Raw genomic sequence first — 144,179 nt, forward strand, 5'->3', positions numbered from 1 at the left:
CCAAATAGCTGATTGTTGACTTCAGGAAGTGAAAACCAGCCAGCCATGAACCTGTCCTCATCGACTGGACAGCAGAGAGAGAGTTAACAACTTCAAGTTCCTGGGTGTGCAAATCTCTGAATGTCCTGGGGCCAGCACATCACAAAGAAAACTCATCGGTGCCTCTACTTCTTTAGAAGATTGTGGAGATTCTGTATTCATGATGGGAGGCGCGACTCATGTCGCAGCGGCCTCTGCAGTCCGTCTGTCTTTTTATTATTCTTTGTCTCGTTTGAATGTAGTTTTTATTTTTATTTTTTGTGTATGTGTGTGTGTGTACTTTTAAAAATCTATCCCCTGCATGGAGAACCCGACTTTTTCTCTGCCGGGTCTCCGTTGTTGTTGGGGCCTAGCACCGTGGAGCGGCCTCCAGTAGGAACGACCTGGGGCTCCAGTCACGGAGCTGTGGACTTACCACCATCATGGATCTGGCCGAGTTCGGAGCGGGAGGAGTGGTGGCGGCGCGCTGCTGCAACCCGACCCCGGGGATTCGGAGGCTTACCGCAGGTCTGGCAGACAGGAACACCGGGAGCCTGCGGGTCCCTGCTGGGAGACAGTTTTTCGGGGCTTCCACAACGGCGACATCACCCGCCCGAGTTGCGGGGTTGAAGAGTACCTGGAGCGGGGCCTCACATCACCGCCTCGCACGACTTGGAATGGCAGCGGGACTTTGCTAGCGCCCGCCGGGGGCTCCAACAACAAGACCCGGAGCATGGCCTTGCATCACCCGGCGCGGCGTTAATGGCCGTGGGACAATTACCATCGCCTGCCGGGGGCTTTGACTTTGACTCTGACATTGGGAGGGGAATGGGAAGTGCAGGGGAGAGATAAGTCTTTGCCTTCCATCACAGCGAGGAGGAGATGTGCTGTGACGGATGTTTGTGTAAATTGTGTGGTGTCTTGGTTCTTTTTTGTGTGTATGACTGCAGAAACAACATTTCAATGAACCCCTCAATGGGGTTCAAATCTCAAATAAATTGTATTGTATTGTATTGTATTGTATATTGTATCAGGCTTCTACAGGTCTACAGGGAGAATATTGATTGATTGCATCATAGGCTGGTTCAGTAACTCAGTTGCCCAGTAATGAACGAGGCTACAGAGAGTGATTCAGATTTCCCGGTGTATCACAAGGATCATCAGGCATCATACACGACACAAGGACCTCGCTCTCCTGCTGTGGAACTGGGAAACTTTGCTGAAGACAGTAGCCGCTGAGCCCAAAGAGGGAATTCACGAGCTCACCCCTGAGGGCCAGAGAACCGGAGAGGAGGGTGGAGGGAGTTGGCGATGTTGGCCGCAAGAACAAAGGGTCATTAAGAAGAACTGGGGTCTAAAGGGCCTGTCCCACGGGCATGCGACTCCATGCGGCAAGCGCGACCTAAAGGGCCGGTCCCACCAGCACGTGCCTGCATTCAGCAAGCGCGACCAAACCAGAAGCGGGGGCTGCGCGGAGGTGGAGTGAGTGACATGAAGTGCGAGCGAAGTCCGCGGGAAGCTCGCATGTGACGTACGACGTCGAGGTGACTGCGGGCCGGCGGGCCGTTGCCGCACAGAATTTTTGAACACGGTCAGTTTTTCAGAGCCCCGCGCGATGTCGGGACCAGCTCCACACAACTCCACATGGCTCCGGCGATCGAAGTGGGACCGGACCCACGAGGCCGTATGACCCAAACGACCACGTTAGGTTGTGCTTGCCGCATGCAGGGGCATGCTGGTGGGACAGGCCCTTTAGGTCACGCTTGCCGCATGGAGTTGCATGCCCGTGGGACAGGCCCTTTACCTTTTGCACCTTCAAGGTAAGCTGCGGGAGGCAACATGGGGCACAAAGGCGGAATGGTGGCCGGGCCAGGAGAGGGACGATGGTTCGCTGGACGATCCAGATTGTAACAATGAATGCAATGGGCCTTTATGGCCAGCTGCAGCTTCGACATTGAAAATGGTGGCAAAACCTGCCCACTCTTGATATTTCTCAGGGGGCTATTTCCACACATTTTGTAATTAATCTGGGATGTGTTTATGTGTAGTAATAATTTACTGAACAGTAGGTAAAAAAGAATTTCACTGTACCTCGAAACATGTGATAATAAAGAATTCCGCATTCATTGATTGATATTGAAGAGATCTATCGGAGAAACTGCCTCAAAAAGGCAGCCGTTATCATCAAAGAACCACATCTTCTTGATCACATTCTCATTTTGCTACTACCATCAGTGGAATGTGGTTTTGGATGCACTGTGGACTTCACTTTTGCACTATTATGGTTATCTAATGTTCCTGTTATTAATTTATTGTATTATTGATAACTCTATTTTCTATTATTATGTTAATGGACATTAAACTGCAATTGGTAAGAATGTCATTGTTCTGTTGCAGGTACATATAACAATTAAACAGTGTTGATTTGGCCAGCCGATTCCATGATTTTAAAGATCCATGGATTAATGTCAGAATCCATTTTCGGCTCTGCCAGTTTCTTCATGCCATCACTTCCCCTTTCCCTGCACTCATTCAGATTGATTTCCTACTTGTATTCCTCCAACTCAGGCAGCCTATGCATTCTACTTTGCATTCTTCAGCTTCAGTCAAACCATCTTTAGCCATCTTAACAACTTTGCCTGATGTCCCCCCAACATGTTCCCCTCCTCCAAATACATTTAATGCCACCACTCCTCAAAGCCCCCGAGAAAGACTTTTGTATTTACTCATGCAATTCTTCCTCGTCCATTGCTTTGCATAACATTAATCTCACTTCTTTGAAGCATCGTATCATGTTAAAAGAATGATACCAGAACAATCCATTGTCATTGTACAAAAGCCACATTGTGCAAGCAACAGAGGTAACTCTAATTTACGGGATGCAAGCAGAAGCCTCCACGTGGCGCATCCTAGGCAATGCTGATGACAGAAACTGTACCACAGTGACTGAGGGCCCGCCCCCCATTGACGCCGCCCCTCCCCGGAGGGTTTGTTTCCCATCGCCGGACCACCCTCACGGGGGCGCCACGAACGTTGTTTCTCCCTCGGAGAGCTCGGCCGCTCCGACGGGAGCCTCGTTCCACCCTCGGGCTGGGCCGCCCTCATGGGAGTGTCCCAACCTCTTCCAGCCCTGAGCTGGACCGCCCTCATGGGAGCGAGCTCAGGGTGAGTCCTGGCGGGCTCTGCCTCCAGAGCATCGAGGTTGTCAGCTCCATTAGGTCTAGCCAATTCTGCAACCACCTGTCAACCATCACTGGCCGACTGGAAAGACGTGATATAAAAGATGGCCGGTAAAGATAAAAGAAGAAGAACTCTAATTTACTGAAAATATCAAATGTAGATTGATAATTGATGGATATTTGATAATTTGGGGAACCCATTGTAATGTGACGGTGTAGTTAATATAAAGAGATCATTTGTGACCACTTGGAATGTAGCTGGTGATGATTCTAAAATAGAAAATTTAAATGTAAATGGTGACTGGCTTATTTGTATCTGCCTCTTCCCCCTTTTTAGTCAGGCTCTTCAACAGGACCAGGGGGCTCATTGAAACTGCCCTGTGCCATGTGCTACAACAAGATTTTCAGTGGAACTCTCCTGGCAGTACACGTAAGACCATCCACAAGTTTCTTTGATATCAGGAAGCTTCCTGGAAACTCTCAACCTGTGATCTGAGGACCAGCTAAAGGAGTGGGGCTGAAGTAGTAATTGGACGGTGGCATCAGGGTTGGATATTTGACCTTTCTCTAATCAATGTACGTGTAACTGCATTGAATCTGATTTGCCATAAATGTTATCATTCTGTTGGTCTTTCTTTTGTCGTTAAATTGCAATTCCCCTCCTCTTCCCTCACTATAGTCAATCTCATGGATATTGACATTTTGCAAGGGAATACCATGGGCGAGATTTGTGAAGTAACTGTGGGGTATTCAGGATAGGATCCAGGTCATTTTCATGGATAATTCCCAGAAAAATGCTACTGACAAAATTGGAAGTCTAAATGAAGATCTATATGGTGAAAATATAGCCTTTGCAGATAGCATATATATTGTATAGCATAGGGCAGCACAGTGGCACAGTTTGTTGAGTCACTGCCTTGTAATGCCAGAGACCTGGGTTCAATCCCAACTTCAGGTCCTATCTGTGTGGAGTTCGCAAGATTTGTCTGTGACTGCGTGGATTTCCTCTGGGTGCTCGGATTTCCCACACATCCCAAAGACGTGTTAGTTGGTAGGGTAATTGGACTCTAATTAGGTGAAGTAGGTGGACTCTAAGTGAGTAGGTGAATGTCCATTGTGTGTAAGTGAGTGGTAGAATCAGTGGGAATTGATGACAACATGGAGTTAATGAAGTTGGATTAGTTTAGTGTAGGATTAGAGCAAATGGGTATTAGTGATCAGCGTGGACTCGGTAGCCCAAGGGACCTGTTTCCATGTTGTGTCTCACTATAACTTTATTCCAGCTGTTTGTAGGAAACTTGCAGCAACTTAAAGAAGGGGAGTCATTAGTGTGGAATATATCAAGCAGCAATTGTGCACAGCAGAAGGTAGCATGACCCAGAAATCTACAGCAACAGCTAGGTCAGATTTCAAATCAAGTCTGCAATTTATCCCATCAGATAAAGCATAAAAGGAAGTTTAATTTGACGCCTAATTCACTTTCATATCTCAAGTATTTAAAAAGTTATGGCCATTTTCATACTCGGAAATTAGCATCTTGTTCCCTATTGATTTTCTATGGACATAACAAAAAAAGCTGTGATCGAGGACAGTCAAAAGCCCATAACTTTCTTAAAAATTAAGAGAACTGAATGAATTTTTCAGTTATCATAGATTGAAGCATTCTGAAACAAATATAAAACAATCTTACTTGGATAACCTGAAATTAAAGCATATAATTAGTTAGTTACCCAATTGTAGCTAATTTCAAACTTCAATTACTAGATCTAAACATCTATCCATTTCTTAATAAATGATTAACATTTTTAAATAGCCTAAGTGGCCAAATAATATTCACAAATAATTCACAATAAAACATGATTTTTAAATCTCATTGACATTAATTTATAGGCCAAATGGAAGGAATTTAGTGTTCAATTGCTGTAAATTAAAGTCCATTTAAATCAGCTTTCTAGTGGGATCCTGTGAACGCGCTGGTTTAGAACGTTCACATTGCGCTAGATTTGTGCCCCCAAATGCCCAGAAAAATACTGCGGGATATAATGGGGCCAAAATTAGCTACTCGCAACATTAAACTTTGTATAAAGGGATCTTAAGAAGCCCTTTTTAATGTAAAAATAAACAGCCTACCTTCTGTTGTCCCCTGTATGAGATCCAACCCGTTGCCGGCGGTCGGGGGTTTAGAGGTTAATTTTTAAACTACTATAACAATTAGATAAAGCCCTTAAAAGTAATAATAGCTAAAGCGACGGAATCTTCCAGCGATTTTTCGTTAATAATTAACTAGGCTGAACATCCTCGATTTGAACAGCCTAGGGGAAATCGCGTTTTAAACCCGCCCCCCTCTAAACAGCGCCAAAATCGCGCACACGGGCTGGGACAGATTTTCAGCGACCTTGTCTACTCTGCAATCCTACCAGGTAGGCTTTGCAACATACCTACCATTAGGTCTCTGGACCACTTCATCAGGCACAAGAGACTCTCTGTGCTTAGTGAAGGAGTTTTATGGCATTAGAGACCTACTAGCACCTCAGGTTCAAATCTTGCTCAGACATGAAAAGCAGAGGCGAGGAAAGTATGCTGTGGTGTCTCCTGCTAGTTGATGCTAGGATTTTATGCTCAATTGAGGATACACTAAGATTGTGTATAGACAACATGCTCACAGTGTTTCCCCCACATGAAACTCAGAAATTTACTTTTATATTCATATTTCAAGATCTGAGTGTTGTTGGTGAGGCATTTATTGCACATCTCTAATTTCAGTTCAGTTTCAGGTCCCAGTTTAGTTTATTGTCATGTGTACTGAGTGAGGTACAGTGAAATGCTTTCCGTTAGAATTTCCCTTGAGAAGCTATGGTAATGGTTTATGCCATTACGTTGGAAAGAGTGCATAAAAGATTTACAGTACGAGAATGTTGCCTAGAGATTCAAGGGGCTTAGCTACAGGGATGGGTTGGGCAGGCTAGAACTATATTCCTAGGAGTATAGGAGATTGAGGGGTGGTCCTATTGAGGTGTATGTTTATAGACTGGGTGAGTGCACAGTTTTTCCCCAGTGTTGGGGAATCAAGTACTAGAGGTCATAGGCTTAAGGTGAGTGGGGAAAGATTTAATCAGAAACTGAGGTGCAACTTTTTCTCATGCAGGGCAGTGGGTATATGGAATGAGTGGCCAGAGGAAGTAGTTGAGGCAGGTGCAATAACAACATTAAAAAAAATATTTGGACAGGTATATAGATAAGAAAAGTGTAAAGGAATATCAGTCCAATATGGGCAAATGTACCAGCTCAGGTTGGCTGAAGGGCCTGTTGTTGTGCCATGTGAATCTATGATTCAAAGATTCCTTCTTGAACCATTGCCATTCTTCCGATGAAGGTACCACCGGTATACTTTTGGGAAGAAATTTAGAACATAGACCTAAGGATGAAGGTAGACAAAAATGCTGGAGAAACTCAGTGGGTGAGGCAACATCTATGGAGCGAAGGAATAGGTGACGTTTCGGGTCGAGACACTTCTTCAGACTGATGTGGGGGTGGGGGGGTGGGAAGAAGAAAGGAAGATGTGGAGACAGTTGGCTGTGGGAGAGCTGAGAATTGGAGGGGAAGGAGGGAGAAAGCAAGGACTACCTGAAATTAGAGGTCAATGTTGATACCGCTGGGGTGCAAACTACCCAAGCGAAATATTAGGTGCTGCTCCTCCAGTTTGCCGTGGGACTCACTCTGGCCATGGAGGAGGCCCAGGACGTAAAGGTCGAATTCCGAATGGGAGGGGGAGTTGAAGTGCTGAGCCACCAGGAGATCAGGTTGGTTAATGCGAACTGAGCGGAGGTGTTGGGCGAAACGATCGGCAAGCCTGCGCTTGGTCTCACCGATGTAGAGCAGCTGACACCTAGAGCAGCGGATGCAATAGATGAGGTTGGAGGTGGTGTAGGTGAACCTCTGCCTCACCAGGAAAGACTGCTTGGGTCCTTGGATGGAGTTGTGGGGGTAGATAAAGCGACAAGTGTAGCATTTCCTGCGGTTGCAAGGGAAAGTACCAGTGGAGGGGGTGGTTTGGGTGGGAAGGAACAAATTGACCAGGGAGTTGCGGAGGGAGTGGTCTCCGCGGAAAGCCAAAAGGGGAGGAAGATGTGGCCAGTGGTAGGATCCCGTTGGAGGTGGCGAAAATGTCGGAGGATTATCTGTTGTATGTGACGGCTGGTAGGGTGGAAGGTGAGGACAAGGGGGACTTTGTCCTTGTTACAAGTGGGGGGATGGGGAGTGAGAGCAGAGCTACGGTATATAGAGGAGACCCTGGTGAGAGCCTCATCTATAGTCGAAGAGAGGAACCCCCGTTCCCTAAAGAATGAGGCCATCACCGATGCCCTGGTTTGGAACACCTCATCCTGGGTGAAGATGCGGCGTAGATGGAGGAATTGGGAGAAGGAGATGGAGTCCTTACAGGAAGCAGGGTGGGAAGAGTGTAATCCAGGTGGCTTGAAAATAGCCTACTGTACTTTAATAGCAAGTGTATTTGTAAACTGCACACACTGCAGCCCCAATGGTGGAGCGAATGTCTTGGATGGTGTCATGTTTTGTGAGTGTTGTCGGAGATGCACTCATTCAGGCACATGGGAGGTGAGTCACTTCCCACCAGCTAGCTATCAATAGGATTTATCACCAGGAACTCACCTCTGCAGTTACGTTTATCCCCTGGATGTTTGTGAAAGGGAAGTCAGAATGATAATGTCATTGAATATTGAAGGTAAGTGGTCAGACTCTCTTCTTTAGATGGGAATCATTACATGGCACCTTAGGGCACACAGATATTACTTGCTAATTCTGATCCTACTGTCTGGCTCTTGCTCCATGCAGGCAGGGACTGGATCATTTGCTAAAGAAAACATTGTGCAATCCTCTGAAAGATTCACCTCTGACTTTATAATGTTGGCAGCAAGAAGGATAACACTAGATTTCAGACATAGACTGACTAGTGAACTAGCAGACGCACAACAGATGCAAATGAATGCAGTGAAGTGTGAAGTGATATATTTTAGTAGAAGGAGAAGTGGTGATAAAAATTAAAGTGTGTGAAGGGTGAAGCTACAGAAATCTTTTGAAGGTGTCAGGACAAACTGAGTAGGTTGTTAAAAAGCATAAGCAGCCCTTTGCTTTATAAACAGAGGCACAATGTGCAGAATAGGGTAAATGCTAACATTTGCAATTCATAGTTTAGGTCAAAATGGATTATGCATCCAGTAAAGACATTACGCTTCAGAATTAGGCCTTGGAAAGAGGGCAGAAAATATTTATGAAAATGAGGGCAGAGATGTTATGTGAGGAAACCAGAGAGTTTAACATTGTTATGTTAATAGGAGAGTCGGTTGAGGAAAATTTAATGGAGGTATCCAAAATAGTGAGAGATGTTATCAGAATAGGTATGGACAAACTCTCCAGCAGCAAGTGGGTCATTAATCTAATGGGGAAGGTATAAGGTAACTGGAGTAAGAATCAGGTGAAGGGAGGAGATTTGTGTTTCACACTGTTATAATCTGTTACAGAAAACAAAAATCAATACAAAATGCAGATATTGGAAACCCAAAGCATGACAAGAAAATGCTGGAAGCACTCAGCAGCTTAGGCAGCGTGTAGAAACAAGGAACTACAGATGCTGGTTTATAGCAAAGATAGACACAGTGATGGAGTAATGCAGCGGTTCAGGCAACATCTCTGGAAGAAAAAGGATGGGTGATGTTTTATCGGTCAAGACCCTTCTTCAGACTGGAGGAGGGTCCCGACCTGAAACATCACCCATCCTTTGTCTCCAGAAATGTTGCCCGACCCGCTGAATTACCCCAGCACTTTGTCTCTAACGTAAGTAGCATCTGTGGAAAGAGAAACAGTTAACATTTTCAGCTGAAGAACCTTTGTCAGACTGGAAAATAAGAAAAACAAGTTCATTTTCAGTGGCAGAAAAGGTGGAAAGGGATGAGTGGAAACAAAAAGAATATCTCTGATGGGGCGAGACCAAATTACATAATGTGGTACTTGGAAGTCCATTACGTTTGTCTGACTGTGTCGTGTGTTGGTAATAACAAGGTTGTGGGACATGCCCAATTATGGCCCAACTATACTAATGCAACGGAAAAAGAAAACAGAGCCAATTCTGATAAGGAGAGAAAATTAATTATCTAAAATTGGAGAATTCAATATTGAGAACAAAAGCCCAGAGAGAAGACGGTGTTTTCCCCCAAGCCTACATGGATCCTTGCAACAGAGTAGAAGCCCACAGGCAGAAAAGTCAGAGTGGGAGTAGGTACTGGAAGTTCAGCATCAATTCCTGTTGACTGGGTGCAGTTGGTCAGCACAGCATTCGGACAATTGGTATATGATTTCACCAGTGCTGAAGAAGCCAAGTTGTGAGCATCAAATGTAGTGCACTGCATTGGAAGAAGTGCAAGTGAAACACTACTTCACTGTGGTACTGTTTGTATCCCTGGATGGTAGAAGGGAAAAGGTAAATTGACAGGTGCTGCATCTCCTGCAGTTGCATTAGGAAGTGCCATGAGACGGGAAGTAGTTGGTAGGATTGCAGAGTAGACAAGGTTGTTACAAAAGGAGCAATCCCTACAAAACATTTAACGAGGAACATCATCCAATGAGGAAAGACAGATCTAACTAGGGTTGTGTTGTTTATATCAGAGGAGAATTAGGGAAGCTGTACATCTTTATCATTGATTATATGAGATGATGAAAAGCTTTTTTAGATCCTTCTGGCTTACTCTATTTCTTCAGGTGGACATGCCAAAAACTACGAAGCATAAATTTGAAGTTAATGTAGAATGAATTAGGAAGATATGGAAGAGATTTCTTATCCTGAAGGTGATGAGGGCCTGAAACACATCATCTGGATTGGTGGTAAAAATAGAAACCCTCATTGCATTTAACATGTATTTGGATATGCATCTGAGGAGTTATGGACCTAGTGTTGGGAGGTGGGACTGGGCTGAAGAGGTTTTTTAGAAATGGTTTAGTCAATGGAGCAGTAGTGTTCTCCAGTGGTGTTAATTACCTACATTTCTCATGGGACCTACCAACTACCAGTGACATGACCACCAAGAATGAATGCACATGTTAAAATAAATCCACTCATGTCGACATAGATTAAACAGTGCCTTTCTCTTGGAGAATGTCTTGGATGTCATCCACCCCTGGTCCACTTTAAACTTCTTTCCATGAGTCTAACATTGTCCTGATAGAGTAAGGACAGCAGTTTTTTTCCCCTACTAACTTTAGTCACCAAGTTTTTACTCCAAATATTTCAAACAGCCATGATGGCATTTGAACTTACATTTCTTGTTTTGGAAGTCCAGGTATCTGGATAATCAATATAGCCATTTAAAGATATTACTGTCACATTATATTACCTGGACCTGTCAGATCTATCCTAAACAGTTCTTAACTACCAAAAAGAGACAGTACATTCTTGGTCTCATTGCATGAAGATGAATTACTAGAGGGTTTGGGAGTCAATTAAATTTTAAAGACATTTCACATAATGTATAAATTTTTAAAACACTGCAGTACTTATCCATAAAGTACTTCAATTATTCTGCTCTTATTTTAAATATTCCTTTTAACTGGGAAAAATAATTCATTAAAATGAAATGAATTAGTAGAAATGATTAAGTCTGAACAAAAGTGCTTGAGGTTGATGAAATAATCATTCATTTATAAAACCACCTGAGATTTTACAGGTCTTTTCAATTGTTATCAATCAGAGAATCTTCATTGGGAGTTGGATTGTTTTACTCCAGCTTTGCTACAGGTTCATTACAATCAACAATAGCAATATCAATGATAGATTTAAATAACAAAGCTGCTATGCTGACACAAAAGTTTGAAATGTTTTCATCAGAGTTTCTTTTAACACACAACTGGATGGCACAGCTGGCAGAGCTGCTGCCTCACAGTGACAGAGACCCAGGCTCGGGTGGGTCTCTGTCACTGTCTTTGGGTGCTGTCTGTGTAGAGTTTGCACGTTTGACCTGCAAACAATGGGTATCCTCCAGGTGCTCCAGTTTCCTCCCAGATTGCAAAGATGTGCAGGTTAGTAGGTTAATTGGCCTATGTAAAATTGCCCCTAATGTGCAGAGTGGATGAGAAAGTGGAATAACAGAACTATAAACGGGTGATAGATATTTGGCTGGATTCAGTGGGCCGCAGGGCCTATGTCCATGCTGTACTACTCTAAAACTCTAAACAATGGCTGCCTCGCCAACAGTCCCTTCCTTCCTTGTCGTTTTTTTAGTATGTGGTAAATGTATGCTTTTAGTGTTCTTTAGCTTATTTTATGTGGGGGGTTGGGGGAAACTTTTTTTAATCTCTTACCTCGATGGAGGTGTAATTTTTTTCCATATTGTATCTCCGTCTGCACCGCGGCCTAACACCGAGGAGTCGGAGACCGACTTCGGGAGCTCCAACCGCACGAGCCTGCGGACTTAACATCATGGAGCTCGCGATCCCTTTGCCAGGGAGTGACCTCGGAGCTCCAACTGCGGGAGCCTGCGGAACTTTAACATCGTGAAGCTTGCAGTCCCTGGTTAGAAACCAACCGGAAGCTCCAAGACTCAGGAGCTTCGACCCCCCGGACGTGGGAGTTTCAATCGCCCCGATGCGGTGGCTTCGATTGCCCTGATATGGGAACTTTGATCACCTCGATACGGGAGCTTCGATCATCCCAACGCGAGGGCATCGACCGCCGGCTGCGGGAGCTTCGACTGCGAATGATTCGACTACCCTGACCGCGGGAGAAAAATGGAGGAAGAAGATTAAACTTTATTGCCTTCCATCATAGTGAGCAATGTGGGGAATCTGCTGCGGTGGATGTTTATGTAAACTTTTATGTAGTTGTGTGTCTTGTTGCTTTTTTTTTGTATGGCTGTATGTTAATACGCATATCACTGTACCTTAATTGGAAGCTTTGAAACCTTTGAAAAGGCTGAGGCCTGGACTAAATAATCTGGCACAGTGTACGTGTCTCTGAGCAAATTGTCTGCATCTTTATTTTTCAATGGCCACATTTTAATGGTTTTGGATTTCTCATATTGTTTATATTTTCACTTCATCTTATCTTGCCGTTTAAAACTTGAATTGTAATGTCATTTAATTGCACACACGTTTTTAGAGCATGTGAGTGATCTATAGCATTTTACATCTCTATTCAAGCTCAACTGGAGCTGCAATTCACATCCATGCTTTTATTAACCTCTTGACACACTTGGCCGACCTCCACCCATCAAATTCTTCAAGCCTGCTGTGCGTCATCTTATTCATCAACCATCACTTTGTTTGATGATCAAGATTCATTCCCTGATTAGTAGCACCGACTGCCATTCACAACACAGTTTACACATTTGTCCATGGTCTCATCCTTCCCTAGCTCTTCTACAACCTCAATCTATCAACATTAATTGATACTTATGCATTTCTAGGGTCTCGAATGTCAAATGTCAATATCTCTAGCCCCAAAATACTGTTCCTCAACTCCATTTCTCAACTCTTTATTTCACCTTTAAAGCTTTCCTTAAAAGCTAACTTAAGATTTCCTATGTCAAGTCAAGTCAAGTTTATTCGTCACATACACATACGAGATGTGCAGTGAAATGAAAAGTGGCAATGCTTGCGGACTTTGTGCAAAAAGACAAACAAACAAACAACCAAACAAACTATAAACACAATCATAAACACACACATATTCTTTTACATATTAAATATAGGAAGGAAAAACGTTCAGTAAAGTTATTCCCTGGTGAGATTTACAGTCCGAATTACAGGTGTTATCCTGGCGCTATGTAGCTTGGCATTATAAATTTTGTTAAAACTCTTGCAAAGTACCACAAGACATTTCACTATTAAAGATACAAAACATGTGTACGTTATGGTCATTCATAATAGAATACATATCAATTTAAAAATGTCTGTTAAAAGTTCATGAGTGTTCTTGTTGTAGTTCATTAGGTAGAATAGAAATTATATTTTTCCTTATAAGATAATGTGCTGCTATCCTTTAGATGTTTAAAATAGGAAATTTCAGTCGTTTGATGTTACTGAGTTACTCCAGCATTTTGTGTCCATCAAAGTTCCCTCTGGTTCAGATTGCATTCTTTCTTCCATAAAACTAAATTAATTATAGGAATGTCTCGAGAACCGAATGAATAATTATTATTCTGAAAGACAGGAATAGGAATATGCTCCTGCACCTTCTGATTTTCTTCTCTTTGAAAAGTGGGATCCAATTACACTGATCAAATCAAATCATAACTAACACAGTTTTAGATGAATGGTATTTGTGTGCAGGCAGTGAATCATTTGCCTAAATAATATTCTTGACAAAAATATGATAAAATATAGCTCTTCTTCCTCTCTAAACATATTTCCATAAATTCACCTCACATTTGCAGGGCAGAACTGATGACCAGCCAAGTGGAATGAGCAACTCTATAATGGATGAGAAGGTAGGGCTGTTCTATGCCCATTAGATATCCATCTGTTTGGAAGTCAGAATGGACTCCTACCCCAAAGTCATTTCATGTCCCAAACATAAAGTTACATTGAAATTTTTTTGGCATCAATTGAAAACGTAAGTATGATAGAGTGATACAGCGTGGATACAAGCCCTTTGGCCCAACTTGCCCATACCGGCCAACATGCCCCAGCTACACTAATCCAACCTGCCCATTTTTGGCCCATATCCTTCCAAACCTGTCTCATCCATGTACTTGTCTAACTGTTTCTCAAACGTTGGGATAGTCCCAACCTCAACTACCTCCTCTGGCAGCTTGTTCCATACACCCACCACCCTTTGTGTGAAAAAGTTACCCCTCAGATTTAGCAATGTTACAAAATTTTGAACATTTAAAAATCAAGTCTGCAATTTATCCCGTCAGATAAAACATAAAAAGAAGTTTAATTTGACACCTAATTCACTTCAATATCTTCGGTATTAAAAAAAGTTATGGCCATTTTCATACTCAGAAATTAGCATCTTGTTCCCTATTGCTTTTCCATTGACTTAACACAAAAGCTGTGATCGAGGACTGTCAAAAACCCATAACTTTCTTAAAAATTAAGAGAACTGAAATAAATGTTCAGTTATTTTAGATTGAAGCATTCTGAAACAAATGTGAAACAATCTTACTTGGATGACCTGAAATTAAAGCATATAATTAGTTAGTTACCTAATTGTAGCTAATTACAAAATTCAATTACTAGATCTAAACATCTGTCCATTTCTTAAGAAAAGGCTAACATGTTTAAATAGCCTAAGTGTCCAAATAACGTTCACACAATAATTCATAATATAACATGATTTTTAAATCTCATTGTCATGAATTTATAGGTCAAATGGAAGGAATTTAATGTTTAATTCCTGTAAATTAATGGGCTTTTAAATCATCTTGCGAGTGGGTTTTTGTGAAAAGTGATCGATTGGAACGTTGCGGTTGCAGTGAATTTGAACCCCATATCGGCAGGAAAAACACTGCCAGTTCGTATGGGGCCAAAATCACATTTTCGCCAAGGAAATTTTGATTAAAGTCATCCTAAGAAGCAAGTTTATATGTAAAATAGACGACTTACCCCGTGTTTTGTCCACTACCTGAGATCCGTCCCGTTGTAGGCGTTGAGGACGTTAGAAGTCACTTTATTATTTTACTCCAGGGACTAAATTGTCCCGCGATTTAAAAAAAAAACTTCAGAGAACGGAAGTCGGAATGATTTTTCTGCATCAGCTGGTAGGCCGAGAAAATCCATCTCGGACAGGCAGGAGAAAACAGCATTTTAATCCCGCCCCCCCCCCCCCCCCCCCCCAAAGGCGCCAAAGTCGCGGACACGGCTAGTGGCAGAACCGCAGTGCCGCTGAAGGTAAGTATTGTAACATCGCTATCAGATTCCTGTTAAATCTTTTCCCCTTCACCTTAAACCTATGTCCTCTGGTCCTCGATTCACCTACTCTGGGCAAGAGACATGATAGTTTACTGTAATCCACCACAGAGGAGTTTAATTACCTTACCTTTACCAAAATGTGAGGCCTGTAAACAAATCTTCTTTAACTAAGGGTAGTAAAAGTTGAGAACATCTGCTTGCAAACTTTAATTGGTGCTCAGTCAATTATTAATGTTCAATATGAGGTTAATAGACTTTAATCAAAGGTATTAAAAAAATGAGGGCAATGGCAACTATATTGAGTTGGGTAACAGATTAGCCTTGATCTCATTTGTAAAACAGAAATTTTGTTCTAAATATTCTATTTCTGCCAATGGACGTAATTGTTAATTTCCAGATAGGGATTGCTTTGCCTAGTTGTAATGGATAATGTTTCCAGATAGACTGAGAAATTTCCTGATGTGACATCTAAGTTGATGTTCCTGAACAGAGAATAGCTGTTTCTGAACAGCGCAGGGCATTACCAATAGCTAATAAAAAGGCAGCATGCAAAATCAGGTAAAACTAGTTCCTCTTCAGGTACCGCTATGGATCCAGTCACGTTTAGACACAAACTTTCAAGTCTTGCTTTGAAAAAAAAAGCTTTTGGAGAAAACACATGGTTATCAAAAGTTAATTAACATGCAATTGAATTATTTTTCATTCATTAACTATGAAGCTATTCTTAAAATTACAACACTGAACCACAGCACCAGGCACTAGTTTATAATGGAGATGACAAGAAACCCATAATGCATAATTAGAAAAACAGAATTGGAGGAAGAAAGCAAATTGAAGAAGGCAACAAAATTCTATGTCAGAGATTCTTTGTTACCAATGTGCTGCTTGGATTAGGTGCCATTACCTATAGGGAGAGGTTGGACAGTCTTTGTTTTCTTTGGGGTGCCAAGGTTTGAGGGGAAACCTGATAGAAGTTTCTAAAATTATGAGTGGCAGATAGGGTAGTCATTCAGGTACACAAGGATTATCTTTGAGTGAAAATAAATGCAAAGCAATCCGTTTTCTAGGATATCTTCAAAGGTGTGGAAGAGCATGGAAGTTTACAATGAAATTTAAGGCTGTAAGTAAATAGCTGATACGTTAAGGAAACAATAATTAAGAATATCGATATCTCAATTTTAAGAGCAGGTTAAACTTAATGTAGGATCTACAAACCTTGCAAAGAAGCATTGAGAACTACATAGGTGGGGAGAAAGAGTTATTAGATCCAATCTGAGATCTGTTCTTCAAAATTCAAAAATTGCCAACAGATGGATAATTACACCAAAGATTCGACTGATGAATAAGAGTGCAATGTCAGTATGATCTGAGTGCTGCTTGAATATGTCAGGCCAAGGCAATATAAAGTTAAAGCCTTTGCCTCAGCTGGATACTACCTCGGGCCTGCACATGACAATTACTTTTTCTAATGTGACATGTTGGTGGAGCATTTATTTTAATGGAAAATATAATGTGTATGTAAATTTATTTCATATTTTCTTATGACATAGGTCATTCAGCCCCAGTGAGTCAGTGTCATCTGTCAGAGTAATCCTATCAGTCTCCTCGCGCTATAATTTGTCTTACACAGGGCCATTAATTTCCTGCAGCCAACGCGTTTTCCCTTTTCCCCAATTTTCTTGCCACCTATCACCTACATTGGGGGCAATTTACTGTAGCCCATTGATTTTACAATAAGACTGTTCAGGGAACCCAAGGGAACTCCAAGCAATTATAGGGTGGACAACATAGGATGTCGAGATCAAACTTGGATCACTGAAACTGAGAGACAGTTATATCATCTATGGTGCCACAGAGCTGTACTGAACCGAAACATAATTACATTATATAATCAAATAAAATCTCTGTTCTTTCTACTTTAAGAACACAATCAATAAATAGAAATAATGTTCAAGAGAATTAAAATGATTTTTGATACAAATACTTTGAATCATTCTCAAAACAAGGGATGGAAACTTTTCACTGACTTCAGCTTTATGCTCTTATCCTATGAAATTTAACTACACCATGAATTTATTAAATGATGGTGTTTAAGGAACAAATAGGCATATTTTGCTTTATAACTTGCAATATCTTTGACCAATAATTGACTGATGGCATAGCCACCTTATGGAGGGTACATTGGATTTCTTTAATGTTTAGTTAGAAGGTTAAGGGGCAAAACACCAGGACCAAAATGGAGTGCCAGATTACCACTGAGATGACATCCATTTTGATTTTGAGCCTAAACTCATGCATCTATTTATAAGAGGACCAGCCACAGACCTTTCAGTGCTGGCTGCACTGCTCAATTATCCACCTCCTAATTGGTATGCTGCTAATGGCAGTGGCTTTAATCCTGACAACTCTACAATGAGGGCAAGCCAAAAACAACACGCACCTGTTAAATCCTCCCATGTGCTCACTGTTGGCCCAATTATACCCAAAGATACATCTATTTGTGATTCCAACTGTTTTGCTCATGGCTGAAAAAATTGCATTTATTTTATATATGAGGCTTCTCAGACAGAGGAACTAATTGATTTGCTGCAGACTGAACATATTTGAGAAGTGATAGTTCCATAGAAGTTACAGCACAGGAACCAGCAAGAGATCAGTTGATCAGATTGTGTTAATACAAAGAGAAGGTTCTTCAAGAGGTTACCCTCTAGATTATCTTTCCCATAAATTACAGCACAGAATTTTGATAAATGCTTTATTTCTGTATCATTGTTGAATTTCTCAAAATGTTGGGGTGTGATCAATAGCACATATTTGAATTTTTAGTTCATGTAATCAAATCGCTGGAATAGTTTTGTTAAGGTTTTATTTGACTCCCCGTTATAGATTTTCTGTCATAGAAAGATTAAGTATGGAAACAGGCCCTTTGGCCCATCGAGTCTATGGTGACCACTACCACCCATTTACACCCATTAATCAAATCCAATTTTATAAATTCCATATTATCATTCATTCCCCCCAGATTCTACAACTCACCTACACATCAGGGCCAATTTACAGTGGCCATTTAACCTACCAATCTACATGTCTTTGGGATGTGGGGGGAACCGGAACACCCAGAGGAAACCCACAGAGGTGGGCTACAGGGCGAACATGCAAACTCCACACGGACAGCAGTTGAGTTCAGATTGAACTAGTGTGTGCTGTGAGACAGCGGCTCTACAAGTTGTGCCACTGTGTTGCCCACCCTGACCTGCTAAAAAAATTATCTGTGAAATATTTTTATACACAATTCCTTCACAATCGGGGAGCTGAGTGTTATTTTGCTTAAATAACACATCTGATTAGAAGAACTTGATGTTGTGTGTTATTGACCAAAGCAGAAAACCTCACAACCCATTAGCTTAAGACCCAATGGCTCAACCTGGCAATAATACGTGCGCAGGCATGGTAATAAAACATCCAGATAGTTGGATAGTTTACCGTTTAATTAGATTGTGACTACTCTGCACCAGAATGATATTTACCTCTGAACACCAGCGTTGATTACATTTGGTCTTAATGCAAATTTCCATTCTCTGTACATTCTTAAGTACATACATACAGGTGTCAGAGGTTATGGGGAGAAGGCAGCAGAATGGCGTGAGGAGAGAGAGATAGATCAGCCATGATTGAATGCCAGAATAGACTTGATGGGCCGAATGGCCTAATTCTACTACTATCACTTATGACCTTATGTGAAATGGATAAAATAACATAGCTAATTATGGGTTAATATGTATAGTTCATAATCTTAAACTAATTTGTTGTATGTACTGGGCCTTGAGTATGAAAAATTAAATTGATGGCTTATTTGCTTGTTAAGGTGGGTTACAAAGATTGAATGATACGCTTCAAAGAAGATCAGAATGCCACGCACATCAAGCTGACTATCTTCCTTCAACCCATACCACGGAGAAACGAAAGGGACAGGCACTCATCCCAACATTGCGGGAAGAAAACCAATGTTTCAGATTTATGACCTTTCATATGTTCTTTTGAGAAGTTATCAACCTAGAATGTTAACATCGTTTCTCTCACCACAGGAGTCTGCTGACCTGCTGGAAATTGCCGTCATTTGTGGTATAGTGCACAAGCTTGTCAGGCAGAAGGCAGACAGCTTAGATGACAACAAAGATTGCCACAGTGCCATGGCACGAAGAACTTCAACAAATGATGAGCTATTTTTGGCATGGCAGTTTGTTAAAATCTCATTCGCACCATTTCAGTTGATTGTGCCATCCACCAGAACAGTGCATTCGATGTCACTGAAATCCACTCGCTAATCAATCACAACTGAAATGTCCAACATGTAGCCAATCTGAAAAGGTCACTAAATAATGTCTACATTATCCTCGCAACTGATTCCTATATTCCCTGGGAGAGCCAAGCACAATGAATTCAATCTGCCTTTTTCAGAATTCATCTGACTGCTCGCCGCGTTGCCATGGTGACAACCATGTAACTATGGGTCTTTGCTGCTGCTCTGTTCCTCTGCAAGTGTGCCCGGTGAGCTGATGGGCTGCCGGGTTTAGAAAGAGTCTCGGTTGCATCCCAGGCTTTATGGTGGGAGAGCCATTGTGTCTCTGTAGTTGTCAGGTGATATTAGTCTCAGTGCTGCCTGGCTGAGGTCAACAAAGCCACACTGAACTTAAGGCCACATGTGCTGCAAACATACCGACTGAGTCGACAGGCCAACTTTCAATTACATTCATAGAGCCATACAGCATGGAAACAGGCCCTTCATCCCCACTTTCCGACACCACCCATTATCTATTAAATCTAACAGATTTAATAAGAATCTGAGGGGTAACTTTTTTATGCAAAGGGTGGTAGGGTGGATGGAATGAGCTGCCTGAGGAGGTAGTTAAGGCAGGTACTATCGCAACATTTAACAGACATTTGGACAGGTACATGGATAGGACAGATTTAGAGGGATATGGGGCAAATGCAGGTAGGTGGGATTGGTGTAGATGGAACATGTTGACTGGTGTGGGCAAAGAGCCTGTTTTTCATGCTGTAAGACTCTATAACTCTCTTACAATTTCTCTGAAGGTTCAAAATGTTATAAAATTCCTCGAGCACTTCTTTAATAAATCCTATTTTAAAAATATGATCTGAAATCAATAGATAAATCATGAACATCCATTTGATTATTGATTAATGTTTTCCACAGAGTGCAGTTTGTGACAAAATGCCTGGAGTTAGATCAAGAAAGGCTTGATCATTAATCCACTGTGAATTCATTTCTATTGCAGAAGACATTCAGTTTCCAGTTTCCTGTGATTATGCCCCATTTTTCTCATATGCCATTGTTCACACCTTCATGCCAAGTTAAGATCTGTCTTTTACAAAATGATGGATTCCTCTCTGCCTTCAAATAATTGAGAAACCTAGTATCAAAAGACATGCGAACTAAGCAACGCTGATAATTTTGAACTCATTCTTTTGTTTCATACCAAGAGGAAAACAATAACAGAGGAGTATGCGTTTCAAGATCCTGTGTCTTGGATGGGAAAACACAGATTAATGCTTCCAGCCATGTTTGAGGGAGATACTGAACAAACATTAATTATGTTATGTATTCGGGATGCTTAGCACACTTGAATAAAGGCTCGGACACGGGAGTAATCTTACAAGCTTCTTTACTACCGGACGCCACCTTGAGTCTCCATGCACATGCGTACTTGCACCACATATGACAAGACACTAATTACATATGCTAATTATCACTTACCTAACACTCCTCCCCCTTTAACTTGGAGGCAGATAACACCACTTCTATTACATACTCAACACTCCTCCCCCTTTAACTTGGAGGCAGGTACACTATTTATATTACCTACATAACACTCCTCCCCCTTTAACTTGGAGGACCGTAACACCATTTATATTACCTACATAACACTCCTCCCCCTTTAACTTGGAGGCAGGTAATACCATTTCTATTACATACACCACACTCCTCCCCTTTTAAGTCCATTTCACCTGTACGGTATATGCTCTTTTCTTACCCATCATTGAATAATACACTGTTACACAATGGTATTATACTTAAACCAAATACATTACCCCTTGCTTTATGAGTTCTTATTTGCTGGTTCATGTATTTGTTTTGTTTTCCTCTTGGTAGGTGGGATCTGACCCATGGCTGCAAGTTTCCATTTTCTAGCAGCTTCCTCTGCTGTTCAGATCCCCTTCTCTGCTTATTTATCTGCTCTTGGTGTTTCAATACTGGATTATACTGAAGTGTCCTAATTGCAATCGGTCCTGCCTACTTTTGTCTTGACCGACCAGCCTCCCTTCTTTACACTTTTCTATTAGCAGCTTCTACTCATTGTCACACATTTATTCAACCTTTCTTTGCATCGTTCAAGCCTTTTCTGTTGTTCATCTACTCATCTTCTTAAGTAATCTTTCTGGTTCTTTATCAAGAAGTAGGATCTATATTTTCTTTGCAATACAACACTGGCTTTCCTATATTGTTTAAGCCTTTTGTATCGTTTAAGCCTTTTCTGTTGCTTATCTATTTGTCCACTTAACTCTTTCCGATACCAACATATGGAGTACTGACTGCACTTTTACAGTAGCTCTCTTTTGCTTAACCCTCTGTCTAACCATCATACTCTTGTAGGTAGTCTGAATAGTAATAGTTGCATCCACCATTGACTGATATTGCACAAACTGGGAATGCCCTATTTTACATGCTTTGTACTATCTCTGGATCGAAATGACTGCTTGATGCACAGCTTTGTAGCGTGCCCTTAATCGGTAACCACGGTATGTTGCTTGCAGAGTGACTACAGCCGCCTTTTGCAACAAGAAATGCTTTCTTGTAATGCACATTCTTATGAATGACTTAATACGGCGTGCTGCCTTGATTTTCTCTACCAATACTCTGGCTTTGATCCCCGCGGTATAAGGCCTGAATACAAATCACTGCTTTTCTCAAGCTATCATACTGTCTCATTTGGACATCTCTTATTTGGCATGCACGGTATCGTTGCTGTACCGCAATGGCAGACCAGCGTAGTTTCTTAAAATACTGACGCTGTTTATGCATCTGATAATAAGTCAGTATGACCTTGGCAGATTTATGCATGCCCCGCAGTTACTTTCGAGCAAGCATTCCTCGGTAGGCTGCCTGAAGCAATACAACACTGCTGCGTACCTTCATGTAAGTTTTGGGATCACTTACCATTTGAAGGTGTGCCCTATAATGGGTTTGCATTATTATAGCTGCTAATCTCATTGCCTTGTATTGACGGTATACTCTATGCATTCTAAATGCTGCTTGTATTACCATTGCTGCCTTCTGTTTGTTCTGGATCTCTCTCCGTACCTTCATACCCCTAAATTCAGCTTGAATAACTAGAGTTGCCCTTTGAATGGCAATTTCCCTTTGCCTTTGAGTCCTATCCCTTTGCCTTTTACCTTTGGCCTTTTCCCTTTGCACTTGACTTTGGTCTTTTTGCACTTGACTTTGGTCCTTTTGCACTTGACTTGTGTCTCTTTGCACCTGACCTTGGTCCCTTTGCATTTGACCCATGTCCTTTTGCACTTGACCTTTGTCCTTTTGCACTTGACCTTTGTCCTTTTGCACTTGACCTTTGTCCTTTTGCACTTGACCTTGGTCCTTTTGGACTTGACCTTTGCCCTTTTGCACGACCTTTGTCCTTTTGCACTTGACCTTTGTCCACTGAGGGACTCCCTGCCCTCTTTAGTTCAGGCTCCTAGCCTCTGGATGCCCTTGGAGGTTTTGGCGAGAAATGAGCCATTAATACCTCCTTACACTCCTCGTACGTTTTCTGTGTGGGCTTTGCTGGCAGCAGTAACGTACGTAAGGTATGATAACCCTCTCTTCCTATGCCTAATATGAACCATGCTCTCTTCTCCTCTGTAGTGATATCATTAGAAATGAACGAAGCCTCCAATACTTCAGTCCATTTCTCAAAATTGCACCCAGAATCTAACTGGGGCCACTTTCCCACAATTGAAGTAGCCATGCTACACTGTTGCTATTCAGGTACACTACGTTCTGTTTTCTCACACAGTGTTCTCTGCACTGGACTTATTTCTTTTACATTCTAAGAGATTATCCAGCTCACTGACTATTACTCAATCTTACAATAATAGTATAAATCTCACATAAAATCTCGCATGTAAAATATAGTATAATCTTATAGTTCCCTTGGTGAGGCCCTTTTCTATTCATATTCCTTCTATGCACACAGATTTACTTAAATTATTGATAACAGTGACCCATACATTAAATCCAAACAGCCATGCTTCTACTGTGACAATGCACTACATTCATAGAGGAATTTTATTATGAAGGCTTTCACTGGTCCAGCTTGCTGCTTGTGGACTCCGATGCCTTCTTAACCTCTCGAGCCGTCCCCATCGGTACTTTTGCTGTGGGCCTCACCGGACTTCCACTGCTTTTTTCAGGCTGTGTTTTGCTGGCCCCCTTACCTGCTGACCCCCTTACCTCTCCACCACTGCTCCGCCGACTTGCCTGCCCGCTGTCTCCACAGCCCTCCCGGCTGCTACTGGACCCGCTGCACGACTCGTCAGCTGGCTCCCGTGGCAAACCTGCGGAAGGTTAAGGTAAGTCACTTCTCTTCTGCTGCTGGTCCCGCTGCTCCAAGCGTCGGGACTGTGCCTCTCAGCTTTCTCAGCCTTCTCCCCTCTCGGCCGTCTCTCACGACCGGGCTTTCTCTGCTTCACTCCCCCGACTTTGAGTGCTGTGTCCCGCTTTTCTCGCGCGGACCAACTATTCGCTCGGGGCTGGACTTCCTTTCAAGTCCTGGCTTTCCCCGCTCTCGGCCGTCCCCGCTCTCAGCCGTCACGGCTCTTGGCTTCTCTCCGCTTCTCTCGCGGGCCTGTCCGCTTTTCTGCTCACAGTCGGGCTGACTCTGATCCCGACCAGGCCTTCTTTACTTTCTTCCCCCACCGGGCTGACTGTTCCCGGTTGGGCTGAAGACTCAGCCTCTGTCGGTGGCTCTCTGGACCTGTCCGTGGCCTACACGGTACGAGGCCCTAACCCGACGTTTGTGGCTGCTACTGGGGCTGGCCGTGGGCTACACGGTCCTCTTCCGGCGGTGCTTCTCTGGACCTGTCCGTGGCCTTCACGGTACTAGGCCCTCACCTGACATCTGGGGCTGGCCGTGGGCTACACGGTTCTCTTCCATCGGTGCTTCTCTGGACCTGTCCGTGGCCTTCACGGTACGAGGCCCCCACCCGACGTCTGTGGCTGCTCCTGGGGCTGGCCGTTGGCTTCACGACACAAGCCCTCACGCGACGTTTGAGGTTCAAACGACGGACGATTAACTGCCCTGCTTGTTTTCCTTCGCCCTTCCCTGAGCTGTTACTTCCCGTTCCTACCTTTTTTCTTTTCTTTTTTTTTTCCTTTTGACGCCAATTCAAAACCATTTGGCGCCAAATCTTTAGGCTTCGTGCTGTTCCACTTTGTTTCCAAATACACTTTTTTTTTAACTTTGTTTTTTGATTCTTCTTGCTGGCCTTGTTCTTATCTTCATTCTTTTATCCTCATCTCCAATTGTTATGTATTCGGGATGCTTAGCACACTTGAATAAAGGCTCGGACACGGGAGTAATCTTACAAGCTTCTTTACTACAGGATGCCATCTTGAGTCTCCCCGCACATGCGTACTTGCACCACATATGACAAGACACTAATTACATATGCTAATTACATATGCTAATTATCACATACCTAACAAATTATTATCTAACAGAGAGCACATTCTCTTCCCCAGGCCAGACAAAAAAGCACAGCACTGTGAATAAGCTGCTTATTCCATCAAAAAAGAACTCAGAAAATACTCAAAACTTTCATTCATTATTTGGGCAGTAAACCATTTAAGATTCACACACTGCAGGTACGTGACCTGTGGTGTTGTATAAGGGTTGGTGCATGAACCACTTTCACATCCATTCCCTACACATTAGGTGCAATTTTTAAGAGGCCAATTAACCTACAAACCTGCTCATCTTTGGGATATGGGAGGAAACTAGAGCACCTGGAGGAAACCCATGCGGCCACAGGAGAACGTGCAGACTCCACACCGACAGTACCCGAGGTCGGGTTTGAACCTGTATCGCTGACGCTGTGAGACAGCTCCTTGCCAAGTACTTCTGAGACATATGTCTCAGCATCGTCTTTTCATACCCTAATGCAAAATTGGAGAATAATCAACAAGTTAAATCAACAAAGTGCTTATTTTCAAGGAGCCAAAGGAGCAGGAGCTATTCTCTGCTGTGTGTCTACTATTTTATGGGCAGCCAGCGTCTCCTCTGAGGAGGACAGTATCTCTGGTTTATTTTGCTTGAAACACTGTTTTAAACTAGTCCCAGAGTAATTAGTCATGTGGTAGAACCTTTAATGAATAAACCTCTCCCACCCGTGTACCGAGGTACAGTGAAAAGTTTTGCTTTGCATGCTATTCCATCAGATCAGATATACTACACATAGATACAATCAAGTCAATCAAGTATAATAGGTAAAGCAAAGGGGGGAAGATACAGCACCCTAGCTTATAGAAAAATCATTCAGAAGCCTGATAATGGAGGGCAGGAAGCTGTTCCTGAGTTTGATGGTGTGAGATTTAAAAATCACAAATGCTCTTGAGACAAATTCAGACAAAGAAGTGTTTTTATTAATTTCATATTCTGCAGAATAGGTGCCTCTCCTCTGATGTCCCCTAGAGGCACAAAGAAAATGGAGATGCTTTCTATCTTTATACCATTTTTCACTATGGTCACTACCTCATGTCTCCCCATTGAGTTTCGTCCAATCATAACATAAAGCCCACATTCCCACGAGAATGTCCAGGAATGTCTCGGACCATCTCCTGACGTCAAAGACTCCCAAGGCCTTCTGCTGAAGTTTTTATCTGTTTGCTACTTTTTATCTAGAATTTCTCTCTGTTCTGTATATTGTTACTTTATTCTACCAGCAGTCTGGCTTCTGCTGATAAGCTAATTTCTTTCTAAGTTATATTTTTCAGAGTTCTAGTATAATTAAACCATCCCTATAAACCCTTTTCTCACAATGGTATGCACTATCAAGCTTCTGTACCCTCTGTCGGATGGGAGTAAGGAGAAGAAGGAATGACTAGGGTCTTGACTAAGGAATGACTATGTCTTTGATTATGTTAGTTGTTTTCCAAGGCAGCGGGAAGTGTAGATGGTGTCAATAATCTGGTATGTGTGATGAACTGGGCTACGTCTACAACTTTCTGCAATATCTTGTAATCTTGGGCAGAGATGTGTTTTTTTAACCAAATAATCAGAAAAATGACAAATAATATTCCACAGGCAAAACAGATGCAGAATATTGTAGTGCAAAGATGGATTGAGTGAATAAACTTAACTGCACAAAGTTTAAGCTTTGTATTATTTTGTGATGGTAAAATTGATCTAATATTATCCTGAAAACTGTTTTCAGTTCATTCCAATAGTCTGTTGCTAAGAGATTTTATCTTGGCATGTGAAACAATATATATTTCAAACTGTGCAAAATAAATCTGATTATTATCCTTGTTGATGTAAGTCCATTATAACTTTATAGATCTGCGGATCATAGTTGTGACTGCACTATAACTCATAGCTGGATTTTTATCAAATGCAATATATATCTATATCTTTAATCTTTTCAGAATCTCAGCGTTTTCATTTAATGAAACTGGGATATTTAAAAATTATATTTGAGTAATTCAGTTATGAAACTGAATAATATATAAATGTGGCTAGTGTGGGACTATTCCACTTTAGATGCAGAGCATAAGCAGCTATAATGGGTCTGTAACAATACACTTGGAGCAACAAATAGAGCTTGGATAATAAAAATGTCACAAAATAGTACTGCATTATTATTTATCTCAGGTGAATGGTTAGATATGTTTTCACAGTGGATTTTGTCAAAAGTGATACGAAAGGAATTTTCGTTAAAAAATTGTAAATCAGAGCAATCAAGAAAATGGAAATTAAAAATGAAGAATCTGACACTAACTTGCAAAGGCTCTTGCTGTCCTGTTCAAGTTTAAATACCAGTGTTCAAAAAAATGAAACTCCGCATTTAATAAATGAATGAATATCAGATGCCTTTATTGTACTTTAAGAACATGACATGGTGGTGCATCGGTAGAGTTGCTGCCATACAGCGCCAGAGATCCAGGTTCAATCCTGACTACGGGTGCTGCCTGAATGGAGTTTGTACGTTCTCCCCATGACCGCATTGTTTTTTTCCAGGTACTCCAATTTCCTCACACACTCCAAAGACGTACAGGTTTGTAGGTTAATTGGCAATGCTAAAATTGTAAATTGTCCCTACGTTTAGGATAGTGTTAGTGTTCGGAGATTGCTGGTCGGCGAGGATCAGATGTCATAGTTTTATCTCTAGACTAAACTAAAACACTCTACCCATCTTCCAACAGCTTCAGAAATTGTTGTAAGTCTTTGGCTTTTGGTGGTACATCTCATTATTTGAGGAATGAGCCCAGTAAACAACAATTGCAAAATGCCAACAAAAAATTCCTTGCATTCCCCTACTCGCAGTCTACTGCAAGGAATACCTCCAGCCCCCTACGATGTTATCATCCTCATTGGTAACCACTAAGACAAATAATTGGGCCACCCCTCCTTCGATGGGTGATGGTAGATAGCATTTCTGATTTTGTGTCGATTGAAAGATTTAGTTATGCTCTAAATGATCATTATTTTTTTTCCTTATCATGTGCAATTACTTCTTTGACCACTGATTATAATGGCATTGGCCAGATTACGAAAAGATGCAAAAGCATCAAAAATACGGTTGTTGTAGTGGGCGACTTCCACAATATTAACTGTGACTGTTAACTGGGACTTAGTGCAAAAGGCTCAGAGGGGGCAGTATTTGCAAGGTCATACAGCATGGAGTCATAACAGGCCCTTCAATCCAACATATCCATGCCGACCAATACGTCCTTTCCTATCCATGTATTTATCCAAGTATCTGTTAAATGTTGTTATTATTCCTGCTTCAACTACCTGCTCCGGCAGTTCATTCTTTATACCCACCACCAAGTTTCCCAGGGTTCCCTGAAATAGCATGTGGATAGTCCAAACTCAAGTCACAATGTGAAGAATTAGAGAGGCACAGCGATCCTATTGATGCAGCAGCTAACTCAATTTTCAACGTGGAATGACACACGAGCCACTTTAACCCACAGTTTTGTACTTTGTACATAAATAGAAAGTTTTTGGACGGCAGTATTCAGCATCCTCTCCAATATACTGAGAATCCCATTAGAGCCAGACTCAAAACAGATAATACTGGGAATATCATGTCATTATGTAAATTGACTGTTTTTCAGCTATGGACTAATATCAGCAAAAAAACTCATACAAATTCTGGAAAAATGCTGAAGTTCCTCCAGTGAAGATGTGGATTACAGAAATGATGGACACATTACATCTAGAGAGAATTAAGTTTAACGAATGATAACCGGAAGCATTTAAAAAAAAATATGATCACCTTTTATTGATTTTCTCGAACAACACAATATTGAACACAAATTTGAAATTACTCATAGGGCTGGGTGGACGGGCGTATGGTTGTGTCGACGGGTATATCTCCCCTCTTTTCTTTTTTCTCTCTCCTCCTTCTTTCTCTCCCTTTTTAATTTAATGTCCTTTTTGGAAAGTGTTAAAATTGAAGCTGTTGACGAAGCTGTAAAATTGTCAAGTTTTTTGTACAAATGCTTCCAATAAAAACATTGAAACCGGAATGACACACGTGTTTAATGTTCCGTTTCTCAGACTACGTAAACAACTTAGGAAATGAACCCAAAAGCATTTAAAACCTGTTTTGGTGAGTTTTAAAAAATAAAAGATTATTAATTTATAAGGAAAAGAAATGCAGATGCTGTAAATCTGTAATTCATTTATTCATTTAACATTGGTTAATTATAGAAAATTATTTCACCGGCCATGTAAAATTTTTGATTAGTTACAAATTTAGAACATGTGAAATGTAATGACTACACGTCATATTTGTACTAACGAGTTATTAATTTGGAATCCACTTAATTATTTGTGCAACGTTAATTGGTTGCTTATTTTATGTGGTTAGCAAGATTAATTCTTAAACCCAGATGGAGATTGATTTCTGTATTAGGATCAAATAATATGTAATTATTTGTGTACTTACATTATAATTATACTTGCTTTAATACTGTTTTACTTTGTCATTAACCTGGAAAAAACATCTTGGATGTTTCACCAGGATTCAATGATGAGCCTGTAAGCATTGGCAATATGGCAGCATTTTATGATACATTCCTGTTCTGGCTTCTGGGTGGCTTCTGGCCAACCGGCTAACACTTAATCACACGTTCCCTGCACCCACCTCTTCTCACCAACAAGTTCAATTGCTTTTGGACTTCTCATCTTTGGCAACAAACCCCAACTCCTGCCTAAAGTTAAGGAACTGAGGAATGAGGAACTGCAAATACGTTCAGAAGTTCATAAGTTCAAGGAGCAAAGTTAGGCCATTCGGCTATCAAGTCTACTCTGCAGTTCAATCATTGCTGAATTATGAATAATAATGAATCATTGCTATCTCTCCCTCTTAACCCCATTCTCCTGCCTTCTCCCCATAACCCCTGACACCCATACTAATTAAGAATCTAACAATCTCTGCCTTAAAAATATCCATTGATTTGACCTCCATAGCCTTCTGTGGCAATGAATGCAACAGGTTCATCACCCTCTGACTAAAGAGATTACTCCTCACCGGAATCTTCAGCAAAAGACCAAGTGGTGAAAGAATTCTACAAGTCAGACAGCATCTTCTGTTGAGGGAATGGACAGGCGATGTTTCAGGTCGGGATCCTTCTTCAGTCTGAGTTCCTCCAGCACTTTGTGTTTTGCGCCAGCCTACAGTAGCCCTGCTCCCATCGATATCAAACGTCTTTATCATATTTCACAATTATTCCTTTATTACAACAGTTTCCACACTTCAGCAGTTACTTCTGTACACAAACTTGGGATGTCATGAGTTCTTGAAAGATGCTGTGTCAGTGAAAGTGCAAGAATGAGCTAATTCATTATTCTTAATAGTTCAAAATCTTGGAGTCCTGGTCTTTTCCATTCAAAGATAATTGTATCATATCATTAATACATTAAACTTTCCCAAGACAGGAAAAATAACCTTTATTTTATGTGGATCACTCAGATATCAAAAGTAGACACATCATTAGTTGACCTTAATATTTAACATAATGAAAGCATTCTCTTTGCATTCTGTGCCACATATAATACATTACAAGTACTATAATTACTGCTCTATTGTTATTTTAGTGTGTCATGTGAAGTAATTCTGTTTCATCTTATCCTGACATACAGAATGACAATTGCTAAAGTTAATAATTATCTTGAACTCCAGAGATAAATACCAGAGGCCTTGGGAGCCAGAGAAAACCACGTAGTGGACAAAAAAAATAAAATACATGCTCCTATTACAAGTTCATTTTCCCAGTTCATTCCAGACCAAAGACTACAAATGCACACAATAAAATAGCAGCAGGAGTGGGCTACCAAGCCTCTCAAGTCTGCCCCACCATTCAATATTGTCATGGCTGATCTATGTTGGCCTCAACTCCCCTTCTGTGTCAGTTCCCCATAACCCACAGTTGCTCGATCTTTCGAATATTGTTTCATCCTTACCTTAAGTATGTCAAACAAGCTGCCCCCACTGCCCTTGGGGGCAAGGAAAATCATATAACATCTGTCTTGTCTGCAAATCAGAAATTGCTGGGCCCGATGGAAAAGAAATCAGCCTCTCACTCTACTTTTAGTTTTTCTAAAGTCCATCACCATGGTTACCATGGAAAGGATTTTCATTTAAGGGGATGCTAAGACAACTCGGTAATTTCAATGCATTTGTTTGCCCTCCTGCCCCCCTCCCCCCACTACTCCATTATGAATGATGGCACAAACCTTTCCTACCATGACTTTAATCATAGTAATGGTAATCAATTGAAAACGAAGGATTTGAATTAAGCAGTAAGGCAATTGCTTGTACAACCAAGAAAATTACAGTGGAGGTGGAGGACATGGGGTGAAGGAGTGTTGGTTGAGAGGGGAACTGAGAAAGGAGGGCTTCAATTCATCACATCTGTGCAGAGATTCATCACATCTGTGCACTTTATAACTCATTAGCATTATATTAGCAGTACAGACACTGTCCCACCTACTGGAGTGTGACGACCAGTGCAGCCCCTAGGACCTGGCTGAACCGACCCGACCAGCTGTGACCTGCGCCAGATACTGGCAGAACGACATCTGAGATTGCAACGGACTCGAAGAAGAAGAAGACTTTATAACTGCCCTATTTTTGCCTGCTTCAAATCTTTATTAATTTTTAATTGGAATGTTCCTGGTTATGTTTTATCTCATGTTTGGCATCATTTGGATGAATTTATTTCACAGATTATCTGCACCTGTAATAATAATACTATTCTTAATAATCTTCCCTTGATGATGTGCAAATTCAATCGAGTACTCTAATTTAGCCAATGGATGCGTTCCTTCCATTTCGAGATAGTTTCCATTGTTGCAATCATTGCTTACCTTGGTGTTGGCAGAAATCCCTTTGGTGACATTTTATAACCTGAGACGTCTGCATTACCATAATGCACTCTCATAAACCTCAAGAACAAGAGTTATCTATCATTTCATTGGACGCAGAAAAAGCGTTTGATCAAGTAGAATGGGATTATATGATTAAAGTATTGCAAAAATTTCAAATGGGAGAGAACTTCATCGCATGGATAAAATAATTATATAACAAACCCACGGCTAGAATATTAACTAATAATATACTATCTACGAAATTCCAATTAACAAGGGGCAATAGACAAGGATGTTCATTATCACCGCTGTTATTTGCTCTGGTAATTGAACCTTTAGCTGAAAAAATTAGACCACATCCGGATATTTACAGTTATAATACAAAATATTCAAATAACAAAATATCCTTATACACAGACGATGTATTACTGTATATCACAAAACCCCAAATCAGCATACCAAACATATTAAATCTAATTGAGGACTTTGGATCTTTCTCAGGATACAGAATAAACTGGAACAAAAGTGAAATTATGCCGATAAAACCGAAAGACTCAACATATCTCTTGAAATTCCCCTTTAAAATAGCCACAGAAAAATTTAAATATTTAGGAATTGAAATCACTAGAAATTATCACGGTATGTTTAATGCCAATTATAGCCCCTTACTTAAGAAACTTATTAATCTAATCAAATTCTGGAAAATGCTCCCGATGTCTTTAATAGGTCGAATAAATGCTATAAAAATGATCTTTTTACCACAAATCCTATATTTATTTCAATCAATTCCAATATATCTTCCAAAAAAGTTTTTTAAAAACTAGACTCAGACATTACAAATTTTATATGGGATTATAAATCCCACAGAATACAAAGAGTGCACCTTAGTAAACCAAAAGAGATGGGTGGTCTAGCGCTCCCTAACTTTATGTACTATAATTGGGCAGTAAATATTAAAAATATGATTCACCTGTTGGACAACTCTGCCCAGCAGGTGGACTAGATTGTAATGGAGAGAGAGGACTGCTCTCCGTGTAATACAGGAGCGACTCTCCTCTCACCAATGAATCTGAATAACAAAAATTATAATAAAAATCCAATGATACATAGCACAATTAGAACTTGGAAACAAATAAAACAGAATCTAAAATTAAGAAATCTATCTCTTTTAATGCCAATAGTCAATAACCCGTCGTTTAAACCTTCAATTATAGATAAATCATTTACACAATGGGAAAGAATGGGAATCAAAACGCTCGGAGACTTGTATGAATTAGGAAAATTATTATAATTTCAACAATTATAACTGAAATATAATTTGAAAAATAATCAATATTTTAAATATCTTCAAATCTGTGACTATCTGAAAAAATACACAAAAGACTATCATAACATGTCCCCTGACTTACTGGATGAAGCCATGAAGACAAAGGCTGAATCAGCAAATCTAATATCATACTTATACAACATTATTTTAAATATAGAAATATGTACAACCGATGGTATTAGAAGAGACTGGGAACAAGAACTAGCTATAAAAAATTTCAAAAGAGAGCTAGGATAAACACTTACTATATGTGCATAAATGCTCGATAAACGTACGACATACTCTAATTCAATATAAAACATTACATAGACTATATTATTCAAAAACTAAAATAAATAAACTTTTCCCCATGGCTCACCCATTTGTGATAAATGTCAGTCACAAGAAGCTACCATAGCGCACTCTTTTGTTTTTTGTACAAAAATCCAAAAATTCTGGAACCAAATATTTGAAATCTTCATAAAATTATTTAAAACAAAACTTGTACCAAAAGCAGAATGGATCATTTTTGGAATATCGGAAGGTAACCCCGAATTAAACGTGTTTCAAAAGAACTTACTTAATTACGGGCTAATAATGGGAAAAAAGCTTATACAGGTGCACAACCTTTTATCCGAAAGCCTTGGGACCAGACACTTCTTGGATTTCGGAATTTTTCAGATTTCGGAATGGAAGATTTTTAGCGTAGATTAGGTAGGTAGCGCGGGCGGCTTGAAAAGTCTGGAGCGGTGGCCTCCTCCCCGGAGACTGGGGAATCATTGTAAATCATTGCTTAAATGTTAGTCAGTTAGTTTGGAGGGATATTATGTGGTGGGGGGGGGGGGGGGGGGGGGGGGGGGGGGGGTGGGGGGGGAAACTTTAATTCTTAGTCCCCTACCTAATCGGAGAGGCGGGGAGCAGGCAATGCCTTACCGGGTCGCCGTGCAGTAAGCTCCGAAGCGCTGTGGCTGCCGACTCCCAACATCGCGGAGCTGAGGCTGAGGCTGCGGACGTCCGGCCGCGGGCGGCACCGGGTGGAGCTCCGACCCCGGCAACTCTACCCCTGGCTGCGCGGCGCTCCAAATCCAGATCTACCCGAAGGGATGAGTGGACTAGGGAGTCATGAAGAGAGGGGTTCCTGCAGAAAGCAGAGATGGGTGGGGAGCAGAAGAGGTCTCAGGTAGTGGGATCCTATTGCAACTGATGGGAATGATGATGTACTGAGTGTGGATGCCAGTGGGATGAAAGGTGAGCTCCAAGGGAACTACGGATGTTGGGAGCTGATTGCTGAAATCCAGGAGAGGAATAGCCATGTTCTACCATTGGGTGGCAGAATGGAATAGGTTAGCACCAAAGGGATATTGTCATCACTAGGATAAGCTTGAGATATTATTTAGCAACAAGGGAAGCTTTTTGGAATTGGGAGGAAAACTAGTTCATCTCCTGGTTCCAGAGAAACAATAGACCCAGGATCTCCTCTCTGATGCTTTCACATCGCAGTTTAGGCACAACAGAGGCTACACTCTGTGTCAGACTTTGCTCTGCACATTAATTGCTCACTGGTCTAGTTTCTGTCAGGCTGAGGTGGTTGAAATTGTCCCCCAGACGTTTGCCTGAAAGTAGGCAGTAAGAATCTTCCGTTTTTTACTTTCGTTTAGAGGTACAGCACGGAAACAGAGCAAGCGGGCTGGTTCTCCCCACCCACCAAACATCTGGTTCATAACTGTAGTGGTGGATGTAAAGTTATGATTGAAGTTTTAGTATAGTTTAGTTTAGTTTAGTTTAGTTACAGCATGGAAACAGGCACTTCAGTCCACCGAGTCCGTGCTTACCAGCAATCACCCATACACTAGTTCTATCCTACACACCAGGGACAATTTACAGAGGCCAGTTAATCTACAAACCTGCACATCTTTGGAATGTGGGTTGAAACTGGACCAGCGGGAGAAAACCCACGCAGCCACAAGGTGAATGCACACATTCTGTACAGACAGCACCTGTAGTGAGGATTGAGCCTGGTCTCTGGTGCATAGAGATGCTGTTGAGCCACAATGCCACCCTAATCTGTCCCATGGATCCAATTCTTGAAGAAGCACTTCTCCACATTTTGCGCAGATCCTAACCATTGAAGAACTGAGAGAAGGAGTAGGGAATATGGGCCTTTGAGACTTCCCCCATCTTTGATTAAAGTCATGGCTGATCCTACTCTGACCCATTTGCCTGCACCGTCTCCACATCCATTGATTCTCCTGTGTGCAGAAATGTTTCAATTTCCCTTTTTATGACTGAGTCTCCATATCCCTTTGGAGTAGAAAATTCAACAGATTTACCACATTCTGAGTCTTCATCTGAGTGCAGAAATCTCATTTCTATCCTAAAGAAAATGTGGCAAAAGCTACATTACAATCTCATTTTGTAATCAACATACTTACAGAGCCTTTACAATCCCTTCCATGACTTTTGCTAACATCTTAATGAGTTTGCTACCAGTGCACTATGACTTATGGGTCATGATTTATCATCTGAGACCCTATTCTTGGCTACTGTTACATCTGACAACTGCCTTTCCAAGCATGTCCCACATGTCACTTCCACCAATGTATTAAAAATGAATATAGAGAAGTTATTTAATATCTCTGTGGTACACTCAACCTCATTCTTTTTTTCATAAACATTCTAAAGATTGTAATTGTGATTGATAGTACATTCTTATATCCCAGCAAACCTGATGAAGTCCTTTAATAACACAGAACACATAACAGTACAGCATAGGAACAGGCCCTTCCACCCACGGTTTCTGTGCCAAAATAACTATACTCTTTTTATTTTGTGGGGTCTACAGCAAGGATGTAAGATGGTTGTGACAGACTGATTTCCCATTTGGTTCATCGCCATCCGTTAAGAACCCTGTTAAAATCACATTTCACATTCCTCAGCCAACCACCCACCACTTCTCTTTAAGTCCATATAATTAAATTGCCATTGTTTAATAAAAACATTTTTCTTATTACTTTTCAATCATATCCTTCCACATTTATTAAATATTCTACTTCAAAGTTTGATTTTGTTCTGCACTTGCATACTTGCAGCTCAACCCTGACTTCAGTTTTCTTGTTATTCCTTTGCTTGGGCTATTCTTGCCTTTTCTGTACGAGCGCCCTGGAATTTTGCCGGCGCTTCCTTGAAATCTTGTTTGAACTTCAGCAGGAAAATTTCACTCTGATATTAGTAATAAGTTCAGAAGTTCTAGGAGCATAATTAGACAACTCAGCCCATCAAGTCTACACCACCATTCAATTACGGATGATCTATCTTTCCCTCTCAACCTATTCTCCTGCCTTCGCTCCATAACCCCTGACACCTGTACTAATCAAGAACCTGTCAATCTCTGCCTTAAAAATATCCATTGACTTGGCCTCCACAGCCTTCTGTGGCAATGAATTCCACAGATTAACCATCCTCTGACTAAATACATTCCTCCTCATCTCCTTTCTAAAGATACTTTCCTTTTATTTTGAGGTTACGTCCTCTGGTTCTAGACTCGCTCTAGTGGAAACATCCTCTCCACATTCACTCTATCCTAGCCTTTCACTATTTGGTAAGTTTCAATGAGAACCCCCTCATCCTTCTAAACTCCAGCGAGTGGAGACGCAGTGCCCTCAAAAGCTCATCTTATGTTAAACCAGTCATTCCTGGGAATATTCCCGTAGCCTCCTCTGGACCCTCTCCAACTGCTCATAATACTCCAAATGCGGTCTGACCAGTGCCTTATAAAGCCTCAGCATTACATCCCTGTTTCAGTATTCCAGCTATCTCGAAATAAATTGAATTGCATTGCATTGTATTCACCTTCCTTACTACCGATTCGACTTGCAAATGAACGTTTTGGGAATACTGCACCAGCACCCAAGTCCCTCTGCACCTCCGATTTCTGAATTCTCTCTCCATTAAGAAAATAGTCTACACATTTATTCCTATATTCTAAAAATAAAATTATTTTTTTCATTCCCTTCCTGTCACTAAATGTGCATAAATGCAAAAAATATGTTGGAATTAAGGGTTTGGAGGATGGTGCTCTAATTTATCGCATTCCAAAAGTCGAGTCAAGAGGGTTTAATTGTCAAGGCTACTGGGAGATTTTAAACTAGAATGGTTGGGGCGAGGGACTCAAATAGAGAAAGCTAATAGACAGAATGGGAGGCAGGAAGCAGAAAAGGGAAGCACTCGGGCACAAGAGGAGAAAGAAAAAAAAAGGAAATAAACAGAGAATAAGAGCCGGGGGGTTTCTTAAATGTGCATATTTTAATGCTAGGAGCATTGTAAGAAAGGTGGATGAGCTTTGAGTCTGGATAGACACCTGGAAGTATGATGTTGTGGCGATCAGTTGAAACATGGTTGCAGGAGGGCTGTGATTGGAAACTAAATATTCCAGGATTTCGTTGCTTCGGGTGTGATAGAATTGGAGGGGCAAGAGGTGGAGGTGTTGCATTACTAGTCAGGGAAGATATTACAGCAGTGCTTTGGCAGGATAGATTGGAGGGCTCATCTAGGGAGGCTATTTGGGTGGAACTGAGAAGTGGGAAAGTGGTAGCAACACTTATAGGGGTGTATTATAGACCGCCAAATGGGGATCGAGAATTGGAAGAGCAAATATGTAAGGAGATAGCAGATATTAGTAGTAAGCACAAAGTAGTGATTGTGGGAGATTTCAACTTTCCACACATAGACTGGGAAACACATTCTGTAAATGGGCTGGATGGTTTGGAGTTTGTAAAATGTGTGCAGGATAGTTTTTTGCAGCAATACATAGAGGTACCTACTAGAGGAGGGGCAGTGTTGGATCTCCTGTTAGGAAATGAGACGGGACAGGTGGCAAAGGTATGCATTGGGGAACAGTTCGGGACCAGTGATCACAATACCATTCCGGAAGTGGCGGCGCTGCCCTGGCAGCAGCGGCTCGCCTGCAGTCCGTTGGTTTTTACTTTTTTGTATTTTTTTTTTCGTTTTTGTCTAGTTATGTTTTTGGTTTTTAGGCTGTGTTTATGTGGGGAGGGGGGGTGGGGGGTGAAACGGGGGCTGCTGTCACTCCCTTCGGGGGAATACGACCTTTTTGTCGTATCCCCCTTCTTTGCCTCCGTCTACGCTGAGGCCTAGCGGAGCCGGCGACCTCGGGACTCTGGAGGCAGCTGACAGGACTCGTCCTGGGCTCGCTCCCGGCCCAGCCCGGGATGGAACGGTGCTCCCGTGAGAGCGGCATGGTGAGGGGCTGGAGTGGCCCAGCCCGAGGGAGGAACGGCACTCCCGCTGGAGTGGCCCAGCCCGAGGGAGGAACGGCACTCCCGTCGGAGTGGCCCAGCCCGAGGGAGGAACGGCACTCCCGTCGGAGTGGCCCAGCCCGAGGGAGGAACGGCACTCCCGTCGGAGTGGCCCAGCCCGAGGGAGGAACGGCACTCCCGCCGGAGTGGCCCAGCCCGAGGGAGGAACGGCACTCCCGTCGGAGTGGCCCAGCCCGAGGGAGGAACGGCACTCCCGTCGGAGTGGCCCAGCCCGAGGGAGGAATGGCACTCCCGTCGGAGTGGCCCAGCCCGAGGGTGGAACGGCACTCCCGTGGAGTGGCCCAGCCCGAGGGTGGAACGGTACTCACGTGAGGGCGATCCGGTCCGTGAGGGCGATCCGGTCCGGGGGCTGGGACGGTGCTCCGGTGGCTGGGACGACGTTCTGGCGGCGGTGTCCAGAGTCCTGGGTTCAGCCGCGGGCCGGCGGCTGCGTGTGCTGGACTGGAGGTGCGGCGGCTTCGACCACCCCGGGCCGCAGTGTTTGAACCGGCCCGTTCGCGGGGTTCGGTGAGCTGCGGGACTGTTTATACCATCGCCCGGTGGGGAATCGCCTCAGCGCAGAGGGAGCAGAGGGAGAGACTGCAACCCTAAGATTTTTGCCTCCACCACAGTGAGGAGGTGTTTGGAGGACTCACTGTGGTGGAAGTTAATTTGTGTTTATTGTTGTTATTGTTGTATCATTGTGTGTATGACTGCAGGCACGAAATTTCGTTCAGACCGTAAGGTCTGAATGACAATAAAGGAAATTCAATTCAATCAATTAGTTTCAATATAATTATGGAGAGGGTCAGAACTGGACCTAGGGTTGAGATTTTTGATTGGAGAAAGGCTAACTTTGATGAGATGCGAATGATTTAAAAGGAGTGAACTGGGACATTTTGTTTTATGGGAAGGATGTAGAAGAGAAATGAAGGACATTTAAAGGGGAAATTTTAAGAGTACAGAATCTTTATGTTCCTGTTCGGTTGAAAGGAAACAGTAAAAAGTGGAAAGAGCCCTGGTTTTCAAGGGAAATTGGACATCTTGTTCGGAAAAAAAGGGAGATCTACAATAATTATAGGCAGCATGAATTAAATGAGGTGCTTCAGGAGTATAAGGAATGTAAAAAGAATCTTAAGAAAGAAATTAGAAAAGCTAAAAGAAGACATGAGGTTGCTTTGGCAAGTAAGGTGAAAGTAAATCCAAAGGGTTTCTACAGCTATAGTAATAGCAAAAGGATAACGAGGGATAAAATTGGTCCATTGGAGAGACAGAGTGGACAGCTATCTGCAGAGCCAAAAGAGATGGGGGAGATATTGAACAATTTATTTTCGTCGGTATTCACCAAGGAGAAGGATATTGAATTGTGTGAGGTAAGGGAAACTAGTAGAGTAGCTATGGATACTATGAGTTTCAAAGTAAAAGAAGTACTGACACTTTTGAAAAATATAAAAGTGGATAAGTCTCCAGGTCTTGACAGGATATTCCCTAGGTCATTGAGGGAAGTTAGTGTAGAAATAGCCGGGGCTATGACAGAAATATTTCAAATATCATTAGAAATGGGAATAGTCCCCGAGGATTGGCGTACTGCGCATGTTGTTCCATTGTTTAAAAACGGTTCTAAGAGTAAACCTAGCAATTATAGGCCTGTTAGTTTGACTTCAGTGGTGGGCAAATTAATGGAAAAGATACTTAGAGATAATATATATAAGCATCTGGATAAACAGGATCTGATTAGGAACAGTCAGCATGGATTTGTGCCTGGAAGGTCATGTTTGACATCTTCTTGTATTTTTTGAAGAGGTTACTAGGGAAATTGATGAGGGTAAAGCAGTGGATGTTGTCTATATGGACTTTAGTAAGGCCTTTGACAAGGTTCCTCATGGAAGGTTGGTTAAGAAGGTTCAACGACCCTGGTAAGGGGAAGTGGTGTTACTACCACCAACGCTGAGGTCCCGCAGTCCGTCAATGCCGCCCGCCCTGCTCGTTTCCGGAAAACGCCAGGGCCGGCCACCAGTAGTTGCTGCGGCGTCCGGCCTGTAACATCGCATCTACGAGTGGGATTGTCACTCGGGACCACGGTTCCTTATGGATACGGGCGCGGAGGTTAACATTTTACCCCCGTCGGTGATGGACACTCGTTCTGGAAAGCGGGGGCCTTCGCTGACTGCAGTCAACGCAGCTCCATATGGATGTATGTAGCTTGCATGATCCCACTCATCTTTGGCCCTCACCATTTTACCTGGACCTTTATGATGGCTGACGTTTCCCAGCCGTTGCTGGGCGCAGATTTCCTCCGGGCCCAATCCATGTTGGTGGATGTGCGGGGGCAACACCTCGTTCATCTACCCTTTCGGTTTTGTGCTTCCGGTTCTGGGAGGTGGCCTGTGGCGCCACCCGGTGGTTAGGTCACTATGCGAACTCTTGGCAGTCGGGGGTAGGGTCACATGACTGGGTAATGGCAGGAAGGAGTTGTCATGAGGTTTAGGGGGTGTGCCCTAGTATAAGTAGTGAGCCCCGGGTCAGCCTTCCCCCATTCGCGTGTGTGTTCTCTTTGCTTCAACAATAAAGATCTATTTGATTCACCAGGCGTGGCTTGTTTATTCGCCCGCCACAGTTTAGACAAACTTACTGTCTGGTGCAAAATGGAATTTATAATCACCCTTGAATTTACACTTGATTAATATTCTGCATTGGAGATGAATTGTTTGTTATAATGACTGCCATACAGTTTGTTAGCCTCAGTAGTGGTTTGAGCTAAAGACAGTTCTGAACTTGGAAGTGGCTGGCAGGAGTGACATTAATGTGATAGGGAGAGGGAAGTACTGAATTTCCAGCTCAGAGTCACCAGCTGTCTGGCACACAATGTGCAAAGATGTTCAGTCACTGCAGAACTGGTTGAAGTTGTGAGAGGAGAAGCAATTTATTTCCAGTTATCAAGCTGGTCATTTGCATACATGCCATTCATAGAAACACTTTATTTGGACAGATTTGCAACATTTTACTCTTGTTTACTTTGCTTTTAGACTGTGATTAAAGGTGTATTTACACGGTTTTGCCTTACTTCCATCTTTGATGTGTTATTCCGACCATGTACTACCTACACCAACACCAGCTCTGCCCCAGCCTCTCCCCGCTTTTGTTATCCCTCACTCCTCCCTTGATCTCTTTTTCCACTAAAAATTGATATAGTGGATTTCATTCCTTCATTTAAACACATCATTTTGATTAATCATTCTCATTCTAAGCTTTGGACACCTCTAAAGAATGGAGGGGATTGTCCTGCATTTGGTGGCTTCCATGGAAAATATGTCGGTCAGGGAACAGAAGAGTAACAACACGTTGGTCAAAAGATGGGCAGCACTTAACATGAATAAGGGTCTCGACCCAAAACGTCACCCATTCCTTCTCTCCAGAGATGCTGCCTGTCCCCGCTGAGTTACTCCAGCATTTTGTGGCTAAACTCAGTGTAAACTAGCATCTGCAGTTCCTTCCTGCACATACTGCAATATGTGTTGCTCCTCATTCTAATACCAGTGTAAATCTGTCCACTACTGGTGGCAAGAAACTGCAGCAACTCAAAATTACATGTAGCAAGAAGAATCTGAACCTGTGATGTTTGCCAATCTCCAAATGGTTGGTATTGCTGTGAATCTCTTCTGACAGGTCGCAACCCACATCAACTCATCTCTAGATCTAGATGCGTTATCTCTTTTTGCAGAAACCTTGTTCTGCTTTGTTTTACATTGTATCCACTGAGCATCTGGAAAACCTCTTCAAGTGTTCGCAAATGCTCTTGCTCAGCTACCTTGACAGCCAGTAGTGGTAGTGTGGTCCTCACCATTAAGTCATAACATGTTGTCTTATTCCATGTGTTTCCTCTGAACATTCTCGACTTTAAGCATTTGAATGTTGTGTTTAATTCAATTCAATTCAACTTTATTGTCATTGCACAGATACAAGTATAGGTACAACGAAATGCAATTTAGCGTCTGGTCATAGTCCTAGTGCAAGATAGTAGAAGTAGAAAATAAAAATACAGAATAAGCATACAATAGAGTAAAAGAGTACTGGTTAACAATGTGTGGAACAATGTGGAGAGGATCATTGGCGTCTCCCTACCCTCGGTACAAGAACTGTTCCAGAGCCGCTGTCTGAAAAAAGCTCAGAGAATTGCTAAGGACAAACTGCACCCCCTCCACATACACCTGGATCTCCTGCCATCAGGCAAGAGATATCGAAGCATCAAAGCCCGGACTACAAGACTGCTAAACAGCTTCCTACCACAGGCTGTGAGGCTGCTAAACAATCACTCTGTACTCACAGTCACTTGATTCTGCGGCTGGCACGGACACTTTAATAACTGGCACTGGCCACTTTAATAACTGGCACTGGCCACTCAAATCAGCTGCCCCGGACATTTTTATGATTGGTTTATTGTATTTTAATGTTGTGTTTTACCTGCTTTTAACTATTTATTTATACTGTTCCATCAGGGACTGGATTGTTTTTAGTGTTATTATGTGTGAAACGTTTTAAATTTCATGTGCGATGCTCCGCCATTCCCTGGGAAACGTCTTTTCATTTTGCACTGTACAACTGTTGCTTGCAAGATGACAATAAAGGTTGATTGATTGAATAGAATAGAATAGAATAGTTTCTTTATTGTCATTGTAACAAGAACCATGTACAACGAAATTTAAAATGTCAGCCAGTCAGTGCAGCATTCAAACATTTCTAAAAGCTAACGATACATACAAGGTAAAATATTAAAGATAAACAACTAAAATAAATATCACGGACAAAGCACGCATACACACCCAACCCTCCATCCTTCTGTCGATTCCACAGTTACCACAGTCCCTTAGTCTGTATCGCCCCTGCGTTCCTTGGCGGCTACATTTAGTGCTTTTATAGCAGTGGGGTAAAAACTGTTTTTTAGTCTATTTGTCCTTGTCCTTGTAGATCTGTACTGTCTGCCTGACGGCAACAGTTCAAACAGGGAGTGTCCGGGGTGGGAAATGTCCTTTATGATATTCTGGGATTTTTTGGTGCAGCGGGAACTGTGTAAGTCCTCCAAGGTAAGGAGAGGGCAGCCGACAATCCTCTGGGCGTTGTCAATGGCCCTCTGGAGCGCTTTCCTCTGAGCCGCTGTGCAGCTGGTGTACCACACACATACACAGTATGTTAGTATGCTCTCAATGGAGCACCGATAAAAGGACAGCAGCAGTCTCTGAGTGATGTTATTCTTCCTGAGCACCCTCAGGAAGTGCAGTCTCTGCTGGACCTTTTTCAGCAGCGCAGTGGTGTTCACGCTCCACGTCAGGTCCTCCTCAATATGGATTCCCAGGAAGCGGAAATCCGCCACCCTCTCTACACAGTCCCCTCTGATAGTCAATGGTACCATGTCCGTTTTGTTCTTCCTGAAGTCTATTATTACTTCCTTTGTCTTTAAGGTGTTGAGGAGCAGGTTATTTTCTTCACACCACACTGTCAGCTGCTCCACCTCATCCCGGTAGGCGTATTCGTCCCCCCCGGAGATGAGTCCCACCACCGTAGTGTCATCCGCAAATTTGACAATGGTGTTGCTGTGGTGGGCGGGGGTGCAGTCATGTGTGTAGATGGTGTAGAGCAGGGGGCTCAGTACGCAGCCCTGTGGAGAGCCGGTACTGAGGCTGAGGGCCGTGGATGTATGATGGCCCACTCTGACTCTCTGGCTGCGACCCGACAGGAAGCTATTTATCCACGTACAGGTGGAGTGTGGAAGTCCCAAGTCCCCCAGTTTGTCCACCAGTTTGTGGGGAAGGATGGTATTAAAAGCAGAGCTGTAGTCCACAAAGAGCATCCGCACGTAGCTCCCCCGCTGCTCCAGGTGAGACAGTGCAGCATGGAGAGCTGTGGCTACAGCGTCCTCTGTAGATCTATTTGCTCTGTACGCAAACTGGTGGGGGTCAAAGCTTCGGGGCAGAAGTGATGTGATATGACCCCGGACCAGTTTTTCAAAACACTTCATCACCACTGGTGTGAGTGCGACTGGCCGGTAGTCGTTGAGGCTGGAGATGTTGGTTTTTTTGGGCAAGGGGACTATGGTGGAGGACTTCAGACAGGGTGGGACAGTGGACTGGGCCAGAGACTGGTTAAAAATCCTTGTAAAGACTCCAGCCAGCTGGTCTGCGCAGTCCTTCAACACGCGTCCAGAGACGCCGTCAGGACCAGTGGCCTTCCTTGGATTTATGGCCCGCAGAGTGCGCCTCACCTCATGCTCCTCTATCTTGAGGGTTAGGCTGCTGCGGACCATGTGCTGTGATGTGGCTGTCTCGGGTGGCTCCACTTCAAAGCGAGCAAAGAAGTAGTTCAGCTCCTCTGCCAGCGAGGCGTCACCTTCAACAGCTCCAAGGTTGGTCTTATAGTTGGTGAGATACTGGATCCCCTGCCACACCTGCCTGCTGTTATTACTGTCCAGGTGGTCCTCGATCTTCCTCCTGTAGTTTGATTTGGCCTCTCTGATGCCTCTCTTCAGGTTAGCTCGGGCCGTGCTGTATAAAGCCCTGTCGCCAGACCTAAAAGCGGTGTTCCTCTCTTTCAACAGCCGCTGGACCTCCCGGGTCATCCAGGGCTTCTGGTTGGGGTAGACCCGGATGCGTTTGTCCACTGTGACCGTGTCCATGCAGTTTTTAATGTAACACAGTACACTGTCTGTAAACACCTCCAGGTCCCGGTGTTCAAACACCTCCCAGTTGGTCCTGTCGAAACAGTCCTGCTGATTGATTGATTGATTGAATGTGGATGGATTAGAAAAAAAACCTTGTACATAGGCAAATACTGTATACAAATGGGAGAGACTAAAGATATCTAGCGACGGGACTCCGAGTTCAGCAGTGTAATAGTGTTATTGAAAAAGCTGTTCCTCATCCTGCTTGTGCGAGACCTGAGGCTCCTGTACCGCCTCCCTGATGGGAGGAGGGCAAACAGTCCATGGTTAGTGTGGGAGGGGTCCTTGATGATTTTCCCGGCCCGTCTCAGACACTGTTTTCAGTGGAGGGCATCCATGGCAGGGAACGGGGCACCGATGATGTGTTGAGCGGTTTTCACCACCCGTTGTAGTGCCTTCCTGTCAGCTGCGGTGCAACTGCTGTACCATACTGTGAAGCAGGTGGTCAGGATGCTTTCGATGGTACAGCGGTAAAAGTTGTTCAGGATCTGTGGGGACAGGTGAGCTTTCTTGAGCCTCCTCAGGAAGTAAAGTCGCCCTGTTTACTGCATTTTCAAGTTTATAGAGTCATAGAGTGATACAGTGTGGAAACAGGCCCTTCAGCCCAACTCGCCCACACCGGCCAACAATATCCGAGCTACCCTAGTCCCACTTGCCTGCGCTTGGTCTATATCCCTGCAAACTTGTCCTATCCATGTACCTGTCTAACTGTTTCTTAAATGATGGGTTAGTCCCTGCCTCAACTACCTCCTCTGGCAGCTTATTCCATACACCCCTCGGATTCTGAGGGGATCTTTTCCCCTTCACCTTGGCAACATCTTCGTAAAATCTGGCCTACTTTCACGTATTTTATTTCTGCATCAATTATTTTTTTTATTCCTTGGTAATTTCAATCACTACCACTACAGGTATGTCCTATCTCCTTTTCATATGATTGAACCCACTTACCCCCACATATGTCCTGGCGAGCCGTGCGGGCCAGATCCTCCCCCCCGAACAACTGTGCTGCGGACTGCAACATGCCCCGGTAGGCCCAACTTGCCCCACAGGCCTAGGGGACTGCGGAGAAGCTGGGCAGTGAGGCATGTCTGGGGACCCGGTGTGGGGGACCTCCGTGGGGGACGGTGGGAGAACAAAGGGGGACCCGATGTGGGGGGGGGGGGGGGAGGGGGGGACTCTAGTTTGGAATCCTCTGTCCCGGGGATTAGTCTGTGTTTGTTCATTTGTTCCGGTGAAGGGGCTGTGCACACAGCAGCCATACAACAATGGCTTGTCCTTTTCTTTTTTTTAAATTTTATTTTATTTTATTTTCAACTTTTGTGTGTACCTTGTTGTGTGCTGTGACTGTTGGCAGACCAATTTCCCTCCGGGGATGAATGAAGTTTTATCGTATCGCATTGTATATGGTATTTGTGATGCCCACCTTTAGCATGGACATTCCAAATAGTACTAAACTACCAGAATACTAAAAGCCTGTAGCATTGATCAGTGAAAATGCCATTGGTAAAATGTTCCCTTCTTCAAAACTAACCTATCAATTCTGCAAAGTTCAATTCAATCTGAAGTTATGCTTATTTGGGGTCGAATATTTTGTGCTAGGCTATCCTGTCAAATTGAGCTCAATTATAAGATTTTCACTGCTTTTCTTCTGGAAACTAACTAGTTTAACACTGATTCTGCACAAATTTGGAAATACTCAAGCAATCATCTTTCATCACTACTGCAAACAAGATGTCCTATCTATTGGCTCCAGCACTGTGTCCAAAGCACATCACAATGCTGCACATCTTGGAATTACATTTGACCTGGAGATGCTTCCAACAGGGAAGCATAGTGACACAGCATTAGAGTAACTGCCTTACAGCGCGGGTTCGATCCTGGCCTCGGGTGTTTGTCTGTACAGAATTTGTACGCTCTCCCCACGACCTGTCTGGGTTTTCTCCGGGAAACTCCGCTTTCCTCCCTCACTTCAAAGATGTGCAGATTAGGAGGCTAATTGGCTTGGTGTAAATGTAAATTGTTCCTAGTATGTGTGGGATAGTGTTAGTGTGCAGGGATTGCTGGTCGGCACAGACTTAGTGGGCCAACTACATGTTTCCGCTCTGTATCAAAAAAAAACTCCAGATCCACACCAACACAACGCCTGTCTTATAACCATATAACATATAACAATTACAGCACGGAAACAGGCCATCTCGGCCCTACAAGTCCGTGCCGAACAACTTTTTTCCCTTAGTCCCACCTGCCTACACTCATACCATAACCCTCCATTTCCTTCTCATCCATATACCTATCCAATTTATTTTAAATGATACCAACGAACCTGCCTCCACCACTTCCACTGGAAGCTCATTCCACACCGCTACCACTCTCTGAGTAAAGAAGTTCCCCCTCATGTTACCCCTAAACTTCTGTCCCTTAATTCTTCTTCCATGTTCACAATACTTTTTGAGTATGCTTCATTCTGCTGAGGTCTTTGTCTGTGGCTTACTTTCATTGAAACTTCCCATTCTGATGCACTTGGCCCCTCAAGCTCATCTTTACATTCAATTTGTTTGTGGTTGATCTACCCCAGGTCACATCTCTCCTTCTGCATCAGTGACCCCTAGCCATCAATTCCTTGATGTTTCAAACAAATTATTGCTGTTCTCAATGGCCTCCATTGGTTCCAGTTTGGAGCAGCTCCATTGATAAAATTCTGCAAAAGACTATTCAGTGTAAGCAAATATGAGGTAATTGGGTGTGTGGTCATCGGGTGTGAGGTCATTGGGCGTGAGGTCATCAACTGTGATGTCATCAAATGTGAGATCATCAGTAGTGACGTCAACTGTGAGGTCATCCAATGTGAGATCATCAAATGTGTGGTCATCAAAAATAGGACTGAACAGTTTTTGAAAAAGAGAGGAACAAGAAGAAAAGGAGCCCATTGACACTTAAGGATCCTTAAATTAAATTTAATTGATGCATTTTATTCAAGAAAAAAGTTTTTTACAGAATATCTTAATTTTCTACCCCATTTATTTCTCAGTATTCTTTGTTCCCTGAAGCACTCAAGCCACATTAGTGTGAACTAGCAGATTAATTTACATGGACTACCACTGGCACATCTCTCTGACTGTGACTCATAAAATTCTCATAACTAGATGTCAGCACAGTTATTTTTTTAACACCGAGAGGCTGTCAACATGCACGAATGTGACAGAATTCTTCTTTCAGCTAACAACTGGATGAATGGTGCAAAGGCTCTCTTCCATGTGGATTTATTCATTATTGGAGCATAGGAAATTGCACATCCACAGTTTGCACAGAACGAAATTAAATGGTGGAAGACGCAGCATAAATTTAACTTCAAAAGTCTAATATATACCTTGTTTTTCACAGCCTTTCATTTATTCCAGGGAGTTTTTGAAATTGGCTCTTAAACCGGGGCCATGTTGAGACTTTAAGGTTCAGACAATTATCCTGTAGCTTTATTCCTTTTTTGTTTGGTGGGACTCCAGGATGAGAGTATGCTTCATAAAATTATTGCAGCAAGAATGACAGCAAGTTCAGAATATTATCTGCCTTTTTCAGTTTAATCCGAGCAACTTGAAACAGAATTACTGTGAAATATGTTGGAGTGAATCTGCGTTTGTGTGAATTTCATGAAGCAATCTTCACAGGGAATGCAACACTGCTGGGCAATCAAAGGATGGCAGTACTCTCTTTTACAGCCATTAATTTAAATGGGCAGAAAAAAAAATCACTCACCATAGGCATCCAACTAGCCATAAACCTCTCACAGCCATCAACAGAATCAATGTAAAGTTTTTGCAGTTTTTATTATCCTTATGTGAATTGTAAATCCAGCTGCTGATCTCTTGAACTCATTCCTATTAAACTAGCTTCTCTATACAGTCCTAAAGTAACAGTTTTCTCTCCTCAGGTGCTCCTTACAGTATTAGGCCACCAGCCTACCTTACTGATATCCAGTTGTGTGCATGCTGCAATTTCCACCAATAAAATCAACTTTTTCATCAGTGATCCCACCTTATCTCGACCTCAAACAGTGTAGCCCTACTATTAAATTCACCCTCTTCCCTGTCACTGCCTCAGGTTGAAGCCAAAAGTTTGCAATCTGTTTCCTTAATACCCCTAGTCTGTACCATTTGCCCTATTTATTCCACACTCCAATTGTTCCCCATTTCATCATCTTATTTCCTTTATTAAAGACAGTCAAAAGTATAGCTAAACCAAATAAGTGTGGTGCATTGGCGGGGATAAACTTTGTAAATGAGGAAGCACTAAAGCTTTTTTTCCCATTCTTTGGTAATGGATGATTAGCCCGGGCTTGGATGAAAGATATTTCATTCCGCTAAAGGAAGAGAGTATGAAATTGCAAGCACTTTGACTAATTTTTTTCAAACCTTTCAGGCTAGTGAGTGTTTCCAGGGGATTGGAGGACTGCAGACATTTTATGATGTTTAGAAAAGTGAGCAAATAATAATTAAAAAAACAGAACAGAATATAGAACAATACAGCACAGGAGCAGGCTCTTCAGCCATCAATATCTGCACAGAACATGATCCCAAATTAAATACTTCTTTCTGCCTGCACATTATCCATATTGTAAACTCCACTATTGTATCTGCTTCCACCACCAGGCCTGGCAATACTTTCCAGGCACCTGCAACTACCTGTGTAAAAAAAACTTTGCTCTGCATATCTCCTCTGATCATTGTTCCTCTTACCGTAAGGCTATGCCCTCTAATAATTGACATTTCCACCATGGGAAAATGGTACTGACCACTTGATCTATGTCTCTCATAATGTTATAATCCTCTACCAGGTCTCCACTCAGCTTTCTTGGGTCCTGAGAAAACTATCCATGTTTGTCCAACCTCTTCTTGAGGCTAATACTCACTAATCTTTACAGCATTTACAACCTCTTCTGCATCATCACCATGAGGGAGAGGGAGATGGGGAGAGGGCGAGGGAGAGGGGGAGAGGGAGAGGTAGGGAGCCATCACAACCAGGTAGTTTAGGTTGAGGCTAATTAGAAGCTAACTGTGTTCATTGTCTGAGTTTGATGGCTGTGTTGTCAACAACAACAAATAGCATGCAGGGAACATTTTTGAAAAATTCAGGTAATACCATCAAATTCCAGGAAATTTGAAATTCTATTTCAGGAAAAAAAATTTGAGGTGTGGAAGCACTGATTCTCAATGGCCTGATCAATGAAACCAAGCATACAATATGCATTTTGTACCGCACTCTCTACCTGTGTTGCCACTTTCAGGGAGCTATGGGCATGGACACAAGATCTGTCCATACATATAACAAAATAGAGAGAGTACAGAGGAGATTTACTAGAATGTTGCCTGGATTTCAACAACTAAGTTACAGAGATAGGTTGAATAAGTTAGGTCTTTATTCTCTGGAGTGCAGAAGGTTAAGGGGGGACTTGATAGAGGTCTTTAAAATGATGAGAGGGATAGACAGAGTAGATGTGGGCAAGCTTTTCCCTTTGAGAATAGGGAAGATTCAAACAAGAGGACATGACTTCAGAATTAAGGGACAGAAGTTTAGGGGTAATATGAGGGGGAACATCTTTACTCAGAGAGTGGTAGTGGTGTGGAATGAGCTTCCAGTGGAAGTGGTGGAGGCAGGTTTATTGGTATCATTTAAAAATAAATTGGATAGGCATATGGATGAGAAGGGAATGGAGGGTTATGGTATGAGTGCAGGCAGGTGGGGCTAAGGGGAAAAAAAGTTGTTCGGCACGGACTTGTAGGGCCGAGATGGCCTGTTTCCGTGCTGTAATTGTTATATGGTTATATGGTTATATAATTAAAATCCCACTCACATTTCATTAATTATTGGAATCCATTCTGAGGCATTGTAAAATGAGAAAGGTACCAATGAATTAGGGACTGTGAGCACCTGATCAATTAGATTGATCCTCTTTTAAATCACCTCAGTATTTCATAGATTGTCGTGCATTACATGCAGTCTTCAAGCCTCAGAAATCAATCCCTTGCTGATTTTGAGCTAATGTATGTGGTCAGCGAATTTGCAGGCGACGCAAAAGTTGTAATTTGGTTAGCATGAGAAAATACATTTTAGACTGCTTGAAGATGTTTTGGTGAGCTGGGAAAAATTGAATAATTTAATTCCATTAAATTAAATTGAAGGAGCCTTGAAGTAAGGAATAAATGGGAGCATAAATTCAGGCATATAAAAGAACAAAGGATCCTTGCAGTTTCTGTTCACAGATTCTCAGAAATATTAAGAGGTAACAATCAACTGGCTACAAAGGCCTGTGAGATGCTTTCCTTTATTAGCCAAATCATTAAATATATAAGATGGTAAGTTATGATAGAACATTGATCACCAGGGTAGCCATAACTTAAATGCTTTGTATGGTCTGACCACCACAGTAACAAAATGATTTGTCTGAAGAAGGGCACCGACCCGAAACATCGCCCATCCTATTTATCCAGAGATGCTGCCTGACCCGTTGAGTTACTCCAGCACGTTGTGTCTATCTTTGATATAAACCAGCATCTGCAGTTCCTTTCAAAACAATATGATTTGATTGCATTGGAGAAGGTGCAGGTGAGGATGTTGCAGCAAATGGCAAATTTTGTCTCTGAATAATGATTGTTAGCACCAGAAACATAGTGACTCTTTGTATGCTGCATAGGTGAGGTCTGCTGTATGATTTTTTTTTAAATACTGATAAGTGTGAGGTGCTACATCTTGGCAGGACAAATCAAAATAGGACGTACTTAGTAAATGGTAGCAAATTGAGGAATGCAGTTGAACAGAGGGATCTAGGAATAACTGTGCATAGTTCCCTGAAGGTGGAATCTCATGTAAATAGGGTTGTAAATAAAGCTTTTGGTGTGCTAGCCTTTATAAATCAGAGCATTGAGTATAGAAGTTGGGATGTAATGTTAAAATTGTACAAGGCATTGGTGAGACCAATTCTGGAGTATGGTGTACAATTTTGATCGCCCAATTATAGGAAGGATGTCAACAAAATAGAGAGAGTACAGAGGAAATTTACTAGAATGTTGCCTGGGTTTCAGCAACTAAGTTACAGAGAAAGGTTGAATAAGTTAGGTCTTTATTCTCTGGAGCGCAGAAGGTTAAGGGGGGACTTGATAGAGGTCTTTAAAATGATGAGAGGGATAGACAGAATTGACGTGGACAAGCTTTTCCTATTGAGAGTAGGGAAGATTCAAACAAGAGGACATGACTTCAGAATTAAGGGACAGAAGTTTAGGGGTAACATGAGGGGGAACCTCTTTACTCAGAGAGTGGTAGCTGTGTGGAATGAGCTTCCAGTGGAAGTGGTGGAGGCAGGTTCGATATTATTATTTAAAAATAAATTGGATAGGTATATGGATGGGAAAGGAATGGAGGGTTATGGTCTGAGTGCAGGTAGATGGGACTAGGGGAAAATAATTGTTCGGCACGGACTTGTAGGGCCGAGATGGCCTGTTTCCGTGCTGTGATTGTTATATGTTATATGGTTATATTTTACCGGGTTGTACGTAAAACAAAGCATTTCACTGCACCTAGTTACATGTGAAAGGTCAGGATGCTTTCTTTAGAACAAAGAAGGCTGCGCAAAGGGTTATTTAACACATGTAAAATTATTGGGCGGGTGGGTGAGGAAGGTTCCAAGACAGCCTGAATAGGAAGGATGCAACTCCTTATAGAGGGGGTCAAAACCAAGAGGCATATGTTTAAAGTAATAGTTAAACAGATGAGAGGGAAGACAAGGAAAATATTTTTTATCCTGAAGTTTAAAAGTTTACTATCATTCTCAGTTAATGATAATTCAACCAACGGGTGGTCCGTACATCCGAGCAAGCATTTCAGAGCCCAGCAGGATGGATTTTCTGGCTGCTGCAGGGCTGCAAGGGAATGTTCTTGTCCTCAGCTGGACTATTGACACATCAGACCCAGGAAGAATACATTCTAGTTAACACGTTGATGTTCATTTTGTGAATCTTATTCAGAGACATGTTGCCCAGGCCATAAAAATGTCCATTTCAAACCCGTCAATGGCATTTAAAATCATGTAGAAAAATATTTTAAAATAATATCATTATTAGCCTAAGATATGCTTGCATTAAATTTGTTAATCTGCTTTGATATTGAGAAAGACAAAAAATATCATCAGGCCACCTGTCCATTTCCACCACAGATGTTGCCTGCTGACGAAGTCCACCCTTTAATAAGACTCAAGGAACTATAAGATTAACCATCACCAGTAAGTTTTAAGGGCCTGTCCCACTGTACGAGGTAATTCAAGAGTTCTCCCGAGTTTTCCCCGATTCGAACTCGGAGAATGTCCGTAGCGGGTCTGTAGGAGTTCGTGGATGTCTCGTAGCAGTTCGTAATGCTAACGGTAGGTACTCGGGAAATCCGGTAAACTGGTGAAGTTTTTTCAACACTGCAAAAAATGTCCACGAGTAAAAAAATACTTGTAATGAAAAAAAGTGTTACTTTTTACTCGTATGAGCCGCTACGAGACATCCACGAACTCCTATGGACCCGCTACGGACATTCTCCGAATTTGAATCAGGGGAAAACACGGGAGAACTCTTGAATTACCTTTTACAATGGGACAGGCCCTTTACTTGCACAAGAGGACAAGTGTCTCAGTTAAAGTCTGTGATCACAACTCCAAAGACAATGAAAAGTCGGACGTAGAAAGGAGGAAGTACAAAGGTGAGGTAGATTGATGTGTTAATTACAGGGTTACACTTACATTATACAAATGTCGTGACTTTTTGGTTCTGCACGCATCAGAGTGCAAAGGTCTCAAAGGATGCTTAATACGTTAATACCTGACACTGGATTGCAACTTCTCAGTTCTGCATGAAACGGGAAACAAAGATAATGACAGTGAATATGTCCACCGGTGGCTTCTGAGTGCCGCATGTGTCAAGGTAAGGACAATGAATATATTGACAATTATACTAGCTGGCATTCTCTGAACTTTGCACGCAGTGTAGTTCAAAGATAGTGACAACAAATGTGTTAATGGCAAGTCTCTGGGTATTGGAGGTATAATGGAAATAACAGTGAGCATGTTAAATGTTCGATATTACTATCGTCTGAACTCCGCATGGATGGGGGTTCGCAGGTAGGGAAAATGAATATGTTAAATTACAGATACTAACTGGCAGCTTGTTTTAATGTATTGATGAATTGTACACCCCCAACAACTTTTGGGACTTCCACACTGTCCCAATGAGTTGCTCCCGCAGTTAGTGTTTTGTTCAAGATACTAGCATCTGGAGTTCCTCTGCTCCACTAATGTAAACTCTGCACAAACCTTCTTCTGATTCCACCACATCAACACAATGTTTAATGTTTTATCCTCTTATATAATTAAAGGTATTCTAGGACCATTGGCAAGTTCTACATGCTATTTGTTATCTTGAGATAGGAGTGTATTTATAATAATCTTTGAATTGTTCCATTTGAGAAACCATTAAAATAAGCTGCAAAACCTCAGCAAGTCAGGCAGCTCCTGTGGTAAGAGATGCTGGAAAGGTTTGACACACTTCATTTGACGTTTCCCTTTGCACAGATTTCCACAGCATTTTCTGTTTTTATTTCAGTTTCCACCAGTTCTCAGTTCTCATTTGAGAAACGTTTGGGTTAGGTTTTCCTGTGTTTCTGGTTGGCTTATATGTTAGGTTGCAGTTTTACATCCAGTTTACAGATGTAGAAAGGATAAACTCTTAAACTGGAGAAAAATCTGCTTGCTCAGTTCTTCCCAACAATACAATACAATACAACTAAATGTATTTGTCACATGCACCAACTACGGTACAGTGACGTTTCTGTCTCTTTCAGACAGTATCACAGTGCCTAAGTTTTGATAAATCTGTTTGCATTCGAAGAAGTCTGCCAAGTGTGCAGATATTGATTTTCGCTGACCTCCATTAAACAGCAATTTAAATTAATTCCTTGATGTACATTAGAAATCCTGTGGTATTTAAATATTCAGCAGATCAGTGTGTACATAAAAGCTGATCACTTTTCATTTTGACATAGTGTTCATTGACACGTTGGCCTTCAGCCCCCTAATATCATATGTGCACTGTTGACTGCTGGATCATATAAATGCCTCCAGTTACGCCCTGAGACTTTCTGCAGGCTAGAAAGTTAAGGACCTGTCCCACTTAGACGACTTTTTAGGCGAGTGCAGGAGACTCTGCGCTCGCCATATGATCGCCACATGGTCGCCACATGTTCGCTGGTGGTCTCTGGTGAATCTCCTTCATGGTCGCGAGGAGTTCCCGCATTCTGGGTACTAGTCGTGGCCTCAATGTGGTTGCCTCAAATTTTTCACCATGTTGGTCCCCATGGAGAAAATCGATAATCCTGTAGTCGTAGGTACAGTTGTAGTGGGATCTCCATGTAGTTGTAGGTAGCCAAGGTAGCCGTAGGTAGTTTTAGTAAATTGCCTTTGCTGACCGGTCATTTTCATTGGCTCATTGGGGAAAAAAAATTTAAGCACGAGTTTTCAGAACCAAGGATAACCGACTGGTAATGTTAAATGCCCGCCAAACTTCACAGCTGTGCATCTCTGGCTTCTTAAAGGTTGTCTCCACTCCTTCTCCATTCCTTCTCCCCTCTTCTCCCCCCTTCTCCCCCCTTCTCACTTCCCCCCTCCTCCCTCTTTTAAAGGAGTTACCGTACAATAGCCGTCTTAACCTTCCTGTTCATCGAGGTGTGTATCTGTATCACCTTGCCTTTGCACCGTGTGAATTTCAGACAGCGCTCCTCCCGCTTGCCCTGGCCCCTGCCTTTGCGAGTTTGTGTGTGTTCCACTTATGTGTGTTCCACTCTGACAGTCGCCGTTCCAGTTCCTGGTTTTTCAGGTGAGTGCCGGCAACTTGACAGTCACCGGCAGTCCGCTGAAAAATCGCCTAAGTTAGACAGGCACTTTAAGAATAAAGGTAATATCTAACTTTCTTTTCTAACACAAAATGTCTTTTTTTGAGTTTGGTTTAGTTTAGAGATACAGGGTGGAAACAGGCCCTTCGGTCCGCCGAGTCCAGGCCAACCAACAATCACTCGCACAATAGTTCTGGGCATGCTATCCGTAGAGAGAGGGATATACTGCTCGGAAATGCTGATCGGAGTAATACCTCAGGTAAAGTAGTTCACGAATGGTCAGTACGTTGAGTGATTTTTGTGCATTTACTGGCTTATGGACAAAATCAACCCAAAGACATCTTTTAAAACAGAATACGTTTTTATAATATACTTGATTTATAGATATCTGAACTAGTTCTCTAACTATTTTATTACTCATTCTTGCCCATCCAAAATATGCTTTGAATATTTTTTCTTCCTATTTATTTGCTTTCTGTTTTAGGTACTTGAAAAAACTCCTTTAATGCTCCAATGCAATAAAACACTGCAGAGTACTCCATCTTTGGGTAGCTACAGTATTAGTGGCTGACAATGGCACCACTAACAGCAGAGATTATAAGGAGAGTTTTGATTTCCAGGAGCAGCTGTAGGTTTCTATAGTGAGTTTAATTGCTTACGGCTCTGTGTGTGAAGAAATATATCCTGTCATCTGAATGGTTTAGCTCTATCTTTATGGGGTCTTTCTGAAAATGCACATAAAAGTCATCAACATACATTACCTTTTCTATCAGGTTAGCAACCTCCTCAAAACAGATATGTAGCTTTGTTTAAATGTGGTTTAATGCTTTGTTTAAATGTGGTTTAATCTTTACAAGTCCGTGCCCTTTCCAGTCCTTTAATATTTGCTCATGTGAATGTGGTCAGTAAGTCTGTCTTCAATGAAAGTTTCCCTAATCAGATATTAAGCTGTAATATCTGCTTATTAAAGCATAATATTAGCACATCTATATTACTAAAAGTCTGATCTTGACCGCTTTTGGCCCACTGTGGTGCAGTTTCCGAGAGAACGCCGCCACCTACGGCCGTAATCTTTGGACACCTCGCTGAGAGACTCCCTCCGCCTTCCTGGACCAGAAGATTTTTCCCATCGATAAAAAATCAGAGATATATTAATGTTTAAAAAAAAATCCCCATTCTCTCTGCTTCCCCCGCTGACGGCAGTTGGGAGGGACTATATAAACCCGGAAGTGTTGTGCCTCAGTCAGTCTCTGCCAGACCCAGGAAGTGAGAGGGTCATGGCTCATGGAGCTGCGAATAACACTGAACGCATGTCTACTCCACGGTGAGTCCCCTCGATGCGGCTGTAAAGTGGCTGCAGCCCAATTGTTTGCCTCGCCTTTCAAAAAAAGTTTGTGTTCACAAAATGAATTTTGGTTGTCGGGTGGCTGCAGCCCAATTGTTTGCCTCGCCTTTTCTTAAAAAGTTTGTGTTCACAAAATGAATTTTGGTTGTCAAGTGTGGCTGCAGCCCAATTGTTTGCCTCGCCTTGGCTTTTAAAATCGTTGCAACAGTTGGCTGCCAGCCCAAGAATCCATTTGGCCCACAATGTCTATACTAGCCCTCTGGAAACCAGCACCTTCGGTCCGCAACACCCATACTAGCGCAACAGACAGCCCCCCACCATCCCTCCCTCACACTGGCGAGCAATATTGGAATTGGTGGAGAGGTGGAATATTGCATTGGTGATCAGCCCTCACGTGTGATGCTGGGACCCAACGCGTCCCACTCAGTCTAGTTTTACTATATAAATTAAATCACATTTAAACAAAGCTGCATACATATATACCTCTATATCGATGAGGCACTCACTTGGGTCTCCTCGATATCACGCAACACCACTCTTGCTCCCCCTCCCCCCATTCACAACAAGGACAGAGTCCCCCTTGTCCTCACCTTCCACCCATCAGTCGTCGCATACAGCATATAATCCTTCAACATTTTCGCCACCTCCAACAGGATCCCTCTACTGGCCACATATTCCCATCTCCACCCCTTTCTGCTTTAGGCAGAGACATTTCCCTCCACAACTCACTGGTCAACTTGTTCCTTCCCGCCCAAACAACCCCTCTCTAGGTACTTTCCCCTGTAACCGCAGGAGATGCAACACCTGTCCCTTTACCTTCCTCCTTGACTCTATCCAAGGACCCCAACTGTCTTTCCAGGTGAGGCAGAGGTTCATTTGCACCTCCTCCAATCTCATCTACTGCATCCATGTTCCAGGTGTCAACTCCTGTACATCGGCGAATCCAAGCACAGGCTTGACGATCGTTTCGCTGAACACCTCCACTCAGTCTGCCTTAATCTACCTGATCTCCCGGTTACTCAGCATTTTAACTCCCCCTCCCATTCCCAATCTGACCTTTCTGTCCTGTGCCTCCTCCATTGTCAGAGTGAGGCCCAGCGCAAATTGGAGGAACAGCACCTCATATTTCGCTTGAGTAGCTTACACCCCAGCTGCTTCTCTAACTAGCCCTTGCTTTTCCTCTCTCTCCATCCCCTCCCCCTTCCCAGTTCTCCCACCAGTCTTACTGTCTCCGACTACATTCTATCTCTGTCCTGCCCACTCCCCTAACGTAGTCTGAAGAAGGGTCTCGACTCGAAACGTCACCCATTCCTTCTCACCATAGATGCTGCCTGTCCCGCTGAGTTACTCCAGCAATTTGTGTCCACCTTAATTCCTTTTTCTCTCTCCTAGTCTTGCTAAATATTGGAATGTCACTATCAACTTTCTAGTTCAGAGGGTCACAAGAGTTTTTAGTTTATCATTACTAAATTATCCATATTTTCCTTAATTATTGTCTATGATTACTTTTGGATGCAAACCATCAAGATCTGAAGAACTAACAGTCTCAGTTTGACTGCTTACCATTACCATTTTTAACATGAGTTAAGCATACTAAATTAGTTCCCTTGACCTGTTTAAAATATTCCTCATGTTGCAGGATGCTTTAACTTTATCCTCTATTGTAAAAATCTGTTCTGTTTCGCACATTGAAGGTGAAATTTAAAGTCTGCCTTTATCTATAAGCTTTTCTGATCTCCAAATATATCCATCCAATTATTTCATTGGTATCAATGGGTTTACAGAGAGCTTTCAACAGCTTACCAAATAATTAATTCAACCCAGAGAGTTAATGCAGTCTGCTTGCGCTTACTATTATCCTTGCTTGTAATATGGTAATCATTTCCAGTTCTATTGCTCTTTCCTCTGCACTGTTAGGGAATGACTGCTTTAAACACCCCTTGCTTAAATGATATAAACAAGCAGAAATAGCATTACTCCAGTATCTTGTGGGTAGAAGTTCAAAATGCACAAATCTTGATTATTTCTTTAGATAGACACAAAAAGTTGGATTGACTCAGCATCTCTGGAGAGAAGGAATGGGTGACGTTTCGGGTCGAGACCCTACTTTATTACTGTTGTCTAAGCCAGTTCATTGGCTATATTTAATATAGCCAGTTCATTGGCAATATTTAAGAGGGAGTTAGATATGGCCCTTGTGGCTAAAGGGATCAGGGGGTATGGAGAGAAGGCAGGTACAGGATACTGAGTTGAATGATCAGCCATGATCATATTGAATGGCGGTGCAGGCTCGAAGGGCCGAATGGCCTACTCCTGCACCTATTTTCTATGTTTCTATGTTTCTATATTTGACTATAAGGAGTAGGGTATCACTTTTATAAATGTGAATGTGGGAACATCATGGGAAAGGGAGAAATGAGACTTAAAGGAAATCTTGCAAAAGTAATAATTCAAATGATTGCATTTGGAAACTCCATCAAAAAATAAGCTTAAAATATGGCTCCACATTTTCAATATTTAATTTTCAGTGCCAGAGAGGTTTGCACTAGTTTATAAAGATATAACTTGAACAAATGGACAAGTTTAAAATTGCTATTTATTTTGTATTGACTGATCAATCCATAACTACAATTATACATTGCACTTCAGGCAGATGACAAGGTAATGTTTTTGCAAAGTTTAAGCAGGCCAATGTATTGCAGACACCTTTTGGATTTCTACATTTAATCATGCATCTGTTTGTGCTTGAACTTACTGTGGAACTTCTGCATAAATAAAAGCAAAAACCATTAATCTCCTCTTTATTACAACATAAAATTCTGGCCCACAGGGACCTGATCTAATACATTGCTTTGTCGATTATTCCTACAAACCTCCCACATGTCTTTTTAATGTTCAAAGAGATTCAAAATGTATAATTAACATTTACAGATGAAAGTACAAAGGACATTTTCACTATATAAATCTGAGGACAAAAAATGAAACTAAATTTAATGCAGAATACGTTTAAAAATAACTCGACCAGCTTTGCTAATTTTGACCTGTACACCATTGCCCGCAATTTCTAAGAACAGGATTTTCTTGGTAGGAATCTACACCATTTCTCCAGGAGGTCCTCCCACCTCAACAAAAAGTTCTAGTTGGAGGCCTGGGGGACCATTAGAAATTTAAATTTCTTATTAAAATTACAGCAACACGATATGGAAACCACCAGAACCCTTACTCCCTTGTAATGATGATGTTTAATGCTTTAAATTGAATATGGAAATAAGGAGAGCGTGATCTTATGTTAACTTCATTAGGCCCTACGAGAGAGGATGCAATCCTGGACCTCTTGTTCCCTCCTCAGGAATGACTGATGGCAAGTGACTGAAGTGTCAGTGGGGGAGCAGTGGCGATAATTCTATTGGTTTTAAAGTCGTTATGGGGAAGGAGAAGATAAAATTGCCTATGGTCCCTTTCAAACCAATAGCTCAAATTACCTTTGGCTGGCTTCTGGTGACTGTGGGTTTCTTCAGATCATTTCGAAAAGTTCTTAATCATTATGTTGAGTGGAAATGATAATCGAAAATACAATTCAATCCAGAGTGTTTCTACAGCCTGCTCATGCTTTCTAACACTGTAAGACAATAGACAATAGACAATAGGTGCAGGAGTAGGCTATTCGGCCCCTCGAGCCAGCACCCCCATTCAATATGATCATGGCTGATCATCCACAATCATCATAAAATCATCTGTCCCTCCTCTTCACGGTAAAGGAATGGCCTCCTTAGGCACTTCATACTTTAATGATATAAACATGCAGAACATGAATTAATCTATCATCTTGGTTGCAGGAGAATAGAAATTCAAAATGAACCAATCTTGATAATTTCTCTTGTCTGATCGTATTTGACTAAAAAGAGGGATAAACAATACATGAGCAGATGAGAATTTGGGGGCAAATACCGTGGTCAAAGGGGGGCAAGATTAGCAGATAACATGCAAAGTGAGCGGAAAAAACAATGGTTTAACTGTATTGATTTTACTGCTGGATGCTTAGCAGGTAAGCTGAACGATCTCAGGTGGTGGATTGGCTCATTTACATGGGACATTACAGCTACAGAAACATGGGTGAGAGACTGGCAGGGCTGGCAGTTCAACATTCAAGGGTTTAGATGCTACTGGCATGATGAAGAGGCAGGTAGGAGAGGGGTTTGAAATAGGAGAAGTGTGCGTTGCCTTTTTGATCAAGGATGATATAACGACAATACTCATTGAGGACATATATGGGTGGCTGTCCAATGAGGATTATGGGTAGACATTAGAAATAGGAAGGGAATGGTCATTTTAACGGGACTGTATTATAAGCCTCCCTTTAGTCAGTGGGAATTAGCAGTGCAGATATATAGGGATATTACAGATAGCTGTAAGAAATGTATAGAAATAATGCTGATTTAAACTTCCCAAACTGGGATTCCCACAGTGTAAAGGGCTTGGAGAGGATGGAATTAGTTAGATGTGTCCCCCTTTAACCTGACCAGGACCACAAAATCTCTTGTCAACCAGGGATCCCTAATCTTGGCGGCCTTACCCTTCGCCCAAACAAAAATATATTGCATCTATACTCTTGTTATCTCACTTCTGAAGTGAGATAACAATTCATAAAGGGCCTACTAGAGTTAGACTGGACCAGGATCTAAGGGAACGAGATAGGGCAAGTTACTGAGGTATCAGTCAAGGAGGGACATCAGGACCAGAGACCATTATTCAATTAGTTTTAAAGCAGTTATGGAGAAGGATAAAATTGGTCCACAAGTTAAAATCCCATATTGGGCCAAGGCTGATTTTGGAGGCATTAAGAGGGAGCTTTTAGAAGTCAATTAGGAGAGCCTGTTTGCAGGTAAAGGGACTGCTGGCAAGTGGAAGGCATTTAAAGTGAGATAACAAGAGTACAGGTGCAATATATTCCTGTCAGGGTGAAGGGTACGACTGGCTAGTTTAGGGGACCCAGGTTGATGAGTCATGTTGAAGTTCTGGTGAGGAAAAAGAAGGAAGCCCATTACAGATTTAGACAGATTTAGACAGTCGGGATAGTAATTTCCTTAGTGAGTATAAGAAGTGTGGGAATACGCTTATGAAGGCATACGCTTCGACTGCCGGCTGTGGGAGCTTCGATCACCCCGACTGCAGATGGTTCAACTACCCCGACTACAAGATACAAGATACACAAGATACATTTAATTGTCATTTGGACCCCTTGAGGTCCAAACGAAATGCCGTTTCTGCAGCCATACATTACAAACAAATAGACCCAAGACACAACATAATTTACATAAACATCCATCACATTGCTGTGATGGAAGGCCAAATAAACTTATCTCTCCACTGCACTCTCCCCCCCCCCGATGTCAGAGTCAAAGTCAAAGCCCCCGGCTGGCAATGGTGATTGTCCCGCGGCCATTAAAGCCACGCCGGGTGGTGCGAGGTCGCACATTGCCATTATTAACATACTGACTGCGGGAGAATAAAGAGGAAGAAGATTGGACTTTTTTGCTTTCCATCTGAGTGAGGAATGTGGGGAATCCGCTGTGGTGGATGTTTATGTTAACATGTGTGTAGTTGTGTGTCTTGCTGCTTTTTTTCGTATGGCTGCATGGTAATTCACATATCACTGTACCTTAATTGGTACACATGGCAATAAAAGTCCTTTGAAACCTTTGAAACCTTTGAAGTACAGGGAATCCTAAGAGATTCTACAATAAACGTAAAAGAGTGGCTAGGGAAATGAGCAAATGGAATTGAACTCTGGGAAGAGTGAGTGGTGCACTTTGGTGTGTCAAACTAGATGGAACAGGCAGATCGTGGAAGACAAGTGCACGGGTTCTTGAAAGTGGCGGTTCAGAAGGACAGGGTGGTGAAAAAGGCCTTTAACACACTTGCCTTCATTAGGAAGGGTATTAAGTACAAAGGTTGAGAAGTGATGATACAAGTCCTTGGTGTGTAGACACAAAATGCTGGAGTAACTCAGCAGGCCAGTCAGCATCTCTGGAGAAAAATGATAGGTGATGTCTCAGGTTGGGATCCTTCTTCAGACTCCTTCCTTTGAAGAAGCCCTTGGTGGGACCACACTTGGAGTACTGCATGCCGTTCTGGTCGTCCAGTTATGGGAAGGATGTCATTAAGTTGGAACCGGTGCAGAGTCGATTCCTCAGGATGTTACCTGGACTTTTGGGATTGAGTGATGGAGAGAGGGTGTGGAGGTTAGGACTTTTTTCTTTGTAGCGAAGGCGGCTGAGAGGTGACCTTATTGAAAATAACACGATATGTGGATAAAGTGAAAGGTCACATTCTTTTCCTCAAAGTATAGGGTTATAAATCTAGGGAGCATAGACCAGGTGAGCAGGGAGAAATTTAAGAGAGAACTTGGGGGAAAGTTATGGCATTCAAAATACATTTCCACTAATATGTCACAAAAAAAGCTGGACAGCTTCTCTGGAGAAAAGGAACAGGTGACGTTTTGGTTGACACCCCTTGACAGATATATGGATAGCGACAATTTAGAGGGATATTGTCCAAATGCAGACAAATTAGACTATCCCAGAATGTCAGTTTGATTGGTGTGGACAATGGCTGTAGGACTTTATTTCCATGATTCTAGAATACATATGGCAGATTTCTTGAAGAACTGCCCAGTTTTGTACTCATGTCACTTACTTTACTGCTCTGTTCCCACAGCCCTGTCATTTTTTCCCTTTCAAATGTTCATTAAATTCCCTTTTGAAAAATTTGTGTTAAGTCTTCTTCCACCTTTTCTTTCAAGCACAGTATTCCAAATCATAACGATTCACTATGGGGAGAAGCATCTCACTTTCCCTCTTTTTTTCTAATTGCTTAAAAGGTGTATCTTTTGACACCAATGTCACTGCCTCAGGTAAACGTTCTGTTCTATCTAAATGCCCTTGTCTGAAGAAGGGTCATGACCCAAAACATCACCTGTTCATTTCCCCCACAGATGAAATGTTGCCTGACCAGCTGAATTCCTCCAGCACTTTGTAGTTTGCTCAATATTCCAGCATCTGCAGTTTCTGGTGTCTCCTAAATACCCGTAATTTCTTAAATATTTTGGAAACATCCTCATTATCCTCTCCATTTTAAGACTGACAATCAGAGCCTCTCTTTGTTTCACTGCATAGCTAAAGCCAATCGTCCCTGGTACATCGGTAAATATTTACTGCACCTTTTCCAGGTGTTTGCTATCCTTCCTGAAGTGCATGGCACAAAATTGAACAGGGTGCTCCAGCTGAAACTAATCAGTATGTTTGCAAAGATTCAGAGCAATTTCCTTGCTTTTATTTGCCTGTCTGTTTTTATGCAAAACACCACGGTACACTTTTGAACAGAGCAATCAGTTTGTTTTGTAACCTTTAAATGTGGTCTGAATATAAGCACCTTGCTATAAAACAACATCCCCTTTAAAAATACACCAATTCCTTGGTGTATTTGCTATCATATCTAATGTGACAATTAACGCCAGCTCTATTGCATTGTGTGTTGGTTATCAGATCCAATTTATATATTAACTTTATTCCACCATGTTTTGTTTATCACACGATAAACTATAACATAATTATGCAGTTATGTGGGAGAGTAGGATTTAAACATTGAAGAGTTCAGGAGGAGGACTAAAATAGGGAAAAACAATGGAGTTCAGGGTTATCCTGTCAACCTTGGCATTGAGTTGTAAGCTTGAATACTGTCTGTGCAACTCATCAGAAGATGAGAAGAAGCTTATCGATCAATTTAAAATAAATAATTCAATCAGAATGATACCAATCTAAATTTTTGTTAAACAGTGCTGCTTGGGATTGTTTGACTATGCCAGTGAGACCAAGATGAATACATAGTGTCAAAAGAAGGCCAGAAACATCCTGAGGGCACTATACTAATATGCACTCCCTATTCACAGTTGCTTTGCTACTCATGAAGGCTAAGATCATGCTTTATGCACTGGAAGTTTGATCAATCCGATCAGAATGGATCCGATCAGTCTGAAGAAGGGTTTCGGCCCGAAACGTCACCTATTTCCTTCGCTCCATAGATGCTGCTGCACCCGCTGAGTTTCTCCAGCAATTTTGTGTACCTTCGATCAGAATGGAGATCTCTTCTGGAGCATTACACTGTATCCCGGAGAGGGTAACCATACTATGCAGTTAAGGATCCTGCCTATAATTATGCACTTTCAAAGTTTTATTAAAGGGCCGTGCATGTTTGCTGAATTGCTGCTTTTGATGCTCTGTGGAATTGAACTTGGAAGAAGGTTTTACTCTAGAACCAGAATGTTCATACTTGAGGCAAATCTTTTCCATCTTTCTGCAGTCTTCAACAATGTGCTGGGGCACTTTCTAATACACAGTTTCTGCTGCTGTTCTCAAAATATCATTTCATTAATGTCCCTCAGGGAAACAACAATTCTGTTCAGCTGAGCAGAGCAAAGAGCATCTCATGCCCTTTGATGAAGACCTTCTATTTCTGTCCCTGACTCCATCGTGTGTTCTTGTGAAGTCTGAGCCACCAGGTTAAATCAAAATTGTTTCTTCAATATAAAGTAAGTACTTGCATTGGTGCATGGTCTGAAAGAATCATAGTGCAACACTGCCTAGGAGAGATAGACATTCTCTGAAGAAATATTATTGGTAACTTTGAACAACTCCTAGCACTACTCATGGGTCCATAGGCCCTTTGGAAGGGAGAAGATATCGTAGAATAGAATCATAGATGGAATGTAGATGGCTTAACTGTGCAGAGAATGAGCTAGGAGTGATGCTCATATCAGGTATTGGTGAACTCTTGGGTTTCACTGTGGTGACCTTTCCTAACACAGTTAGAGCAACAAACTGCCTCCCATACAGAATCCAGGAGTGTGATCCCATTCTCCTGCCCTGTCATTAACCATTACCTCTGGGCTTTCTCCTCAATGGCAGTAAGTTCCACATCCTAACCTCTGTTTGACATAACAGAAAGCTCTCCTGAATTCCCAAATGGATTCAATAGTTGCATTGTATGCACAACCCATATTATTCAACTCCTCATAAGTGGAAACATAAAGTTAGAAATGAGTCATTATTTCAGAGTTGATGGCTCTATTTTTTGCACAATTTTAGATGTAATCATCAAAGCCCAGCTCACACAACTTGTAAGGTTAAATCAAGCTGGTTCATGTGCATTGTACCCAGAGCAGGGAGCAGGGGCATCAATCATTGTGCAGCATTCATTTAATATCTGTCAGACTGGTCTGTGTATGTGTAAGAACCGTGCGTGAGAAGTCAGGTCTGAACAGCAGGAAGAACCCCTGCAGCTGCACGATTCAAAGGGATCTGTAATGATTTGCCAGCATGGTGGTGATTGACTTTGAACAGACCTTGTTGTACTCTCTGGAGTCAGGGCACTGCATCATTATTTCCACTCACTGAGATGAATGCTGCAGCATTTTGAATAAGTGTGGCTGGTCCTTGCCAGAGGAGGCTGAAGGAGGCAGAATGGCACTGACTGGGTAGACTTGTTACAATTTGCCAGAAGCAACTCTCCGGTCTCTGCACGTCCTAGCATCAATCTATTTGGCAATGAAGATTTTATCTTGCGGGTGGTTAACATGGGTTGTCGCCTACTAAGGATAGAATACACACCTATGGTCGGACAAGGGGTCCCGTGCTGTTGAGAGCTACCTGGTGGGGAGCCACCAAGAATGAAGAGGGGATCCAGTGGGGTGGCTACCTGCTACCATGTGCGATGGCTGGCCTGGTTTGTGAGCAGAAGATAAGAATGCTTGATGAACTCTATGTAACTTTGTCGGCACCAGAAACGTGGCGACTCTTGTGTCCTGCGTGGGTGAGGACCGCTGTATGCTTTTACCGGGTTGTATGTAAAACAAAGCATTTCACTGTACTGAGGTACATGCGACAATAAAGTAGCATTGAAGGTACACAAAAATGCTGGAGAAACTCAGCTGGAGTTTCTCCAGCATTTTTGTGTACCTTTGATCTTCCAGCATCTGCAGTTCCTTCTTGAACAACAAAGTATCATTGAACCCTAGTTGTGGGGTTAAAGTGGGTCATGGCCTTGAATATTCCAAGTGATGGCAGCCTTCATCCACCACAACTTACAACTTGTTGCTCACTACCCGACTCTGCAGATCCCAGGCATTCTTTCCCAAAGAAAGGGGAATTTATATGCTTCTCCGTCAAGAGCAGTTATGCCCCTGTCCAACTTAGGAAACCTGAACGGAAACCTCTGGAGACTTTGCGTCTCACCCAAGGTTTCCGTGCGGTCACCCAAGGTTGGTTGCGTTGCGGTTGGAAGCAGGTAGGGAGACTGACAAAAACCTCCGGGAGGTTGGACGGAAACCTTGAGGGGGCGCTTTTTCTTTCCTAAGTGGGACTCATACCATTTTCCTCAGTCGAAATAAAAATGAAATACCTTAATTCGTCAAACTTTCTGAACAATGCCTTACCTGCCTTTAGGCTCCCGTGCTGGCCGTTTTTTTCACCTACATGCATTGCAAGGCCGTTGGACTAATAGAGAAGGGGACAACTGATTAGAGCTCCCCCCTCTCCTAATGCATTTACTCGTGCAAAAATGCGTGTAGCGATATGACACGATTTAAAAAAAATGCGTTTAACGGAAGAAATCCAATGAATCCCTCGGGGTTCTTCAACATAGTCACTCATGTGATCTCCGAAGTAAAATGGTTCCTCATAGATAGAGGAAAACAGTAATTATGGACTGGTAACTGTGCAGAGAATGAGCTAGGAGTTATGTTCATATTGTAGGTAGTGGAAAGAAGCAGGTAGGGAGACTGACAAAAACCTCCGGGAACCTCCGGGAACTGGACGGAAACCTTGGGTGGGGCGCAAAGTCTCCAGAAGTTTCCGTTCAGGTTTCCTAAGTGGGACAGGGGCATGTCATCCATGCCTTTCTCAGCAGACCACAAGATTAATGAAATACCTTCATTCGTCAACTTTCTGAACAATGCCATAGACATCCTCAGACAGTACTGCAAATGCATGCAGGGGTCACCAGACAGGCTCCCGTGCTGCGAAAGCACCCTAGTTTATTGCCTTCACCTACATGCATTGCAAGGCATGTGCATGGATCTAATAGAGAAGGCGGACAACTGATTAGAGCCTGAAGTAATGCCTACAGGAATACTCTCTCTAATGCATTTATATGCAAGAGGATACAAATAAACTCTCAAAAATGCTTGGGAACAAAGAGAAATGAAAATTAGAAATAAAACCAAATTACCTTTGATTTAAAAAAAATTAGTGCTGGAGAAATTAACGACATTGAAATCCAATGAATCCCTCGGGACTGATAATCAACATCCCTGAATTCTGAAGGATGTAGCCATGGTAACAGTGGTTGTCATCTTCCAACATGCTTCTGATTATGAAATGGTTCCTGCAGATTTTTTTAAAGAGTAGAGATAAAACTGGTAATTATGGACTGGTTAACCTAATACAGCTGACAGGGTAAACATTATGTTAGCTTTTTAAAGGATATAATAAGCAGGGTCAATTGTAAGAAAACCTATCAACAAGATTAGACAAAGGACATGGAAGGGGAAATTGTGATAAGAAAGAACTGCCGAATAAAGATAGACACAAAATTTAGGAGTGGAGGGGATAAGAAACTACACGGGGTTGGACCTAGATGCAGGAATCTCTGTTGGGGAGAGGACAAGGAGCTAGGATCAGGGGGATGTTTCGAGTGATGAGACCACTTCTTCTGGAGACTCTCTGCACAGAAGGGTCATGATGAAGTTAGGTCTTGACCTGAAGACTTTACCTATATTGAATCGGTGCAGGCTTCAGCACCTTTTGTATGTCTACTTCGAAAAGGGTCTTGACCTGAAACTTGTTTTTCACTTTTGCTCTACTCAAGGATTTTTTTTGAGAATATATTTGAGAATATAACTAGCAGAATAGTTAAGGAAGTATATACAATATGCCCCAACGTGCTGGTTCTTATGTTCTGGGGTATATGATGGATTTGGGCTGTAGGTGCCCTGTGATCAAAGATTGTGAATGTGCGTGCCAACATGGCATGAGGGCACTTCTGAAAAGTTAAAAACTAGGGTTTCAAATATTTTAGAATTTTTTATTACCAAAGAAAATTACTAAAATCTTATATAATAAAATGTCTTAATTAAATTATGCGGTCAGGGCCTTAAGCAGCTTAAGCAGCTTGTAAGTCACCACAGTAAGGACCAATATGCATTCTGGCATCTTTTTGTCTGCGAAACCGCACTACTTACGATAAAGATAGATACAAAATGCTGGAATAACTCAGCGGAACAGGCAGCATCTCTGGAGAGAAGGAATGAGTGACGTTTCAGGTCGAGGTCCTTCTTCAGACTGAAGAATGAGGATCAGTCTGAAGAAGGGTCTCGACCCGAAACGTAACCCATTCCTTCTCTCCAGAGATTCCTACTCTGCCTGTCCCGCTGAGTTACTCCATCATTTTGCGTCTATCTTCAGTTTAAACCAGCATCAGCGGTTCCTTCCTGCACATTTTATCTGCCTATGATAAAGCCCCACATAAGCGCTGAATGTGCAGCAGGATTTAAAGTACAGAGGATTGATGAATTACAATGGCATGCTTTCAATCTGAGTTGACAAACTGGAAAAATAGAGGAGAGATAAATGAATTTATTTGGGGATGCCTGGTAGTGACTAATGTCTCACGACAGAATCAATACTTGGGCCCCAGCTATTCACATATCAATGTTTGGCTGAGTGGGCATAAGTAATATTTTGAAGTTTCCTAATAACACTAAGCTTGGTACAATACAAGGGTTATACACATTTATTAAATGGGAAATACATGGCAAATGCAGTTTAATGTAGATAATTTTATGTTTATCCTCTTTGGTAGGAAAAACAAAGAGGCAGAATATTACTATCTATACAGTGATAGATTGGGATATGTAGATGTAGGAAGGGCCGTGTGTGTCCTTGTATACCAGTATTGACAGCAGACATGCAAGCACTGTCAGCAGTGAAGAAGACAAATTGTACCTGGTCTTCATTGGGGGAGGTTTTAAGTACAGAAGATCAATGTCCAATAGCGCTGTAAAATGGTGCCAAAATGGCGCCTCTTGGAAATTGACTCAGTGGGTTGTTCTGTGCATACTGTACTGACCTTTTTTCACACAGAGGGTTGTGAATCTGTGGAATTCTCTGCCTCAGAAGGCAGTGTGGCCAATTCTCTGGATGCTTTGAAGAGAGAGTTAGATAGAGCTCTTAAAGATAGCAGAGTCAGGGAATATGGGGAGAAGGCAGGAACAGGGTACTGATTGTGGATGATCAGCCACGATCACAGTGAATGGCGGTGCTGGCTCGAATGGCCGAATGACCTACTCCTGCACCTATTGTTTATTGTCTATTGACCGGGGTGATCATGCTTATGTATGGGGATAGTCTTTCCAATTGATCTGCAAAAAATATATTTCACTGTACCTGGTACACGTGACAATAAACATTGACCATTGGTCAACATGGTCTTCAGGAGCTCAGATATCCTCCTACAAATGTACAAGGACATCATGAGAATCACATCTGGAGTATCGTGTGCAATTTTGGTCTTTTACTCAAAGGAAGAAGATACTTGCTATAGGGGAGGAGGAGAGATTGGATTGACCTAACCTGTAGAGTTAAGAAGAGATAGGAAAATTCTGACTGGGGTTGATAGGTCACAGGGAGGATGCTTCCTCTTGATGGTAGATCTGGATCAAAGACCAGCACCAGTAAATATGGTAAAACATTTAGCATTGAGATGAAGATATATTTCCTTACACAGATGCTGGTGAACTGGTAGAATGTTCCACCATCGAAGCAATCCAGTAATTAGTTTTAAGAAGAAGAGAGATACAATTTTAGATGGCATACATAGGTAAATGGAGAGAGTGGGAATATAGTATTGAGATAGAGGATTATTCATGATCTAGATTCAGAGGACAGGTTAGGCAACATCTCTGGAGGAAGACAAAAGTGCTGGAGAAACTCAGCGTGTGCGGCAGCATCTATGGAGCGAAGGAAATAGGCAACGTTTCGGGCTGGAGGAAATGGACAGATGACATTTCAAGTCGGGACCTTTCTTCAAACTGAGAGTACTGTTGAGGAGAAAGCTGGGAAAAAGAATTGGGTATTACCGGTACTTGAAATGAGAGAATTAATGGACCATGCATGGGTAGCTTACAACCCAATGGTATGAATATTAAATTCTCCAATTCTACTCCCTCCTCTGTCCATCCATTTATTCCACTATCTCCCATCCTTAGTCACCAGGCTTCATTCCCCTCATCACCCTCATCACCCATCCCTGAGATCCTCGTTTCCCTTTGACAAGGAGTTGACAAGGAGCTCCGTGGTCTACGAAATGGCAAGCAAGTTTTAGAACCACCCCGTGGGATGTGGGGCTACTAAGAAGATCGATGTCAAACCAGCCGGAATATGAGTCGACAAGAACCAGGTATTGCTTGCCATGCCGCTCAAATATGTCAGTTGCCACTGTAGACCACGGGAGGGCAGGAACCGGGTGTGAGAGAAGTGTTTGCTTTTTTGTTGATGAGGTGACAAACTGTTACACACTACACAGGATGCCACATTCTCGAGAATGTATTCAGTCATACCAGGCCAGTAAAACATGCTTTTTACTCGCAGGACAGTTGCTTCAGTGCCTGGGTGCCCTGCATGGACAGCATCAAAATACTTGCTGTGTAAAGAAGCAGGAACTACAGTCTTATGGCCTTTTACGATAATACCATCTTATAGTACTAGTTCATCATGGAGGGCAAAGAAGGGCTGAACTGGAAGCGGTGCATTGTAATGCTTGTCAGGCCAGCCATGCTTAATGATGGAGGCGAGCGATCGTAAGGTACTGTCAGCAGCAGTGTGGGCAACCAGGTCCTCCATACAAGACTAGGGAATAAAAGACACAGTCATTACCACAAAGTCATCATCCGGTGAGGGCGGAACCTCGCAAGTCTTTCAGAGAGCACGCGAGAGGGTGTTAGCCAGGTGCATATCCTTGCCACGTTTGTAGGTCAGAGCAATGTCATTGTCAAGCAACATCCGTTGAAGGAGTCCTGGAGAGGCATGTATCGGTTTGTTAAAGATGCTGACCAGCGGTTGGTGGTCAGTTTCAATCGTGACCGTATGTCCAAAGATAAAGTCATTAAACCTCTTGCATGTGAAAATGACTGCTAGCAGCTCCTTTTCAATTTGGGCGTAGTGTTGTTCCGTGTCATTCATGGTGCGTGAAGCACAGGCTTATTGCTGCTACCATCATTTTGAAGACATGCTGTGCCTAGTCCGTGTTGTGAAGCATCACGTCAGTGTGACCAGTAGTTTAGGATTAAAATAAGCGAGAGTAGGGGCACAAGGCATTTGCTGCTTAAGAGTGTCAAGCACCCTCTGCTGTTACTCGTGCCAGGCCCAAACAGTGTCTTTGTGGGTAAGCTGGCGCAGTGGGGATGATATTTCACTGAACTTCACAATAAATTTGCCCAGGTAGTTTACCATGCCAAGGAATCTCTGCAGACTAACCCACGTCTGTGGGTGCTGGCAACTTGTTGATAGCAATGGTTTTTGCCAGATCAGTTTTTAGGCCACCTTTAGTGAACACATGGCCTAATTAGCTCACCTCACTTACTCTGACTTTGCACTTTTAATGGTTTATCGAGGTTGATTGCATTGTCGCGGTCCAGGACCTTTTCTAAATTGAGTCTTGTTCTTCGATAGTTCGTCCAACAACGAGGATGTCATCTACTACAATGGAACATGGGTAAACTGCAAACAATTGTTCCATAGCCCGTTGAAATACTTCACTAGCAGAGCTTATGCCAAAAGGCATGCAAAGAAATCTGCTTCGCCCGAAGGGTGTGCTGAAGGCAGTTAACTTGGAGGAGTGCTTAATGGCTGTAAGTCCTTAGGATTGATGCAAATCTGTATTTCATCCTTATTCTTCTTCGTTGCTACGACCATGGTCGAGACCCAATCCGAGTGGTCAGCGACGGAGGCAATCACACCCAGAGACACCATTCTGTCGAGTTCACCTTGACCACAGTCCCGCTTAGCATGGGGAATCCTGTGTGCGGAACGGACAACTGGAAGTACCTCGGGGTTAATTGTAATTGTGTACTTGACAGGCAACCTTTGGAAGGAGAAGCAGAGAAAACGTTAAAGGTCAAATATAGACACAAAAAGTTGGAGAAACTCTGCACAGCCAAGCACCCATGGTCAGGATCGAACCAGGGTCTCTGGTGCTGTAAGACAATAATTCTACCATTGCGCTACCGTGCAGCCCCCGGCAATTGTGCTCAGATTATCCTTTACTCTACCACAGTGGCACAGCGGCGCAGCTGGTAGAGCTACTGCCTCATAGTGCCAGTGACCAGGGTTCAATCCTGAACTTGAGTGCTGCCTGTGTGAAGGTTGCACATTCTCCTTGTGACTGTATGGGTTTCCTCGGAATGCTGCAGTTTCCTCGCATATCCCAAAGACGTGCAGGCATAGGTTAATGGGCTCCGTAAATGACCCTATTGTATGGGGAGTCGATGCAAAGATAGAACTAGCGTGAATGGGTGATCGATGGTGGGTGTGGACTTAGTGGGCCGAAGGGCCTGTTTCCATTCAGTATTTTTCACTCAATCTCAATCAATCAATCGATCGATCAATCAGTCGATCAATCGATCAATCAATCAATCGATCAATGCCACCTATCCCAAGTAAACCGTTGCCAGCTTCCATTATTAATCCATCCAATTCCCTCTTTTCCTTTAAAAAACTTCTGCAAAACCACATTTTCAATCAAACATACACTGTCTGCTGATTTATCTTTCCATGGTGCTCAATCCTTTCTCTTTTTCTCCCATTTTGTGAAACAAAGTGAGATCCTTCCTTGACATTGAAATCACAATATTAATTGGACAGCTTGTTTTTCACTATGCTTTGGGAAGAAATATTGCAGCCATCAGCAAACATGCACATCATGACAACATAATTACTTTCCATTTTATTCGTCCACCTGTAGAATGGAATATTATGATCCATTTTATACTGATTTCCAGGGACCATGTTTTCACTTACTTCCAAGGTTAGAAGTTTCAAGTATGCAGTCCAGTTTAGGGGAATTCAATGAGGATACATGCTATACATTGAACGGACACGTTTCAGTGGCATTTTTACCTGCAAATATGGCAGGATTCACTCCTGTCATGACTCAGAATGGGAGGAGATGATTTGCTCAGCTGGAAAACCACATTATATTAAACTGCAAATGCACTTTGGGATAATTACATTCTACTGACTCACTTGCTGTCGTGAAGTTTCGTTGCATAAAATTGCCACAGTCATACCATAAAAAGCTCCAAATGTGTCAATTCAAATGAATGTCAGAAAATGCATTTCATTTGTAGTACTTTGGATGGCTGAAGTTTAATTTGAAGACAGATTAAGCTTTTGCTTTAATAAAAATCTGATATGCATTGGAAACGTGTCATTACTCAGAATTTTATTGGAACTTTCTTTATTTTTTTTATTAAAATCATTTTCTTACAACGATTAATATTTCACTGCTCCACTCCAACCAAGATTGGAAAAAAATCAGGATTTATTGAATGTCTTTATGAGCTGTATGAAACATATGCTGGGAGCTACTTACATCATTTATTATTGAATCTGAGTAGGTGTGATTAATAATAGTTGTTCAAATTTGTGTTGTATTTTGAGGTTTCAAACATCTCAAACTATACTTAAGTTGTCACAGGAATACATGCCTGGGCTTCAATAACAATATTTTTTCCTGGTACTTTAAACTCGACTGCCAAAAGCAAAGGAAATGCGGATTTAAGATTTGATTAACAATGCGACGAAGGAGCACTCTTACCTGAGCTAGGCTATAGGTTTGCATGAGTGTTGAGTACTTCAGGCTTGAACATTCAATCATATGTAAAATTGCCAACACATTATACTTGGAATGATGATGGACTAAAATAACAACTTCACTCTACACTTTCTCTAGAAAACTGGGGCGAAGTACACATTTGATCATCATTGACCTCTAATGTGGTAAGTACATTATTTAGTAATAGGTGGCAACATATCCGGAATGCCAACAGTTTAATTCCCAATCAATACAGAATTACAATGGTAGGCAAACCGCAGTGGATCATGGCTGTCAGGGAGGCTGGAGTTTATGTGCGCCATCACCAGTCTATCATTGTTTTTTCGATCATTCTTTTTTCTATCATTCCAGGGTGGAAACAGGCCCTTCAGCCCAGCTTGCCCAAATCAGCAAACATGTCCCAGCTACACTTGTCCCATCTGCCTGCACTAGGCCAATATCCTTCCAAACCTGTCATATTCATGCACCTGTCTAACTGTTTCATTAACATTGCGATAGTCCCTGCCACAACTACCTCCTCTCTGCTTTCTCATTATAAAAGTTGCACGATGGGTAAATTTGCAGTGGGACACAATTATTTAGTGCGGGCTTGATCTGAGAATTTGCAAGTTGCATTCAGTAGATCAATTTTACTCTGGCGCCCTTTGTTACCTCTGAGGACATATCCATGCTATCCATAGAACTTGTGCAGCTCTTGCTGGCAGCCACTAATTGAAGCTGCCCAAACACAAGAATAATTGCTCAATGTATGGACAACCTTTGCTCAGTGTATGAAGGGCTATTGTTCTGTTCACTCATATCCATTTTAATGACATCTGACATCTACCACATTTATCATGGGGTTAGATGCATACAATATGATAGAGTTTTGTTTCCATAATGGCAGTTTAGTGTACTTTCATTCTTATTGTCACCAGCAGCTTTGATTACCACAGGGAGATTGGTGAGGATGAAGCAGATTTGTTATCGCATGTTACTTCTCTCACTGCCTATCCAAGATTAAAATGGCAACCATGTCCTTTAGGACTCGATCACCAAAACACAATGTTGAATCTCCCTTTCTGCACCCTTGCTTTTTTATTTATTTGAGTCTGAAGAAGGGTTTCGATGTCACCAATTCCTTCTCTCTGGAGATGCTGCCTATCCTGCTGAGTTACTCAAGGATTTTGTGGCTATATTCGGTGTAAACAAGCATCTGCAGTTCATTCCTACACATATTTATTTTTTAAATTTGATCAAACATACAGGGTGTTACAGCGAGGTTTGAACTCACATCCCTGGACTGTTAGCATATGCGCGTGTATTGCCAGGTCAGTACCACAGCCAGTGCACCATCAAGCACCTTACCTGCTGCATGTCAAGTCAAGTCAAGTCAAGTTTATTTGTTACATACACATACGAGATGTGCAGTGAAATGAAAGTGGCAATGCTCGCTTGTGTGACTGCTATAGAAATATTATTCCTCCTGTGCATCCAGCAAAGCCATGGATGTTTCATTGTCATTCCCAACAGTAACAATGTTGAATAGTGATAGATTGGTTGTCAGAAAGACATCCAGGACATCACATGGACACCTCTGCTGTGACTCCATATGAGAACATTAGACTTGAGACGTTAGAGATACAGTGCGGAAACAGGCCCATCGGCCCACCGAGTCTGCACTGACCCTTGTGCACTAACACTATCCTGCACACTAGGGACTATTTTTATAACAACTTACTGAAGCTAATTAACCAACAAACCTTTACATCTTTGGAATCTGGCAGGTAACTGAAGCACTCAGAGAAAACTCACGGGGTCACAGGGAGAACGTACAAACTCCACACAGACAACACCCATAGTTAGGATCAAACTCAGGTCTCTGGTGCTGTAAGGCATCAACTCTACCCATGCGCCACATTGCTGCCCTATATATTATTACGATTATGAGTTATATATTAGGATCATATGACCATTTCTTAGAAGTCTAGATACCTTTTTAAAATTTTGAATTAACTTTGCATAGGTTAGAAACATAGAAATTAGGTGCAGGAGTAGGCCATTCGGCCCTTCGAGCCTGCACCGCCATTCAATATGATCATGGCTGATCATCCAACTCAGTATCCCGTACCTGCCTTCTCTCCATACCCCCTGATCCCCTTAGCCACAAGGGCCACATCTAACTCCCTCTTAAATATAGCCAATGAACTGGCCTCAACTACCCTCTGTGGCAGAGAGTTCCAGAGATTCACCACTCTCTGTGTGAAAAAAGTTCTTCTCATCTCAGTTTTAAAGGATTTCCCCCTTATCCTTAAGCTGTGACCCCTTGTCCTGGACCTCCCTAACATCGAGAATAATCTTCCTGCATCTAGCCTGTCCAACCCCTTAAGAATTTTGTAAGTTTCTATAAGATCCCCTCTCAATCTTCCAAATTCTAGAGAGTATAAACCAAGTCTATCCAGTCTTTCTTCATAAGACAGTCCTGGCATCCCAGGAATCAGTCTGGTGAACCGTCTCTGCACTCCCTCTATGGCAATAATGTCCTTCCTCAGATTTGGAGACCAAAACTGTACGCAATACTCCAGGTGTGGTCTCACCAAGACCCTGTACAACTGCAGTAGAACCTCCCTGCTCCTATACTCAAATCCTTTTGCAATGAAAGCTAACATACCATTCGCTTTCTTTACTGCCTGCTGCACCTGCATGCCTACCTTCAATGACTGGTGTACCATGACACCCAGGTCTCGCTGCATCTCCCCCTTTCCCAATCGGACACCATTTAGATAATAGTCTGCTTTCCCGTTTTTGCCACCAAAAAGGATAACCTCACATTTATCCACATTATACTGCATCTGCCAAACATTTGCCCACTCACCCAGCCTATCCAAGTCACCTTGCAGTCTCCTAGCATCCTCCTCACAGCTAACACTGCCCCCCAGCTTAGTGTCATCCGCAAACTTGGAGATATTGCCTTCAATTCCCTCTAGATCATTAATATATATTGTAAATAGCTGGGGTCCCAGCACTGAGCCTTGCGGTACCCCACTAGTCACTGCCTGCCATTGTGAAAAGGACCCGTTTACTCCTACTCTTTGCTTCCTGTTTGCCAGCCAGTTCTCTATCCACATCAATACTGAACCCCCAATGCCTTGTGCTTTAGGTTTGTATACTAATCTCTTATGTGGGACCTTGTCGAAAGCCTTCTGGAAGTCCAGATACACCACATCCACTGGTTCTCCCCTATCCACGCTACTAGGTTCCAACAATCAAACTTAAATCTGTGATAACAGTGAATTTTTAATAGACTTTTTTAATAAACGTTTCTCAGCCTGTGGAATTCTAGAACTCTGCTTCACTGCCTTTATACATCACAGGCAGAAGGAATTCTGTTATTGAGATATTCATTTGGCCATTGTGATAAAATGATGTTTAACTGAATATCAGCACTAAAATGCAGCCTCGATTCTGTGGCAAAGTCGGGCTGTAAGCACATCTAATTTGGTCAATAAAGCAGTAACTGTGCCACTATACACCACGCAAATTGATCATCATAAATTAACAAAATGCTGCTCAATGCTCACACCAAAACTAAACAGGAACTGCATCAAAATGAGGCACAGAGTAATTAGCTACATGGAAAAACTTGTTCTACTCCAGTTTTTGAAATGCTTGTTTAAAGATGTGAATGATATCTAATTATTACAATAAATTCTTGCATTCTGTAATTAGTGAGAATATGCTTTCAGTTCTGATGGAAGAATCTGAGGTGTGCATGATTAGCTCATATGAACAAGCTGTATTTACATATAAAAAGGAAAAAATTATAAATCAGGAGCTGCTTATATCTGTATCATAAATGGGACAATTAATTCCAACATGTCGTTTTCCAAAAGCATAACTTAATCAATTACAAGTATTTGCATACATATATTTTCACTTAAATCCATCCTTCTCTCAGCACCTATGAAAAGCATTACATTGAATACTAGCATTTGTAGCGCAAGAAGGTAACTAAAAAGGCATTCTTTGAGGATGTAACTAGGAAAATGGACAAGGGAGAGAGAGTGTACCTGCCCTTTCAGAAAGCATTTGATAAGGGCCCACATGGGAGAATAGTGGGCAAAATTAGAGCACGTGGTATTGGGGGTAGAGTGCTGACATGGTTCGAAAATTAGTTGGCAGACAGGAAACAAAGAGTATGGATTAATGGGTCCCTTACCAAATGACAGGCTGTGACTAGTGGGGTACCGCAAGGCTCAGTGCTGGGACCATAGCTATTTACAATATACATTAATGAAGTAGATGAAGGGGTTAAAAGTAACATTAGCAAATTTGCAGATGATACAAAGCTGGGTGGCAGTGTGAACTGTGAAGAGGATGCTATGTGGATGCAGGGTGACTTGGGCATCTTGGGTGAGTGGGCAGATGAATGGCAGATACAGTTTAATGTGGATAAATGTGAGGTTATCCACTTTGGTGGCAAAAACAGGAGGGCAGATTATTATCTGAATGGTGTCAAGTTGGGAAAAGGGGAAGTACAACGAGATCTTGGGGTCCTTGTTCATCAGTCATTGAAAGTAAGCATGCAGGTACAGCAGGCAATGAAGAAAGCGAATGGCATGTTGGCCTTCATAACAAGAGGAGGAGTATAGGAGCAAAGAGGTCATTCTGCTGTTGTACAGGCCCCTAGTGAGACCACACCTGAGTATTGTATGCAGTTTTGGTCTCCAAATTTGAGGAAGGACATTCTTGCTATTGGGGGAGTGTAGCGTAGGTTCACAAGGTTAATTTCCGGGATGGTGGAACTGTCATATATTGATAGAATGGAGCGGCTGGGCTTGTGCACTCTGGAATTTAGAAGGATGAGAGGGATTCTTATTGAAACATATTTGATTAGCAAGGGATTGGACATGCTGGAGGCAGGAAACATGTTCCCGATGTTGGGGGAGTGCAGAACCAGGGGCCACAGTTTAAGAGTACGAGGTAGGCCATTTAGAACGGAGATGATGAAAAACATTTTCACCCAGAGAGTTGTGAATCTGTGGAATTCTCTGTCTCAGAAGGCAGTGGAGGTCGATTCTCTGGATGCTTTCAAGAGAGTTAGATAGAGCTCTTAAAGATAACGGAGTCAAGGTATTTGGGGAGAAGGCAGGAACAGCGTACTGATTGTGGATGATCAGTCATGATTACAGTGAATGGCAGTGCTGCTTTGAAGGGCTGAATGGCCTACTTCTGCACCTATTGTCTATTGTCTATTGTCTATAAGACCCAAGCTGGCAATATGAACTACTGAATCACAAAAAACTATTTGGTCCTTTGAGTCTTAGCCACCTCTTTGTAAAAGCAATCCAATAAATCACGCTACATTTTCTTCTCATTCAAACGTGGATATATCAATTTCACATCCATAGGCCTTTTATTTTGGCTCCTGCGCAATACATCAGTAGGCTGGTGTTCCTCACCCACCAAACATATGGTTCACCACTGTCGAGGTGAATCAAAGGGTATGATTGAGGTTTTAGTTTAGTTTTGTTTTGTTAGTCAAGAGAGTCAAGAGGGTTTTATTGTTATAAGTGGGACCCGTTGGGCTGGCCCCCCAACGCAATATTCCACCTCTCCACCAATTCCAAACAACTCATTACATTGTCATTAAGGGCTAACAAATCATTTATTGCAAGTACATTGCAGACTCACAGTTCAGTTGATTCACAGCTTAGAATTACAATTGACTGACTCATGTCCAGGCATCCGGGGTTTTAGAGTCCTGCACCCCCCCCCCCCCCCCCCCCCCCCCTCCCCTGAAGGGGCGTTATCTTCATTGTGGTGATTGACAAGCGAGAGGATCAATCAGCTGATCTCAAGATTTTTTAAACACTTTTTATTTTCCATCGATCGGAAAAATCCTCGGGGTTGCCTCAGTGGAGGAGGATTGTGAGTAAGATGGCCAAAAATCATAGCGATATATGGTAGCGTTTCTTTTTCTAAAATCAATATACAGCGCAGACAGGACGCGGTCAAGATGAGAGTTTTTGTTATAGATGTTCCGGATGGGACAATGAAATTCTTACTTCTGCAGCACGACAGAATATGTGAATATGTAAACATAGTACATAACGGGGGAAGAGAAGAAAAAGAAAAAGTTCAATAAATACCATATAGTACAATAATAATATAGTCTTTTGCAGTTCAGAGCTCAGAGCTTATTCATTGTTGTGTTTAATAGATTGATGGTTGTAGGGAAGTAGCTGTTCCTGAACCTGGACGTTACAGTTTTCAGGCACCTGTACCTTCTTCCTGACGGCAATGGTGAAATGAGTGTGTAGCCAGGATTGTGTGGGTCTTTGATGATTTTGGTTGCCTTTTTGAGGCAGCGACTACGATAGATCCCTTCGATGGTGGGGAGGTCAATGCTGGTGATGGACTTGGCAGTGATCACAACTTTTTGTAGTCTTTTTCACTCCTGGATGTTCAAGTTGCCAAACCAGGCCACGATGCAACCAGTCAGAATGCTCCCTACTGTGCACCTGTAGAAGTTTAGGAGAATCCTCTTTGACATGCAGAATCTCTATAATCTTCTCAGGAAGTAGTCGCTGATGTGCCTCAGGAAAGATCTTCGGAAATATGCACGTCCAGGAATTTGAAGTTTTTGACCCTCTACACCATCGTCCCATTGGTGTGAACAGGATTGTGGGTCCTATCCATCCCCTACCAAAGTCCACAATCAGTTCATTGGTCTTACTGATGTTGAGAGCCAGGTTCTTGGGCTGGCACCATTTGGTCAGTCGGTCGATCTCACTTCTATACTCTGACCTGTCCCCATCTGTGATTCGTCGAACAACAGTGGTGTAATTGGCAAACTTGATGATGGAGTTTGCACTATGTCCGTCTATGCAGTCATGGGTATAGAGTGAGTACAGCAGGGGGTTGAGCTCGCAGCCTTGAGGTTCTCCCATACTAATTGTTACTGAGGATGAAGTGTTTAGAGATACAGTGGGAGCAGGCCCTTGGCGCACTGAATCCGTGCCGACCAATGATCACCTGTACACTAGTTCTATCCTACATAGAAACAATTTTTTACAGAAGCCAAAAAACCTGCAAATCTGCACATCTTTGATGTGGGAGGATGTGGCAGCATGTGGGCGGACACCGGAGCACCCAAAGAAAACCCATGTAGTCAAAGGGAGAATGTACAAACTCCGTGCAGACAGTTTAGTCCGTGTAGTCCAGGATCCAACCCAGGTCCGTGTCGTTGTAAGGCAGCAACTCGACAGCTGCCCCCACTTCTTTGCTATTGGGAAGGAAGCACAGTACATGTATCAGCATCCAGCTCAATTGTTGATACAACAAAAGTGTTTCCCCCCTCAATAAAAAAACACTTGTGGTACATCATTTATGCCCAGCTTGGTTGAGCTTGGAAAGCATTGTGGCTGCCCTCGCCCCAAGTATCTGCTGCTGAATATTTGTGAAGCTGGGAATTTACCAAGTAAAAACCTAAATTATTAGCAGACATACCAAAGAATTGTACAAATATGCCTGAATGTTGTTGCATATGATGGGATGGTCTGAAGGAATTAAAACACTCTGAGGAATTGATCTTGTGGGTGGCCTACAATACCTGCTGTATACACAACAACCCTGGAAAAGAAAGGAAATTACTCATTGCAAAAGCACAATCACCAAACTCGGACTTCTCGTAGTTTGATCATTGAGGAATTGAAGCAGCATTCATGTCAGGGATGGTGGCATTTTGCTACCAATAACCCGCTAGTTTTCCCTGTCCTGACAATGGGTGCTGTCTGTACAGAGTTTGTACGTTCTCCCCGTGACCACATGGGTTTTTCCCAGGAACTCTGATGTCCTCCAACACTCTAAAGATGTACACGTTTGTAGGTTAATTAGCTTGGTAAAATTATAAATTGTCCCTAGTGTGTTGATGATATTGTTGATCCTGATTACATGTGGTAAGCAAGGAAGTTAGAGCAGTGTATAATAGAGTGACACATGAGGAAGGAAACAATCTCTGTTGACTGGAAATCATAGTAGGCCAGTCTGGGGAACAGCTTATAGCTCACAAACACAGGTTTCAAACAGAGGAATGAATGAATAATGGCTATTACATTTCAGACAAAGTTCACATACTATGAACATAGATCACTCACAAAAAGCTTGTTACCTGATTGATATCAGGTTAACAGATAATTGAGTCCAATTTCAAACAACCAAGAAGTAACACCAGCCCACCAGCAGCACCACACCACCAGCACCAACATCAGCAACAACACCAGCAGCAAGCAGTGAATACTTAAGATTTCACCAAAAGCAGCAGAATCAATAAGAATACTCTGTGTAAAACCAGCTCTGCTACTATGAATGGGACATAAATATCACTGCATTGACCCAGCTGATCGATAATTGATTTCAGAAAATATTAAGGTTGGGAAGGAAATATTGATAGCAGGAAGGAAAAAAACAGGAAGTTCAAATAAATGTGAAGTAGTTGATAGTAGTTGAAAGTAAAAGTGTGTTACAAACTTACGACGGACATTTGGGAAATTATGCCAAATTTTTCAATTTTCTCCAAGATGAATGACATTGCTTTTATATTAACTTTTAAGTATAGTCAAGAGCTGACTATCATATCGTGCTAGAGAAAAATGCTGGAGAAAATCAGCGGGTGAAGCAGCATCTATGGAGTGAAGGAATACGTGATGTTTCGGGTCGAGATCTTTCTTCAGACTCTAGTGTCATATCGTGCCTGTGAGTTTTCAAGAAGTTAGTTCAAAACTGAGCAACTTATTGTGACGTAGGACATGTACCCCAGTGAAAATATCAGGATGGGGGGAAATCAGTAGTGGGAGTAGACACATGCTGGGTAAAATGGTAGTAGGACATTTTTCTTGTTGGTTGTTTCCTTCAGCACTGACTTTGCTGCCCATAAGTGAACAGTGCATGTCTCCATTTTCCCTGCAACAACATCAACTGTGGTGTGACGGCGCCTAACGGCAGCGGCTCGACTGCAGTCCGTCTGTCTTTTTATTTTGTCTCATTAAATGTCTGTGTTGATTCTAGTTTTTATTATTTTTTAGCTGTGTATATGTGGGGGAGGGTGGGGGGATCCGTTTAATCTCTTCCCTGTACGGGAGACCCGACTTTTTCCCTGTCGGGTCTCCGATGTCGTTGGGCCTAACATCGTGGAGCCGGCGGCGGCCTACGGCCAGAACCAATCTGGGGGCTCCAGTCGAGGAGCCTGCGGGACTCGCCATTGCGGAGCTGGCTAGCTTTGGAACTGGTAGAGCTGTGGTGGTGCGCGGCTGCGACCAGACTTCGGAGCTTCGGAGGCTCCGGCCATGGGCCCGGTGGACAGGAATATCGGGAGCTCGCAGGTCCCTGATGGGAGACCGCTTTTCGGAGCTCGCGCAACGACAACTTCTCCCATTGGAATCGCGGGGTTTAAATGAAAAATAGTACAGTACGGTGAAAAGTTTTTGTTGCGTGCTAACCAGTCAGCGGAAAAACAATACACAATGACAATCGAGCCATTCACAGTGTACAGATACGTGATAAAGGGAACAACATTAATAATGTGGGTAAAATGGGTCATCCTTCATGATTGAAAGGGTGATTAGAGAAGGCACAGGGATTTCTTGAGGAGAACACTCCCATTCCCCTTCTTCAGGGAGTAGGGCAAGATTGGTGCAAGCTAAATAATAAATAAATAAATAAATAAATAAATAATCTTATTTATATAGCACATTTTCAGTCAACTTGCATTGACCCCCAAAGTGCTTCACATAATTACATTACATAACAGACAGGCAAAGGTGGGTGAAGTGTCTTGCCCCAAGGACACAACGACAGTATGCACTCCAAGCGGGATTCGAACCAGCTACCTTCTAGTCGCCAGCCAAACACTTAGCCCATTGTGCCATCTGTCGACCAGTAAAGTCTGATTAAAGATAGTCAAATGGAAGGAATAACATTGTATGAAGCACACAATGTCTTTTCTTGCCCTAATTCAATGGTGATGTGCCTTTTGAGGTGCTAGGTAATCATACAAACCTTAAACATGGGGCCTGACATCGTGGCATGAGCAGCTGATAACGGTAGCTGAAGACTCTAATTTGAAATGGAGTTAGTGTCCTTTCCTGACATCAGTCACATGAAGAGCAGCGTGATGTCCATTGATGTGAAGCCAATACTATTATTTTTTTAATGCCGCACTCCATAAGAAAACGGAAGAAGGACCATCAGATTGCGACCATATTCCGGTGATGTTGAGAGTTGTCATCTCATCCCCACTCGCGACATTTTGATTTTCTGTTTTCAATCCAATTATGATTCTATTAAATAAGGAAAGCACTGTTGGATGTCAAAATGTAATGCTATTTTTGAGCTGAAATGGGATCACTTTGAAAATGCCACATATATTGAAGTTGTGGCAGTGCAATTACTACACTGGCGGCTTGCTAGTGATGTGGGAAATTGCACAGATGTGTCATGTTTACAGAAGGAAGGACATCCAATCCCACATCTTCATCAACAGGACCACAGTGCTTCAAGAAACATGCTCAGCACCACCTTCTGAAGGGCAATTAGGAAAGGGCAATGAAAACTGGCTTGCCCAGCAAAGATCAGATACCCAAAATAATGCAGAATAATGACATTTTGATAGATTTGTCTAACTCCCACTTCTTCCCAGAAGATTGACTTGGAAGCTCATGGAACAATGAAAATAGAACAGCATAGCACTGGAACAGGCCATTCAGCCCACAATGACTTTACCGAACATGATGCTAAGATCTACTATTATGTGCCTGCACATAATCCATATCCCTCCAACCCTGCATATCCATGTACCTATCCAAAAGTCTCTATCCAAAAAAGCAAGTATGTTGTTGTGGGAATTCAGAGACATGGGTGCAAGAGGGCCAGGGCTGGGAACTGAATATTCAAGGGTATACCTCCTATTGGAAAGACAGACAGGTGGGTAGAGGGGATGGGGTTGCCCTGTTGGTGAGGAATGAAATTCAGTCCCTTGCAAGGGGTGACATTGAAACAGGAGATGTGGAGTCAGTATGGATAGAACTAAGGAATTGTAAGGTTCAGACCCTAATGGGACTAATCTACAGGCTCCCAAACAGTAGCCTGGACATAGGGCGCAGGTTGAATCAGGAGTTAAAATTGGCATGTAGCAAAAGCAATGCTGTGGTTGCTATGGGAGATTTCAACATGCAGGTTGACTGGGAAAATCAGGTTGGTTCTGGACCCCAAGAAAGGGGCTTCATAGACTGCCTTCTTGATGGAATCTTTGAACTGCTTGTATTGGAGCCTACCAGGGAGAAGGCATTTCTGGATTTAGTGTTATGTAATGAACCGGATTTTATAAAGGACCTCGAGGTGAATGAGCCATTAGGAGGTAGTGACATGGTCAGATTTAATCTACAATTGGAGAGGGAGAAGGCTAGATCGGAGGTGTCAGTGTTACAGTTGAATAAAGGGGACTATGGGGCCATGAGGGAGGAGCTGGCCAAAGTTGACTGGAAAGATACCCAAGCAAGGATGACAGTGGAACAAAAATGGCAGGTATTTGGCTAGATATAATGCAGAAGGCGCAGGATCAGTTCATTCCTAGGATGAAGAAAGATTCCAAGGGGAGTAACAGGTGACTGTGGCTGACAAGGAATGTCAGAGAAAGTATAAAAATTAAAGCGAAGAAGAACAACGTAGCAAAGATGAGCGGGAAGCAAGAGGATCGGGTTATGTTTAAAGAGCAACAGAAGATAACCAAAAATACTATGCGGGGAGAAAAGATGAGGTGCAAAGGTAAGCTAGCATATAAAGGAGGATAGTAAAAGTTTCTTAAGGTATGTGAAGAGGAAAAAAATAGTTAAGACCAAAGTTGGACCCTTGAAGACTGAAAAAGGTGAATTTATTATGGGGAACAAGGAAATGGCAGATGTGTTGAACAGGTACTTTAGATCTGTCTTCACTGAGGAAGACACAAACAATCTTCCTGATATAGTAGTGGCCAGAGGATCTGGGGTGACGGAGGAACTGTAGGTAATCTGCATTAGGCAGGAAATGGTGTTGGATAGACTGATGGGACTGAAGGCTGATAAATCCCCAGGGCCTGATGGTCTGCTTCCCAGGGTACTTAAGGAAGTGGCTCTAGAAATCATGGATGCATTGGTGATAATTTTCCAATGTTCTATAGACTCAGGATCAGTTCTTGTGGATTGGAGGGTAGCTAATGTTATAGCACTTTTTAAGAAAGGCGGGAGAGAGAAAACCAAAAATTATAGACCAGTTAGCCTGATATCGGTGGTGGAGAAGATGCTGTAGTCAATTATAAAAGATGAAATAGCCACACATTTGGATATCAGTAACAGGGTCGGTCCGAGTCAGCATGGATTTACGAAGGGGAAATCATGCTTGATTAATCTTCTGGAATTTTTTGAAGATGTAACTAGGAAAATGGACATGGGAGAGTCAGTGGATGTAGTGTACCTAGACTTTGAGAAAGCATTTAATAAGGTCCCACATATGAGGTTAGTGGGCAAAATTAGGGCACATGGTAGTGGGGGTAGAGTGCTGACATGGATAGAAAATTGGTTGGCAGACGGGAAACAAAGAGTAGGGATTAATGGGTCCCTTTCAGAACGGCAGGCAGTGACTAGTCGGGTACCGCAAGGCTCGGTGCTGGGACAGCAGCTATCTACAATATATATCAATGATTTGGATGAAGGGATTCAAAATAACATTAGCAAATTTTCAGATGACTCAAAGCTGTGTGGCAGTGTGAACTGTGAGGAGGATGCTATGAGAATGCAGGGTGGCTTGGACAGGTTGGGGGAGTGGGCAGAATTATGGCAGATGATGTTTAATGCGGATAAATGTGAGGTTATCCACTTTGGTAGCAAAAACAGGAAGGTAGATTACTATCTAAATGGCGTCAAGTTGGGAAAAGGGGATGTATAATGGGATCTGGGGGTCCTTGTTCATCAGTCTATGAAAGTAAGCATGCAGGTACAGCAGGCAGTGAAGAAAGCGAATGGCATGTTGGCGTTTATAACAAGAGGAGTCGAATATAGGAGCAAAGAGGTCCTTCTGCAGTTGTACAGAGCCCTAGTGAGACCACACCTTGAGTATTGTGTGCAGTTTTTGGTCCCCTAATTTGACGAAGGACATTCTTGCTATTGAGGGAGTGCAACGTAAGTTTACAAGGTTAATTCCCGCGATGGCGGGACTGTCAAATGCTGAGAGAATAGAGCGGCTGGGCTTGTACACTCTGGAGTTTAGAAGGATGAGAGGATCTCATTGAAACATATAAGATTGTTAGGGGTTTGGACACACGAGAGGCAGGAAACATGTTCCCGATGTTGGGGGAGTCCAGAACCAGGGGCCACAGTTTAAGAAAAAGGAGTAATCCATTTAGAATGGAGACGAGGAAACACTTTTTCTCACAGAGTTGTGAGTTTGTGGAATTTTCTGCCTCAGAGGGCGGTGGAGACAGGTTCTCTGGATGCTTTCAAGAGAGAGCAAGATAGGGCTCTTAAAAATAGTGGAGTCAGGGGATATGGGGAGAAGGCAGGAACGGGGTACTGATGGGGGATGATCAGCCATGATCACATTAAATGGTGGTGCTGGCTCGAAGGGCCAAATGGCCTACTCCTGCACCTATTGTCAATTGTTTTGTCTATTGTCTATTGTCTATTGTCTTATAAATGCCACTATAATATCTTCCACTGCCACCAAGCACGGCAGCACTTTACATTCACTCATCATCCTCTTTGTAAAAATCTTGCTTCTCACAAATCCTTTAAACTTACTTTATACTTATGCCCTCACATATTGGATATTTCTATTCTAGGAAAAATGTTCCAAATGGATGGATAAGGTTCCTTATGGATAGGGCATGTTTGGAGAGATATGGACCAAACACAGGCTGATGGGACGAGTGTAGCTGGGACTTGTTGGGCCGTCTGGACAAATTGGGCTGAAGGACCTGATTCCACACTGTATCACTCTATGACTCTATGACTGTAAATCTCTACCCTATCTATTCCCCTCCTAATTTTATATCATTCTATAAGTTTCCCCTCAGCCTCTGTTACACCTCCCCAAAGCCTCCACATCTTTTCTATAATGGTGTGACCAGAACTGCACACAATACTCCAAATGTATATATATAATCTTATTTATATAGCACATTTTCAGTCAACTTGCATTGACCCCAAAGTGCTTCACATAATTACATTACACACAGGCAAAGATGGGTGAAGTGTCTTGCCCCAAGGACACAACAACAGTATGCACTCCAAGCGGGATTCGAACCGGCTACCTTCCGGATCGCCAGCCGAACACTTAGCCCATTGTGCCATCTGTAGCCTAACCATAGTCCTATAAAGTTGCAGCCTGACTTCCTGGCTCTTATTCGCAGTGCCTCAAACGATGAAGGCAGGTATGCCTCCTTTATCACTCTATCTACTTGTGTTGCCACTTTTGGGGAGTTTTGGACTAGGACCCCAAAACCATTCTGTACCACAATGCTGTGAGTCATTTCTCTTCTGTCTCTCTATTTTGTGGTGTAGAGCTGGTATGAGGCCAGGCCAAAAAGTGAATTCAGCCAACAGACGTCACTAAGGCTCCCCATGTCAATAGTCTGTGAAGCAACACTTTGAGAATGGGGAGGGTCACATGACTCCCTCCCCCCCCCCCTGTGCATCAATAATGGGCGAGTGGAGCAGAGATTGCTGCGGAGAGAACATGCTGAACCCAGGGGCGTAGCAGCACCAGTGATATTGTTCACAGGTTGAAACAGGAAGGTGAATGATTGGTGAATATTCAATCGAACAAATCAGCCTGTTGTGTGTAAGAAGGACCCGCAGATGCTGGTTTCAACCGAAGATAGACACAAACAGCTGGAGTGGCTCAGTGGATCAGGCAGCAACTCTGGAGAGAAGGAATGGGTGATATTTCGGATTGAGACCCTTCAGACTGGTTAGGGATAACGAGAGAGACGGTGATGTGGAGAGATAAAGAACAATGAATGAAAGATGTTCAAAAAAGTAACGATGATAAAGGAAACAGGCCATTGTAAGCTGTTTGTAGGGTGAAATTGAGAAGCTAGTGTGACTTGAGAGAGGGAATGCCGGGTCTACATGAAGTGAGACAAATCAATATTCATGCCACTGGGCTGTAAGCTGCCTAAGCGAAATAAGAGATGCTGTTCCTCCAATTGCGTTTAGCCTCACTTTGCCAATGGAGGAGACTTAGGACAGAAATGTCTGTGTAGGAATGGGAAGGAGAATTAAAGTGTCCAGCAACCTAGAGATTAGGTTGTTTCACTCGGGCTGAGTGAAGGTGCTACGCAAAATGATTGCGTTTGATCTCGACGATGTATAAAAGTGCACATCTTGAACAACGGATACAGTAGATGAGGTTGGAGGAGGTGCAAGTGAACCTCTGCCTAACCTGGAAGTCTGTTGGGGTCCCTGGACAGAGTCGAGGGAGGAGGCATAACGACAGGTGTCGCATCTTTTGCGGTTGCAGGAGAAGGTACCTGAGGAGGGGGTGGTTTGGTTTGGAAGAGTTGAGTTAACTAGGGAGTTGCGGAGGGAACAGTCTCTGCGGAAGGTGGGAAGGGGCGGAAATGGGAAAATGTGGCTAGTGGTGGGATCCCATTGGAGGTTGCGGAAATTTTGGAGGATTATGTGTTGTATGCGACGGCTGATGGGGTGGAAGGTAAGGACCAGGGGGACTCTGTCTCTGTTGCGACTAGGGGGGTGGGGAGCAAGGGCGGAGCTGCGGGATACTGAGGAGACACGAGTGACGGCCTCATCTATGATGGGAGAGGGGAACCCCCATTCACAAAAGAATGAGGACATCTTGGATGTTCTGATATGGAACACCTATTCTTGGGCGCAGGTACGGCGTAGACGGAGGAATTGGGAGTAGGGGATAGAGTCTTTGCAGGAAGCAGGGTGGGAGGAAGTGTAGTCAAGAAAGTTGTGGTAGTCAGTGGGTTTGTAATAGACGTCAGTCAATAATCTATTCCTTGTGATGGAGACTGTGAGAACAAGAAAGGGGAGGGAGGTGTAATAGGTTAGTTGTAATTTTCTTGTCCTAATTTGAATATGATGTAATTGTCTGTTTGGTGTAAAATGAATTCATTTTAATGAGCATAAAATCATAAGAGACATAACCTCTGGTATGCAAAACACTGCTCTCTGAGCATTAAAAATTAAAGCTTACTCAGTTGCTATGGTTTCTCTGCCATTTAACAGAATCTTTTGTTGAGGTTTCTCAATCCCAGGGTTTTCTATTTTTGGAATCGGAGTGTTGGTTTGCTTTTTTATGAGATTGTCCTAGTGCAGGAAGGGAACTTTGAAACATAGATGCAGGAGTAGGTCATTCGGTCCTTCGAGTCAGCACCGCCATTCAATATGATCATGGCTGATCATCCAAAATCTACACCCCGTTCCTGCATTCTCCTCATTTCTCTAGATTCCTTTAGTCCTAAGAGCTATAACTCTCTTGAATACTTGTTTGGAATTTACACTTGCTGAAGGACAGAATATGCAAAAGGTTTTTTAATGTTAAGGAGAAAGGTTGAGCCCATGGTCAGAAGCCTGAACCATTGATCCTGAGAAATTAGTTTGACAGCTGGGGAATTTAAATTCAACTAATTAAAATCTGGATTTAAGAATATAGAACATAGAAACTGTTCGGAAACAGGCCCTTTGGTCCACGATGTCTGAACCGAATATGATATAATATAAATATATTTCCTTTTAAATTGAGGATGCAAATGCCCTGGTTTTTTTTTTAGGCCTGCAGAATGGATCCAGTTCAGTTTGCTAGGCACATTGCATAATCAAATTTGCCTGCATACGATATGATATGATACAATACGATAGAACTTTATTTATCCCAGGAGGGAAAATGATCTGCCAACAGTAATAAAACGGTACCTGGACGTGGTGCCCACGGACGAGAAGCCGAAGCAAAGAAGTGGAAGCCAAATAACCGAATAGAAACGAGGCTGAAACGCCAAATAACCGAATTCGTACGAAGCCGAAACACTAACTAACTGAAAGGGCGGGACGCCTAAAAGCCAACTATCCGAAAGGCTGCGTCGCCTAAAAGCTAACTTACCGAATGGCCGCTCTGCTGAAATGCCACCTACCCGAAAGGCGGCGTCGCCTACAAGCCAACGAACAGAATGCCGCTCAACAGAAAAGTCAAATAACGTACATGGCGTTGCCGAGGGGCGGGACGTTGGCGATTGGTCCAGGCGCCCGCGTCCATTACATCACTGTGGAGGGATGAACATTGTCCAACACCTCTGCTCCACCCGACCCACAGCCCGTCACATGTGACCGCACGGGGGAGACGAGGCGGAGGGTGGCTGTGGGAGAGTGTGGGCTGTCCCGAGGGATGCGCACCTTCGGCCGCTTACAACTTAGTGCTTGGGTTCAGATTGCCCAGTCACCTATGGCTTGTGTGGGAAAATGACCCCCACCCTCCCGCTGGTGGAGACGGGATTGGAATTGTTATGGACCATAAATCTCCAGATAGCAGTTCTTTGTCCAATGTTGGCACTAACCACAAGGCTGTGTCGACAATGCAAAGGTTGGCCTCGGTGTGATTATATGTTTGAACCAATATTCTTTTGAAGATGATTCAACAAGGTTACTGTATGGAAATTCAAGTGTAGGGAATTAATGAATTCCACATCTTCATGTCGAAAACAGTTACTGCAATGGAGAGGATCAAGAAGAATCAAAAATATATCTGAAATGAGTATGTGAAGAAAATTGGATGGACCAAATGAGACAAATGCCTAGAGATTAGACAGTACCACAGGAGAGGCAGGAGAATGGGGTTGAGAGTGAAAGACAAATCAGCCATGATTGAATGGTAGAGTAGACTTGATGGGCCAAATGAACTAATTCTCCTGATACAACTTATGAACTTATGAGATGATATGACTTGACAATGGAACAAAGTTGTATTAAATGTGAAGATGGTGGTTAAGAAGACATTTTTTAGAAAAGTGTCCAACAGAATATTCAATAAAATATATGTTAATCATACACACACAAAAATATAATACATACAGTATATGGCAATAGCCAGAGCCTTTGGCTGGAATTATTCCACAGTTTCCTTTATCTCTATTTGACTATTTTATGAAACCAAGTACCAAGTGGCATTTATTATTTTGTTTACCACGTCACCCAAAGTCAAACGGAGTGACCGAGAAATCAATCAGAATCATCACAGTACTGAAAAGCCATTCATTACACAGACGCTCAACAAAAATGTTGCAAATCATCGTCTCATTGTCAAACATCAGAATTGCGAAACATTCTACACAGAAGTTCACTGAAGACTTAGAAAATAATTGAGTAGGTGGGAACTGCAGATGCTGGTTTAAACTGAAGATAGCCACAAAAAGCTGGAGTAACAGCGGGACTGGCAGCATCTCTGGAGAGAAGGAATGGGTGATGTTTCAGCTCGACCATGAAACGTCACCCATTCCTTCTCTCCAGAGATGCTGCCTGTCCCGCTGAGTTACTCCAGCATTTTGTGTCTAGAAAATAATTGAGTTTAGTTCAGCCAAATCTTGGGGGATGAGTGGCAGAGAAGCAGTTGAGATGGAAACTAAATTATTGCTTGAGTTGTGGCAAGAAACAATTCAAACAGCATGACAGAATCGGTGTGTTAACACTATCTATCAAATCTGACGATTGGAACTGGGTATTGAGAGATTGTTGAAAAACACATTACAAAGGGATATCTGGTGAAAACGGCAGATAGAGTCAAGAGTGTACTGGTAATTAATTTAATTCCATGCAGAAATGTACAGGAAAATATTGCAATCATGAGTTTATTTCAAAAGATGATCCATTGGAGATGGGTTGAGTCTGACGAAGGGCCCTGACCTGAAATGTCATCTATTCATGTTCTCCAGAGATGCTGCCTGACCCGTTGGGTTATTTCAACACTTTTTGTGTTTTTTTGTAAAGCAGTGTCTGCGGTTCCTTTTGTCTACAGTAAAGGGACCATTAGACTCTACTCTGGAGACACAAGGAACTGCATATGTTGGAATCCTGCATAAAAAACATAGTGCTGGAGTTGGGCAGCCAGTCTCGAGGAAGGTTTTGGGTCAGAAACCTTCTTCAGTCTGAAGAAGTGTCCCGACCCAAAACATTGCCTATCTATATCCTCCCAAGATGCTTCCTAACCCAGTGAGTTATTCCGTCACTTTGTAGTACAATACCATTTATTTGTCATTTGAACCTCACATGAAGTTCAAACGAAATTTGATTTCTGCAGTCATACAAGAAAAGAACCAAGACACACACCAACACAATTTACACAAACATCCATCACAGTGAATTCCTCCTCACTGTGATGGAAGGCAAAGTCTTGTCTCTCCCCTGCTCTCCATTCTTCTCCCGATGTCAAAGTCAAAGTCAAAGCCCCCAGCGGGCGCTAGCAAGTCCGCGGCCATTTAAAGCCGCATCGGGAGATGTAAGGCCCTGCTCCGGGTCCCGATGCCGGAGCAGTTCTACATTAAATTATACTATTGAGTTGTGTAGAAGCACCTTCCTTAGGTCAAAATGTGCATTAAGTAGCATTAGTTCCTATGAGAAGAATACATCACCTCAGGACATCATGTGAATGGGTTAAATCTATTAAATGAACTACATTTGCAAATTACCCTACTTTGGAAAGGGGAAAACTGAATAGCACACATAATCATATGTTATATATGTATGGCACATACTGAAATGTGGTGTAGTTAGGGTTGAATAAACTAGGCACATTGTTTCCAGCAGCTGTTTGTCTTTATTCATGTTTCATTAGAAGTAAATAATATATGCACAGGTAGATACATTACAGAAGGCCAAGGCAGGAGAAGGCACATCAGCCAAGGGTGGGGGGTTAAGAGTTAGTGAAGAACATACACTTCAGGATTTTGTTGGGCTGGAGAATGCTGCTGCAGGAGGAAATGTAGTGGGCCTGGAGGGTTTCAACACAAGTTTGAGAATTGGGTCAGTTTTGTAAAAGGTAACCAGTTTTAGTCGGGGAGCAGATAAATGAAAAGTGAATGGGGCTTGGTTTGAATTAGGAGATGAGTTTGCATGTTCAGATGCTGATGGAAAGCACCATATAAAAAATAATGCTTTCACAGGGGGACTAAATGATCAGTCCTCAGCTGAGGCCTCGGCTTTCTCCCCCTATGTCACCATCTTAACAATTTCTGAGTTCGATGATGCTGAAATATTTTTTTGCAGCCTCCTCCTTTATGCTCAATTCGTTATCAAGGTGTCTTCATCCCAGACAGTGGATACTTTCATACAGCTTCAGTTCCCCTGGCTACCCACTTCTGGCCAATGCTCTCTCCAGATCTATTCATTGTTAATTGCCAATGCTAATACCTTGGCTCTCTTGACCTTTCCACTCTCCTCTAGCACTTGATCTCATCTCTTCTGAACTTACAGCATTTTGTTCACTCAGAAACAATTTCTGCTATCACCATCATTGGTCAAGTAACCTTGTCTGCAGTTTATCCCCATGGACACCCAGGTTTTTGTATATCAGGAGCACATACCTTCCACACACTCCCTGCAGCTTGACATGCTTCTTTTATCTCTTTCCCAGTTCTGATAAAGGTGCTTCAACTTTCAAGTTTAACCCGGTTTCTCTTCCCATAAGTGTGGCTCGACCTGTTGAGTATTTCCAGCGTATTCAGTTTTACCCATGCTTTTCAGAATTAAATCCAAATGTAACTTTAGAAACGCGTAGGTCAACAATAAAAGAGAAAGGTAACCACCAGGATAAACTGTTCAAGTCTTAATCATATCTTCGATACTTACAGTTAATATTAAGATAATCTAGAATATTTGAAAGCTATAATGTGCTGAATAGAAACATAGAAAATAGGTGCAGGAGGAGGCCATTCGGCCCTTCGAGCCAGCACCGCCATTCATTGTGACCATGGCTGATCGTCCCCTATCAATAACCCGTGCCTGCCTTCTCCCCATATCCCTTGACTCCACTAGCCCCTAGAGCTCTATCTAACTCTTTCTTATATCCATCCAGTGACTTGGTCTCCACTGCCCTCTGTGGCAGGGAATTCCATAAATTCACAACTCTCTGGGTGAAAAAGTTTTTTCTCACCTGAGAATGCCTGGGAATATGTGCTGAAATGATCATAGTCTGTGCTATTCCTTTGCCCAGTGTGATTTAGATAAACATGAATGATGTAGACACAAGTAAATGCAGATGTTGGATCCTTGAACAAAACACAAAATGCAGGAGGAACTCAGCAGGCCAGGCAGCATACATTCATAATTTGATTAATTGGAGCGGAATTAGGCCATTCATCCCATCAACTGCTCCAGCATCTGCTGAATGGACAAATGACTTTTCAGGTCAGGATCCTTCTTCAGACCAGATATTAATCAGGTATACATGAAATATTGGTATTAAATGAAATGCCATGCACCAATGACCCTCCCATTTCACCTATTTGTTTGACTACAACAAGTTATTTTTCTTGCAGTAGCTAAAATAGGAAGGAAGCAGTCTTCTTGGAATAGTAAAGTTACCTTTGAGGACCAGGTGTATTTATTTTAAGTTGCTGTCAGTACTCATTGACAATGTGAGAAAATGGATAAGAAACACATTTTCGATGGTGTATTTTGAGGGGTGTGAAAACAGGCATTGAATATTCTCTATGTTGATGACACGTGTATTTAAAAGTTTGAATTTAGCCCACAGACTTGGGACTAGTTACATTATAATGACTATCGTTTGATCATGCCTGGAGGTGCTAAACTGAAAACGTGTATGAAGCACTTGACTGCTAATTAAGAGTAGATTTCCAGGAGAATTGAGTGGTAAGTGCAACGTGAGGGACCAACAGCTTTACAGGATGTGATGGTGGAGAAGTTTCTGTGACCCTGGAAACCAGAGAGGCAAATAATAATAATAATAATAATAATAATAATTGCACATATCTCTGATGGAACAAATCAATGTGACTCTGAAGGAGGGTCCCAACCCATAACATAGCCTCAATGTTCTCTAGAGAGGCTGCCTGACTTGCTGCTACTCCAGCACTATGTCTTTTACATGATATTTCGACATCTGAAGTTCCTTATGTTGTTATTTCACGGAATTATTATGAGAACCAACTACAGAACCTGCCTCGCACATCTTAGGACCCAGACTTGACCCTGACCTCGAGTGTTGTCTGCGCGGAAATTACACTTTCTCCGATAGTGAACATGGGTTTGCAGCGTTGCACTTTCGTCACCTCCTCAGGTGCCTCCTGTGTGTGTGTGCATATGATTGTGGTGTATGTGTGTGCATGTGGATGTGTATGTGTCTGTGCATGTATGTGAATGATTGTGGTGTGTGTGTGCGGCGCGTGTGTTTGTGCGCGTGTGCGTGCGTGTACGCACATGCACCTATATCTTATTCAATAGCTGGAGGATATATTGGAGGTGTGAACTGGGAGCCAATGTAATTCAGGCAGCTGTGGCTGATGGATGAACAGATGTTGGTGTGAATTTGACACAAGCAGCAGAGATTTGTACGATTGCCAATTTATAATAAGGCATGATGACAGCTAATCAGGAGTGTTATGGAATAATGGATACAAGAGTATGGATGAGGGCTCAGGTAACAGGTGAGCAGGGACATTGGAGACATAGGACAATATTGAAATAGGCAGAGTTCACACCTCCAACACATGCAACAACTCTTAAACTAAATATAGAGGTGTGTTGGTGATGGTCGGGTATAAGTTGTAGACGACACATCCACAGCCCATGAAAAACATGTTGGGCTCCTGTTTGACTTCCATACAGAACTATTTTGAGACCCAGCACCTGCAGTGGTGTGTTTCCTTCCTGCAGTGTAACTACTGCCCCTGGTACTGACTGTTGGAAACATCACACTGTGGGTTATTCATCCAGGTCTTGTAATTACTAATTCAGTATTATAATCTTTACGCTACTGTAGACTACTCCATCCCTGATGAGACTCTCTCCCACACTGCCTTGATACTAAGGAGATACAAGGAATTGCAGGTAATGGTTTACAAAGAAAAGATACAAAGTGCTGGAGTAACTCAACAGGTCAGGCATCAACCCTGGAGAATGGATAGGTGGCGTTTCGGGTGGGAACTGGGCAGTGAGGCTGAGTCCGAATAAGGGTCCTGACCTGAAGCGTCACCTATCCATGAGATGCGGCCAGACCAGCTAAGTTACTCCAGTACTTTGTGTCTTTTTTTGATAATTTGTGATTCTTGCAGAGTGGGCTGATGTGTGTGCCCGTTGCTGCAAAGATGTTTCTAATGGTCTTCCTCAGGGCTGAATACTTGGTCTGTTCTTGTTCATCTTACACACCAAAGATATATCCGAATGAGATTGGTGGGCTATAAGGATTGGATAGCCATTATTGTAGAGGTGTGAAGAGGATATCTGCAGAGGAAAGGGACGTGAGCTGTGAGGTTGAGAGTTACATGGGCTACTCTCCTTTATAAACCGAAGGAGAAATACAAGAGAACATTGGAGAACATATGTTATGCCACAATTTGTGGTCCTGGGTTCATTTAAAATCTAATCTCTGCCTCTATCACACGCCCACTACATTACAATAAACCTGTCATTGCCATACAGGGCGTGCAGAAAAGAGTTATGAGGATATTGCCAGGAATGGAAAATATTAGTTATGAGGAATGATAGGAGAGGCTGGGGGTGTTTTAATGAGGCAGAGGAGGACAAGGAGTGACATAACGAAGGTGTGTAAAATTATGAGGAATGCAGATAGAGTGACTTTATTCCATTAGCAGAAGGAACACAACACAAAGCTTACATTTAGATTCATTTGTTCAAGGATTAAAGGGGAAATGAGAAAAAAATATTTTTCAGTCCAATGTAGACAAAAATGCTGGAGAAACTCAGTGGGTGAGGCAGCATCTATGGAGCGAAGGAAATAAGCGATGTTTCGGGTCGAGACCCTTCTTCACACTGATGTGTGGGTGGGGGGGGGGCAGGAAGAAGAAAGTCGTCAAGTCAATTTTATTTCTATAGCACATTTAAAAACAACTTTCGTTGACCAAAGTGCTTTACATCAGTGCAGGTACTAACGTGCTACATACAATGGTACATAGATCTAACAATACATACATAAACACATACATACAGCGCTCCCTCAGAGGACCTCAAGAAACGCTTGTGAGTAGAAATAGCTTTTAAGTCTAGACTTAAAGGTGTCGATGGAGGGGGCAGTTCTGATGAGAAGAGGGATGTTGTTCCACAGTCTAGGTGCTGCAACTGCAAAAGTGCGATTGCCCCTGAGCTTAAACCTGGACCGCGGGACAGTCAGTAGCCCCAAGTCGGCCGACCTGAGGGACCTGGAGGTAGAATGGTGGGTTAGCAGATTTTAGATCTAGGTGGGGGAAAGCCCGTTAAGGGCATTGTATGCCTATATTATGAGCTTGAAACTGATTCTGTACCGTACTGGGAGCCAGTGGAGAGAGGCCAGAATCGGGGTGATGTGGTCGCTTTACGGGTGCCCGTCAGAAGTCTCGCTGTAGCGTTTTGGACCAATTGCAGGCGGGACAGGGATGATTGGCTGATGCTACTGTATAGGGAGTTGCAGTGATCAAGGCGGGAGGAGATAAATGCGGGGAAAATTTTTTCAAGGTCGTCGAATCGGAGGAATGGTTTGATTTTAGCTATCGTGTGAAGCTGGAAGACGCTAGCTTTAACCACAGCATTGACTTGTTTGTCAAACTTTAATGCGGAGTCGAATATCACGCCAAGGTTTTTGACGTGAGGTTTGAGTAAGGAGGTTAGGCTTCCAAGTCTGCCTGCTATTGTTTTGATGGAGTCCAAGGGTCTGAGTAGGATGACCTCAGATTTGCTCTTGTTAAGTTGGAGTAAGTTCTGCGACATCCAACACTTTATATCCAGGAGGCAGTGCATAAGGCTGAGTAGATTTGATCGGTTGTTGGGTTTCAGGGGGAGATAGAGCTGTGTAGAAGAAAGGAAGAGACGGAGACAGTGGGCTGTGGGAGAGCTGGGAAGGGGAGGGGGAAAGAAGGAGAAAGCAGGGACTACCTAAAATTGGAGAAGTGAATGTTCATACCACTGGGGTGTAAACTACCCAAGCGAAATATGAGGTGCTGCTCCTCCAATTTGCGGTGGGCCTCACTCTGGCCATGGAGGAGGCCTAGTGCAGAAAGGTTGGATTCAGAATAGGAGGGGGAGTTGAAGTGCTGAGTCATCTGGAAGATCAGGTTGGTTATTGCAAACCGAGCTGAGGTGTTGGGCGAAGCGATTGTCAAGCTAACGCTTGGTCTCACCGGTGTAGAGCAGTTGACACCTAGAGCAGCGGATGCAATAGATGTGGTTGGAGGAGGTGCAGGTGAACCTCTGCCACATCTGGAAAGACTGATTGGGTCCTTGAATGGAGTCAAGGGGGGAGGTAAAGCCACAAGTGTAGCATTTCTTGCGGTTGCAAGGGAAAGTGCCAGGAGAGGAGGTGGTTTGGGTGGGAAGGGACGAATTGACCAGGGGGTTATGGAGGGAGCGGTCTCTGCGGAAATCCAAAAGACTTTCTGTCCAATGTTGATTTTGGAGCTCACTGCCTGAAAGTGTGGTAGAGTCATAGAGTTAGTTGTACAGCACAAAATGGGCCCTTCGGCCCACCATGTTCATGCTGATCTTTCTATAGCTACACTAATCCTGTTACCCCCACATTATCCTTCTATGCCTTGCTTATTTAAGTGTATTTAAAAATGCCCTTTAAATATGGTAACGGTACCTGATGCCACCATCTACACTGGCAGTGCTATTCAGATGCTAACCGTCTCTGTATAAAAAGTTACCTCTAAGTACCCTTTAAATCTCCCATCACTCACTTTAAAACAAGGTAGGTTGAAAATCTTCTTTCTGTGCTGTGTAGCTCTATACCCACTTTAGTTTAATGCCCCTGCCATAGACAATTCTTACGTAAAACTCTATCAGCACACCCCTAAAGCTTCCTGCACACAAAAGATAACAGGCACAACCTACCCAATCCCCATAGCTAATGACTTTCAATCCAGGCAACCTCATTCTGCACTCTCTTCAGCTCAATCACAGCCTTCCCATCATGTGGTAACCAGTGAGCCACCTGTCAGTTGATATATATCACATTGAGAGCAAGAGTTTGCGAAACACCAGCTAGTGTTTTCAAGAGAGAGTTAGATTTAGCTCTTAGGTCTAACGGAATCAAGGGATATGGGGAAAAAGCAGGAACAGGGTACTGATTTTGGATGATCAGCCATCATCATATTGAATGGCCAAAGGGCCAAATGGCCTACTCCTGCACCTATTTTCTATGTTTCTATGTTTCTGGTGTACAGGTAGCTCTGAAGAAAGAGTGTGAAAGACACCAGTCCATGTCCAGATAGCTCCCTGAGATTCACCATCAATCAGCATAAAGATATTCCCTGAGAGAGAGTCTCTGAAAGATACTTGTCAGTGTGCAGATATTCCACTGAAAGACGGGGACTGAGAGACACCAGTTAATATAGAGATACATTTGGCTCATTTAATAATCACTTTTACAAGTATTTGAAAGAATAGAACCTATAGGACAATAGTCCAAAGTTGGAACTTAAGACTAAGCTGGGTAGCTCTCTCTTGACATGCAGATATGATGGGAAAATTGTTTCCTTATGAATTATGAGCATTCAAGTGGCCCTATAATAATCATCCATCAGTTATCCTGAATTGCTTTTTTAATATATTGACATTTTCTGGCAGATGAGAACAAGTGTATTGTCTTAACTAACTCCAGTGTGTACATAATGCTGATATGAATATTATTTGATGAATTCTACTTCAATCTCAAGGGCAAATAACCTGAATAAAAACATTTAAAAATGAATACCCACTTATGCTGATCAAGCTGGGCTACTGTATCTCTCGTGTGTTTTCAAAAACTCACTTCAGATAATCTGTTGTTTATAAATTCATTAACAGGTTTTCTGTGTTTAATCAAGAAATACAATCTCTTTATTAAAAATAAGTCAAAAAGCAAAATAACTTCAGATGCTGGGAATCAGTAGTAAAAAAGGAACTAGTGGAAATAGTCGAAGAAGTACTCGGTGGCGCAGCTGTAGAGTTACTACCTTACAGCGCCAGAGACCGGGTTCGATCATGACTATGGGTGCTGTGTGTATGGAATTTGTATGTTCTTCCCGTGACCTGCGTGGGTTTTTCCTGGGAGCTCCAATTTCTTCTCACACTCCAAAGACGTAGAGGTTTGCAGGTTATTTAGCTTAGTAAAATTGCAAATTGTCCCTAGTGTCACAGTCTGCCCTCTCCTCATTCTTATCCACTTCACCTCCCGGTACTTTTCCACTGGTCCCTCCTTCTCCTCACCTGCCTGCGTGCCACTCCCCTCTCACCAGCCCAACTCTCCTCATCTGTTGCACTCAGTTGCCTCTGATCACCTATTAACCCGGTATATAGACTCTCCTCACCGTTCACACAGTGCCAGATTGTCGCAGCATTCATGCAAGACTCTCCAGCGTTTTCCGGACTACCTACACGGATTCGAACCTGCCTGCCCCTGACCCGCAGACTATCTGTATGGAGTCGTCCCCTGCTGTGTGTGAAAACTTCCTTCACTTTTTTATTGATAAGGTCACTTCTATTAGAGCTCTAATCCCACCATCTGCTTATGACCCCTCAATCTCTGTCCCCTGTTCGGCTGTATTTGACCAGTTTAAGCCTGTGACTCTTTCCTTTTTACAGGAGATTGTTGGTCATTTGAAGCCCTCGGGTTCTCCAAATGATGCTGTCCCTCCTCGACTATTTAAAGAGGTTTTCCCCACTGTAGGACCATCTGTTATTGCAGTCATTAATAACAGTCTGTCCTCCGGTGTTGTCGCTGAAAAATTTAAACATGCAGTAGTACAACCCCTGATTAAAAAACCTGCTCTTGACCCTGCAGTTCTTGGTAATTTCAGGCCTATCTCCAAACTGCCCTTTCTATCAAAAATCCTGGAGAAGATCGTGCACAGTCAATTAATGGCCTTTCTGGAAGAACATAATATTTTAGAAGTTTTCCAATCCGGTTTTAAATCCCTGCACAGCACCGAATCAGCCCTTTTAAGAGTGTTTAATGATATTTTTGTAGCTACTGACCGTGGTGACTGTGTTACCCTTGTGCTTTTAGATTTGACTGCTGCTTTTGACACAGTGGATCATGAAATATTGATCTCACGTTTGAAGCAGTGGGTGGGTATCAGGGGCACAGCACTGGAGTGGTTCGGGTCGTACCTGGCTGATCGAACTTTCTGTGTCAGCCTTGGGGACTCTGTATCCTCCTCTGCTCCTCTCTCGTGTGGGGTCCCACAGGGCACAGTTCTTGGCCCTCTCCTCTTTCTCTCTATTTGCTCCCACTTGGTTCCATACTTAGGAAACATGGAATTTCATTCCACTTTTATGCAGATGACAGTCAGATTTATGTGCCTCTTAAAAAGAAGGATGAACACTCTGTCGGACTGTTACTTGAGAAGGCCTCTTTGGACCCCTCGCTCAATCCTGAGCCTCTTTGTGAGTACGGTGTACCCATTCCTGTGTTCCTACTCTGTGCTGCTATTGGGTCCAAGCTGTACCCGTTACACCTAGTGTGTGTAGATTAGTGTTAATGTGCAGGAAAGCTGATCAGCATTGATTCGGTCCACACTGTATCTCTAAACTAAACTGAACTAAAGAGTCTGAAGAAGAGTCGTAGCCCAAAACATCACCTATCAATGTTCTCGAGGGATGTTGCTGTTAATCCTGGCTAAATTGAAGAGGCTAGGACTTCAAAATGGGGTAAAAGCTTCAGGGCTGCTGGGAGATTTGGTCAATTTGCAATTGTTCTGTGCAGAGCTGGGACAAGCCGCAGAGTGGTGCCAGTGTGTCTAGAGCCTAGATACAATTTGCAAGAAAAGAATAAGATCATCTTGAGACCCTGTCAATTAGGTGCAAAATGCATAGAATGGATTGGATGGCTGCAAACCAGGCATACACCTTGTAAATAATTGTAAATAATGTTGCAGAGTTCTACTTTGCCGAGTGTTGATTGGATGAGGTATTGAGCCTTGTCTGGGTTTCTGGCAGATCAGGGTAAATATTTCTAAGTTGGCTTCCTTGCGAAATCTGGTTTGAATACAATGTATTGAGCTGCTGTATTATTGTGTTAGGGAAATGTCTGTTATGTATGAGGTTAATCGATATCTGTAATTGGATTGTTAAGAGACCACCCCCATGTGGTTCAGCCCCTCGAGGTCCCGGGACATATAAAAATCCGCTACCACGAGGCTCAGCATTGAGCTTCTTGGAGAAAAAGCTTGGGACTGCATGAACCTCTGGAGTGTCTCTGTCTGAGCGAGCCCTAGAGGGCTTGAACAGGCAGATACGAGGATCGGACCCGCGGTGGGATAGGTACAGCAGTTAAACTGTAATGCACTTTTGTTAAAATAAAGATTAGTTGTTTGAAGTGCTTGATTCAGTGTTTTTACTGAGACTAGACTGGGGGGAAGCTTAGAAATGAGCAATTTACACTGCTTGACCCGTTGTGTTACTCCTGCATTTTGTAGTCCTTTGGTGTAAATACTCTGCAGGTGAGGCAGCATCAGCGTAGAGAGAAACATAGTTATTATTTTAGGCTACTGACACTTCAGTGGAACTGGGAGAGTGAAAAATAAATGCAGACAATTTGCAGGGTTCTTCCTTTGCTGCCAATCCGATGATTATTGAGAAAGCTCCATGTGTTGACGTTTTTACCGGAGTGATTATATGTGCGATGAAAGATGGCTGATTATTATTTCTCCATCAGTTCTGCTAAACACCTGCCAAGATTAGAGTGAACAGCCCAGAAATCGCCATTGAAATGTTAAGTTTGTAATTGGAGGACAAAATGAAGACTAAATCAAGCTAAATAAAAAAACAAAGTAATTATCAACAGAATAATTGAAAAACTTCCCACAAAATCTCTTTTAAATTCGTGCATCAGAGCCAGACATCCCTGAGGGAGCCAAGAGTTATTGCCAATCCAAAATATCAAAGCACAGTGGTTTTGTTATTTTGTATGAAGAATCATGTTTTGGGATGTGAATGTTGACATTTATTGCCCATCTTTAATTGTCCTTGAAAAGGTGATAAGACAGTTTCTTGGACTATAGGGTGATTTCACCAAATGTCAAATGAGCGTAGATCCCCCCTCGCGTGACCGAAAAATTTAACTGGAGGACATATGTCACTTCGGTACATGTTAGTGAATGGGGAAACACGCACTTTCACACCCGTTAAAAACATGGAAAACGGCCGATTTTTGAGCTGAAATTTTCTGTGCTAGTCGGGGTGACCGTGAAGCACAGCGACCTAAATTTTCATTAATTACTTACTTTTGATGAAATGCAGCGAGCAAACGCGATAATTCCCGATATTTTGGACCTTTAAATCTCCATGGCAAATGTCTGCTGTTCACTTCCGCTGTTTTTCCACCTTCAGTTCCCTCTTGTAATTACCTTACTTTCTATCTTTTTTTTTGCCTGAAAATTTAGGTTGCTGTGCTTGACAACATTTTACATCATTTCACCGACGATTGAGAAAAGTGATTCAGGCACAAGTGAAATCCTAACTCCGCTGCAGGAAAACCTAAATTCAGTGTGTTAAATAAATCTGGAATAAAAAGCTCACATGGTGTCCATTATTATGACAAGACTGTCATGAAAGAGCAACTGGCTCACTAATGTTATTTAGGGAAAACTATTTGTCAGTCTGATCTACGCATGTCCCTGGACCCACAATCATCTGGTTGACTCTTAACTGCTCTATCAAATGGCTGAGCAACACAATTAGTTATACCAAGCAAATATGGCAGAATAAAACCTTTGCATCATTCCTCCTCTTTATCTTCCCTTCAGGTTGCTGAATGAACTCGAATTTCACCAATAGTTTCATCATCTCTGCGTCCTTACATAGCTCAGTGCATCGCTGTACCTCTAATAGTTTAGAGCTACAGCATGGAAGGCCACTGGCCAGGGAAGGATGAGCGGGTTGGGATAAGAGAATGAGGGAGCATTGGAGAGAATGGTCCCTGTGGAAAGCAGAAAAGGGGTCGGGATAAAAAATATAGACATGCTTGACGGCAGTGAACTGTACTAGGCAGGGTGTGCAGACGGATAATTTACTGGGAACAAATCTTCTATAATAGGTATGTTCCTGACCTTGACTGGACTATCTAGAGAGATATGTTCTTGCAGCAGATGGTGTAGATGTGTGACAGACTCCCCCCTGCACATTTGGAGAATCTGAAGCCAATTACCCACAGTCACGACAAAGGCCATGTGCCAGAGCCCACAGATGTGGTTGGTAGGTGGGAACTGGGAACCGTCTAGATATGGCACTTGCTTATTTATTGGCATTGTCCTTCTTTTACTTTGATTTCATTATGTTTAGTTTAGTTTAGAGATAGAGCATGGAAACAGGCCCTTTGGCCCACCAGGTCCATGCCGATTAGCGATCCCCGCATACTAACACTATCTTACTCACACTAGGGACAATTTTTACATTTACCAAGCCAATTAACTACATACCTGTATGTCGTTGGAGTGTGGGAGTCTCGGAGAAAACCCACACAGGGGGAACGTACAGACAGCACCCGTAGTTGGGATTGAACCCGGGTCTCTAGCGCTGCAAGCACCGTGAGGCACCAACTCTATCACAGTGCCACTGTGCAGCCCCTTCTTTTACTTTGATTTCTTTATGTCTTTCATTTCAGCAACTGTATGCTTCAGTTAGAAAACTTTTCAACTGTCATGTTATTAATTTTAATTTGTCTTGCTCATTAAAAGAACATTTACCAGCACGGAGGAGAAAGCAGGGACTACATGAAATTAGAGGTCAATGTTCATACTGCTGGTGTGCAAACTGCCCAAGCGAAATATGAGGTGCTGCTCCTGCAATTTAAGGTAGTCCTCACTCTGGCCATGGAGGAGGCCCAAGCTAGAAAGGTCGGATTCGGAATGACAGGGGGAGTTGAAGTGCTGAGCCACCGGGAGATCAGGTAGGTTAATGCGAACCGAGCGGAGGTGTTGGGCGAAGCGATCCCCAGGCCTACGCTTGGTCTCACCGATGTAGAGTAGCTGACATCTAGAGCAGCGGATGCAATAGATGAGGTTGGAGGAGGTGCAGGTGAACCTTTGCCGCACCTGGAAAGACTGCTTGGGTCCTTGGATGGAGACGAGGGGGGAGGTAAAGTGACAAGTGTAGCACTTCCTGCGGTTGCAAGGGAAAGTGCCAGGAGAGGGGGTGGTTTGGGTGGGAAGCGACAAATTGACCAGGGAGTTACGGAGGGAGAGGCCTCTGCAGAAAGCAGACAGGGGAGGAGATGGGATGATGTGGCAAGTGGTGGGATCCCGTTGGAGGTGGCGAAAATTTTGGAGGTTTATTTGTTGTAGGTGACGGCTGCTAGGGTGGAAGGTGAGGACAAGGGGGACTCTGCCCGTGTTATGAGTGGGGGGGATGGGGAGTGAGAGCAGAGCTATGGGTTATAGAAGAGACCCTGGTGAGAGCCTCATCTATAGTAGAAGAGGGGAACCCCCGTTCATTGAAGAATGAGGACATCTCCGATGTCCTGGTGTGGAACACCTCAGCCTGGGTGCAGTTGCGGTGTAGACGGCTAAATTGGGAGTAGGAGGTGGAGTCCTTACAGGAAGCAGGGTGGGAAGAAGTGTTGTTCAGATAGCCATGCCACATCCTTTACCAGCACGGAGATCGGAAGGCTAATGACCAGGGAAGTGGGGCTAATTAGCTGGCACTCCTGATTTGATTGTGAAGAGGGTGTTGATGGGGGAACCGGAAATGATGGGATAGATGGGATGAAAGGTGCAGGAAGAGGCTTAGGTTTAGGTTTATTATTAAGGTACTCACACGCTGAAAAGGAGCGGGAGAACGTCTTGCGATATATTTATCTTACTAACGAATCATGAAATTGCAGTTTGCATATGTGGGTGCAGCAAATCTCTTCCTAATACGACAAAGAGTGTGCTTATGTCCAAGGGATGGGACCTCAGTCAGCTATTTGTTAAAAATGTTGTCTGTTGCTGTCAATTTAACATACTGAACATTGATGTTTCAGAGGTTTCCAATTATTACCAAGAATTCATTCAGCTTGGGAATCAAGCTTTGCTCATTTAATGACCAGGAATACGTGACTCGTTCCTTTTGCTGCATTGCAGCAGTCTCTTCCTGAACACCAGGAGATAAAATGTGAAAATGGAAGTTATAAAAATGCAATCCAGGATAAACCAAAAAGAAATTGCTTTGAGAAATACTACTGCCTCACATTGTGTGAAACCGAAGCTCCTTCTTGCCAGTAGTAGCGCTAAAAGGAAAACAGTTAAGGGTTTTTTTATTGTGATAGAATTGTTGCACGTTGCAGTAGATGGAAGGATTTCAATAACTCTTTACAGCTCCATCTGTTCCTACTCCACATCTCCCAGGAACTAGAAATTTTAATTATGTATATGTGATTAAGCTTTACATTGGGTTTTACACAATCTAACTGAGTTTTCTGTTGTACTGTATTTATTTACATGCTAGGCAAAGATGAGAGAGTATTTTGTCTGGGATCACAGTGGTGCTAAAGATAATAGTGGAACTTCATGGAACACAGTAAGTACAATGCCAGCTTTCTGGGCTAGCATATTCCAGTAACACATCAAAGGAGAAAGTAGTTCTTAAAGATAATTCAGAAGCAAAATGCTGCGTATGCACAAAATCTAAAATGAAAGCAGAAAGTATGGTAGGTCATCGACAGGTTAATTTTGTCACAGAGTCATAGAGTGCTACCGTGTGGAAACAAGCCTTTCAGCCCAACTTGCCCACAGTGGCCAATGTGTCCCAGCTACACTAGTCCCACCTGCCCGTGTTTGGTCCATATCCCTCCAAACCTGTCATATCCATGTACCTATCCAACTGCCTCTTAAATGATGGGATAGTCCTAGCCTCACCTACCTCCCCTGGCAACTTGTTCCATACACCCACCATCCTTTGTGTGAAAAAGTTACCCCTCAGATTCCTATTAAATATTTTCCTCTTCACCTTAAACCTATGCCATCTGGTGTTAATTGTGTCGTAAGAAACAATTAACATTCCAGATCAATGACCTTTCATTCGAAGTGTAAAAAGTTAAGGAAATACAGAAGAAAGAAGGCAGTGGAAGTCAGCAATAGTGAATCACTGACGAGATGATAGTGCAGTGCCAAAGGTATTGACAACAGGATCAGATTCCGATTGCTCGTCACCCTGGGTCCCACTCTAACTTCATGTCTTTTTAATCAGGTATGGTCAATGTTCTAAATAAACGATGTATTCTCAAAGAATAGTACTTATTCATTGGGTTAGGTGCATGACAGTTTTCTTGACACCACTGAGTTCAATAGAAATATCTGCCCACTAATCTGTAAACCTGATCCATAACCAACCCTACCCTTGAATGTTGATGTCCCCAAACCCTCCTCCACCTCCAACTGCACCATCCACTGATCACCACCTCCAGTTGCTGACTGCACACCGCACTATGAAGGCATCACAGTGCTCCATCCCCAATTCCATCAGCCAGGCAAACCTATCCCCTGAATAAAAGAAAAGGCATAGGTGACATTTCGGATCGAGACCCTTCTTCAGACTCGACCCAATACATCACCTATTCCATTTCTCCAGAGATGCTGTCTGACCTAATCCAGCTTTTAGTGTCTATCTTCGGTTTAACCTAGCATCTGCAGTTCCTTCCTAAATATCCCCGGACCATCATTGCAATTCCTCCTGACTCACAGTTTACAACTCTTGTACTCGGCATTCTCTGACCATTGATCACAGCAGATCCCGTATCCTTCCTGAGCATTCCTGGGCCTCTCTCCCTGTAAATCCCTGGCCCTGGATGCATCGGATTTCCTTCACATGCACTTCATGACCAACTGAAGTTATCAGCAAATGTAGCATGAATAAAACTATTGTAAGCCCACACAGTGAACGATCTGACTCTGGTGTCTTTAAATTTGTTAACGTCCACAAAGCATTGTTTAAATTATTTATTTGATAGATGAGCATGTAACAGTGAAACAGTTATGTTTATAGGCCAGAAAAAAACTGATCCAGGTTACAAAAGCTGCATGTTCCACTAGACTTCAAGAGAGTCTTTAAAACATGGAACAATACACCACATGAACAGGCCCACGAGGTCTGTGCCGAACATGATACCAAGATCAATTCTTATCCACCTGCACAAAAGCCACATCCCTCCATTCCCTGCATAACCACTTGCCTACCCAAAAATCCATTGCCACAATTGAATCTGCCTCACCATCATCCCCAGCTGCACTTTCCAGGCATTCACAACCCTCTATGTAAAATACTTGCCCCGCACATTCCTTTAAACTTTGCCCCTCTGACCTTAAAACTGTCATTGATATTTCCATCCTGGGAAAAAAATTCTGAATGCCTGCTCTATCTATGCCTCAATCGCTGGCATTCTGGAGAAAATAATCCAAGTGTGTCCTATACTTGGCCTATGTGTGACCTATAGCTATTACCCCCTAATACAGGCATAATTCTGGTAAATGGCCTTTCAAAAGCCTCCACGTCACAGAACTGCACGTAATACTACGAATGCAGCCTAACCAAAGTCCCATAAAGCTGCATCATGACTTCAATGTTATTGTTCAAAGTCATTTATCTTATATAGTGGCTCTCCAGAGAACCAACAAATAATTCTTCAGATTTGACTTCTAAACACTATGGCTGCTGAACATTATAAAAATCGCACAAAGGCTGAAATATTCAATTGCCTAGGCTTATGGAGAGAGAAAAACAGATCTAACATTTCTGATCGATGAATTTCTGATGAAAGGTCAAATGAATTTTGTTTCTATCATCATAGATGCCACTTGACACTAAGCATTTCCTGCATTTTTTATTAACTCCATTTTTTTGCATAGTAGACGGATTAATTTGCCAAATCTAAATAGATTCAATTTTATTCAAAACTTTATTTTATAAACTATTACAAAACACTATTTCTTTATCCACTGAAAAGTAAATAGGAGAAGTTGCTCTGCAGAATGTTTGCAACATATTGTGTACCATCTGCCGAGAAGTTTTTCATCTTGGGCATCTGGTCAGTAGCAGACTGAATGGAAAAAAGAATGCTGATCAGCAGGATTTTCCATGAAACAGTTTGCTGACACATTCAATGGCTAATGCCAGCTTAGCAACTCGGTGCCAAGTACAGACACCAGCAACGGCCAATCCCCCGGGGGAGCAAGAAATTACAGTCAACCCTCTCCGTGCAAAGGCAACAATTTTCTCAACACTCTTTATTAACCCACTCAGCCAGGTAGATGTTTTTGCAAAGATTTTGCAAAGACATATTGAGATAACACGATTTTACCTGCTAATCTTCAGATTGCTGTATTTTGTTTTTCAGTGACAGCACATGAAAATCGATCAATGATACAGTGAATATAATACCATGGTAGGGAGGCTGATAATTACATTAGAGCAGAATTGAATTACTTACAGTTGCTGAAGAGTTAGTCAGAACCCCGCACGGCTGTAGAAGACTTAGTCAGAATACTGTCGTTTTTCCAGGACAACTGGGTTTGTATAAGAGGTAGATAGACACAAAGCACTGGAGTAGCTCAGCAGGTCAGGCAGCCTCTCTGGAGAAAAGGAATAGGTGCCGTTTCAGGTCGAGATCCGTTCTCAGACTGAGAGTCTGGGAAAGGGGAAACGAGAGATATAGATGGTGATAGAGAGGTATAGACAAATGAATGAAAGATATGCAAAAAATAACGCCGATCAAGGGAAGATGGTCTATTATTGGCTGTGGACTCGGTGTTAACGAGTTATACAGACTGTGAAACTCAACAGGACAACAGTGAAACTAGTACGACAATTAGGGTGGGGCATGGACAGAGAGAGAGGGGATGCTTGGGTTACTTGAAAGTTTGTATAAGGATTTTTGGAGTAGGAGACTGAGGGGTGATCATACTGAAATATATAAAATCTTGAGGGGCACAGATAAGGTGAATAGCCACAGTCTTTTCCCCAGTGCAGGGTGGTCTAAAACTGGAGAGCATAGGTTTATGGTAAGAGGGGAAGAGTTGAAATGGACCTGGGGGGCAACTATTTTATACATAGTGTCTGTATGTAATAAGCTACCAGAGGAAGTGGTTGAGGTGGTTGGGGTACAATTAACCAATTAAAAGACACTGAGAGAGGTTCGTGGATAGGAATGGTTTGGGGAAATATGGGCCTGACATGAGCAAATGAGACGAGTTAGATTATGTGACTTGGTCAACATGGATGAGTCAAGCTGAAGGACTTGTTTCTATACCATTTAGCTCCATGACTGTGATATATGATTTGCAAGTGACTAATTTAAAATAAAAATGGGGTTTCAAAGGTGATAATCTAAAAAATGCTGTCAGTGCGAGTGTCGGCTGTGTGTTGGCCAATTGCTCTACTCTTTCTGTACCCATGACTGCACAGCCAGACACATGTCTGATGCCATCTTTATATTTATCAACAATATTACCGCTGTTTGATAAATAATGGGAAATGCTGAGTGAATATAGAAAGGAGATCGTTAATCTGGTTGAGTGGTGAGAGAACAGCAATCTTGCTCTCAGTGTTAACAAGACCAAGGACCTGATTGTTGACATCAGGAAGGGATAGCTGAGGGAACATGCACCTGTCTGCATTGATCTGAAGTTGGTGGAGAGAGTCAACAACCTCACGTACCTGGAACGTCAAACCTGTGATGATCTGTCCTGGGCCCAGTGCATTGAGACAACCACAAAGAAAGAGCACTAACAACTCACAGAAGATTGAGGAGATTCTGCATATTACCAAATACTCTATTGAATTTTCCCGGGTGCACGGTGGTGGTCACACTGACTTGGTGCATCAGGGCCTGGTTCGGAAATTCCAATACTCAAGATGGAAGTAGTCTCCAGAAAGTGGTTGACATGACCCATTAATTCTGGTTCACATCTGGTGACATATGACAAATAGACATGCTTGACTGTTATATTCAAGTGACAAATTGACAAAGTGACAATCGACCGTTGGGCGGTAATGGTGGCGCAGTGGTAGAGTTGCTGCCTTACAGCACTTGCAGCGCCAGAAACCCAGGTTCGGTCCCGATTATGGGTGCAGTCTGTACAGAGTTCGTATGTTCTCCCCGTGACCTGTGTGGGTTTTCTTCGAGATCTTCGGTTTCCTCCACACTCAAAAGATGTACAGGTTTGTAGGTTAATTGGCTTGGTATAAATGTAAATAGTCCCTTGTGTGTGTAGGATAATGTTAATGTGTGGGGATTGTTGGTCAGTGTGGACTTGGTGGGCCGAAAGGCCAGTTTGCCCGCTGTATCTCTAAAAAAATATTAATTTCTTGTATTGAAGATATAGTTAACTGGTTCGCTCAGACAAAATGATTCAATGCTGACAAATAAGTTGGCACTTGAAAAACATTGATATTTTCACCAAACCTAACACCTAGTATGCAATTCTTGATTTAATAACCCGCGTTCCCTAATGTTGTGTACACAATGTTATAATCTAATGTATTGACGGGGATTGAAGAAACATTGCGTCATATTGGCTCAGTGCACCAATTTACTATGTGCTTATCACAGGAACCAAATGTGTGTGAACTTTCACTCGTACTATTTCTCAGGTTACCAGAACTTGTTGACAAAAACGAGCTAAAGTTTACACTTCCCGTACTTTCTGGCAACCCTATTAATTTTCTTACCTCAGGACGAGAAGTTTAGAAATAATTCCAGAGCAATTTGTGCACATGTACATGCACGGAACATGCAATAATTATATTGGTTTTAAATCACGTGACAAAATTAGTCCCAGCAACTGTGATTATCTCAGATCTTCAGGAGAAATATACAACAGAAACTGATCACATATATGTCACTTTTGAGGTGGAGGCCTAGATCTTCTACCAGTAGATTGTCACGGCAGGATGTAGGTCATTTGAGGAAGACCACCTGGCACAGTGGTAGAGTTGCTGCCTTACAGTGCTTGCAGATTTCGATCCCGACTACGGGTGCTGTCTGTACGGAGTTTGTACATTCTCCCCATGACCACATGGGTTTTCTCCAAGATCTTCGTTTTCCTCCCACACTCCAAAGCCATACAGGTTTGTAGGTTAATTTGGATTGGTATAAGGGTACACATTTGTCCCTAGTATATGCAGGATATCGTTAATGTGCAGGGATTGCTGGTTGGTGCAGACTAGGTGGGCCAAAGGGCCTATTTCCACACTAAATTAAACCAAAGGGTCTTCTTCTGTGCTATTTCTCTAAACTAAACTAAACTTAACACCCACTAACCTATTCCTGTCCATGGTGACATCTCAATTCTCTAGGTCAATTACAAATGCAGAGCAAAGTTTATTTGCCTTGGAAGGAGGAGAGATTTTAAACAGTGGGATTGAGATTCCTGGTAATTGTGGAAAGGAGTATTGGGAAGCTGTAGACATACTTCAAATGCCAAGGCTGCAGGTCCAATCTGAACATATTCAAATGTTTTGGTTTGAGATGGTATGTGTCAGTACGGCGTACTGGTAATTCTGAAACTCTATTTTCTTTTTTTAGAATTTGTGATATTACAAAGATTACTAATGTTTAAAAGATTATTAATTAAATTAGACCATCAGGGCCTAAAACAGCCTAAGCAGTTTATAGGATGCCAGACTACAACTGAGACCAATGCCCAACCTGCAATATAACCTATTCCTTTTCTCCAGAGATGTGCCTTGTTGGATGCATTGCTCCAGCATTTTGTTTCTATCTTCTTTTTATACTAAGTTCCCTGACTGATGACAGCCACTGTGTCCAAACCCTTCTTCACCATCTTATCTACCTGTGACACCACTTTCAGGAAACTTGTACTTCTAGATCCCTCTGCTCTACAATACTCCCCAGGACCCCACTATTCACAATGAAGGTCCTGCCCGAGTTTGACTTTCCAAATTAAACTCTTCACATTTAACCAAATTAGATTCCTTTAGCCATTTCCACTAGCGCAGCTGGTCAAGACCTCATGTAATTCTTGGTGAGTATCTTCACTGTCTGCGACATCACCAATTTTAGTGTAACTGCTAATTTACTAATCATGCCTTATCAAGGGTCATGATTCAAGGAAAATCTCGAGGCAATAAACGTTTAACCTGCTGTGGTGCATTTCACAATGTAACATAGTGAGGCAACTGAGTTTTTATAAATCCCTGTTGACAGAGAAATAAACATGAAAGATGGAATGATGGGAAGAGAAATGGAGGGATTGAAAGATTGGATAGAGGGAGAGAAACTGAAAAGAAGTGAAAAGTAAGAAAAGTAAATTTACGCATAACATTTGTGATTTTTATATATTTTACAAAAAAAAACCCAACTACCCTTAAGTTATTTATTTTCTGCAAAAAGGAGGTTATTTGGTAAAGCATTGGCAAGTATCAAATTATTAAAAGGCTATTTATGTTAATGAGTCCTATATTTCTGCAAGGATTTTATTAGCAATTAGCGTGTAAATTCTTAAAAATTACAGAAGGGGGCAAGATTTTATTGTTTGCAGGGTTACAGGAGAGAAGTGTAAATGACTGATATGTTTTCTAGATTTGCAATCTCTGCCTTATCTCCTTATCCTCTAAGCCTGCTGGGCAATTTGTGTACTAATAACTATATTTGTTCAGAACTTGATATTAATTTGCCAGCAGAATTTGGGCCAATGTTTTACATAGGTAGATAAATAGAAAATAGGTGCAGGAGTAGGCCATTTGGCCCTTCGAGCCAGCACCGCCATTCAATGTGATCATGGCTGATCCATAATCATTACCCCGTTTTATGCAGTGGAAAATTGTAACCGAACTTTGAGCCAGTGAACAACATTTTGAATATCATCATAATAATACTTTATTAGCCCAATATGTTTTCTAACATACGAGGAATTTCATTTGCCATACAGTCATATCAATAAAAAGCAACAGAACACACAAAATACATTTTAACATGAACATCCACCACAGTGACTCCTCCACATTCCTCACTGTGATGGAAGGCGTAAAAAAAGTTAAATCTCTTCCCTTCTTTGTCCTCCCGCGGTCGGGAGCCTCGAGCCTTCCGTTGACAGGACGATCTTGGGTCTGTAGCTGGCGGTTGGGCCCTCCGCGTCGGGCCGATCAAGCTCCTGTATCGGAAGGGGGGGATCCTAGCTCCCCCGTGCAGGGTGATCTGACCCCGGGTCGAACCGGGGCTGGTTGAACATACTACATCGTTTGGAGCTTCCCGACATCGGTCTCTACCCGAGACTGTGAGCTCCTTGATGTTGAAGTCCGCAGGCCGCAGTTGGAGCATCGATCCCAGGCAAGGGATCGACTCCGATGATAAGTCCACGGCCCCGCGGTGAGTCACAAAGTCAGTCCCCAGCAAGGCCTCCACCTCCATGATGTTAGGCCACAGAGTGACCGGAGAAACGATACGGAAAACGGCAAGGTAAGAGATTGAAAAAAAGTTTCCCCTCTCCCCCTCTCTCCCTCTCCCCCCCACCAAATAAAACAAACCAGAGAACATTAACACAAACTTTTAAAATACACTAAAAATAACAATAAAAAGACAAAAAGACAGACATACTGTTGGCGAGGCTTCCATCATGTGGCACCCCCTGGTGGTATCATAATCAGGCTGGTCTTTGCTTCATATGGTTTTATGTTTCTTTATTCCTTCTTTTTTGATTTCCATGGTAGTATAAATAGTTGACTTCAAAATGGCAAAAAAATGAATACAATAAGTGTGAGAAACAAACGCTTCATAATGAGATGCTGACAGATCCACATGGGAGACACATTTTGTTTATTGTTCAGAGGTGATATCCCTCCAGATATTTATAAATCCCTACATATTTCTAAATGCACCCTGTCTGAAGAAGGGCTTCGATCCGAAACGTCACCTATTCCTTCTCTCCAGAGATGCTGGCTGTCCCACTGAGTTACTCCAGTTTTTTGTGTCTATGTGCTGTAAACATATTTGCTGACACTCGTTATTCTTACAAGGTAATTGTTGGAATATTGTCTAGTAGCAATCTCAGTCTTAGTTTAATTCAGGTGGAAGCATCTTTGCTTCTGAAACAGAACATTGTTGGGAAAAGTTGACACATTCTATATAAATTATTTAATAACAAATAGTCACTTTTAAAGTGGGACTTTTAAAGGAAGTGCAACCACAATTTTATAGCTAGTCTGACAAAGCTGTTCTTTGGGAAACCAGTGAGGAGGGCCTTTGGTTATTTGGAAAACTCTATGGTGCTGGCCAAGGTATTCATTCAACAGACAATGGGCTATTGAATGCTCTATCCATTGCAAATGCCTACCCATCTACTGAGGTTATGTTCATACCCAAGTGGGAAAGGTACGCACGTATATTTTTTCACTTGAGACCTGCTACAATCTGCTGAATGTTGAAGGGATTGGTATTGAACGTGAACATCAAGAACAATGGTTTAGATTGTTTATTGTTGCAATTAACTACAGTTATTTTTAAATATAAATTCCCTCCCACACACACAAAGACACACAGACACACACACACACACACACACACACACACACACACACACACACACACACACACACACACACACACACACACACACACACACACACACACACACACACACACACACACACACACACACACACACACACACACACACACACACACACACACACACACACACACTCAGACATGCATACGCACAGACCTGCTGAGTTACTCCAGCATTTTGTAATCTATCTTCGGCTTAAACCAGCATCAGTCAACAATATCAGACTAAAAGTCCTTATTGATATAGAGTGAATAAATTAAGTACAAATCCAATGGCATGGTATCCAATGTTTTGGAATTACTGCAGCTGTTTAGTATAAACTTAGTGGGTCTTTTTTATTAGCCTAATAGGCAGGAGATCCTGAGAGTGGTTGAAATGCCTGTTTTATACTTGTTGCCTGTCCAACCTCTCCAACCCCCCAACAACTAAGCGAGATGTTGTTTATGTGGCACCACTCAACCAGGTGATCTCACTCTCTCCTGCATGCTGACTCGTGTGCAGGACAGTAAGAGTATATTGTTACATGAAATTTTGTATCTACATTATTTTGAGCAGAAGTTGCATGTGAGTCACCCTTTAAAAAGCAAAGCGTAAGAATGCACTCTGACCAATGAGACATACAAAGGGGTGTTTGGATGCTCCCATTGATATACATTGTATTGTAATTTTATCACATGAGTTAGATTAGGGATATTTTTAAATGATTATATCTGCAGGCAATGTAGACAGATCCACCCCCTCCCCGGGCACTTTCCATTGCAACCGCAAGAGATGCAACACTTGTCCCTTTACCTCCCCCCTCGACTCCATTCAAGGACCCAAGCAGTCGGTCCAGGTGCGACAGAGGTTCACCTGCATCTCCTCCAACCTCATCTATTGCATCCGCTGCTCCAGATGTCAGCTGATCTACATCGGTGAGACCAATCGGAAGCTGGGCGATCGCTTCGCAGAACACCTCCGCTCGGTCCGCAATAACCTACCTGACCTCCCGGTGGCTTAGCACTTCAACTCCCCCTCCCATTTCCCATCCAACCTCTCTGTCCTGGGTCTCCTCCATGGCCAGAGCGAGCAACACTGGAAATTGGAGGAACAGCGCCTCATATTCCGCTTGGGGAGTCTGCATCCTGTGGGCATGAACATTGAATTCTCCCAATTTTGTTAGCCCTTGCTGTCTTCTCCCCTTCCTCAGCCCTCGGGCTCCTCCTCCTTCTTTTTCCTTTCGTCTCCCTGCCCTCCCTTCCCCCCCTCCCCCCATCAGTCTGAAGAAGGGTTTCGGCCCGAAATGTTGCCTATTTCCTTCGCTCCATAGCTGCTACTGCACCCGCTGAGTTTCTCCAGCATATTTGTGTACCGGCAAGTAGACAGGTTGGGTGAATGGGTACGAATGCAGAGAAATGAAAGGATATTCATTTTAGATTTTATAAATTCAAACTGTAATAATCTGATCTTGACATCAGTAAAACCCCCCTGCTCCTTTTCAAACCAAGAAGGGACATCGGCCAAATGCAGGCCAATGGGACTAGTATAAATGGACATATTGAGTAGCGACGAGTTAGGCCGAAGGGCCTATATCCATGTTGAATGTCTCTCTAACTCTAACAACGTTAATCTTTAACTTGTATAACTACAATATTAACTACTTTTGTATGTTTGTAATTTATTATACTTTACCGAGGGAAATACGGTTTGAATTATACCAATTTTGAGGCATTTCCACCCAGATGTAATTCTGAAACACTGGATTTCCATGCTGTAAGATTCATCTTTATTTATTTACTCATCATTAATGAATGAGGAGCTGGAGTAGGCATCTTAACCTCTCAAGACTGTGCTGTCATTCAATAGGATTATGAATTATCTTGTTGTCATCTGGGCCTTGTGTGCCCATCTACAGTATCCCCAATTGCCTTTCACCCGCTTGTGCCTGAAGCATCAATCAACTTCTGACTTAAAAATCTTTGAAGACGCTTTTTTCTGAGTAACATAATTAACAAGAAACATGAGGCCTGGTGAAGCATTTTGCCTCACCTCTATTTTAAATTGCCCACTTCTTATTTTTAAACAGTGACTCTTTGTTGTAACTTATGCTGCACGAGAAAACATGGTCTCCACATCCGCCCTGTCCAGAACCTCCAGGATCTTTCACATTTCAATTGTCCCCTTTCCCTCTTTTAAACTCCAACAGATAGAGTTGACTTTCTCATCAGACAATCAACCCATTCCAGATTTCAGTCCGGTGAATCTTCTCTGCATTAAACAAGGAACCCAATGCTGTAAACAACAGTCAACATTTGGGGTTACCAATACTCTAAATAAAAGACACTTCGTTCCAAGGTCTGTCATAAGAAGAGATGGATAAAGGAAAACATTGAAAAATGTGTCAACCAAGGAGCTTTGGAGTTTGAATAGAGTTAGGAGTTGGAGAGAGGATTGCAGGTAAATTGGTATCTTAAATATTCTGCAGCCCACAAGCTGTTTGATGAGAAATGAAAAGGGTCGAAGGAGAGGTTGTTAAGAAAAGCAGAGATAACAACGCAAGAGTTGGCAGAAAGTGCATCACAGGTGATTTATTGAATCTGACAGCAAGGATGGAACTAATTGATCACAGTCCCATTGTGGAAAAGGATTTCAGGAGTATGGTGTCAATAGTAATTTTACCTTTCAACACTGGATTGAGGTAAATGAGATAGGACAGTTACCACTGTCATCATAGTCACGTTAGCTGTCATTTGTGAGAGGACTGGTGGGGTAGAGTGAAAGGATGGCAATCCGATTGTGCAGATTGAAATGTAGAGTTAAGCCCATGTCCCACTTGGGAAACCTGAACCTCTGGGCTGTAGGCGCCCCCGCCTTTTGGGTAGGTAGCGTTTCGACTGAGCGGCCATTCGGTAAGTTTGCTTTTAGGCGATGCAGCCTTTCGGTTCATTGGCGTTTAGGCGTCCCACCCTTTCGGTTAGTTTGCATTTAGGTGTCCCATCCTTTCGGTTAGTAGGCGTTTCGTCTTCGGACTCTTTTGGTTCATTGGCATTTCGGCCTCGTTTCTAGTCGGTTCTTTGGCTTCGACTTCTTTGCTTTGGCTTCTTGTCTGTCGGTGCCGCGTCCGGGACCTGAGGAACGCTGTCTGCGCGATGAAGAGGAAGGTAAACAGCTGCCACAGAGTACGATAAGCCATTTAGAGAGCGCAGGAGGGAGGGAGAGAAGGTGAAAGAAGGTGAGAGAAGGCCAGAGAAGGGGGGAGAGAAGGGGAAGAGAATGGGGGAAATGGAGAGAGAGAGAGAGGGGGAGAAAGAAGGGAGAGAAAGAAAGGGAGAGAACAGGGGAGGGAGAAGGGGAGAGGAGGGGGAGAGAAGGAGAGAGAGAACGGGGGGGGGGGGGGGGGGGGGGAGAAGGAGTGGAGACAGTTTTAAGAAGTTTAATAAAGTTAGCAGGCATTTTACCTTCCGGCAGATCCTCTAGGTCCTGAAAACTCCAATGAGCCAATCAAAATGGTCGGTCAGCGAAGGAGATTGCCTTCGACTGCCTGTAAGTAAATAGCAACCCCACTCCATTGGCTTTGACCAAACGGCAACCTATTTTTAGTTGAGGCCAGTTTTGAATTTGTTGAAATAATCGCAGGAACATAGAAGAAGCCTCGACTACACGGAAACCACTTTCGACCATTAGGGAGAGTGACCAAAACCTCCGGGAACCTCACGGAAACCTTGGGTGGGGCGCAAGGTCACCAGAGGTTTCCGTTCAGTTTTCCTAAGTGGGACAGGGGCTTTAGAGGATCAGTCATGTGGTGGTTGGTGTCAATGGCTCATAGAAGTGTCAGAAAGATGACTGATTCCAGGGGAAAGATGTACATTCGAGGATTGAGAGCAGGGCCTAGTTTCCAGGGAATTACACAGGAAGGACATGGTTTATGTGTTGGCTTGTTGGCTCTAAGGAAATATGTCTGTACCTCCTGGCTCCTACGCAGTACTGCATCTTATGGATCTGGTCATACTCTTCTTTCATCTCTCTCTGGTGACTGTCTTCTCTAACTCAAACTTTATCCTTTCTTCTCTCACCCAATTGCTTCCCACTTACATTGATGCTACTTCTCATACCTTCTGCCCTTTTGGCAGCTCTCAACCCCAACTGGCTCATATTTTCCATAGACATGCACTCCCTCTACACCTTTAACTAGGACAAGGATGGTCTGGTACTGCATCCTTGAGCAGAGCTCAACTGGTTCCTCTCCACTAACACATAGATTAACATCTCAGAATTCATTCTTATGCTGCACAAATTTTCCTTCAACTACACCAGATTTTCTCCAGATGGGGTAGCTGCCCGTTTTTTTGGTGAGATGCATGAAACAGACATTGTTTTAGTCCACACCAGGACATCTGAAATGTCCTCACTATTCAGGGAACGGGGGTTCCCCTCCTCCACCATAAATGAGGCTCGCACCAGGGTCTCTGCCATACCCCGCAACACTGCTCTCTCTCCCCATCCCCGCACTCGCAACAAGGGCCGAGTCCCCCTAGTCCTCACCTTTCACCCCACCAACCATCACATACAAAAAATAATCCTCCGTCAGTTTCGCCACCTCCAACGTGACCCCACTACCAGCCACATCTTCCCATCTCCCCCCATATCTGCCTTCCGCAAAGACCGCTCCCTCCATAACTCCCTTGTCAATTCTTCCCTTCCCTCTCGGTCCACCCCCTCCCCGGGCACTTTCCCTTGCGGCCGCAGGAGATGCAACACTTGTCCCTTTACCTCCCCCCTCAACTCCGTTCAGGGACCCAAGCAATCGTTCCAGGTGCGACAGAGGTTTACCTGCATCTCTTCCAACCTCATCTATTGCGTCCGCTGCTCTAGATGTCAGCAGATCTATATCGGTGAGACCAAGCGGAGGTTGGCGATCGTTTCGCCGAACACCTCCGCTCGGTCCGCAATAACCTAGCTGACCTCCCGGTGGCTCAGCACTTCAACTCCCCCTCCCACTCCGCCTCCGACCTCTCTGTCCTGGGTCTCCTCCATGGCCACAGCGAGCAGCACCGGAAATTGGAGGAACAGCACCTCATATTCCGTTTGGGGAGTCTGCACCCCGGGGGCATGAACATCGACTTCTCCCAATTCTGTTAGTCCTTGCTGTCTCCTCCCCTTCCTCAGCTCCCCTGCTGTCTCCTCCCACCCTCCAGCCTTCCGGCTACTCCTCCTTTTCCCTTTCTTGTCCCCACCCACCCCCACCCCTGATCAGTCTGAAGAAGGGTTTCGGCCCGAAACGTTGCCTATTTCCTTCGCTCCATAGATGCTGCTGCACCCGCTGAGTTTCTCCAGCTTTTCTGTGTAACCATTGTTTTAGTCCTATCTCCCTGTTCAGGCCTCCTCCCTTTACTCCTTTCCTGCTGCTTTGAGGGCTGTTTTCCTGTTGCTTCCTGCATCCTTGCAAAACTCAAAAAATGTCATTAATTTTGCAGCCTATCCACCGTACCTTCACTTTAGCATGCTCCATATTTTACTCTTCCATTCCATTTTTGTAGCTTTCTATTACAGGATATTATCAACATCCTACAGGTTTACAGACTCCACAGCTATCTCAACTACTCTTGGTCCCGCCATACGTACCTTAAGAATTCGATTCTAATCACCAAGTTCCACTGCCTATTTGCTCTAATGATGAAACTTTCCCCAAAAGTGCCTTGATTTTTTTTCTTTGTTCCAGAACTGTAGATTCCCTTCCACCTTCCACCATGAATATGAGAGCCTTGACCACATCTCATTTTTTTTCCTGCAATTCTGTTCTCGCCACCTCTTTAGGATGGAGCAAGGATAGAGTTCCTCGTGCTTGCACCTTTTCGATCAACCTTCACATTTAAAGGGTCATTTTTTACAATTTCCACCATCTTCAATAGGTTTCTGCCACCCCCTTCCTATTTTAAAGCGACTGTTCTCTTTGCAATTCCGTGCTTCATTCTTCCATTTTTAACACCCACTTACCTTCTCATGGCACTTTCTAATGTAACCAATCGAGATGGAATGCCTGCCCTTTCACCTTTTCTCACCATCTTTGGACGCAAACAGCCTCCAAGTGACACAGCAACCTGTCTTCCAATCTAGTATTCAGTGTTCACAATGTGGTCTCCTCTACATTGGAAAAACCAAACGCAGGCTGGGTGATCACTTTATATTCAGTCTGTAGAGGTGTGAGTCTCCAAATACTGCCACCTTACTCTCCATTCCATTCCCACTCACCCGCTCAAGTGACTGCAGCCTGTTGCCCTGTTATAAGGAGGAGCAAATCATCCTCCCTCTGGGCATGTTGTAGCCTCCCAGATCCTTGCAGCAATCCTATTGTCTCACACCTTCTATCTTTTCATCTCTAGCCTTGTCCAACCATCTGCCTATCCAAGGGCCTCCTCACCTGTATCCACCTATCACCTCCCATCCCTCCACTCTTCTTTCTCTCTTCCCCCCCTCACCCACCATCAGTCTGAAGAAGCGTCCCGACCCGAAACGTGACCTATCTATGTTCTCCAAAGATATTGCCTCCACCACTGAGTTACTCCACCACTTTGTGTCTTTATTTGTTACCAGTATTCGCAGTTCCTTGTTTCTAGCTCCTCATATACCACCTGGGTGGTCTGTAAAGCAACAGCATGAGCATTGAATTCTCCAATCACAGGGAACTCACACTCATTCTGTTCTCATTCTGTTCTTTTCTCTTTCCTTCTGATCCACTGAGGTCTTTTATCACACCCTTATTTTCAATCCCCCACCCCATCCCAGGCCCCCAGACTCCTATCAACCAATGTCTATAGCCTTGTCCACTTGGTTCCATCCACCTATCACCCACACACTCAACGTACTGGGTTCTGGATCCGTCCTCCCGCTTCTGTTCACCACATCTCCCTTATCCGGTTCCTTTCATCACCTTCCTTTACTCTCAGATTCCATAATGTGCAGCCCTTTGCCATCTCCACTTGCTACCTCCCAGCTTCTGTCGATATCTCAACTCTTCTCTTCTCCCTCTTGCTCCCCTTTCTGATGCCCATCAAACCATCCTCACACTGGTGCCTCTATTGTTTGTCATCTCCTGCCTCACCCCACAACCTCCCCCCCCCCCCTCTTCCCCCCCACCCCCACCATCTCACTTCTTTACATTGGCTATGTCCCTTGTACATTCTCTGTCCTGACCCAAACCACTGGAAATTCCTTTCCCTCCACAGATTCTGCTTGATCTACTGAGTTCCTCCAGCAGCTCATTATTTTCTTCAGTATCGATATGATTTATTAAATAGTTGCCCACTAATTTTAGGCAACACTCTAGATGCATAAACAATATCAGAGGTGATCATGTGGGATCTTGGCCTAGCTTACAGAGATTAAAAAAATAGTGCTTACTGCATAGCCTTGAATTATAAATCCTTGCTTTGAAGGTGTTCTGTTGGGTGTTTCATAAGGCCATAAGTGATAGGAGTAGAATTTTGGCCATTCGGCCCATCAAGTCTACTCCGCCATTCAATCATAGCTGATCTATCTCTCTCTCCTCACCCCATTCCCCTGCCTTCACCCCATAACCTTTGACTCCTGTACTAAACAAAAATCTATCTCTGCCTTAAAAATATCTACTGACTTGGTCTCAACAGCCTTCTTTGGCTATGAATTTCAGATTCACCACCCTCCGACTATATAAATTTCACCTCATCTCCTTCCTAAACGAACGTCCTTTAATTCTGTCTATGACCTCTTGTCCTAGACTCTCCCACTAGGGGAAACATCCTCTCCACATCCACTCTATCCAAGCCCTTCACTCTGTACATTTCAATGAGGTCCTCATTCTTTTAAACTCCAACAAGTACAGGCTCAGTGCTGACAAACAGCACTTAACCTACTCATTCCTGGGATCATTCTTGTAACCTTCCACTGGACACTCTCCAGAGCCAGCACATCCTTCCTCAGATATAGTACCCAAAATTGCTCACAATATTCCAAATGCAGCCTTACCAGCACCTTACAGAGCCTCAGCATTACATCCCTTTTTTTGTATACAAGGGCTCTTGAAATAAATGCTAGCATTGAGTTTGCTTTTTCACCTCTATTTTAAGAGTAATATCCTTCAATTGTCATTCACGATGCAAAAGATTATTTGCAAGTCTTAGCTTGCAATCATTTAATTGTTATAGTGTGGTATCTTAGAAATCAATAAACCATGTTGATACATATTCCAGAATTATAATGTTTGAATTTAGTATGCAGTTACAATATTTATTTTCTTCCCATTCCACAAGCACATAATCTATTCATGTAAATGTTGACAAGTTTATGGTAACTTACCACTTAAGGTCTGCGACGGATAAATTGAACAGAACCATTTATTTTTGCCTTATAATTTAACCTGCCAGATTTGTTAAGAAATTATTCTGTCAATAGCAATCCCTTAAATTATGCTCGTGACTAAAATATTGTTGTAATCTTTAGTGCATGTGGTGGAATAGAAATATGTGATCAGAATGTAACATTGACATACATTATGGCCTGTTTAAACTTGGAACATTTTTGTGCAGCCAATTACATGACAATAATCTTCCTATTCATTGGGAAATACAATTGATGTGTATTTCACTGCTGCTCCAATATTTTTGCAGACTAAATATCTAATTAAAATACATTGTTCTCATAATTACTTGAGAATTACTTATCTCCTTTGCCATTTAATATAGAAATATATCATTTTATCTAATGTCACTGTTAAACTAAGATAATAAATAAATAATAGTGTGACTCATTGCAGCATTATTTAAAAGATGGAGAATAATGTTTGGCATTTTTTATCATTGCACCTGAACTTGACATCATACGCAGGTAATACCATAAATAGGTAAGAGTTGAGTGTACTAACTGATTTTTGTTTGTGGTGGATTAATGCATTTGGAATTAATGCATTTGGAGTATTGAAGTTGGGAGGTCATGTTGCAATTGCATAAGACGTTGATGAGACTGCATTTAGAATATTGTTTTCCGTTCTAGGCACCATGTTACAGGAACGACATTGTCAAGCTTGAAAGGGTTCAGAGAAGATTTACGAGGATGTTGCCAGGACCAGAGGGTGTGAAGTAAAGGGAGAGGTTGAGTAGGCTGGGTCTCTATTCCTTGGAGTGCAGGAGGATGAAGGGTGATGAGGTGTACACAATCATGTGAGGATTAGATCTGGTAGATGCACAGAGTTTCCTGCCCAGAGTAGGGGAATTGAGAATCAGAGGACATAGGTTCAAGATGAAGGAGAAAAGATTTAATAGGAATCTGAGGAGTAACTTTTTCACACAAACGGTGGTGGGTGTATGGAACAAGCTGCCAGATGAGGTAGTTGAGGCTGGGATAATTCCAACGTTTAAGAAACAGTTAGACAGGTATATGGATAGGTTTGGAGAGATATGAATCAAGCACAGGCAGATGGGACTAGTGTAGCTGAAACAATGTTGGCCGGTGTGGGCAAGTGGGGCCAAAGGGCCTATTTCCACACTATATCACTATGACTATGAATACATCAGAGATGGGCATGTGGGATCTTGGGCAAGCTTACAGTGATCAACATTTTAATACTAAATGCTTGTTGCTGAATTATAAATCCTTGCTTTAAAACTGTGCTGTTAGGTGTTCCACTTCTTTTTTCTTAGAGTAGCACTCTTTAACTGTCGGCCAAGATGCAAAAGTTATTCTTTGCAACTGCCAAATAGTCTTAGCTTGAAATAATTGCGTTGTGGTATCGAAGTATCTTAGAGGTTACATAAACCCTGGTGATTCATATTCTAGAATCATAATGTTTGCATTTAGTATGCACTCAGAATATTTATTTTGTTCCCAATCCACAAGATCTAATCTTCCTTACTTATCCGTGAACTACAGATTGATAGATTAGGGCAGTATTCCAAATGTAATTGTAAGGCTTTTTAGAATTGCCTGAACAACATAGAACCAGATGAATCTATAGCATCCGCTGCTCTAGGTGTCAGCTGCTCTACATCGGTGAGACCAAGCATAGGCTTGGCGATCGCTTCGCCCAACACCTGCGCTCGGTTCGCAATAACCAACCTGATCTCCCGGTGGCTCAGCACTTCAACTCCCCCTCCCATTTCGAAACTGACCTTTTTGTCCTGGTCCTCCTCCATGGCTAGAGTGAGGCCCACCGTAAATTGGAGGAGCAGCACCTCATATTTCGCATGGGTAGTTTACATCCCAGCGGTATGAACATAGACTTCTCCAATTTCAGGCAGTCCGTGCTTTCTCCCTCTTCCACCTCCCCTTCCCAGCTCTCCCACAGCCCACTGTCTCCACCTCTTCCTTTCTTCTTCCTGCCCCCACCCACCCCACCCCCACATCAGTCTGAAGAAGGGTCTCGACCCGAAACGTCGCCTATATTCTTCGCTCCATAGATGCTGCTTCACCCGTTGAGTTTCTGCAGCATTTTTGTCTCCCTAGAACCAGGTGAAGATTACTCTGGTAAGCATAGAAGTGAAAAAACAATAGTATTCTGTTAACAATTGGGAGTTAAGGGCCTGTCCCACTTGGGCGACCTCCACTGTGACCTCTGGTGACCTGAAGCGACTAAAAAAAAAAAAATCAAGGTTGCGGTGACCTACGACCTCCTACGACTATGCTGAAGACCTCCCTCGACTATGAAGGAGACCTCCTTCGACCTCCTTCTACTATGTTGAAGACTGGCTTCGACCATGTACGTTTTATTCGAGGATGGTCTCTGGCAAATTGCTCCGTGAATGAACACGACCCCCTTCCACCTCAGAGGACCACACCCAAAACCAACACCGACCAGTGACGAGTGTCTATAGCTCAAATGATCACCTGATAAAATGATGTCATGTCTGCATTTCTTTCTCACTAAAAAATGACTCCCAAGTTTCAAAAAATAAATAATTCTGAACCATGCAAGCAAGGAAGGAACTAGTTTGGAGGATGTTAGTAAAAATACAACTACTGCTGTTTGCAGTAGCCCTTTTGCTTCAGCAGCCTTTTAAGAATGGCAGAAGGGGAAGAGCAAGGGTGAAGAGGAAGCACAGGAAGAGGTCTCAATGGGTGAATGGAGATGATGTGATGGACTGTCCCAGTACACCAGGTGACTGGAAGAGAGTGGCACTGGGCTTTGACAAAAGATGGAACTTTTAGCACACATGTGGGGCAGTGGATGACAAGCATGCCATTCTTGTCCCTGTCCCTCTCATTTTCCTTATCGTACAGGATGGCATTCTGCTGGAACCATTCCTCAAGGTCCCCCTCCTGCTGCCTGGTGAAGGTGTAAGGCATAACCTTCCTCCAGCCCTCCCTCACCACCAATGGGGCATCTGCCTCTGATGCTGTGTCAGACACAGGAGAAAGGGCTGCTTTGCTGCCTTCAAATGAGGCAGTGAAGGATGGGGTGGTGGTGAGGATATATACTACCACCCTGGTCTCCTCCTCCAGGGGTCACTCATGCAGGGCTACCTCCTTCTGCACTATTATCTCCTGTGGCATCACCTCCTGCCACTCCTCCTCCTGGGTGGGCAACGCCTGCATGGCAGGGTTTTTTAGGGTTGTACCCTCCCCCTGTGCTGCTGCCTTTTTGGTGCCGTCTCTAAAACACAAGTCTCCTCTCCAAAAAACTCTCCAGCTATGAATGAACATGTCTTGGAGTGTATTATCTGAATAGTGGCCGATTAGGAAAAGGGATGATGCAACGAGACCTGGGTGTCATGGTACACCAGTCATTGAAAGTAGGCATGCAGGTGCAGCAGGCAATGAAGAAAGCGAATGGTATGTTAGCATTCATAGCAAAAGGATTTGAGTATAGGAGCAGAGAGGATCCACTGCAGTTGTTCAGGGTCTTGGTGAGACCACACCTGGAGTATTGCGTACAGTTTTGGCCTCCTAATCTGAGGAAAGAAATTCTTGCCATAGAGGGAGTACAGAGAAGGTTCACCAGACTGATTCCTGGGATGTCAGGACTTTCATATGAAGAAAGACTGGATAGACTCGGCTTGTACTTGCTAGAATTTAGAAGATTGAGGGGGGATCTTATAGAAACTTATAAAATTCTTAAGGGGTTGGACAGGCTAGATGCAGGAAGATTGTTCCCGATGTTGGGGAAGTCCAGAACAAGGGGTCGCAGTTTAAGGATGAGGGGGAAGACTTTTAGGACTGAGATGAGAAAAACATTTTTCACACAGAGAGTGGTGAATCTGTGGAATTCTCTGCCACAGAAGGTAGTTGAGGTCAGTTCATTGGCTATATTTAAGAGGGAGTTGGATGTGGCCCTTGTGGCTAAAGGGATCAGGGGGTATGGAGAGAAGGCAGGTACAGGATACTGAGTTGGATGATCAACCATGATCATATTGAATGGTGGTGCAGGCTCGAAGGGCCGAATGGCCTACTCCTGCACCTATTTTCTGTGTTTCTATGTAAGAGGTGAAGTTCTGCTGTTTAAATCACCTTTTTTTCTACTGACATTTTTTTCACCCCAGAGCTATTACCATCGTCTACCTTCGACCACCTTCGACTAGCATCACAACCCACTACGACCGGCTTCGACTAAAAAAATATTGATTTTCCCCTATTTTTAAGGCGACCTATTTTTAGTCACGGTCAATTTTTAACATTTTGAAAAATACGCAGTGACCTCGCTGAAGCCTCAACTACGTGGAGACCACTCTCGACCATGAAGGAGAGTGACGAAGACCTCCTACGACCTCATGGCGACCTTTCCACGACTGTGGGTCGCGGGCAAACTCGCCAGAGGTCGCGGTGGAGGTCGCCCAAGTGGGACAGAGGCTTTAGTTTCACTACACAAGAGTTGCATCCTTTGGTGTGTTCTGCAGTTCAGAGATGCAGGTTGATATTTTTGAAATTTTTGATGGACTGGCTATGTTTGGGCTGAAAGGCTTTGTTAGCCTAAGGTGGAGTAATGATTACCGCAGGAAATATATAACTTATATTTATATTGTTAGGTATTTGAAAATATCTGTTTTTCAAATTTAAATCATACAATTACTGTCTATTTCTAAAGCAGTTTGTTTTGAATTGAGGGAGGACAATCATCTGCAATTTCTCCTTTGTATGCACAGTGTAATCACCAGCAAGGCTGAATATGTAACACTGTCCTCTCTGATGAATGGTTTAACGTGTCTTTTTTATCTTGCAGTGCAGTAAAAAAAATATTGTGGAGATGGCAATGAGATGGGCACATGTGGGAAATATGGTGTGATTACTCGTTATGCACCATAACAAAGGAGAATGTGATGAGAATAACTAATGACTGAGTGTAGGTGACACCACTGAAGAAAGGCAGAATCTGTATTTAACAAATGCTACGTCTAAAGAGACACACTTAACTTCTAACAGCTTTGAAGGTCTGGAAAAAGATTATAGTCAATAAGGAATGCAAGAAAGGGAAGTATATTATACTCATAGTCATACAGCATGGAATCAGGCCCTTCAGCCCACTCAGTCCATACTACAAGATACAAGATACAAGATACATTTAATTGTCATTTGGACCCCTTGAGGTCCAAATAGAAATGCCGTTTCTGCAGCCATACATTACAAACAAATAGACCCAAGACACAACACAATTTACATAAACATCCATCACATTGCTGTGATGGAAGGCCAAATAAACTTATCTCTCCACTGCACTCTCCCCCCCCCCCCCCCACCACCCACCCCCCCGATGTCAGAGTCAAAGTCAAAGCCCCCGGCTGGCGATGGCGATTGTCCTGCGGCCATTAAAGCCATGCCGGGTGGTGCGAGGTCGCACACCGGGTCTTGGTGTTAGAGCCCCCGGCGTGCGCTCGCAGAGTCCCGCGGCCATTCCATACCGCGCGGGGCGGTGATGTTAGGCCCCGCTCCAGGAGCTCTTCGACCCCGCAACTCGGGCGGGGGAAGTCGCCGTTGCGAGAGCCCTGAAAAAGCAGTCTCCCTCCAGGGATCCGCGGGCTCCCGGTGCCGCCGTCCACCAGACCTGCAGTGAAGCCTCCGACTCTCCGGTAGGGCCGCAGCAGCAGCAGCAGCAGCGCTCCTCCACTGCTCCGGTCTCGGCCAGCTCCGCGACGGTGAGGTGAGTCGTCACCAGAGTCCCCGGTCTTCTCCTGTTGGAGGCCGCTCCTCGTTGCAGCCCCAATGACAACGGAGACCCGACGAGAAAAGGTCGGGTCTCCCGTGCAGGGAGAGATTTAAAAGTTTACCCCCCACCCCCCCCCCCCCCCCCCCCCAACCCCCCCCCCCCACACACACACACCCCACAAAAAAATAACAAAAACAACATAAAAACATAGACAAAAATAATAAAAAACGCGGACGGGCTGCAGACCCGCTGCTGACGAGAGTCGCGCCGCCCACCGCGCCCGCCCCCTAACCCCAAAGCATCCTTTATGCTAATTCTGCGCTAACTCTAGTTTATTATTTCCACATTCTCTCCAACTCTTCCCCACATTCTACATTCAGCTCCACACCAAAGGGAATTCACAGCTCCAATCTCCTGACATATCATGATCTCCAATGCTGTTTGTATAGAGTTTGCATGTTTTCCCTTTGAGCTACAGGTGCTATAGGTTTCCTTCCACATCTCAATGACATGCAGGTTGGGAGGTTAATTGGTTGCTTTAAATTGCTTGTAGTGTGCAGGTGAGTGGTAGAATTTGAGAGGAGTTGAGATTGAGAGGAATAAAATGAGATTAGTGTAGGACCAGTGCAAATGGATGTATGATAGTTTGCACGGACCCAGTGGAACAAAGGGACCTGTTTTCAAATTTCACGACTGTGATATTATGAATTTTGTGAAGGAATTATTAATGCATGAACATGTTGTGTTTGCAAAAGTTGGTTCAACAGCACTGACGTCTGGATGGTATGGGTACAGTTCAGTGACCAAAACACATACAACTGTGCAGTGAACCACACCAGTCCCCATCTCAGTGAGGTTAGAACACATGTCGCTGAAGGCGGCAAAGCAGGTAGAACAGTGTGTGATAGTGATTTAGAAAAGTCCCTGGCAGTTTGTAGCTCATAGCTCTGGCAAACACAAACTTTCTTAAATTCATATGACTCACACCCCCTCCCCAGCGATGGAACATCAATTATTTAAAGGTTAGATTCTGGTTATCGCTGCAATTGTACAAGGGCTGCTGCCTTCTGCAGTGGTTTCAATTTGAAAAATACTCCAGTGCATCTCTTGACAAATGATGAAGGATGTTGAGTTAGAATAGAGAATGAGCAGACACCTGGAAGAGTGGCAGAGGCTGCAGTAAGAGGTGGAAGGAGAATGGGATAATGGTTTCTCAGCGGGAAGCCTCATACATCAGGAAGCAATTCTCCGCTCTGAAGCTCCATGACAAAATATGTGCCAGGTCTTCGTGCTTTAATAAGGGCACTTTCACTGAAATCTCCCAAATACTGCAGCATCAACTAAAACTTTAAAGCATCACAGAAATTGAAGGAACAGCACCTCATATGTCGCTTGGGTAGCTAACGACCCAGCGGTAAGAATATTGATTTCTCTAATTACAAGTAACCATTGTTAAAAACAAGTTAATTGTTATATGGTTATTGCATTCTCTCTCTCTCTCCGTCCCCCCCCCCCCACTATACTCATCCTGCTAGTTTCACTGTTCATACCCCTTCGTGAGAACCGCTTCCACAGCCAACAATGGACCAGTGTGGGCTCCACCTTTCCTTGGTCATCGGTGCCGGCTCTGATTTGCTCTATACCATTTCATAACTCTAGATTCCCAGTCCCCTGAGTCTGAAGAATGGTCTCGACCCAAATCATCACCTATTCCTTTTCTCGAGAGATGCTGCCTGACCCGCTGAGTTACTCCAGCATTTTGTGTCTATCTTCGGTATAAACCAGCATTTGCAGTTCCTTCCTACACAATGATTAAATTGCTGGTGGCTGTGCAGGCAATCATGTGAATTAGGTTTCGTGTTTGTGCTTCTTCCAGGCTGTTGCTAAGTTACATAAAATTGCTGGTTAGTTATTTAAAATTGGAGAATTCAATGTTCATACTTTTGGGTCGTGATGTACCCAAGTGGAATATGTGGTGCTTGGGTAGCTTCCAACCCAATGGAATGACCAGTGAATTCTCCAATTATAGGTAACAAACTAACAACAATCCCTGCTCCTTTCTCCCTTCCTCCCCTTACTAGTACCGCTTCCTCTGCTGTTACATTCTGCCCTTCTATCCTCTTGCAGCCTTTTGGCTTTTTCCAAGCTCTGTCCTTTGCCCACCCATCTGCCAATAAAACGCCCCCCTCACCTGTATCCTATCACTTGCCTGCCATTGTCCCACCCCCAACTCTCTTCCAGCTTTCTCCCTCCTATTACAATCAGTCTGAAGAAAAGTCCTAACCCGAAACGTTGCCGACATGTTCTCCATCGGTGCTGCCTGACCTTGTGGGTAACTCTAGCACTTTGGATCCTTTGTAGTAAACCAGCATCGGCAGTTCCTTGTGTCTTCATTCTTCAGTTGTTCACTGAACCACCTGAATATCATCACTACAAAAAAAAAGGAAGGGTGTTACTGAATGGCATGAGCTTTCCTATGAAGAAAATTGCAAATGCCTCTGCTTTGGAACTTGAATATTGATATACTGCACACATCCTTATAGAAGGTAGACAGAAATGCTGGAGAAACTCAGCGGGTGCAGCAGCATCTACGGAGCGAAGGAAATAAGCAAACGTTTTGGGCCGAAACCCTTCTTCAGACTGATAGAGTCATGTTGCCCCCAAGAAAGAGACAACTGGCACTGTGAAACAATTATCTTACTGTCTGGGCCTCTCTGGAGAAGTCCTGTGATACTCAACTGAACAGGATAAATGCACAATGGTTTAGTTACATCGAGGTGCTGAGGGAAAGTGCAACATGGTTGCTTGTAGGGCAGAAGATTGTGGGATGTGAGAAGAAGAATAAAAAGCTGCCATCTTCAACGATTGAACTGTTGACCATCACTTCATTAGTGGCTGGAACCTGAGCATTTCATTTACAAAGGTTTGGATCGGCAAGTACATCAATCTCCATCAGCCTTGGGTTATTAGCTACTGGGAAGGAGAGGGAGAGCTCTCTCACTTAGGATCAAGGGACTTCGACCTGAGCTGTTTCTCTTTCCACAGATGATTCATGACCTGAAACATGTTGGTGCGGGATGTTTGGCTGAACGGCCTGTTTCCACGTTCTATGATTCTATGACTATAATTCTACCTGGTGAATATATCCAACATTTTCTGCTTTTTTTTCCAATTTTCCAGCACTTGATTTTCATGGTTAAATAAGCTGGCAGTGTCTGCAAAGCATGAAATGTCAATGTGAAGCTTGCATTCGAGAGAAGTGAATAAGAGCTCCATAAATAATATATAAATATTAAGCATATTCCAATTGATAGAGGTTATTCGTGAGTGAGAATTTACTTTATAATGACTTCCCAAATGAACAATGTGCAGGCTCTACATTCTTTATAATACTGTTGCAATCAATCCTTGTCACGTTCTTACTCTCATTCTTCCCCTGCTGCGCATATATGCTGTCAGTTACATTCTATCACCCCCCACCTTCAAACAACCATGTCTGCTCTTGACAATATCGGTCTGCACAACAAACACTAGGCACCTCCATCGCTTGTGCTGCAATTCTGTAGTCTATAATAATACACGACTCAATCCATCTACCTCTGTACTGATATTCACTTTAGTTTAGTTTAGTTTAGTTTAGAGAAACAGCAAGGAAACAGGCCCTTCGGCCCACCGAGTCTGCACCGACCAGCGACACCACACATTAACACTATCCTACATGAACATGAGGGACAATTTACAACTTACACTTATACCAGCCATTAACCTACAAACCTGTACATCTTTGGAGGAAACCGATCTTGGAGAAAACCCATGCAGTAACGGGGAGAACACACAAACTCCGTGCAGGCAGTGCCCATAGTGGAGATCGAACCCAAGTCTCGGATGCTGCAAGTGCCGTAAGGCAGCAACTCTCCGGCTACATCACTTTAACTTTAAATTAAGCATACACAAATATTTCCTACTGCTTAACTTGATGAGAATTTTGGATTTACTCTTTCATCCAGATTTCACGGCCCAGTTTTAAATTGACTGATTCTGGTCAAACCGTACATAAGAATCAAGAATCAAGAATCAATAAATTGTGCTGTTGAAGAAATAGCCACCAAAGCAGGCGGGATGAATTTGACCAAGGAGTTATTACACAAGATTGGGAGTGGGAGATACTGAGAAAAATTGTGATTAATGGAGCCAGGTAACGTTGATAAAACAAAGTGCTGAAGGAGCTCAAGGTTGGCAGGCAGCATCTGTGGAGGCAATGGAAAATGATGTATTGGGTCAGGCCACTTCCCTCGGGCCACAAAGATGGCCGGGCGAGGAGAGGAGAGGGACGTTGGTTTGCAGGAACAGCTCCAGTAGACTGAGCGTGCGTGTGGACTGAACTTTGGACTTTGAATAATGGCACCAAAAAATAGTAGTGCCAGCATGTGTAATATATGCAAAAAGAATTTCACTTTGCAGTTGTGTTTGTGACAAATAAAGCATAATTGAACCATTGGACCATTCTTAACACTTTGTCCATTCCCTCCACAGATGTTGCCTGACTTGCTCAGCTCCTCCACCACTCTGTATTTTGCCCATGATTCATAGAAACATAGAAACATAGAAATTAGGTGCAGGAGTAGGCCATTCGGCCCTTCGAGCCTGCACCGCCATTCAATATGATCATGGCTGATCATCCAACTCAGTATCCCGTACCTGCCTTCTCTCCATAACCTCTGATCCCCTTAGCCACGAGGGCCACATCTAACTCCCTGATTCAGGCATTCACAGCCTCTTGTGGCTCCGGGTAAGGTTGACATTGGTTCAATGAGGATGGATATGATCCTCATGTTTATGGGTGAAGGTTCCACACAGGGGTGGGGTAGAGATCGGTGTTAGTCCACATGGGGCATAGGGTAGGGGGATGTGGGGAAGAAAGGGGATGCTGGAGGAGAGAGGGAAGAGGGAGGTGGAGGGGAGGATTGTTAGAGGCTACCTAAAATTGGTGAATGGGTGAGCTAACATTCTCTTAACTATGGATATTGAACATTGAATGTTTGGGACATAAGGCTCATAGCCTATGTCAGGAGAATTAATCTTTCATTCTTACACTGATCCCCCTCTTTCCATTTTGACTGTTAAAGAGGGAACTGCAGATGCTGGAGAATCGAAGGTGCAGCAGCATCTATGGAGCGAAGGAAATAGGCAACGTTTCGGGCCAAAACCCTTCTTCAGACTGATCAGGGGTGGTCAGCATCCTGCACCCGCTGAGTTTCTCCAGCTTTTCTGTGTAACCTTCCATTTTGACTGGTTGTCTTCAGAAGGACCTGCTTTGTCTGACACTCAGGATATGGTTGAAGATTCCACACATAGCGGCAATCATCGCTCTACACAATTGATGGCTTCTTCCCAGCTTCTCCTATTATTGCACCCAATTGTGTTTTCATTTGTGACAATGGCACAAGTTGGGAAGGTGGAATAATAGTTAAGTAAGGGCCTTCCTCGCTGTTTCAGACCCTCTTGAAAGAGCCTATTAAATGCTTGAACTCGCTTATATTCAGGACTGGTTCTTTAAAGCACACTCTGTAAAATGTCCCAGCCCTCACAGGCATCTGAGACCATACTCCTGGCCTGATGACATTATTTTGGATTCAAAGAGTAAGTTATACCTTGAAGCGACGGCCCACAGATTCAAGAATAAAGACATTTTAACTCTTTGATTTTTAACTTGATGTCACGAGCAGACCTCGCATCTCGGAAATAACCATCGTCTTACTATCATGTTCCAATGATGCTGAAAATATGCAAAACAGGTATGGTAGTAGAACAGTAATGCACCCTTTTTAATTAAATCTAGAGAACAACACCTATGCCATAAATGCCAAAATATATTCACGCTCTACTATTAGGCTGATGGCAATAAAAATAATGTGAAATAATAATAGTAATAATGAAAATCATCTTACATGTGTTTGCTACTTGTCGATAAGAAAAATAATTTAAAAATGTAGAAATGAGGAACTGCAGATGCTGGTTTACAAAAAAAGACAGAAAGTGCAGGAATAATGCAGCAGGTCAGGCAGAATCCTTGGAGAACATGGAGAGGTGACTTTTGGGTCAGGATACATCTTCAAACTGATTACTGGAGAAGAAAGAGGAGGGGCAGGTTAAAGCATGGCAGGTACTAGGTGAACACAGGTGAGGAGTGGGATGGGGGTTGATTAGCAGACAATTAGACAAAGGCCAAAGATGAAAAAAGGTGTAAAAGAAAAGGATTGAAGAGTTGCGAATAGTGAAGCCAGAAGAAGGAATGTAGGCAGAGGGGGAGGGTAGAAATAAAGATCTAAAATAGGTGAATTCAATGTTCATACCATTGAATTGTAATCTATCCCAGCAGAATATGAGGTGCTGTTCCTACAAGTTGTGTGTGGCCTCACTCCAGCAATGTAGGATGTCCTGGACAGAAAGGTCAGTATGAGAATGGGCAAGGAATTTAGCATGGTTGTCAATCATGAGATCCGGTAAGCTTTGGCTGACCAAGCGCAAGTGTTTGGCAAAACGGTTGCCGAGTCTATACTTGTTCTTGCCGATGGGCAGGAGGCCACATTGGGAGGACAGGATGCAGTAGATGAGGTTAGAGGAGGTGCACATGAACCTCTGTCTCACTGCTGAGGTCCGTGGATGGACTGCTGAGGTGCGTGGATGGAGGTGAGGGAGGAAGTATAGGGACGGGAGTTACATCCCCTGCGTTTGCAGCGGAAAGTTTTTAAAATGTCCATCATTTGACTCAGCAGAACCTAAGAACATAAAAGATAACAGGAGTTGCCTGCATGAGTCCAGAGCAATATCTGCATTTATTAAATGGATGGATGATCTGATCTAGACCTTAGCTCCAGTCCGCTTACCTGTCAGTTCCCCATGACTATCAACTCCCCTGTAAATTACAGATCTGACTTTTTGTTTACTTCAGTGACATTCAATAACTTTACAGTTCAGTAGGTAGGGAATCCCAAAGCCTTGTTGCCAGTTGAAAGAAGAAATGCCTTCGCACCTCCAACATTTACTTGTTCTGAAACTCTGCCCCTTGTTCCAGATTTTAACACCCACCCTGTCAAGACTCCACTCAATCCTGTAAGATTCATTGAGCATCACTCATTCTTCTTTGCTCTCGTGATTATTGGGCCATTCTGCTCAACCTTTCCTTGTAAAATAAACACTTAATTCCAGGTGGAATTCACGGCAAATGCTTGTGACAAGCTAAGCTTGGCTATATAATTAAAGGAAAACAACTTGGCTTAGAGCACTGAGAACAAAATTGTGGTGCTTGCAAATCTGGACAGATTTGTGTTGCACAGAGTTAATATGTGGTACCTTAGATTAATTAGGGTTGCACTGTCTAAATATTTAGAGTAATCCAGAACTAGGGTGAAAGAGTAAGATTAAACGAGAACTTACCAGTTTGAAGTTTGATCGTTATTTTATGAGGAGTAACGTTGAGGGATTACGTGAAGAACCCCGCCAGGACGCATGCGTGTCATTCTTCAAAGCAGCGGTGTGAAATCACAGATAACTGTAATGACTAAACATAGTAAGATTAGAGAAGAGATACCAGTTGAGTATATGATCAAGGGTGGGAGCGGAGGGCACGTAATCCCTCAACGTTACTCCTCATAAAATACAGATCAAACTTCAAACTGGTAAGTTCTCATTTAATCTTACTATTTTACTTCGGAGTCACGTGAGTGACTACGTGAAGATTTTAAAGCTCTGTGATTTCATGCCGAGGAAACGAGTCCATGCATCACATCTGCCTTGATTATGGGGAGAATAGTGTTAACATCATTAGACATCAATACGATATTGAAAACCCAACGATAAATATATTAACACCAAATTATAGCCCCTATTTATGGGGTAAATTATATTACAGAACTTAAAATTGTTTCTGCAAATGTTCCAGGTTCAATGACTGGTTTGTTATAAAATCGTTGGAAAGTTTTCTCCGTTGACCATCCTGCTGTCTTGAGGATTTGGTCCATAGGAACATCCAACTTCATAGCTGCCGATGTAGCAGCAGCCCTGGTGGAGTGAGATTTAAAATGCTAGTGTCTACTCCAGCCTTATTAGGACCTGTTTTAGCCATCTAGAGATGGTCTGGACTGTCACTGTTTTGAGTGGCTGTTTGTAGCTGATTAAAAGTGACATTTCTTTCCCTCTGATGATCTTAGTATACTCCATATATAATAGTAAGTGTGTTACAATACAGAGACGATCATCTGTCGGGTATGCCCTGAATTCTGTTTTTAGGCCTGCTGACCCCTGTCTGTTCTGTTTGACTAATTCATTGATGTGAAAAGTTAAATTTCCAGATGAAATAGTCATGTTGTCCAGCCTTACGTTCTGTAGTGACTGGACCCTTTGTGCCATGACCAAGGCCATCAGCATGACTGTTTTCATAGTCCATTTCTGTAGGGACAGAGCTGTAGCTGGAGACTAGTTTCTTAACATGGTCAGTACAATGCTCACATCCCATATTTGGGAGTACCTGGTTCTTGGCGGATTAACATTAAAATGCCCCTCATGAGTTTGGTTACCAGGGGGTGTGTCCCAACAGAATGCCGCTCTGTTCTTTGCCACAGGTATGTTGACAGAGCACTTCTGGCACAGTTGATGGCGCTATGACTGAGCCTCTCATCGTAATGGAGGCTTGCCAGGAATTCCAGAACAGACGGGATGTTCATAGATCTGTGGATGATCTTTCCTTTGTTACCGGATGGGCCAGTAAATAGTAAGATTAAATGAGAATTTACCAGTTTGAAGTTTGATCTGTATTTTATGAGGAGTTACGATGAGGGATTACGTGAAGAACCCCGCCACGACGCATGCGTGTCATTCTTCAAAGCAGCGGTGTGAAATCACAGATAACTGTAATAACTAAACATAGTAAGATTAGAGAAGAGATACCAGTTAAGTATATGATCAAGGGTGGGAGCGGAGGGCACGTAATCCCTCATCGTAACTCCTCATAAAATACAGATCAAACTTCAAACTGGTAAGTTCTCGTTTAATCTTACTATTTTACTTCGAAGTCACGTGAGTGACTACGTGAAGATTTTAAAGCTCTGTGATTTCATGCCGTGGAAACGAGTCCATGCATCACGTCTGCCTTAATGACTGTAGGAGGAATTGTGTTAACATAATTTGGACATGAATTCGACATTGAAATCATAAAATTTAGTAACACAAATTTATAACCCCTTTTTATGGGTTTAAATTAATTTACAGAACTTAAATTTGTTTCCGCAAACGTTCCAGGTTTCATTATTGGTTTATTGTAAAATAATTGGAATGTTTTTTCCTCCCCAGACCATCCTGCTGCCTTGAGGATTTGGTCCATTGGTACATCCAACTGTATCGCTGCCGATGTAGCTGCAGCACTGGTGGAATGAGATTTTAAAATATTAGTATCCACCCCAGCCTGTGTTAGCACCTGTTTCAGCCATCTTGAGATGGTCTGGACCATCACTCTTTTGTGTGGTTGCTAGTGGCTGACCAAAAAGTGCCTTCTCATTGCCTCTTAGGATTTCCGTTTTCTCCATGTATAACGACAGATGTCTTATTATACACAGATGGTCATCTGTTTGGGTATGACCTAAATTGTATATTGAGGCCTGCTGATCCCTGTCTGTTCTGCTACTAACTCATAGATATGAAACGTAATATTTTCTGTTGAGGAAGTCATGTTGTCCAGTCTTAGTTTATGCAGTGACTGTACCCTTTGTGCCGTGACCAATGCCATTAGCATGACTGTTTTTAATGTCAGTCTGTGTAGGGACAGAGCTGTTGCTGCAGACCAATTCCTGAGCATCTTCAGGATAATACTTACATCCCATATTTGGGAGTACCTGATTCTTGGGGGATTAGTATTCCCCTCATAAGTTTTATTACCAGTGGGTGAATCCCAACAGAGTAACGCTCTGTCCCCTGCCATAGGTAAGTCGATAGGGCACTTCTGGCGCAGTTGATGGCACTGTAACTGAGCCCCTCATCATAGTGGAGGCCTGCCAGATATTCCAGAACAGACGGGATGTTCATGTCTCTGTAGGTGATGTTGTTTTTATGGCAGTGCATCGCCCACTTCCTGATATAGGCCAGATACTGTTTTTTGGTTGACTGTCTTTGGGCCGCCGAGATAATGTTCACTGTTTGGTCCGTCAGTCCCAGTTGTAGTAGAGGTGTTTTTAAAAACTCTACAAATTAATAAGTTCAAATGTTTATGGCATGGGTGGCTATCCCTTGTTACGGGATGTAGCAATAAATCTGGTCTATGTGGGATGGTGATACATGGTTCTAATACCATGTTTAATACCACTGGGAACCATGGTTGAGTAGGCCAATCGGGTACTACCAATACCAGACGCAGAGTCTTGTTGTATTTTCCTTAATACCCGACTGATGAGGCAGGAAGGAGGGAATGCGTAAATAAACAATTCCCCCCCCCCCCCATGACTAACCAAATAAACAATAAACAATGCAGCAAAAATGCATCTGTCGCCGCTGCCCCAGGGTCTGGTTCCCATGAAACATAATTTGATAACTGGTGGTTAAGTCTGGATGCGAATAGATCGATATCTGGTGTTCCATATTTTGCTGTAATATCAGCAAATACTTTTTTATTCAACATCCATTCGGTGTTTTCATTAAATTTGCGTGACCTGGTGTCTGCCACTAAATTTAGTCTTCCTGGTAGGTAAGTGGCTGATATCCAAATATCTCTCTGGATACACCATTGCCAAATTGTATTAGCCAGATTGTCACATGATGTCGATTTGTTTCCACCCATGTGGTTAATGTATGCTACCACAGTGGTATTGTCTATCTGTAGTCTAATATGCTGGTGATATGATCCAGTACAATATGACTTTAGGCCATGGAATGCACCCAACATTTCCAGGTAGTTTATGCCCAGTGTGAGTAATAATGATGCCTCCTGTGCAGTCCATCTACCTCCACAGCTGGTGATGGTATTGGTGGCTCCCCACCCAAGTGCACTGCCATCAGTTTGTAGTACCATGGAAGGGTTACTGACAATGATTGGATTGAAACAAAGCCAGATGTTATCTATCCACCATTTTATTCCATTTTAGCTTGATTGGTAGTTTCATAGGAAAGTGACCTCAATTAATTTAGAATGCTTGTATTTTTGCTCTCTGTAATTTTTAGTAATGTAGAGGTCTAAATTGTGTGGCTGGAAATGCAGCCACCATTTGCCAATTACTTTTGCTACCAATCTGATGGATGGTTTGTTGATGTCAATGAGGTTATGCTGCCTCTATTAAATCTCTAGCCTTTCCCTTAGGCAGAGTCACCGACATGTGAACTGAGTCAATGGTGAAACCCCCAATAGTCCATAGTAGTGGAAGGCGTTAGTTTAGATTTAACTGGATGGATAATAAATCCCAGTTTTTCAAATAACTGTTTTGTGGCTGTTACAGTTTGTTTGGCCAATTCCAAAGTTTTGCCCACAATGAGTATGTCATCTAAATATGCCATGACCATGTGTTTACATTTCCGTAGAAACGCTAGGGCTGGTTTCAACATTTTTATGAACAGCCTGGGCTGATGACCCATTTGACAGTGCTTTATACTGCCAGCGTTGCCCATCCAGTTGAATTTTAAGTAACATCTGTGGTCACCTCGTATTGGCACTGAATAGTAAGCATCTTTTAAATTGATGCTGGTCATGAAGTAACCTTTGGGAATTAATTGTTTAGCAGTAACAAAGGTTTCCATTTTGTCAGATCTATGGTGATGCGACAACCACCATCTTTTTTGTTTTTGATAAATATATTGGACACAAATTCTAATGGTTCATGTTGAGTTTTCTCAATTACACCTTTTATGTAAAGCCGCTCCAGTTCAGCTTGTGCTTTTGATTTTTCTTTATCAGAAGGCACGAACATTCGGTTCAGTATATGTTGAACTGGAGGGCTGTACTTGTGTATAAACTCTATTGTATATCCCTGGATACTGCTTAAGATGTAAGTA

The sequence above is a fragment of the Leucoraja erinacea genome, chromosome 5 (assembly GCF_028641065.1).
Source record: "Leucoraja erinacea ecotype New England chromosome 5, Leri_hhj_1, whole genome shotgun sequence".
Classification (NCBI taxonomy): Eukaryota; Metazoa; Chordata; class Chondrichthyes; order Rajiformes; family Rajidae; genus Leucoraja; species Leucoraja erinaceus.